The sequence below is a fragment of the Cornus florida genome, unplaced genomic scaffold, assembly GCF_030987335.1.
Source record: "Cornus florida cultivar Cherokee Brave unplaced genomic scaffold, ASM3098733v1 CherokeeBrave_3.0.0_Hap2_Chr05, whole genome shotgun sequence".
NCBI classification, from domain to species: domain Eukaryota; kingdom Viridiplantae; phylum Streptophyta; class Magnoliopsida; order Cornales; family Cornaceae; genus Cornus; species Cornus florida.
In genome coordinates this window covers 78,931,799-79,075,977 of record NW_026775575.1, presented here as the reverse complement: position 1 = coordinate 79,075,977, position 144,179 = coordinate 78,931,799, and the positions used below count along the sequence as shown (strand labels likewise).

Genomic DNA, 144,179 nt, shown 5'->3' with positions numbered 1-144,179 from the left:
ATATGTATTTTGAATTTTAATTTTTAAATTTGAATATTCAAAATTTTAAAAAGTAATTTAGTAATTATTTAGGGAGACGATGCATATCCTGTACATCTCCTTAAAAACTATTACTCTTCAAAATAAATACTTAAATTAAAACGAAGGCAGTATTAATTTGTAATTCAACAATACATAGAGAAGGGGCACTTCGTTCACATGCTTAACGTGACATGTACGTGCATTTGTTTCAAGAAAAATTAAGGTAAAAATGAGTTAGAATATTCTATTTCACCTAAAATACTTTTTGACTTATCTAATATTAACCCTTTCAGTCTTCTGACTTCAACTTTTCTTTTTTTGGGTAAGTTTCTCACTTTAACTTTCACCTTTGAAACATGTGTATTTTCTCAAAATAAATTAAACCCTACATGCCTTTTTACTTTTCTTTTCTTTTTTTTATCAAGAATTTTGACTAATATATACTTTGGAGTCATTTCAAAAAACGGCTAGCAAAACAAAAATAAATAAATAAAAGGACAAAGTCCTTTATTGGATGGATTAACGCACTCTCGAGCGTTGAGTACGGTTTGTCTAATGCTACGCCTAATGCTGATTACTCGCCGATCACCATAAACAACCATAGAGACCAGCAAAATTTTGGGAACATATCCCTACATATGCTCCTAATAAGGGTTCAGCTGGGACCCAAGCACTACCTTATGCCTAATTCTTCAAATGTTTTGTCACTTTCCGCTTTTAATGTCGGTTTAGAGTATGACTTTAGGATATCGCCCTACCAGTACCAGGAAAAATCAAATCTTTCTTGGTTTAATTGATCCTAAATTCTTCATTTGCATTACTGACTAACGCTCTGTATCCTATCTCTTGAAAGACCTGACCAAGAGAGCATCTTTGGGCATAGAATTGCACTCCTGTTGTTGAATAGATATTTGGGTAATTCCGGTGCAAGGTACACGGGTTTATTCGAACTGTATATACATAATTTGTGTATACATAATGCGTGTAGTATAATTTAAATAAATTTAATATTCGATGTGGTAGACACATTCAATACCTTCTCTCTCCTTTGACATGATTTTGGAACAAAAGTGGGAATAGGAGATGGGCTTACCTACTTTGTGACACTTTCTTATCTTTAACCAATTCAATCGAATTTGTATACGTACCTTAAGTTATGACAAATGGTCATCACATGCTTGTAGACATCATTGACTTTATCTGGTAGCACTGGAAAATTAGCTCATTGCCAATTTAATGGAAGTTAAAGAGTGCTTACTCTAACATCATTTAATTCAGAATGCAAAGCATTTATATAGTTGTTTCACAGTGAAATTCAAAATTGAAAAGAAACAGTAAAAGAGTTATGGAAGACAGTGAGATGACTGTTAGTGTTAGGTAAGCTAAATGATAGTCAAATTATGGGTCCTGCAATGAAAACTCTCAGATAATGCAGAAGCTGACAAAACCAACCTCTGTCTACTACTGGTTAAAATGTACTAGTATTAAGAGAGAATTAAGCAATCAAATATTTTATAATAAGGTTTGAAAGATTGGAATGCAATCAAACCATTATAAATATGATTACTAGACATCACTAATAAAATTCAAAGGTGACACTGACTAGAAAAGAGAACAAAGTTCAACAGTGTTCTTACAAGCCCTGTCTAGTTTTACAACACAAAACTCAATGCAAAGCCCACACACATGTTCAACATTTCCTTAATGGGCTAGATCTCTCCCACAAAGGTTGCTTCAAATATTAAATTTAGTGCTAGTGGGCTGATTAAAAGTCCCTCAAACCAAGGTATCTCTGAGTTTTACAAGCAACTTTATACGGAGTATATATTTTTAAAGAAACGCACTCACAAACCCATTTTGTCTATATTGACTTGAACCATCAACCTTCTGTTTTGAAAAGTGATGAAGTATTGTTAGAGAGGGTGTAATTTAAATATATAAATCTTTCAACATGTCCCCTTACGTGTGGCCTTCTTTTGGTACAACACATATTTTTTAAATTTTTAGAGTAGATGGTTGTTAACATGGTATAAGAACAGGCAAGGTCCTGTGTTCAAACATTACCGTTATCCTGATTTCAAATTTAAAATATGTGTTAGACCAAAAGAAGGTCACGTGTGAATAGGAGTGTTGAAGAATTTAAATATTTAAGTTATACCCTTTCTAACAAGTATCATTAGACTACATCGATCCCTCGGCGGTGGTACAAGCAATGTGGTTGGGGTACTAAGTATTTTAGATGAAATGTGGAAGCAACGTGGTTAATCACTAATGGGAATGCATGTTTCTTGTCGTTTTAGACTCACAACATGTATATCATGCCTCTCTATCCAACTCAAGAAAATCGAGGATTTGCAATATAAGGGTGACTCTTTTAATTTCAAAGTGGAAGATTGAGGGTGATTTATAAATAAAAATTATTCAAGTCAATAAAATATTATTCCAAATTTTTTATGATGAATTAAACTAATTATGTCTCGTCGTCACTCATTCCATTCAATATATGGTAGTAACTTTTACTTAAATCACATTAGGTGTTCCTTTACCATCTAAAAACCATGTTAATTTTTATCAATCCTAACATTATCCTTATGCAGAATATATCCATTTTTTTTATTAGTAGATTTTTTTTTTTTGGCTGCGCATACTCATGGTAGATATATATCTAGGGCATAATTTCGATTTATTTGAAATACTTGAAAAAGTTGGAGGAAGAATTATGTTAAAATTTGAAAAAATTTAGCAGAAATGCATAGTGATATCAACAAAATTAGCATCACATTAACCTAAAGTGGGCTTGGCAAGTGTGGATGAAGAAGTAATGCTGTTCAATCCTGTTGATCATTGGACAAGGTTTGGGCCTAAGCCCTAAATGCGAGAGAATGGCCCCAAACTGGAGATAAGTGGGCATCTTTTAATTGCCAATGTCATGGGCCCATGGCAACACAAACAAGTCAAATTTGCCATATGCTTCAAAAATCAGAAGTCAAATTTGCCATATGCCCCAATCTGTTTGGCCCAAAATCTTATGTTTATTATTATTATTATTATTTTAAAAGAAATCTTATGAGTTTCTCCCACTTTTTCCAAGTAGATCCAATCAACAATGATATGAGCTTAAGGAAATGAATATACATGAATCTAATAAATAAATAAATATATATATATATATATATACCTACTAGAAAATGATAACGTGCATTGCAAGTAAATAAAAATTTATATTGAATAAATAATTGGTATTTTATATCTACTTAGAAATTAGATTTATTAAATCTTAAACACACTATTTACTTATTCAGTAAGGCAAAAAGTAAAATAACCAAGATATATAAATGAAATTTTTTGGGAAAAAAATAAATAAAAATTTCAAGTCCACAAACAAGAAGAAGGAGAGAGAGAGAGAGAGAGAGAGAGAGAGAGCAAAAGAAATTGTTGAGGTTGTAAGGTTAGAAACACAAAAGACCCAAATCATTGACTTGGGTTATACCCAAATGAACATCCAGAAGCATATTTGCACAATTAAAGAATGAGTACACCATGATGAATAATTTTGAATAATGGTCAACAAACTTCAGATAATTCAAAAACACAATAGGAAAAAAAAAATCCAAACATTGTGCTTGATAGAGTTTTTTTTTTTCCATAATATATATATATATATATATATATATATATATATTTATTTATTTATTTATTTATTTAAAAAGTAAAATAAATAAATAAAAATTCATAGTTCGAAGCTAGGTCAGTTCAGTTCAGTTCAGTTCAGTTCTTTGTACCAACGGTTTCGATTCTGGTTCCAATTTCTAAGAAACTGTTGAGGACGATTAGGTTCTAAATTAGCTTAGAACCGGAGTGTTGGATACACAATCCAACGTTGAGTCTCTATTGTTGTAGTTTCTTATGAGGGAGTGATATCGTCAATCATTGTAATATTTCTCTCAACAAATAGAGTGAAATTTTTTCTTTTCATGGACATAGTGGATCGAACCATGTTAAATACAATCTCGGTCCCAAAAATAGTGTTATGCTTCGAGTTCAATTTGTGAGAGTCACGATTTCCTAAAAGTAACACTTTTTATGGGACGGATGGAGTATTGTGTTTCTTTGTTTTATTTGTGTTATTGTTTGCTGTTAGGATCTCCATGCTTCATTTGTTATTTACTTTTACTGTGGTGAATAATGGGTGTTTTTACCCAACACAATAGGGTAAGGTCAAAAAAAAGCACACAATTAAAGGCTAAAGAAATCAACTGATTAATCATAGATATAATTTTTGATTGGTACTTTGTTCATGGCATGTAGAGAAGTGAATTAGTTCTTTCTTTGCTGATTTATCGTTAAAAATGCCACTATCATCATCAATTCACATCCTCGTCTATTGATTGAGACTAGTTTATATTATGGATGGTTTGATTAGTGGACCAGTTGTATGCAATTTTAGTAATTCATATGCATATTATACTATAAATGAAAATCAAACATATGAGATAAAGTATTTATGGTCTAATGCATGAAACAATTTGAAAATTACATGGTACTCTTTTTGAAAAGTAGAAGACCACTATACGATAGTGGTATACTGTTATGTATAACCACAACTTCTAAATATGAAACTCAAATGAAATGCAAATGCAAATGTATTCTAAATTATCAGAGTTTTCTTTTACTTTTTCTCATTAATTAGCCAGCACCTTTTGTCCTGCTGATCCCACTCATAGGATAAGGGTTGGGTAGAAATTTGGTTACTTGGGGGTAATTGTAGGCCTTTGAACATAATGATATTGATTACATCAAATGTGAGTGACCAAAAGAAAATAAAATAACATTAAAAAACGCAATTACTAAACGGACAAAATGGTCTCAGTCCTTTCAAATTTGGTGCCTTGGTCAAAAGGAATTTACTCGTCAAAGAAGTTCTAAATAAACCAGGGCCTTCCAAATTCATTACAAAGTCACACAACTAGTCAGCAATTTGAAATAGGTTGTACTGAGTAATTTTAGTTGCTTAACCATAAATGTAAAGAGCAATTTAAGAAATTTTAGGATATACTTAATTTGTAATTTTAAAAATAATTTTTTATTTTCATAAAATTAAAAATAAAAAAATTGTATAAAAAATTCTACTTGGTTCTCCAATTTTCATATAATTATCTTTTATTATTCTCTTAAAAACTGTTTTCTATTATTTGAATTCTTAAAAGAACTATTTTCAAAGTTACCATCCAAGTAAACCCTAAAATTTCTTAAATTACTCTGTATATCATCAGTAAATACTAAAAAAAAACAGTAAATACTAAAAAAAAAAAAAGAGAAGAGGATCTCTTGCAGAGGGAATCTGTGCACCATCGTACACCCAAATAGTGTTGTGACTCTCTGCGTATACGGACCACCTAAATGGCACAATTGTCCCCTTTGGATGATGCCCCCACACAGATCCCCTCCCCCACGAGAGGAGGGATATACGAATTCAGACATGCCTATCCTACTACGTTCCTAACTTGAAAAAAAAAAAAAAAAAAGAGGCCAAACATCATGATCTAACTGTTGGGATTTATATGCCCTGGCATAGCAAATTCATGTTTGGATTAAAGTGACATATGTTCCTGACGTTTATGAAATATTTATATTTTATACAATTGGTGAATTCAATGTATTATATTTCGATTCATTATAGAATTGATAGTGTCTATTTGATTACAAGAGATATTTATATATATGTTTGTGATGGCAATCAATGCATGATATATAAATAGTAATCATAAATGGTTCATAGTCGGTAATTATGGATGAACTCATAATTAATTAAGATTTGAACTGGATCCGCGTTAGGTTGAGATATATTGCGAGAGCCGTCGTATGCAATTGCTCCCTATCACCGTTATGGCATTTGACTCTTAAGTATAAAAAAATTATAGACTCGTTTATTAATTAATAATTACTTTGATTTGTTCGGCGGATTCTTCGAGATCCTTAGACCGACACTTTGGGTAGTTATGTAATTAATAGTTAGAGGGTTATATTTTCAATATTTGCATCATTGCTACTTATATTTATTTTTTATTGATTATGGTTGATCACAAAGTAAATTCGAAGGCCTTCGTGTATTTTTAGACAAAATGATTTATTATATATTTATTTATTTAAATTATTATTTTTGTCAAACAAATATTTTATTGTGATCGAGTCAGAAATAATCAAAGGTACCAAAATAAATATATTAATTAAGTAGTCGGATTGATGACTTTATTTATCCGATAACTAATTATGCATAGAGGAGTCAAAGTGCAATATTGACTCAGAGGTTATTTATTATTTAATTGGAGTTCAATTAATTTCTTTTAGTGGAGTAGAAATTAATTTATGAATTAATTGAATTGGGTCCATGGACCGGGCCAATTATTAATTCATTGTAGCCAATAAAATAATAGGCCCAATGGATTCTCACTCATAACCCAACTTGATATTGGAATCATATTAGATTTGAGACATGTGAATTAGAGATTGAGAAGGATTAGTTGTTTCCTTTTCTTTACCTTTATGTTGCCTATAAATATACATGGTTTATGAATATTTTAGGTGTGATTTTTAGAAGAAGGAAAAATGAATTTATTTTCTCTCTCTAGAAAATTAGGGTTTATATTCTCATCTAATGAAGGCTCTCACAAGCCTAGTTTTCCAAAGTCATTCATGGAGGCATATGAGTGATTCCTAAAGGCAAAACAGTTACCAAGAAGATGGAGATCGAAGGACAATGCATCTTGCTAAGAGATCTACAATAAGTGAGAACATTCACTTTAGAGGAGAGATCTAAGGTTTACTCAAACCTTGATATAAGTATTCAATCTTTTAATTGAATGATACATCATGTTTTATTTTTGCATAAAACTTGTCTCTATGTAATGAATCAAGATCTATGAATTTAAATCCCTCGAAAAGTTTTTAAAACTAGCACGTTTCCCAACAGTGGTATCAGAGCATGGTTTGATTCATTACTAGAGATCATTATTTTATGAAAACCATCATTCATAAATCCAAATTTATATATGCATATGTTTATATTATTATATGATCGTGATGTATGTATAATTGTGAATGAATGATGATGAATGTTTGGGCCATGGATGAAGCTTATAGGTTATTGGAATGTAATTTTATCTTTAGATAAATGTAATTAAGGCTTTGATTTAGCCGTTTGAAAGTTCAATGATGTAATTTAATTTTTTCCATTGTATTTCAAATTGTAAATTTATTTAAAGCCATGTAATATTCATCAAAGGGTGCTATGAAGCTTCAAGAAGATCCAAGAAGGTTAAATTAGGCTTCAGGAATTTTCTGGAGTTTTTCCGGAATTTTTCTGGAATTTTTTTAGGCTTAATTTATATTTTTTGGAATTTTAAAAATATTTTCTGGAATTTTCGGCGATTTTCCGGCGACCGGAGCAATGCCGGCGACGAGGGACAGCGCAGGAAGATGGACGTATAATCCAGTGTAGCAGCACCCATGGTGCACTGAAGAGGACAGCCAATGGAAAAGCGCGTGAAGTACACGCGCTGACAAGGTCAGCATTCTGGCGCGTGAGATACACGCGCCAGACAAAGTCAACCATCCGGCGCGTGAGGAACACGCGCCGGACAAAGGAACCTTCCCACGCGCGTGCCGGCGCATGGCAGCGCGTGGCATGCGCTGAATCATCTTTCCAGCGCGTGTAAGAGCGTGGGAGCGCGTGGCACGCGCTGGGACTCTCCAGAGGGGCGTGAGAGCGCGTGAATGACCTTCCAGATGCGTTTCAAGCCTCGTTTTGCTTCTCCTAGCGCGTATCAACCTCCTACGGGTGTTTTCATGCTGATGGAAGACCATCGTGCAGTTATTAGAGCAATTAAATGTTAAAAGCTATATCCATTGGCCATTTAAATTGCTTCTGTCTGTAATTTGATTATTTATATGATGCATGGAATAATTTAATATTGATTAATTATTATTCATGCATTGGATCCATGATATTTAATTAAATGACTTGATTTATATTAATTAAATTATGAAAATTAAGTGGATCTGATTACTAATTAATTTGAGGGCATTTATTGGGAAACGAAAAATTATTTTTGAAAATTATTTTTAAAGTGTGCCTCCAATTAAATATTAGTAAATCATTTAAAAGTCCAATTATTTCTAAATTTAATTGGATTAAAATCAAGACGTTTTGCATGCATTATATCATGTAAATGAATAAAATGAAAACCCTAATTATGAATGATTAAAAAATTGAGTGGGAGCGGGGATTTTTATACATTGCCCCATGGCCTTTGTTATTAACACCATTGTAATTAGATCTTCAAAAATAATGCCCCACGCATGATTTGAAGAGTCTTAATATTACAAGAATGGTTATCTCATGAAAATAATAATATTAAATGTTCATTGTAATTAAATTTTTAAAAATAAGGCCCTACGCATGATTTAAAGAGTCTAGATTATAATGACAAGATATTTAATATTTTATTTTCCATTAGAGCTTTAATAACGTTATACACTCAATCTAAAATCAATAGTGTTAGCTCCCCAACGGAGTGGTCTACACTAGGTGATTTTAGAAAGGCTAAACATAATCGGGAATCATTTCATATAGATAGACAAGACATTGTCTTAAGAAATATAGAGATGATGGGATTTGCCCGCCAATAACAATAATGAACTTCGCCAACCGAATAAGTTATTGGTGTATTGGTTATCCGATTTTTCATGTAGTGGTTAAGGAACCCACATACTATTTTAATGGAAGTGCTCGCCTAATAGTAAATGAATCTCAACAATAGTAATAATGAACTCCTCCAACATGATAAGTTATTAACATATTGATTGGTTGATTTATTATGCTGCAGAGTTGAGGGACCTGCATTAATTAAAAGGGATTGTTCACCAATAATGATAATGATCTCTTGTTCGATTGAGATTTATTATATTATGTGGTTAATAAACTCATTTTAATTTTAAATATGCATGACAATATTAATAATTCACCTTACATATCGTATGAATGTATTTATATTCAGATTAATTATGTCTAATTCAGTTTATCTGCTTGCTTACATATTCAATATAACTGAACCTCATTAATATTGACTGGGAAAGGAACTTAGATATTTTATTCACAACGTAAGGGTACAAATGTATTTACTACTCTTAAACCTAATCATTTTACTTTAAGATACCCAAAAGAACATTAATGCTTTGAATAAGTGAAATAAGGCAAATGAGATGACTTGGTGCAATATTCTAGAATTTACCTCGAATACGCTCCAAAGCTAACATTTACATTATTTTATTTTCTTCAAGCATCATATTAAATGTCAATAAGATATTTTGATGAGATTAGATAGAGAGTATGTCAAAGTACTATGTCAGACTTGAATAGCATCAAGATAGCCTAAGGAACTCCAGTATGAAATCGAATTTTGGAAAATGATTGTTTATTATTTAAAAATTAGCTGGAGATCAATAGGGCTGACTTGGGTGGTAAGTTTCAAGTTGACATGATTATTGCCTTGTTACTAAACTCGTTCGACTCTGTTAGAGTGAACTAAATAAGGAATCGGTTTGAGTTCACACTCACTGATATTCTTATAGAATTGGTAACAGATGAAGGGATAATCAAAAGTATGGGCGTTCCTATCAGTCTAACTTAGTCTATACCATTTTCTTCTAGGCCCAAGTGGAAGGGCAAAGCAAAGAAGAATGATAATAATAGGACTAGGCTAGCACAAAACATGGGTATCCAAAAGGTTAAAGGGAATAAGGCAGTGTATGTTGAGAGCAAATTAAATTGTTTCTTTTGCTGCTAACGAAGACACTAAAGGACGAACTGTCTAAGCAATGACGTGGTATAGGTAAATATATATTTAATCATTGAGCCATGTTATGTGGTTGTATCTATTAATTCCTGATGGATAGATTCTGGAGCCATTAAACATTTTTGCAATTCGTTACAAGGATTTCAGGAATCCAGAAGCCTCAATGATATGGAATATATTTGTATTTGACCTAATGTCAAGGTTGTAACTATGTCAGTGAGAGTATTACATCTGAAATTAGAGAGTATGAGGATATTAGTATTAGAGAACTATCTTTATGCAAAGAAGTTAGACGCTATCTTGTTCTTGTTTCACTTGTGGTTTATAAAAACTGTGTTGTTATTTTGTAAAACTGGTTTTATAAAATTGAATAGATATGCGATTACTTCTGGTGTATTGAAAGATGGTTAATATACTATAATCACAAGCTCTTAAGATTTGCAGAATGTAGAAACTAATGTTGCATCTTTTAGATTGAATGTTAAGAGAAAAATTGTTATTCCTGACTCATTGTATTTTTAGTGTCTATTTTTGGGTTGTAATCAGTCAAAATGAGATTCAAAGATTGGTCAAAGAAGATTAATTACCTAGTGAGGCAGAGGAGCCTAAACCAAACTTGTGAACCCTGTTTTGAAGGATAGATAACTCTTAGGGCTTAATCAGCCAGATGAAATAGACATAAAGGACAATTGGAGTCGGTACACACTGACACGTGTGGTCTTATGAATATCCAAGCAAGATTACTCACGTTTTGGATAAGTTTATCTGATGCAACACAAGTCTTAAACTCTTGGTATATTCTGAGAAGGTCAAGACTGATGTGGAGCACAGATTAGGTAAACTTATCAAGACATTTCGATCTGATCGAAGATATGAGTATTTCTTGGGATAGTGCAAAGACTATACGGTTAATGAGGGTGTTGTGTACCAATTTTCCGCAATTGACGCTAAATGCATTTAGGTGTCAAATAGGAATAACAGAATTCCACTTAACATGGTTAGATCTATGATCAGTTATGCTATATTATCTCTTTCATTTAAGAGTTTAGCGTTAATGATGTCGATGCGTATTATGAACTGCATTCCATCTTAGTCTGTCTCAAGGATACTGTTTGAGCTGTGTTTTTGACTAAATATTAGTTTGAATCATATGCACATATGGTGTAGTCTTGCACATGTGCGCTTGATATAGACAAGTAAGTTGGAAGCAGATTATAGGCATGCTAGATTTGATAGCTACTCAAAAGTCACTAGGATGGATTAGTTTATGATCTCAAAGATAAAAGATGATTGTTTTCACTCACTGTTTATCTATAAGAGAATCATATTATGAATCACATACCTAGTAGCATAATGTTAGAGAATTTGGTATGAGTACCAGATATACCACATGTGAACACACTTATTATAGAGATTGAGAATAATATATGAATTCCCTATTGATGCGTTAGCATCATCTACTACACAGATTCTTGCATCGGTACATTGATGTAGTGGGAGGATTATCATCCAATCCAACAAAATCATGTTTTTAGGTGAGACCATTATGGACATCCCTGTTAAACATGAGTTGGACCCAGTAAGCTATACGGAAGCGTGAACCGATATGGATACAGATCGTTTTGGCGAGTTACTATGAAATCAGAGTTGGAATCTATGTATTCTAATAAATTATGGGATCTTGTAGAACTTTCTAGTAAGGTGATTCCTATGGAAGGCAAGTTAATCTACAAAAAGATACCAGAAGATTTCTTAGTGAATAAATCATGAATGTACAAGGGAATGTCATTATTTTTCTGATTTTATATATATTGATGACATCCTACTCATTTAGAATGATGTGGAAGTTTTGTCATCAATAAAGAGGTAGTTGTTCAATTACTTTTAAATGAAGGATTTTCAAGATGTAAGCTATATTCCTAGGATCAAGTTTTTGCAAGATCAGGTTAAAAGGAAAATAGGCTTATCTTAATAATCCTACATTGATAAAGTTTTGACCAGGTTTGGTATGTATAACTCAAAGAATGAATTCTTGCTTTATTTATATGGATTGCTCTCCCTAGTAAGTAGTTTTCCAAGACTAGCAGAGGAGATTGAGCAAATGAGACTGGAACTATATGCTTTGGCATATGGGAGTCTCATATATGCCATGGTCTATACCAAACAGGACATCCGCTACATAGTAGGGATTGTCAATAGATATCAGTCCAATTCTAGACTTGATAACTGGTCTGTTGTGAAAAATATCATTAAGTACCTAAGGAGAACCAATGATATCATACCCATTTATGAATGTGATGATATGGTCCTAGTCAGGTATGTTAGTTCTAATTTTCAATCAGAAGTAGATACTATAAGGTTCATGACTTAGTGTATGTTCACTTAATGGAAGGGAAATCAGTTGGTAGATTGTTAAGCAGATTTCAACTGCTGACTCAAACCTACAGGTGGAATATATTGCAGCCTTAAAGGCGGTAAATGAAGCCTATTGGTTTGATCTCACTGATTTGGAGGTTGTGGAGTATATTAGTCTGCCTATTAAGCTATGTTGTGATAATAGTGCAAAAGTAGTCCAAACCAATAACCCAAGGTTCTATAGAGGAACAAGATACACTGAGAGGAAGTATCATGTTCTACATGATATTGTCTGGCAAGAAAATGTACTTGTAACTAGAACATTGCATTGGAACACAACTTTGTTGATCCATTATCAAAGGTGTCATTGATCAATAATTTTGATCATCATCTGGATAGCATTGGAGTTAGGTGCAATTTGAATTGGCTATGAGGGCAAGTGGGAGCTGTTGGGATTTATATGCCCTGGCATAGGAAATTCCTGTTTGGATTAAAGTGACATATGTTCCTAACGTTTATGAAATATTTATATTTTATACAATTGGTGAATTCAATGTATTATATTTCGATTCATTATAGAATTGATAGTGTCCATTTGATTACAAAAGATATTTATATATATGTTTGTGATGGCAATTAATGCATGATATATAAATAGTATTCATAAATGGTTCATAGTCGGTAATTATGGATGTACTCATAATTAATTAAGATTTGAACTGGATCCGCGTTAGGTTGAGATATATTGCGAGAGCCGTCGTATGCAATTGCTCCCTATCACCGTCATGGCATTTGACTCTTAAGTATGAGAAAATTATAGACTCGTTTATTAATTAATAATTACTTTGATTTGTTCGGCGAATTCTTCGGGATCCTTAGACCGACACTTTGGGTAGTTATGTAATTAATAGTTAGAGGGTTATATTTTCAATATTTACATCATTGCTACTTATATTTATTTTGTATTGATTATGGTTGATCACAAAGTAAATTCGAAGGCCTTCGTGTATTTTTAGACAAAATGATTTATTATATATTTATTTATTTAAATTATTATTTTTGTCAAACAAATGTTTTATTGTGATCGAGTCAAAAATAATCAAAGGTACCAAAATAAATATATTAATTAAGTAGTCGGATTGATGACTTTATTTATCCGATAACTAATTATGCATAGAGGGGTCAAAGTGCAATATTGACTCAGAGGTTATTTATTATTTAATTGGAGTTCAATTAATTTCTTTTAGTGGAGTAGAAATTAATTTATGAATTAATTGAATTGGGTCCATGGACCGGGCCAATTATTAATTCATTGTAGCCAATAAAATAATAGGCCCAATGGATTCTCACTCATAGCCCAACTTGATATTGGAATCATATTAGATTTGAGACATGTGAATTAGAGATTGAGAAGGATTAGTTATTTCCTTTTCTTTACCTTTATGTTGCCTATAAATATACATGGTTTATGAATATTTTAGGTGTGATTTTTAGAAGAAGGAAAAATGAATTTATTTTCTCTCTCTAGAAAATTAGGGTTTATATTCTCATCTAATGAAGGCTCTCACAAGCCTAATTTTCCAAGGTCATTCATGGAGGCATATGAGTGATTCCTAAAAGCAAAACAGTTACCAAGAAGATGGAGATCGAAGGACAATGCATCTTGCTAAGGAATCTACAATAAGTGAGAACATTCACTTTAAAGGAGAGATCTAAGGTTTACTCAAACCTTAATGTAAGTATTCAATCTTTTAATTGAATGATACATCATGTTTTATTTTTGTATAAAACTTATCTCTATGTAATGAATCAAGATTTATGAATTTAAATCCCTCGAAAATTTTTTAAAACTAGCACGTTTCCCAACACTAACATCAATTCCACCAATATCTAACATATATCTTAGTCCCAAAAGCAACCAAACATCATAAATTTTTTATCACCACCAAACAAAAATGTAAAGACACAAAATAAAATCCATTGCTACTATTAAATTGACAAAAAGTACACATGGTTGGTAGGAGAAACTAAAGATCAAACACCCCCCAAAAAAACACAAACCATTCCTTTAATCCATATGCTCTCCTTTATATCTCCAGAAACAGCACAGCAAGAGATATGTCCACAACACTAAAAAGTAACAACTTGGAAGCCAAATTAAAACAAGAGAATACACCATAACCTAATACACTATGAGACAGAGAGCTCTGATCTGAACCTAAACATGACAGAATTCCATAGCTTCTAATTCCAACAATATCTAACTGAAAAGGCTTCAAGGGAGTGAAGTGATCGTCTCTCTACGGGCTTGCTTGTGGTGCCACAGAAGCCGAGCTACCCCCACTGCAGCTGCCGCCACCGCCACCGCCGCTTTCAATCCTCATCCCAGACTTCCCACTGCATACTTCCACTGCTTTTGAGGCCACAGAGACCACTTTCTCGACGAAGCTATAAAAAATTTGAGTTTTGATCTGTCCCCACCTCTTCGGAGGAAGGCTTGAGTTTTGTTTTCTCGAGGGAGAGGAAGAGGTTGACATCAATGGGTTGGTGATGTATATAGAAACAGAGACTTAATGAATGAAATTAGAATTGATGTCTCTCACAAGAAGAGAAAAGAAAACAGAAGAATTCAACGGCAAGAAATTGAGAAGAAGAAGACAATTTGACTGTAACAGAAAGATGTACATTAAAAAAAAATAGAGAAAAGGCAGAGTATATAGTATATAGTGTTTGTATGTAAGAAAGAAGAAAATGGTATAAAAAAGAAGCAGAAGATATAGTGTATTTTATATAACAAAAAGAAAAGAAAGAAACAGATCAAAAAAATTCATAATCGCTTTGAGAAGAGAAAGAGAAGGGAATGAGTAAAGGAGGGAAGAGTGGGAGGGTTTATAAAGCGACGGGATAGTTAAAATTCGTTTATCCTAACTTGAATTCATAAGATGTTGACACGTGTTTGTGTCGCGGGGCTTTAAAGCTTTTTGGGGTCAATTTCATTAACCACCAACTTACTTCTCTTCTTTCAAATCCGGTTTTGAAAGATGACGTAGTACTTTACTTTCACACACATACACACACGAGTGGTCGTTCTTTGGGTTGGTCTAGCTGAACTGGTGTGCTGTGATAATCTCAGAAAAAGTTGTCCTTTTGAGAGAGAGACTTGTCAGTGAACTTAGTGGGTATTTTGGTAATTCTCTATCTAGATTAACGACAGTTTAGTTTCGTTATCGATTTGGTTCTACAAAATAAAATAAAATAAAACTAAAATGGAGGTTTGTTATCAATCCTTACAATTAAGGAGAGTTTCATATTAAAATGGAGGTTTGTTGTCAATTCCTACAAGGGGGGCAAAAAAGCGGTTGGGTCAAATTTGGTCTGGGTGGACAGGTTAAATATAGATTGTAATTTAATCATTTGTAATTGGTAAAATATGAGTTGGGTTAAAATGAGTTGGGTTTACTTATAAGATTCAATGACTCATTTTTACTTTTTTATTCTTCTTTTTTTTAATAAAAAATATATATTTTACAATTTGTTCCATCTTGTTTTACTAAAAATTAGGAAAAAAATTTATTTTTATTTCTATGGGTTGAAGGTAAGTAATAAGTTTACAAAATCCATTTAGTATATATATATTCTTCAATATTTTTTCTAAAAAATTGTAGTTTTTTATTATTTTATGAAATTTTAACTTTCAACTCATATGAATTCAAGTTAAACAGTGAACATTTAATTTTTTTTTTTTTTTTTTTTTTTTTCTTTCATAGTAAAATTTGTATTAAAGTAGAAGATAAACAAATGATATAAAAATGCCCAAGTCGAAAGCAAATACCCTGTCCAACCCACTCAACAGTTGACAGGGCCAAAATACAAACAATCATGCCTAACATAATTTTTTTTTTCAAAATATGTGTATATATAGATCCCAATTATCGACATTTTTCATTCAAGTTAAACAGTGAAAGTTCATGATCATCTTTCCTATCATAATAGTGTACTATTATTTTTTATAACAGAAATACAGAGATGGACATACATGTTTTTATATATATTTATATAAATAAATAAAAAATAATCCCAAACTCAACAATATTTATCTACTTGTTTTGGAGAGAAAAGTAAAAGAAAGAGAAGAAATTTCTAGAGAGAAAAATTTAGAGAGGGAGAGGATTGATGAGAGACAATTTAGAAAGAGGGAAAGGATCGTGACTTCGTGAGTTAGAGAATTTTAGAGAGAGAGAGAGAGAAATAGGGTGAGTGCAATACAGAATAGATGTGTGTTTTGTGTCAGCTAATGTCTATTATGTGATGGGTTGAATATGAATACCCTCAAATTAAGTGATTAAAAATTATCCAACCTATTTTAACATACTTTAAATATGATTCACCCAAAATTATTAAAAAATAGACGAATATGAATAAATTAATAGGTTGTGACTCATTTTGTCACCCCTACCTACAATTAAGGAGAGTCTCCTCCTCCTCCTTTTTTTTTTATAAAAAAAAACGCAACTTCAAATTATTGAATTGTATAGAATTATTGTCTTAGAATTCAAATTAAGAAGAATTTTTATTATTATTATTCACCTGTTCAACTTTGCCATCACGTTGGACATGGTTATTAAACAAAAAAGTAGCTAAGAACCTCCCAACCCATTAATAGAATGAACCTCAAAGTCAGAACCTGAAAACTCTTGTTTGATGGGACACCAGACAAATAAATTGATGTTTATAATTAAAAATGATATGAAAAAATAACCCTAGCCTATCTTGACTTAACGAAAAAGGTAATTAAATATTGACTGGCCAACAGATTTCCCTAACTCTCAGACGTTAATATCTCGTTATCAATGATAACCATTTCTATTAGATAAGAATGATGACAAATTGTATCTAGGATAGGATTTGTCATGGGGTAAGTTCAAATCTTATCAAGGATAAGATTTCCACGAGATAGGCTCCATGGGCTAAGGACGATGAAATTCCCTTATCAAGAATAAGGGAAGTGACTATAAATACAAAGACGACTCGGGAACAAGGTACACAAAAAAAAAACTCCTACTAAGCGAATTACGATTAAAATTCTCTATCGAGAACCCTTACTAACTTGATCGTCGGAGGGTCAACGGCCGGCACCACACCGGTGTTTGACTTTGCCATCCTTGTTTTGCAGGAAACGGTGTCGTACTAGACCGCAGCGAATTTCAACCTCAACAGTTGGCGCCGTCTGTGGGAACGACGATTCCCTTGAATCGATTTATTACTCGTTGGGTATAGACGTTTGCTGTCCGGTATGGTTACCGAAGGAACACCGTCGTAGGGATCTGGTCAAAGGGAAGAGTCGGGTGAAAACCTAGACGTCCCAAATGACCAAACACGGTTTGCAACGTTGGAACTGCAGGTCCAAACTCTGAATCAGGGTATGGACCAGTTGATCCAACAAAATGCAGCACTCCTGCAACACCTTGTTCCACCGGTTCAATAAAGCTTGCCACGCCAAGACCTCTCGAATCCAAACAGGGGTAATGGGAATCTGGAAGAGCAGGATACTCATCCTCCCCGACATGAGATCGAAGGTGAACAAAGCCAGGTGAGAAACTGACATAGAGAGGTGATCCACCCCTCTCTTCCACGGAGTTCCCGACCCCATGAAGACACGACTGTCATTGAAAAGACCGAGGAGATTTCCCACGTTGACCTAGAGATGCAGGATCTCAAGGCAAAGATGGAGGGTGTGATGCAGGCCATGAAGGGAAAAGGCATTACAGCCATAGATGGTTTGGTACAGAAGACCAATTTGCCGTTCAGCCCCTCGGTTGTGAAATGCCCTTTGCCAAGCAAATTTAGAATGCCCACAATTGAGAGTTTTGACGGAACTAAAGATCCCCTCTGTAATACCCCTAATTTTAAAAGAATAATCTCGGTATTTATTTATTTGTTTTAATTATATTTTTAATTATTTAATTGATTATTTGACTAATTGCTTATGTGTTTAATTGAATTAGGTATTACTTAATTATTTGATTATGTGTCTATGTATTATTTGTATTTGTCTATGTGTTAATTGTTTAATTAGGTTATGTGCTTAAATGGTATTTTGATTAATTCTAAATTAAATGTTTTCTTTTCTTTTATTATTTTATTTTATTTTTCTTTTATGGTTATGGTTAGTAGTAATAGGTCAACTAATTGGGTCCCATTGACTACTTGGATAGGAGATTGAATGTGTATGGATTATTACCCATAGATAGTTGTGTATGTATATATATAGATATATATTATATACATATATAAAAAGAAAAGTAATTTATTAAGTACTTTTATGGTAACTTGGGTAGTAATATTTAATCTGATGTATATGTTTTATACTTAAATAATAAAAATATACATAGATTTGAGACGTGTTATGTTTTAACTTACATTATAATATTATGGTAACTTAAGTATTATTGGATAATCCATTAATAAATAATGGAATGTGTATAATTTATTTATTTAATAAACATATACATAAATTATATACGTAACATATTTTACTTACCATTTTAATATATATATAAAAGGGAAAGTAATTTATTAATTACTTATATGGTAACTTGGGTAGTAATATTTAATCTGATGTATATGTTTTATATTTAAATAATAAAAATATACATAGATTTGATACGTGTTATGTTTTAAGTTACTTTATAATATTATGGTAACTTAAGTATTATTGGATAATTCATTAATAAATAATGGGATGTGTATAATTTATTTATTTAATAAACATATACATAAATTATATACGTAATATATTTTACTTACCTTTTTAATATTTTTTTTTTAAGTTGACTTGGATTGGAAAAAGGGTTAGGGTTATTTTATTTAGCCTATAAATATATAGCTATAGGTTGTAAAAGGGGGCTAGAAATATTCATGTGATATATTCTAGAGAGAGAGAGAGAGAGAGTTAGAGAGGGAATGAGGAAAAAAACCCTGTAGAGAGAAAATTAAGGAAGAAGAAGTTTAACTTTCGATCCGAAAGTTTAAGGCAAGTTCTTCTTCTATCTCTTTCCCTTTAATTCGTATTTCTGTACATGCCTAGGAAATTTCAGGATTTATTAAACACATAAAATTAAATAATTATGCATGTTTAATTGGGTTAGAACATAGGTTTTATGAAATTGGTTCATATCTGTTCTTGTGTTATGAATTGATAAAATGCATTATTTTGATTTGATTTCTTATGTGAATTTTTACATGTTTAAATTATGTATTTTTTATATCTGTGGAATGATGGAACGTAGAAACATGCCTAGGATTCCTGAATATTAAATAGGGACTAGGTTTGGGTTTTAATAAATTTAAATAGACTCAATCATAATGATGCTTGCTATTTAAATGTTTTAAACAAACGAATGGATTTAATCTTTTAAAATGTTTTAGCAATTGAGATTAAATGTGTAGGATGAATTGGATATAGAGAATTCTTGTTTAACGGTATAATAAAATATCATCATGTATAAGATTCAATTTGTGTAGGACATATGATATAGGAAGTTTAAAGAAATAATAAGTCATTCCTATTATGTGATAACTTGATATCATATTTATCATAGTTATTTATGGAATGTTTGATGTATTTCCTTAATTGTTACATCAATTGTTGGATTATGTGGTTTAATGCACCGGTATGGGATGGTGACATTCTAGGGATGGATTAACTTATCAGTTAAGTCCTACCTATTTTATATAAGGGAATGGATTAACTAAAATGTTAAGTCCTACTTATATTTAAGTCAGGTCAGCTGAACAAGTTGAATGACTTATGGAGGATTAATTTATTATATAAGGGAATGGATTAACTAAAATGTTAAGTCCTACTTATATTCAAGTCAGGTCAGCTGAACAAGTTGAATGACTTATGGATGATTAATTTATACTGGATAAGATGGTTACTAGATTATATATATATAAGTATGGTGTCATGATATGAGCTTGAGTCTCAGGATCAATGGTTAGGGCGCATATATCGCCAGGAATGTGTAGCTAGATATAGTGTAGTTGTGTACCCTGGTAGGTCTAGGTACTCATGCCCACTATATGTGCGTTTTGCATGTTGCCTACTATTCAGGTTGAGACAACCCTATAGTCTAGTGAGGTCCCTTTAGTGTGTGTATATATATATATACGGACTACTAGTTACTGTTGGATTAACTAGGATGTATACGTGTATCAGATCTCTGTTTGGACTGTAGTAGAGTAGAACTTGTTTGTGGGCCTGACTCACCATTATTTTTCAGGTGTTCGTCACGAGTAGAGGTTGTTCGTGCTGAGCGGGGATCAGTCTACTTCATTCTTCCGATGCTACATAGGAGTTCCTTTATGATTCAGTTTCCTGTTTTAGATTACTGTCATTTGTTTAGTTTGGATTTTCTAGGGGTCCACACAGTATGGATTCCCGAGTTGTATTTTGGAGGATCAGTTGTATCAGAAGAGTTTATTAATTAATGGAAATATATCATGAGATTTATTATTAGATTATTATTTTAGTTTCTTGTCAGCATTTTATTTATTCTTCTTTATTCTTTTGTACTCTATGTTCGTTTATTATCAATTTGTTTTGATATCCTCGGGTATTCGAGCGTGGGCCTGGCCAACCCGCATTCGAAAATCCGGGGGTATCACACCCCCGACCACTTGGAGACTTTTCAGGCGTTTATGCACCTACACGCGATGCCGGATGAGATCATGTGAAGGGCTTACCCAACGACTCTCAAAGGATCAGCACGGGTATGGTTCAACAAACTAAAGCCAGGAACCATCGAAACCTTTGAAGAATTGAGTAAGGGCTTTGTGGGCCATTTCATTGCTGGCCAGAGGCATATAAGGCCGGCTACCCACCTCCTTACTGTGAAGCAACAGAAGGGAGAGTCACTGCGAGATTACATTAGTCGTTTTAACACGGAGATGTTACAGGTGGAGGAAGCGGATGACAAGGTGGCCCTAGCCGCCTTCATGGGAAGACTCCAAACCTCAAGATTCCTCTTCTCTTTATCAGAGGAACCTCCTACCAACATGGTCGAGTTATTGGTTCGAGCTAAAAAACATAAGAATGTTGAAGATGCAATGATTGCGAGCAAGGGAAAAGAAGGGGAGGATAAGAAGTCAAACAAGAAAAGGCCGGCCCTGATGATCAGAGATGAAAAGGAAACCAAGTATAAGAAACCCATGGTCAACCAGAATGAAAGGGCGTCTCGCTATAAGAACGCAGAGAGGTATACAAATTACACTCCTTTAAATATGCCGATAGATCAAGTTTTCTTGCAGATCCAGGATGAGCCATATCTGAAGTGGCCACCGAAGTTGAAGTCAGATCCGGCAAGGAGACCTCGTGATAAGTATTGTAGGTTCCATAAAGACCATGGGCATGCTACAGAGGATTGCTTCGACCTTAAGGATCAGATTGAGACTCTGATCCGAAGGGGGCACATGCGAAAGTTTATTGTGGGGAATGACAGAACCGACATTAACCCACTAAGAGCAGGCCGAGACAACCGCCCTCCTAATCAACAACTAATAGGAGAGATCAGGGTCATAGCCGGGGGGTGTGCAGGAAGTGGAGAATCGAGCTCAGCCTGTAAGGCCTATGCCAGGAGAATGCGAAGCTCATCTGAGGTGTGCAAAGTAGGAGTACAGATTCAACATCGAAAGATGCCTCGTTTAGGTGATCCAGTTATTACATTCTCAGATGAAGACATGAAGGATGTGCAGCAACCTCATGACGACCCTCTTGTCGTTACCATGATGATCGCTAACTATAATACTTGGCAAATCTTGGTAGATAATGGAAGTTCAGCTGATATCATTTTTCTTAATGCATTCAGCAAGATGAAGATTGGTAAGGAGAAACTCAGACCTACTAGATCACCATTGGTGGGATTCACGGGAAACAAGGTCTATCCTCTAGGAGCGGTCATCCTTCCTATCACTGCAAGAACCAGCCCAAAACAAGTCACTGTCATGGTAGACTTCCTGGTGGTGGATTGTCCATCTGCTTACAATGTCATCCTAGGAAGAGCGACCTTAAATTCGATGAAGGCCATCACTTAGACTTATCACCTATTAATGCGCTTCCCTACCGAGCATGGCGTAGGCGAACTAAAAAGAGATCAGTCCATTGCCAGATAATGCTATGTTGCCTCTCTCAAAGAAAAGAGGCAGCAGGAGGCTTTGATTGTCGATGAAGTTGAAGAGAAGGAGCAAGACCGGGCTAAGCCAATCGAGGACTTGGTGGAGATATGCTTGAATGACACTTACATAACAAAAAATGTGAGGATAGGGTCTCTGTTCCCCTCAGATTTCACAAATATTCTTATACAGTTCCTCAGACATAATCAAGATGTATTCGCTTGGTCACATGAAGACATGCCCGGTATTAATCCAACTACGATTGAGCATCGATTAAACACAGATCCTACATTCAAACCTATCACGCAAAAATAAAGAACATTTGCCGCGGAAAGGAACATGGCTATATCAGAAAAGGTGAATAAGCTTATGAAAGCTGATTTCATCCAAGAGGTTCATTATCTCGACTGGTTGGCCAATGTTGTTTTGGTAAAAAAGGCCAATGGAAAATGGAGGTTGTGCGTAGACTTTACCGATTTAAATAAGGCGTGCCCCAAAGACAGTTTCCTTCTGCCAAGAATTGATATGTTGGTAGAAGGGACAGCTGGCCATAAGCTGCTCAGTTTTATGGATGCATACTCAGGGTATAACCAAATCTCAATGCACACACCAAACAGAGATAAGACCACTTTCATCACGGACAGAGGTTTATATTGCTATAAGGTGATGCCTTTTGGGTTAAAAAATGCTGGTGCAACATATCAGCGACTAGTAAACCTGATGTTTAAGGACCAAATCGGAAGGAATATGGAAGTGTATGTGGATGACATGCTCGTAAAAAGCTTGAAAGCTCAAGACCATCTGGTTGATCTACAAGAAACGTTCCAAGTCCTCAGGAAACACCAGATGAAGCTCAACCCAAGTAAATGTGCCTTCGGAGTCTCCTCTGGGAAATTCCTCGGTTACATGGTAAGTAGAAAAGGGATAGAAGCTAACCCTGAGAAGGTCCAGGAGATTCTCAACATGCAGTCTCCAACATCGACCAAAGAACTTCAAAGATTGACAAGAAGGATCACAGCTCTAAACAGGTTGATTTCCAGGGCGACCGATAGATGTTTGCCTTTTTTTTCGTGTGCTCAGGAAAGTTTTTTCATGGACCCCTGAGTGCGAGTAAGCTTTTACAGAGCTAAAGGAGTATCTCACTTCACCACCATTATTGTCGCGGACGATGCAAGGAGAACAGTTGTATTTGTACTTGGCAGTTTCTCCGTCAGCAGTAAGCTCAGCCTTGGTCCGCGAAGAGGATGGAAACCAGAAACCAGTACATTATACTAGCCGTGCATTCAGGGGGGGCGGAAGAAAGGTACCCAAGGATAGAAAAGTTGGCATTTGCTCTAGTTATCTCCGCGAGGAAACTCAGGCCTTACTTCCAAGCTCATACAATAATAGTATTGATGGACCAACCACTTAGGCAGGTTCTCCGCAAACCTGATACTTCAAGGCGACTCATGAAGTGGTCGGTAGAACTTGGAGAGTTCGATATCCAATACAAACCCCGAACGACCTTAAAAGCCCAGGTACTGGCAAATGTTATAGCGGAATTCACACCAGAAGATGGGCCCGAGCATGCTGCAAATGAACAGGAAGAAGCCGAATCGACGTTATATGTGGATGGGTCCGTCAACGCCTGTGCAAGTGGGGCAGGGCTAGTAATTATCTCCTCAAATGGGGAATGCATCAAATATGCACTCAGGTTTAGTTTTAAAGCAACCAACAATGAGGCAGAGTATGAAGCCCTCTTAGCAGGCCTCAGGATGACCAAAGCTTTAGAAGTTGAACGACTAATAGCATATACTGATTCTCAACTAATTTGAGGAAGGATGTGATGACTGAGACTCATCACTCTGAGTTCTCTGTTCATCCAGGAGGCGATAAGATGTATCAAGATATGAAGCGGCAGTTTTGGTGGGCAGGTATGAAGAGGGACATTGCCCTTTTTGTTTCTCAATGTAGTACTTGTCAGATGGTTAAGATTGATCATCAGAGGCCGCCAGGAGCTCTACAACCACTACCAATTTCGGAGTGGAAATGGGAGAGCATATCTATGGATTTTGTGGAAGAGTTGCCAAATTCTTTCAAGGGGCATAATTCCATATGGGTCATTGTGAATAGGTTGACCAAGTCAGCTCATTTCTTGCCTATTTGCACTGACTACACTTCGGAGCAGTTGGCGAGGCTTTACATTTCAGAGATTGTGAAGCTACATGGCATTCCATTGTCTATTATATCGGACAGGGATTCGAGCTTTGTATCTGGATTTTGGAAGAGTTTTCAGCAGGCTTTAGGTACGGAGTTACACCTTAGTACTGCTTATCATCCTCAGACTGACGGACAGACTGAGAGGGTGAATCAGATTATGGAAGATATGCTTCGGTCGTGTGTTCTGGATTTCAAGGGCTACTGGGAGGAATATTTGCCACTTGCGGAGTTTGCTTATAACAATAGTTTCCAGAAGACTATTGGTATGGCACCACTTGAGGCATTATACGGTCGATTGTGTCGGTCACCTGTTTGTTGGATGGAGGTTGGAGAGAATCGATTCTTAGGTCCTGAGTTCATCAAGGATACCTCTGAAAAGATTGCTCTTATTCGAGATCGCATGCGTACTGCCCAAAGTAGGCAGAAGAGCTATGCTGATCGTCATACTCGGGCTTTGGAGTTTCAGGTTGGGGATCAAGTTCTACTCAAAGTGTCTCCTATGAAGGGTGTTATACGCTTTGGGAAGAAAGGGAAGTTGTCACCGCGATTTGTTGGTCCATTCATGATTACGGATCGCATTGGAGCTGTTGCTTATCGGTTGGCACTTCCAGATACTTTGGATCGCGTCCACAACGTGTTTCATGTTTCTATGTTGCGGAAATTTCTTCGAGATGAGAATCGATATCAGCATATCGATGTTGGGGAGATTGCGTTGCAGCCGGATGCAACTTATTTAGAGCCACTGTGTCGTATTGTCGACCGACGAGATCAGATTCTTCGTAATAAGGTTATTCCTTTGGTTCGTGTTCAGTTGAGTCATCACAATGAGTCTGAGTCCACTTGGGAACGAGAGGATGTCATTCGCTCACGGTTTCCTGAAATATTGGAAGAAGGTAAGAGTGAATTCCGAGGACGGAATTCCTTTTGTTAGGGGGGAAGAATGTAATACCCCTAATTTTAAAAAGGATATTCCTGGTATTTAATGGTATTTAATTTATTATTTAAGTGCATTTTATTTGATTATGTGTCATTATTTTTTTTATTAGGTGCTTAATTGTTTTCTTTTGTGGTGATTTAATTTATTTAAATGAAATTTATTTTTAGTTATTTGATTGGAATTACTTGTTAGTGTTTTAATTATTTAATTGGCATTAATAGTTTAAGTGTAATTGGTTTAATTATTCTATGTGTGTCTTATTTTATGTGTGTCTTATTTAGTTTAATTGGGTTTAATAATTATTACAGTTGTTCTATCTTCCGTTTGGATGTTTAATAGGGGTCCACTAGAGATGGATTCCCAAGTTGTAAACTGATGGAGTTTTGGAGTTTGGGTTTGATGGATTTTAATAATTATAATATTTTGCGGATTCTATTTTTAGTTCCTTCCAGCTTTAATTTCATTTCTTAATTTATTTTGTATTCCGTGTTCATTATAAAATATTAATTGTTTAATATTCCCTCGGGTTTGGGCCTGGGCCTGATCAACTCGTGTCTCGAATCCGAGGGGTATCTCACATTGAGAACGAAGAGCTACCCTAGGACCGCATGGAAGCACGAAAGATCAGGATGCATGCGGCAAAATATTCCCTCATTGATGGGGTTCTCTACAAAAAGGGATTTTCTCTACCCTACTTGCATTGTGTCTCCATTGATGAGGCAAATTACATTCTAAAAGACATACATGAAGGCCTTTGTGGAAATCATGCTGGGGGCAGATCACTAGCGCATAAAGCTATCCGACAAGGATACTTTTGGCCTACTATGAGGACAGATGCACTTGAGTTTGTGAAGAAATGTGACAAATGTCAGAGATTCGCCAATGTCCCAAAACAACCAGCAGAAAAGTTAACCCCTCTTACAGGGCCGTGGCCTTTTGCCCAATGGGGGATGGACCTCATCGGTCCCTTACCCCAAGGGAAAGGACAAACTAAATACGCAATTGTGGCTATCGATTATTTCACCAAATGGGTAGAAGCTGAGCCATTAGCTCATATTGGAGCGAATGAAGTAAAAAAGTTTTTCTGAAAGACAATAATCTGCAGGTTCGGAGCACCAAGGGTAATTGTGACCGATAATGGGAAGCAGTTTGAAAGTGAGCAGTTCCTCAATTTTTGTAATGAACTTGGGATCAAAGTTCATTTCTCCTCTCCTGCCCATCCCCAAGCCAATGGGCAAGTTGAGGTCACGAATAGGATAATATTGAAGATGATCAAGACACGCTTAGAAAAGGCCAAGGGCTTGTGGCCTGAACAATTACCCGGAGTTTTATGGGCCTATCGCACTACCGTAAAAACCCCCACTGGGGAGACCCCTTTTGGGTTAACTTTTGAAAGTGAAGCTGTGATCCCGATAGAAACAAAGGTTGCTACCTTCAGAACTAAGCATTTTGAACCTCAACAGAACGGGGTGGAACTACAATTAAACCTAGACCTAGTAGAAGAGAAAAGGGAGCAGGCCCAGGTCAAGGTTGCAGCTTACCAGCGGATGATATCCAAGTACTACAATGCCTGGGTTAAGCCAAGGAGGTTCGAGCCAGGAAACCTGGTGTTTCGTGAGGTTACCCCGGCTACTAAGGAAAAGGGGGAAGGAAAGTTAGCTCCTAATTGGGAGGGCCCTTATCGAGTAACCCAGAGCAACAGACCGGGGGCATACTGGTTAAAGTCACTTGGTAGGAGCCAGCTTCCCCACCCGTGGAATACAGAACATTTGAGGAAATATTAACAGTAGGTACTCATGCCAGGCTGTGTTTTATTTTATTATCTCACTTTTAAAAGTGATAGAATGTTTTTAGCTTCAATAAAGCGAACCAGTGTGTAACGGATGCTAATACTCGACTATCGATTATTATTTTCGATAGGTCTTTAATAAAATGGTTATTCGTATTTATTGCACGTGTTTCTACTGAATTTTATAAGTCACACAAGGACTAGTGACACATTAAGTCCACTTCTTTATTAAAAGAAATAAGTGACTTTCCCTTACTAAAGGGACGAGCTGGGTGAAGCTCGTAAAAATACGTTCCTTCGGAAGAAGGACGGGCTGAGTGAAGCCTGGAAAAGTAAAATGAATTCTGCATAAGGAAACAACAAGTATGAAACAATACCATGAAAGACAAAAGTAGAGCAACTATTCTTTGGATTCAGATATATTCTGAAAAGTTCTAAAGGAACAACATACTGAGAAATCAAAAAACCTAATATATATATGACTACTACTATGGAATTCAATCTTCCTCTTCGCTCTCACTTAGAATGTCATACATAGAAAAGTCTATGTCTGGACGATCTTTGCCGACAAGAGCTTTGAACCGGTCAAAACCATCACAGCAAGCCTTGCCTATGAGCACCTTGAATTCATCAGAATTTTTAAAACTCTCCGCGGCAGCTAGCTTCTCAAGTTCCAGCTTATCAGAGTATTCTTTGGTAAGTTTCACTTTTTCATCTTGAAAGTTTAATTTTGCATTAGTCAAGTCATCTTCTTTTATTTTAAGGGAAGTTATCTCTAGGGAAAGTTTCTCGTATTCTTTGGCGATAACAACAGAGTATGTAGTGCCCTATAAATAAATAAATAGTGGCGAACAGTTAAAAATAAATAAATAAAAGAAGAAAGAGATGCACATAATAAGGGTAAAATCTCACCTGGCTGATTAGATGAAGAAATTTCTTTGAAAGTTCAGATGCTGGCAGACTCTGCAATCTGGCAATATCATCTTTTACTACCATTTTATGTAACCTGTCATTCGCGACATTAGCGTCATCGAGAACCGATTCCCCGTGGGAAAAGGCTTGGTTGGTTGATACCGAACCAAAACTTTCGAAACTCGTAGGAATCCCACCAAATCCGCTGAAACCTAGAGGTACAGAAGTAGGACCTGATAACACTCCAAGGCTTGCGGATGTACCATGATTCCCTTCTCCTACCCTTTGTAATTTTTTGGAAGCAGGAGTAGAAGGAAAATTACTTGACCGGACTTGGGCTAGGAGCCTTTTACTGAGCTTCTTGCCTACATAAAGAGTAATAAGGGAAATACTTAATGAGATATTAACTAAAATCAATAAGTTCACATATAAGTATCTTTGTTTTTCTTACCTTTCTCTGAGTGGGTGGAGGTTTCCTTTGAGCTATGAGCTCGTACATACAAATCTAAAGCCTCGTCAGTCATGAGATCACTAAAGGTCTTCACTGGGTAAGAAGAAGCATTACCAACATACTCGGCTTCTTGAATGGAGAGGGTTGGTTTGTCCTTAAATTCTGGGAAAAAGAATGGTAAGTTGCACTTATATATATATATATATATATATATATATATATATATATATATATATATATATATATATATTCCTATTCATGAAAAGTACCCGAGGGTACTGTTTCCTCGGGTGAAAAAAAAAAAAAAAAAATTCCTATTCATGAACAGTACCCGAGGGTACTGTTCCCTCGGGTGCAAAAAAAAATAAAAAATTTGAAAACTATATACATATAAATCTTACCTGTTTGATCTAAATTATTCCAAACAGTTGGAAATTTCCCGTATGCATCGAAAATAAAAAAGAAACGACTCTTCCAACCTTTATTATTTTCAGGGGTTGCAACAAGGAAGAATGTCTTCTTTGATCTACACTGGAAGTACCAAAAATTGTCTTTTTTCTTCTTGGGATAATAAAAATGCAGAAATTGATTTACTGTTAGACGGCTATTGCCACACTTTCCCCAAACAATCAAACAGCCTATAATAATTCTCCATGAATTAGGAGTAATTTGAGAAGGAGCTATCTTCATATGAGAAAGAATTTCTTCTACAAATGGATGAATCGGAAAACGCAAGCCCGCAGCAAAAGTCGACTCGAAAAAGCATACCTAACCCAAACGAATAGAAGAATATCTATCTTCTGGTTTGGGTTTGTGAAGACGAATAGATGAAGGAATGGAATATTTAACTCTACAATTCTGTAAATTCTTATCCTTAATTAAGGATTCTCCTTCACGAGGAGGTTACTTGGAAAAAGCAGTCCTTGGTCTTGAGGAGTAATCAACACCAGATTCATCAGCATAGTCAGGATCGAGTTCTTCAACACTTTCAGAGGTTGAGTCCTCGGATTGAGATTCAGTATTCAAGTTATTTTTCTGCACGAACATGATGAGGTATCGGATATCACGAAAATAGCGAAACCACTTGGAATTACACCGATAACCCGGTAGAGACAACTTGACCCAATTACGTATCTACAACGATCCACAAGAAACTCACAGTTAGGATCCAGTTTAGAAGATTTCAGACCAAAAAGAAAAGGAAGGTAAATAAATAAATAAATATATTTATTTATTTATAGGAAAATTCTTTTTCAAGTAAGAAATTCTTGTAAAGGAGTCCTACTACAATATGGAAGGGCCTGTAGTAAAAAGGAAACAAATGGAATTTAGAAAGTATTTCCTTGGTCCACCACGTACCCGGAACTAGGGGGCAACTGATAGGGAAAAATAACCCTAGCCTATCTTGACTTAACGAAAAAGGTAATTAAATATTGACCGGCCACCAGATTTCCCCAACTCTCAGACGATAATATCTCGTTATCAAGAATAACTATTTCTATTAGATAAGAATGATGACAAATCGTATCTAGGATAGGATTTGTCATGGGGTAAGTTCAAATCTTATCAAGGATAAGATTTCCACAAGATAGGCTCCATGGGCTAAGGACGATGAAATTCCCTTATCAAGAATAAGGGAAGTGACTATAAATACAAAGACGACTCGGGAATAAGGTACACACATAAAAAACTCCTACTAAGCGAATTACGATTAAAATTCTCTATCGAGAACCCTTACTAACTTGATCGTCAGAGGGTCAACGGCCGGCACCACACCGGTGTTTGACTTTGCCATCCTTATTTTGCAGGAAACGGTGTCGTACTAGACCGCGGCGAATTTCAACCTCAACAAAAAACATGGAGAGTATGTGAGACTTGATCAAGGCCTTAAGTTGTTTTTTTATTAAAAAAAAAAAAGAAAAGAAAAAGTTCAAAAGACAACTAGCCATTTTAAAATATGTTTTAGAGGAGCACATCACAAATTTTTTAAATAATGAAATTCTAATTTAATCTAAGAGAAGACCATACTTTCAAAACCTCAAAAGTCAAGATAGATTGTATCAGATGCCAAATCCATACTAAATTATTCTAATACATATATGCATATTATAACATATCTGATGTCGCAATGTGACATCTATTCCTCAAGAGAAGACCACTGCTTGTTCCAGCTAATCTCATCTTGCTGCCTCATATAATTATATGTATACAGAATAAATTATCTATACTTTTCATTAATTAGCATACTGGTATCATATAGATCTTCATATTTTGTCCTTAAGATGCGTTTGTTAATGAAATGGATCTTCGTTTTAACTATTTTTTTCTTTGGTATAAAATTTAAAATGAGAATAATTATTTCTTTGCAATGAAAATACATTCCATAACTAGACTTATGAAATGATCATTCTAGTCCTAAATAAATACTTTTTAAAAAACCATGTCCTCAAAAAACCCTCATGTTTAAATTCCAAAAATCACTTTCACCAATGCCACCGCATTTCACCATCACCATTGCCTTTCGACACCACTACCTCACTACCTTCTACCACTGCCAACTTCGCTATTGTCACTGTCACTGCCACTGTCACCATTGTCGCTGCCTTCCACCATCACACTGTTGTTGTCACCACTACTACCATACCATCAGTTCCGCCACTACTGTCATCGTTATTGCCACCACGTACTGTCGTTGCTATCACTATCACCAACTCCAAGGCCGCCATGGCAATCACCTAGGTCGTTCAATTTTAAAGGTTCTCAAATTTAGGACATGGGACAATAAAAATAAATAAATAAAGGTTTTCAAATTTAAGGCTTCTCAAAATATTGAAAATCCCAGAGCCAACTTTGACCACCACTTACACTACTGCCGCCTTTCACCATCACCGATACTACTCGCTTTCCACCACCAATGTCGCTGCCATCCACCACCGCCTCCAATTCCTCTTAAAAAATTATAGAAGAATGTTATTTTGTTAATTTGATTCATTTGTCACTGAAGACTATTTTGAAAATCTTAATTTAAAATTTATTTCATTCTAAGTTTTAAAATGGTTATTATCATTTTATTGTCCAGAAACTCATTATAGAAAATTGAGAACTAATTGTTTTGTCTTGAAAGAGCTTAAATATTATTTACAAAATGGAGCAACCAATGAAAGAAAAGAAAAATTTGCAATTAATTTGGTGTTAAGAAGATAATTAATTAGTCAATATGAACATCATGTGAAAAGGAATTAACTACATTTTGTAAACCTGTAGTACAACTGCAACTCATATATCATAAACTAGTAATGATATTCCAGTGGAGTATACTATTCAAAGACAACCAATCAATCTTTGCATACTCTTCAAATCATTTCTCACTTTAACTTTCACCTTTGAAACGTGTGTATTTTCTCAAAATAAATTAAACCCTACATGCCTTTTTTCTAATTTTTTTTATCTAGAATTTTGACTAATATATACTTGTTTTTTCTTCTGATGGCTGGAGTCATTTCAAAATAAGGCTACTTAAAAAAATAATAATAATAAAAATAAAAAAAGAGGACTAAATCCTTTGTTGGATGGATTAACGCACTCTCGAGTATTGAATACGATTTGTCTAGAACTTACAGATTCATTGTGCGCCTAATGCTGATTACTCACCGATAACCATAAACAAGCATAGAGCAGTTGAGACCAGGAAAATTTTGGTAACATATCCCTAAATATATTCCTAATAAGGGTTCAACTGGGACCCAAGCACTACCTTATGCCTAACTCTTCAAATGTTTTGTCACTTTCCGCTTTTACTGTCTGTTTAGAGTATGGCTTTAGAGGAAAAATCAAATCTTTCTTGGTTTAATTGATTCTAAATTCTTTATCCCCATTACTGGCTGACGCTCCATCTCAAGTATTAAAATTTAATTTTAGAATTAATTACAACTAAGTTATATATGGCTGTTAATATGTCAAACAAATGCGTTGTAATTAGCCGTTAATTTTATAAGACGAAATTATTTTCTTGAATTTTCTTTTCTTTTCTCTCGTGTTTGTATAATTTTTTTTTTATTTTTTTTTTTGGAAGGCGATATTCTCACTTCTCACCAATTGCATTCCACTTATTTTTTATTTTTTATTTTTGAAAGAAAATGACAAAGAAATCCTTAAATTCATTAATGCACTATACCTTACTTTATAATGCCATAACTATCTTTTATACAATTTAAAATTTTTTTTTACTCTTTTCTTTCAGTTCTATACTTTCCTTTCTTTTCGGATGTTCTCTCAAAGAAGATAATTTATTCCGTAGATGATTTTATTTTTGAAAGCCAAAAAAGATAATTCATTCAATTGTGACTTTTTTTTTTTTTTTTTTTTTGTGAAATCAAAATAAATAATTTATTCAACAAATTTAACTCTTTTTTTCAATCCTACCAAAAGAAGAAAAAAAAAATTATTCAACAAGTTTAACTCTTTTTTTCAATCTCGTCAAAAGAAATCATTTATTCAATAGAAATATATATATTTTTTAATCCTGTTTTTTCGTACTCTTTTTTTTTTTTTTTTTTTATCTTGACAAAAGAGATAACTTCTTCAATAAATAATTTTTTTGGGATTTTTTTTTTTTGTAAAAAGAAATAATTTTTTTAATTGTTACATTTTTTTTTCCCGGTTAAAAGAGAATTTATTCAACATAATTTTTTTTTTTTTTTTTTTTTGGTCTTCGAAACAAATTATTGAATAATTATTTTTTTTTTTTTTTATCTTGCCAATAGAGACTTAAAATATTAAATATTAGAGATAAAGAGAGAAAATTTGAAAGGAAATTTGTGTCATTTAAAAAGTAATAATCATTTATTTATAAAGTTAAGGATATAATTGCTATTTCATATAAGATTGTAGTGTATGCATAGAAAAGTGGAGTGCCAATAGCACCTTTTTTCTTTTCTTTTCTTTTCTTTTTTTTTTTTTAAATTGTCTTTTTAAACTGATTCATTCTTTACTTTCTTTTTTTTTTTTTTCTTTTTCTTTTTTTTCAAAACCAATTATTTATCCTCTATTCATCTGTAATTATCTATCACTCATTAAATTATCTTATCTCTAAAGTATGACTATCTCATCACCTCTATACTTATCCCTTGCGTTTTATTAAATCATTCACTTTTATTATTTACAAATAATAGAAACGCAATTATACAATTTTACTTCAATTAAAATTCAATAAGCGTGATTATCCCATCACCACTATACTTCCCTCTCCCTCTGTCTTTACTAAACCATTCACTTCTATCTTTTACAAATAAACTAAAACTCTATTATACATTTAATGGTATAATTTACTTCAATTAAAATTTACAGTTTTGAAAATACACATCTAAAAGTATAAATAAATAATATTTAATATATACAGAATCCATCAACAGTATAAAAAAATAAAAAATAAATAAAAAGGAAATAATGCATTGACATAAGATTTGTTACATATATATAGACCCACGATGGAAGGAGGAGAAAGAATAATAGTCAATAAACAAAAGAGGGTACTTTTATGTTACAAAATTAGATTTTAATGCTCCATAAAAATAACAGCAATGTATTAATTATAGCTATTTTTTAGCCAATCACAACTTGCGACTGCAATTGAATGAGCAGTCAGTCCTCATGTCTTGAAAGACCTAACCAAGAAAGCATCTTTATGCATAGAATTACAGTTCTGTTGTATAATAGATATTGAGTAACCCGGATGCAAGGTATGCCAATTTATTCGAACCGTACATACAGAACGGATGCATAACAAGTATAGTTCAAATAAATTCGATGCGCGATACGTGGGGCGCATTCAATAACATCCCCCTCTTTGGACATGGTTCAAGACCAAAAGTGGGACTAGTAGATGGGCTTACCTACTTTGTGAGACTGTCCTGCCTTTAAGCAGTTCATTCGAATTTGTATACGTACCTTAATGGCCATCACATGTTTGCAGACATTATTGACTTTATTCGGCAGCACTGAAAAATTAACTGGTTGCCAATTGAATGGAACTTAAAGAGTGCTTACTATAATATCATTAAATTCAGAACGCAACGCATTTATATAGTTGTTTCATAGTAAAATTCAAAATTGAAAAGGAACAATAAAAGAGTTATTTAAGACAGTAAGATGACTGTTGGTGTTAGGTTTGCTAAATGACAGTCAAAATTTGGGTCCTGCAATGAAAGCTCTCGGATAATGCAGAAGCTGACAAAACCAACGTCTGTCTAGTACTGGTTAACATGTAGTATTAAGAGAGAATTAAGCAATTAAATATTTTATTATAAAGTTTCAAAGATTGGAATGCAATCAAACCATTATAAATATGATTACTATACAACAGTAATAAAATTCAAAGGTGACACTGACTAGAAAAGTGAACAAAGTTCAACAGTGTTCTTACAAGCCCTATATAGTTTTACAACACAAACCTCAATGCAAAGCCCACACAGGTACAACATTTACTTATTGGGCTAGATCTCTCCCATAAAAGTTGCTTCCAATATTTAAATTCTTCAACACGTCCCTTCATGCGTGATCTTTTTTTAATCCAACACATGTTTTAATTTTTAAATCAATGTGGCGGTAATGTTTAAACACAAGACCTTGCCTGCTCTGATACCATATGAACAATCATCTAACTTTTGGAGTAAATGGTTGTTAATATGGTAAGAGGCAATGTGATTGGGGTACTAAGTATTTTAGATGAAATGTGGAAGCAACATGTTTTTTTTTTTTCTTAGTTGGCACCGGAAATCCCCTGAGCAAGGCCCCTTTGGGACTCACCCCAAGCTACAAACTGGGGATGTTGTCGACGACCTCACACCTCAGTATCAATTTCAGTCATGGGCTATAATGGAGCGTTGGGGAGTCGACCCCTGGACATGTTAGAACCAAGGCCGACTTCTTACCGCCAGACCAAACCCCTGTGGGCAACGTGGTTAATCACAAATGTGGATGCATGTTTCTTGTCATTTTAGACTTACAATATGTAATATGTATATCATGGCCTTCTATCCAACTCAAGAAAAACTAGGATTTGCAATTTAGCGGTGGTTATTTTTATTTCAAAGTAAAAGATTGACGGTTACTTATAAATAAAAAACTATTCAAATCAATAAAATATTATTCCAAATTGTTTATGATGAATTAAACTAATTTTGTCTTGTCAGTCACTCATTCCATTCGATATATGGTAGTAACTTTAACTTAAATCACATTACGTGTTCCTTTACCATCTAAAACCATGTTAATTTTTATCAATCCTAACAGTATCCTTATGTAGAATATATCCATTTTTTTATTAGTAGATTTTTTATTTTTGCTGCGCATACTCATGGTAGATATACATATCTAGGGCATAATTTTGATTTATTTGAATTACTTGAAAAAGTTGGAGGACGAATTATATTAAATTTTGAAAGTTTTGAGCAGAAATGCATAGTGATATCAACAAAATTAGCATCATATTGACCTAAAGTGGGCTTGGCAAGTGTGGATGAAGAAGTGATGCTGCTCAATCCTGTTGATCATGGGACAAGGTTTGGGCCTAAGCCCTAAGATGAGAGAGGATGCCCCATTCTGTTTGGCCCAAACTGGAGATAAGTGGGCATCTTTTAATTGCCGATGCTATGGCAACACTAACAAGTCAAATTTGCCTTATGCTTCAAAAATTAGAAGTCTGGCCCGTTTGGTAACCACAGTATATTTATACTTGTGCTTTGGCCCAAAACAAAAATAATGTTTCTACAGGATAAGTTGAACACTATTTAGAAGTTTGTTTGGTAATATAAATTTATTACAAGATTTTTAAAAGCAAAAACATGAAAACATGTTTAGTAAAAAGTGTTTCAAGTTCGAAAATTTGAATGGTTAGTTAAAAATGTTATTTTAGAAAGATTTTTTTTTATTTTTTATTTTAACCTTCTTTGTTACCGCCTACAGTGTGGAAGCAAACAAAAGCATCATTTTGATGCTTCCAATTTTGGCCTCAATTTTAGAAACGCTTCAATACTATTCAAAAGCACAGCAAATATTACCAAACATGCTTCGTGATTTTGCTGTACTACAGTACACTAACAAAAACAAAAAATACGAAGCAAAAGCACTAGCCATACACGCAACCAATCTATTTGGCCCAAAATCTTATGTTTTTTTTATTATTATTATTTTAAAAGAAATCTTAAGAGTTTCTCCCATTTTTTCCAAGTAGACCATCCAATTAACAATGATATGAGCTTAAGGAAATAAATATTATGAATCTAATATATATATATATATATATATATATATAAAATAAATATTGTGTTTAGGTATAATCTCTCCTTCCTCATTCAAAGGAGAGAGAAGGGTTTCAAGCTCTGTAGCAGACATATCTATCCAAAAAAGAAAAAGAAAAAAAATTTATTTAAGGTTAACTTGAATATGTATAAAAAAATGTTATTAGTCAGCGTAATTTCGAATCAGTTGAATGAGATAGGTCCAATGAATGAGGACACATAATCGTCACAATCGCCACTGTGGCTAATAGTGTAATTAGAATTCTCCAGAGATCTCTAGTTCATTCGAACGGACGGAAGAGATCTTTCATGCATTAAATTTTATATATATATGTGTGTGTGTGTGTGTGTGTATATATAGAATATGCTGAAATTTGGCTTCATTATTGAAGTAGTATGCAAATATTATATTTTACTTGTCAACTGCATCTGAGGGCGATGTTGCTTCAATTATGGTTGTATTTAGGGTGCCCTTGTTTTTGTGGCATTTGGGTAATCTTCTAGTATGAGTCATATCCTTGGAACAAGAATCCCTTAGCATGCACTCCATCAAATTTCAAGACAACTTGTTCTTGTTTATCATTTGTCAAAACCAATGGATCCATAGAGCTTTTAAAATATAATATTAATTGAATATTAAAAAATAAAACTCTGAAATACATTGATTATTCTTTGCAAACGAAGGCAAACATTTTTATAAACAAGTGAAATCATTAGAAAAGAAGCTAAAGATTCAATTGATGAGTTAAAAATATTTAATATTTAAATAAAATATATTGAAAATATATAAATACGTTGAAAAATGGTATTACTTACGTCATCAACTACGCTACACTAAAAAATTGATCTATCTAGTCTGACTTTAAGCATAAAAAACAAACAATTAATAAATTATATTTTCAACCATTCTGATATCCTTTTGGGAACCTGTTTAGCTTTTGAGCACAAATACATGCAGATACAATAAAAAAATCAATCTGGACTATGTTCTGATTCAGCTATGATGATTTGGCGGGCTTTGTTTTTTATTACTGTTTTGGCATCTTAATCTCCTCGAAGATCTATACTTATATATATATATATATATATCAACAGAAAACCATAGCCAAGTACTCTAGGTTAATTAAATATTGTTACTGACATAGTATTCTGTGGGCATGATCACTAAATTGGTATTTATTTACTTTGTTTATTGTATAGTTAATTGTTTTTTTTACTTTCTATGATTTGATTTTCTTTCCTCTAGTAGCAAGTAGCAAGCGGATATATTTGTATTTGTCAACCACATTAGTCCGTTACTTTATGAAATCACTAACAAATCAGATTTTTATTATATTTAGCCCCAATAAAATAAATAACAATAATTGTATTGAGAGAATGAGAGATTGCCTCGATGATTTCACCTATTTTTAAATTCCACCAAACACATAATCTTGTATCTATATATATATATATACACACCCACATATACACAAAAATATAGACTAATTATATTGTTTCAAATTAAATAATGAATATGGATCTGATCTTCTTCGTAGCAAATTGAGGATGTGATTTATCGATGAACAATAAGAAATGCAGAAAATTAGAGCTGACTAGGCCAAAGGAGGACCCTCAACCTTCCCCAAGAACAAGAGAGTTTGTACCATTTAAATTAGTATTTATTAATATGATTAATTGTCACTTAGTAAAGTAATTATTTCAGATATCTTTTTTTTTTTTTTTTTTCTTAAATGAATTTCAGATAGTTTTTAACCGGGTAGATGAATAGTCCAGTAAGTATTTCAACTGTAGATCACATCTAACCGGTTAGATAACTCTATCTAACCGATTAGATGAAAAAAAATCATCTAACTCCCTCTCTGTCACATTTATCTAACCGGGTAGATGGGAGCATCTAACCGGGTAAATGAACACCAGATCATATCTAACTGGTTAGAAGATCCCATCTAACCGGTTAGATGGGAGAAACCGATAAATTCCAAGCACTATCTCATTCATCTAACCAGGTAGGTACCCTTATCTAATCGGAGATAATGCCCAAAAGTGAAGTGATCAAGTAGATCACTTCTCTAACCCGTACCTATGCAATCCAAAGTGCATAAACATGAAAATAAAGATTCATGGACATCATCAACCTTTAAACATGTCATCGAATCATCAAAATTACATCTTTCATACATTTTTCGTGAATTAAATTATACAAATCGTCTTTACACAATTTCAAAGAACTTAAGTACATAAATGAGGCCACCATGGCCGTAAATACAACGTTATAATACAATGAGAAATCCTAGCGTCATCTAAGTCCGTGAATGCAAGTCTTACGCCAAATCTTCTCCAGCTTTCTTGAAAATGTTAAAATAAGAAGTGAGCTCAACAGCTCAGTAGGAAATGCCTAAAATATCGGTTTTGGACTCCTTTAAGCTAACAATCAAAGAACAGAAAAAGGAAGTCAAGATCATACTCGGGAAATTATTAAAATCACAATTCACACCATTCATATTAACAGATCATCATCAGATAACCAATCATTTTTATAATTGTCAATATGCCATGAAATGCAATGCCTTTCCGACCACAATCCCAGCCCAACACAACACACACCGAAAACCGGTAACTGACTTTATCGAGGTGAGATTAATAGATATCCTGTTGGGGAAACGGAAGTTTTTAAAACTTTATGACGCTTTTTTAAATAAAGATCTTGATTCATGTGTAGAGACAAGTTTTATACATAAAGAACATGATGATACATTCAATTAGAAATAAAAAAAACTTACATCAAGGTTTGAGTAAACCTTATATCTCTCCTCTAAAGTAAATGTTCTCACTTATTGTAGATCCCTTTGCTAGATGCCTCCTCCTTTGATCTCCATCTTCTTGGTAATAATCTTGCCTTCATGAATCACCCATAAGCCTCCATGAATGACCTTGGAAAGCTAAACTTGTGGGAGCCTCCGTCAGATGAAAATACTAACCCTAAAATTCTAGAGAGAGAAAAACTTTTCTTGTCTTCTAAAATTATTGCACATAGGCATAACCTAAAATATACATGGACCCATGTATATATATGCAAAATAAAAATAATAATGAATGACAATATATTTTTCTCAATCTCTAAAAGTAACGTGATATCTCAAATCTAATGGGCCTCCAATATCAAGTTAGGCTATGAGTGAGAATTCTTTGGGCTTATTATTTTATTGGCTACAATGAATTAATAATTGGCCCGATTCATGGACCCAATTCAATTAATTCATAAATTAATTTCTACTCCACTAAAAGAAATTAATTGAACTCCAATTAAATAATAAATAACCTCTAAGTCAATGTTGCACTTTGACCCCTCTATGCATAATTAGTTATCGGATAAATAAAGCCATCAATCCGACTACTTAATTAATATATTTATTTTGGTACCTTTGATTATTTCCGCCTTGATCACAATAAAGCATTTGTTTGACAAAAATAATAATTTAAATAAATAAATATATAATAAATCATTTTGTCTAAAAACACACGAAGGTCTTCAAATTTACTTCGTGATCAACTATAATCAATACAAAATAAATACAAATAGCAATAATGCAAATATTGAAAATATAACCCTCTAACTATTAATTACATAATTACCAAAAGTGTCAGTCTATGGATTCCGAAGATTTTGCCGAACAAATCAAAGTAATTACTAATTAATAAAAGAGTCTACACTTCTCTTATGTTTAAGAGTCAAATGCCATGACAATGATAGGGAGCAATTGCATATAAAGGCTCTCGCAATATATCTCAACTTAACGCGGATCCAGTTCAAATCTTAGTTAATAATGAGTCCATCCATAATTACCGACTATGAACTATTTATGATTACTATTTATGTTCATGTATTGATCGTCATCACATACATATATAAATATCTCTTGTAATCAAGTGGACACTATCCATTCCACAATGAATCGAAACATAATACATTAAATTCACCAATTGTATAAAGTATAAATATTTCAGATATCTTAGGAACATATGTTATTTGAATCCAATTAGGAATTTACTATGCCAGGGCATATAAATCCCAACATATCCCTGGTTCCAAATCTGGCAACCTTTTGAGGCTTAATATTAACTTTTTCACACCCTACACCGGGCCGCGCTCTCTCTAGGTCGAATTAGCCTGGGGCTCGCGAAATCCGGTTCCATTTACAAAACATTTTCTCACAACCCTTTCCAAACACATTTCTTTAAAAAGAATCATTTCAACCTCACTTTTCCCAAACAATGCCCATGCCATGAATGGAATCATGCATGAATGAAATCGACATATACATGCTTACAACTTTATCATTTTAGCTATACATACTTATCATCATCTTGTATATGTGTGTGTGTGTGTAATCTCAAGAAAATAATTTAACGCAAAACAACTTTGCAACCAAACATATGATGTTGATTGTGTGTGTGTGTGTATATATATACACACACACACAATCAACATCATCATCATGAACATACTTTGTAGCATAAACACATTAGCACATATCCAACATTTAAATTCCAAATTTAATCATTCTAAGCATGCTTATCAAGAAATTAAGCAAAATAACTCAACTAAAGTCAAAACATAATGGTTTAGACATCCCTACCTCAAGAAAGCAATTTCAAAGCCAAGAACTCCAACTCAAAATCCCTCCAAATGCTAGCAAGATCGGTGTCAAAGCGTTGCCCTTGTCACAATCTACCATTTCTCTAACTATGGCTTCTTACGATTCTCACTCTAATATAGTGAAAACTTAGAGAGAATGAAGAGAATTATAGAGAGAGAAGAAGAAAAGAAGATGGATGATAGAGAAAGAAAGTGGCAAAATATGGGGGGGAAAAGAAATGATGGTGGTTTATAAATGAGTCTTTCATCATTGAATTGTCCATTTACCAAACTAACCTTCCTCAAACCAATCAATCTCGGCCACATATGTCCCTTAAATATCTTCTCCCACTAACTTTACCACATATGATGAAACACCTCAATGACGCAAAATAAATAATGATGAAATAAAAATACCTCGGGTCCTACACGGCGCGAAAAACGATGCACGGCGGATAATCAATAAAATAAAATAACAAAAATTCTGAAAAAATTCGGGAGATTATAGGACTGGACCGGCCAGACGGAATCGTTATAATATGTATATATGTGTGCGTATATATATATATGTTATATTATATTATATTATATATATATATATATATATATATATATATATATATATATAGTTATACCTATATACTACTCTTAACATTGCAAGGGATTTCAGCACAACGATCAAACGTTAGTCAACATTCATCATTATCTGATATTTTTTTATTTGTTTTTCTTTCTTCCAATGTTTCGATTTTTGGGTACATTCAAACATTCCTCTACTATCTCAATTTTTATTTTTATTTTTGCTCATGTTGCCAGTCATTGTCATCGATTTTTTATTGCTTCTATCGGTGACATCCTTTCTCATACTCTCTCCCTTTCTCTTTCACTTTCAATTCACAGATCTCTGAGGCTCACAACGTGTTTGCGCCTCAAGCACAACCAACAACGACAACGAATCAAGTTTCTTAGTTTTCAACTACGGATTTGTCATCCTTTTCAGTTTCAAGAAGATTCAAACTTATTTTAATTTCTAGGGTTTAGCTTTTGAGTCTATTTCACCCATTTTCCCCTCTATTTTTCTCTCTTTATTTTAGTCTTGGATTCGAGAATGTGAATGTTTTTATTTTTATTTTTGTTGTATATACAATTCAAGGGGAAAAAAAAAAATCAACTAGTACCGTGGAACGAACTGAACCAACCCGTTTTTTCACTGTTTGGGCTGGTTCGGTTTCATAGCTCAAATGGTCTGGTTCGGTTTCAGAAAATCTGAAACCGTATGGAGTGGTTTGGTTCTAAAAATCTTCAAAATCGGACCAAACTAGACTGTGTGCACCCCTATTTCAAAATACTATGCGATGAATAATACTAAGGAAAAAAAATACTCTTAAATACCTTTTTAATTAGCCATTTTATTTTTCAAACTTAGAACATCTCCAAACGTTATGTATATTTTTTTGTGTAAATTTGATGTGTGATAATAAATTTACACAAATATTTTGAATTATTTATTTTTAACTCCAGAAAGGTTGTGTAAAATACACAATAATTTTACACATTAGTAACGTATATCTTAACAAATTGTTGGAAATTATTTTTTAAAAAAAAATTACACATCATACGTGACAGTGTAAATTTTATACAAAAATTAATAGACTATTAAATATGCTCTTATAACACTTTTACTAAACATATTAATATATTTTATTTTAAAAATCACAAATACAGCGTTACCAACCATATTTTCGATAATTAGCATACAACATACTAGTTTTGGGAATGCAAACTACTAGTATATATTATGAAGTCTAAACTATAAGAAGTTAAAAAATAATGAGTGGTTTTTTTCCCAAATGGTCCACTTGTGAGCCAAATTAAAGTTGGAAATGACTTTTTCCAAGAGATGCCTTTGAAGTTGGGCCATTGTCATGTTTTTCTTTATATATATATATATATATATATATATATTTACTTGTTAATAATATTAGTTGATGATAATTTTTTATTTTCCCAACGATGAGGTGGATTTGCTGTCAAATACTGCTTCTGATGGGTGCTTATTTGGTGTGATTCATGTGACTACTTGTCTTCAAAAGTTGACATTAAATTCACAACTCATAATGCTTCATCCACATATATTATGCACATATATTATGCTTTTCTATGCCATTATTATAAAATGGCAACAATTGTCTAGAAATTGTATGATAATCTCTGGATATATATAACTATTATATATTGCACTAAAATATCCTATCCTCTCTAATAAAGGATGTGGAAGCATCATGCTTTAATAAGGATTCAGCTTCTTTATGAGATGCTGGTTGGGTTGGGTTGGGTTGGGTTGGGTTGGTAGAGTTCGTGATTTAAATTTGAAATTAAAAAAAGTTTAATTAAAATTTTAAATTAAATTTTTTTAATTTTAATTTTAATTTCAAGGTATTAATTCAATGCTCTCAAATGCAATATATGTATATAATCCATTTTGTTCGATTGTAAATTAAAAATTGGATCAAAAAACATGACATCTTGAGTAAAATTCCAAAATTATTTTATACATAATAATGTTAAAGATATATACCAAATTTTCTTTTTGACAGAAGCAACTCTATTACAAACACAACACAATAGGGTGGTAGGGATGGTGATACATTATTGTGTGGAACAATTTTTCTCAAATAAATAAGAATGGCATTTGACTCAAAAAAAAAAAAATCCATTAACTTTTTCCGTAAGAATAATCCATTTTTGTTTATTAATATACTCTAACATATTTCTCACTTGTATTTTATATTTTTTTGATGTTATTTTCTCTTTTTACATGTTATATATGGTATGGATTTTAATGCTTAAATATGTTATTATTCATTAGTTTAGTTTAAAATTATTATTATTATAATGCCTTTTCAATGAGAACAACCATTTACAATTTATAAATAAATCACTACTTGTATTAAATGATTTTTTTTTTTAAAAAAAATTACTCAAATTCATTAAAATTCATTAAAAACTTTTTGTGACTTACTTGTAAATTAAAAAAAAAAATTATGATCGTGATAACTGATTCTATTAAGTAATATAGGCCCAATTTTATTATGGTACAATTGTAAGTCTTGGACAATCATACCTTGAAAGTTCTGTAATCATATGTATGGACATATAATTTAAGTTACGCATCGCTCTCAAGTTTTAAATACACTTTCGCTCTCATATTTTGTATTTTTACTTTTATTATTATTTATAACTTAATTTTATCATTTTTAAGCTCTCTTTTTAAATTCGCTTTTCCTGCTTGCATTTAATTGTACGGCATTCAGATTGTTGATTAATGAGACCATTCTCCAACCACTCCAAAAATAAACCCACAAAAATGATTGATGAGACGTTCAACATCGACCACAACTTGTGACAACACGAAACATAGGCCAAGTGTCCTTTTGGTACCATTGATGTTCCAGTGGCTGATCTTCACCAAACTTCTTCCACTAGTACAACAAATTTGTATCATACCAATTTATATCATAGATTCTGAAGATACTGCAATCTTTTGGTACCCAATTTTATTCAGTGAATTCGATCAACACACAAATATGAAACACATTCATTTTAAGAATGTAATATATTGCATTGAGATGCACCCTCCAAAAATCTTAGATTATAATTACATTCTCAAGTTAATGTTAGGTTAATCAAAAAGTAATTAGGATTTATTTCAGTACTGGACCCTTTTTGTACAGAATTCAGTGATTGAGATTGTATCATCATTAAAGAGTTTCATTTACCAATTCAATCTAACCCGTTAAATTTTGTATAAGAAAGATGTAGCGCTGAAGAGGATCATTGTCTTTTTCAAAATAGGAAAGGGAACTTCTTTCGTGGAGGAGATCGGACTAGGATGGGAGAAGGGTTAAGGATAACTACACTTAACCGAATTAATCTCAACCAAGGGACTAGAGGTCGGTGTTGCAGTGGTATGGTTTGGAGTGGGGTTGTTTGGACAAAGTAAACCGGCTACAGCCGGTGGAAGAGTCCTAATCAAGGCGGTAGTGGTGGGTGGTTGAAATTACTAAATTAGGATAGGTAATATGCTTGGAAAAAGTTGTTAAGGTTGGATTACCCTATGAGGAAGAGTCCTACTCAAGGCGGTATTGGTGGGTGGTTGAAATTACTAAATTAGGATAGATAATATGCTTGGAAAAAAGTTGTCAAAGGTTGGATGATTACCCTATGAGGAAGCTCCAAATTTTGTTATCTTCAAGCACAAGGTGCAAAAGGATTTTCCATTCACGTCCTCCTTGTTGGATATTAGTACAATGCAACATAAATTTGCATGTGTTTTGTGATTGCCCATGTGACAGGTCACGTGATGCAAATTTTGGCTATGTGAAAGACGAGTGATATATAAAACACACACATAGTTTGTGCAATTGTCTAAGGAGAGGACAAGAATAGGACTCTCTTCTCACGTGAGTGTTTATTTTAAAGATAATAAGTTAAATAGAACGACTGAATTTATTCTAAATAAAAAATTAATGTTCTTATTTATTGCCTTTTTTTATTTTGTAATTAGCTGTCAATAAAGATAACTTATGCGGCTGTGAGTAAATAAGTATGGTTCTTATCTTAATATCAATGATCTCACATTTAGGAGCATATCATTTTCCTATTTGAAACTCCTTTCCATTTTTAAGTTACATCTTTCTTCACTCTTAATTGATAATTTTGAATAAAAATGAATAATTAAAATGGAGAAAAACTTCCAAGTAAAAATACTGTTATATATATATATATATATATATATATATATATTTGATTTAAAAGAAAGATATATTATGGCCATTAACCCAGTTTAACTTCTCCTCCTTCAAAGCAGAGACATGATTCGTTATATTGGCAGATACCCGACGTATCAGTCAGTTCAGAGTGGAGGCATGATCCGTTGTATTGGTCAATATGCGATGTATCAATCGGTTCGTAATTCTTTTTTAAGGATTTGATACCGTTACACACATTTATGAATCGATCGGTTTATCTAGTTTACATCAATATTCTCCCGAATGCGTTACATCGTAAACGCAACATATACCGTGACTGTGGACCATAAATAAAGGTGACTTGAGAGGTGTTTAAGCCCCGTGATGAGCTTGTGTGTTAGAGAGAGTATGTATTACGCTAACAAATATGTGTGTGTGTGTACACACACACCTTTCAATCCAAAATTTTAAACAATAATACAATATCTTAACTAATGCCAACTAATTATCCATAAATTTTGTCGATATATCTAAATCAAAGGACACATCCATTTGAGCTGCAAAAATAATATTTTTTTTAGTAGAATTACTCGCTCATTTCAACATTAATAATTTGGATGGGATCCACCAAAGGGAGGATGAGTAAAATTCTTTTGATATATGGTCCAAAAAGAATATATCAAATATCAAAAAGAATGAATAACATTCACAATAAGTCTTAGAAAAGAAGTAAAGCTGAAACATTCTAGAGGTGTGGAACAGATAAGATTCAAGCAAAAAAAAAGTGATGAAGATATGATTTTTTTTTTTAGAATTTCACAAGTGAACCATTAATTTAAGAGCTAGATTCATACATGGTGTACAAAGACTCATAATTAAAAATTGCAATTTAGGTATGATATCTACGTGGATAAGACTTTTGTCTTCCACAAGAAAATTTTGATTAAAGCACATGGAAGATGTGCCCAAATTTGATGAAGCGACAAGTAACAGTGTTACACATTATTGGACATAAAATTAAATAAAGAGACAAAAAAATGAAATCACGTGGTTTAGAAGTTGTAATGTCTAACATACATTAGTCCACGTGTAATATTCGGGCTTCAAAACGTCATGATCAAAATATGGGTTTTCAGATTCTATATAGTGGAAAAGTTGATTCAAATGCACTTAAATTGAACATTTGTCAAGGAAATTTATTTCTTGACAATAATTGAAAGTGGGTTATCTTACAAGAGTGGTGGATGAAAGTCCCACCGGTCTTGAGACAATCTATGAATATTGTTGATTTTTCTATCAAGGCTCTTTTAGATAATGGTGATATTTTTTCTATTTTGTTTATATTATTATATGAGCGGTTTCTAGCTCCAAAAATGGGGGCGTAATTAAAAAGCATGTAAGCTGAACATTTGTCATCATAGTTCTCATCTTTTTCCTTCATAAATTTAAAAAAAAAAAAAAATTAAAAACAAATTTATTAAGCTTTAAATCCTCTTATGCAATGTATAACATAGGAAATGAGAGAGATTAAATTGGGGACAAGAATTTAGATGTGAGACGATTTTAAAATTGGTAAAGTGCCAATATATATATATATATATATATATATATATATATATAATCCTTTAATAATGTCAGAATTTACAAATAACCCCTTAAAGTATATTTTGTACATAATACTTTCTAAACTACCACATTTAGTTGCAAAATAGTTAAATGCCCTGACTATATTTTATTAAATGATCACAATGCGCTTTCTTATTGAATTACACTTAATTTATTTTTCTTATTCAAATAAATAATGAAAAACATTCATACTAATTGGATGATATATTCTCAATAAATTTTCATAAATTTACCTTTAATTTTTAAATTAATTATTTGGATAAAATCTCAAGTAGAAATTTTTTAAGTAATTTCTTTTTTTTTTCATAAATATATTGCATAAAAAAGTTTTTTTATTTAATTAATTTATTAATTTTTAATGAATATATTGTATGAAAAATAAGGTATATTTACAGTAAAAAAAGTATAAAGTAAGTATAAGAAGTTTTATTACAAATAGTAAAGTGATAAGTTAATCATGTTATATAATGGTAGTTACAAATCTATTTATTTTATTTTTTATGTTTCTGATAAATTGATACTAATAATAAAATTAAGATAAAAAAATATATATATAATTAATAGTTAGATAAGAGAAAAGATAATAAAAATAATTTAATAAGAAATAACAAATTTAATAAGAAAGGGTAAAATAGTATTTTATAATGAATTTCTCCTTATTAATTACAGTAAATCAATAGTTCAATGAGGTAATTTATAGTCAGGAGAGTTATTTACAAAAGTACAATAGTTGAGATTTCTATTTTTTTTTTTTTTTTGCACTTACCCTTTTAAAATTTTAGTATTCTATATTTTGCAAAAATTTAAAAAAAAAAATCAAGAGGACAAGTTTGGAGACACTATAAAATTTTATACTCTCGAGATGAAAATAATTAAACAACGAGAATGAAAATATAAAATTTTTGAAGGGGACATTTCACATTTGCCCCTAGGCCCCGAGTGAACCTTTTTAAAAAAGAAAAACAAAGCATGTTTTGTTTGGATGTCAATAAAAATATATATAAATGAAAGACCCTTTTATACAATTGAGAAAATAACTTAAACAACCTGTACAAATCTTTTGTCACTTTCTTTTATCATTTTTTTTTTTTTTAACGTGAGAACCCTTGTAACTATTCGCCCTTTAAATTTGTACTTATCAGGTAAATCCCAGATTACCTACCTCGGTCTTATCGTACCGATAACATTTTAAGTCAGAAATAAAAATGAACAGATTCGAACCTGGGATATGATGATGTCCAGGTCATTACCTTACTCTTACACTCAAACTATAAAATCATTGTTGATTTGCACGAGTAATGTCAAAACAAATTTTTTTTTTTTTTTTTGGGACAACTTATTTAATGATAATAAGTTAAGATTTAGATTAAAGCAACGTTGCAAAAGCATTGTTCTAAAAAAGATTTAAGCAAAGCGAAGAAGAAATTATTATTTAGAATTTCGCAATTGATACCAATTAAGAACTATAAACAATGTTTGGCAGGTATAAAATTAAAGTTTTAAAATTAAAATTAGTATACTTGGAGAAAAGTAATTTAAAAAATTAAATTAAAATTTTTTTCTATTTCAATTTCGGTACTCTGCGTCAAACACAACCTAAGAGATGTTTAATTGATATTAAAGAAAAAACTTGAGCCTCACATTTTTTTTTTTTTTTTTGTTGAATTTGAGCCTCACGTTTGTTTTCCAAAATATATATATATATATATATATATATATATATATGAGCACGTGATTAAAATTAGAATCTTGGCATAGAAGTTATAATTGAAAAAAAAAAACACACAAAATTAAGCTTCACCGACCTTGAAACATCATAATCGGCAGATTTAAGCAATCTTTATACTTTGAATTTAACGACCAAACCAAAAAGGTGAAAGCAACCTTATCTTAGTACTTATGCTATAAATGTTGGCTGCCAAAATAGGAACTCAAATTCAACGCTATATTGTCGTTTTATTCGTATAAAATTATCAAGTGATTGATACATTATTGATTTAAATCCAAAAAAAAAAAAAACAAATATTTAAGTTATAAAATTAGAACATTGAAATTAAAATTAATAAAATTATAAATTAAATTTTAAAGTTTCAATTCAGGTATAGTTTTATTCTTTTAAACAAAAGTATAAAAAAAATACGAGTATCATTCATTCAATCATAGCAAAAAGTTGGTCCGACACTTAAAAGGAAAGGGACGTGGTAGCTTCGTGTCCTAGAGAATAACATTGTTTATTAGCAGCATTTTCGCTAGTGTTTAATGAGAACCAGTGCTCTCAGAATCAAACTCCACAGGTTTCTGTCACTAAATTTTTCTTTTTCTTGTTTTTTTGCTCATTTTAACTTTGCGACTCGAGGCACCTTAGAGAGTTGAAGAATTTGTGAATCTATATCTATATAGCTACTATTATATATGATTTCTATGTTCGATTTAAAGCAAAATATTTATTAACAGCGGCAACATATGTATTCAAAATTTCAATACTACATGCACAAATAGTATGGAGTTGGTAGTAATTTTTTGTAAAATTATCACAAAAAAATTTCATGACCGGTTGCGGGGCGGGCTTAGAATTCTTAATTTGTTTCGAGCAACGGGAAGGGAATGCAAGAACAAACCAAGAAGATAAAGTAAGGGAGACAATATTGAAATCTTTTAATAATTTCAGGGGGTCACTAATAATATTTTAGGAATATATAGCTAAAAAAGAACAAATTAATAAGATAAACCCGATATGTCAATGTAGGGATATGGGAGATGATGTTCCACCACCTGGTTGTCATCCCTTCTGCTTGCATAATTTGGACGGAGGGAATGGTAACAAGAAGACTGTGTTTGGATTCTCTAATTTCAAGTGAGGCAACATTTGAAAATTTCGAATTCCACGCAAGGACAAATGCATATACCATACTTGCCTTCATGTTATAGTGCAGCATGGACCAATTTGAAAATATTTTACAACCAATCGTCCCCAGCGATTGCATAAAAATTGAAACCAAATCGAACTGTGAACCGAATATATAAATATATTTGGTTCGGTTCCACTGTTTTTTTTTTTTTTTATAATTTAATCTAATATATATAAATATATATGAAATTAAAAATATATTATATATAAAATGTAATTTGCTATTATAATATAATTTTTATTATATATTATGATATATAGTTGAATGGTTTAAAGGCTAATCTTATTTTTTTATTATTTATATAATACAAAATATATACAATTTATAAAATGGTTCCGTTTGTTTTTGTACAACTTTAAATCGTAATCGAACTGTTTATGAATGATTCTATATTTTTAAAACTGTAACCGAACCGAATCTTCAAAAATTATAACAATCTTACTAATTCAATTCGATTCATCGATTCAACCCATTTTTTATACACCCCTACTTGCTTGACAGGATATCTCCAAACCACTATTCACTTAAACTAAATTATGTCATCCATGACAGATGTCATCCATTATTAGAAAATCTACTAGTTATTTATGGTTTAATTAAATAAACCACTACTCACCTAAACCAGCATAAACCAAGTTTAAATTAACCACCTTTGTCTTTAAGGCCCCGTTTGACATTCGATTTATTTCTGCTATTTTTATTTTTGCACTGTTACAATGTCGGTTTTGGCAATAAAAATATATTTGGTGCAGCTTTATTTTATTTTACGTAGTGCTAAAACACTTCGTTGAACAGTGACCCAAAATCAAAATATCAAAAAATTATTTTTTCTTATTTTGATAATTATTCATGACCTAAAATTATAACAGTAACACAACACGACAAAAAAATAAAATACTTAAAATATTATTCTTAAACGTGTTTCCAATTTTTCTTCAAAATATTCTTAAAACAAAAATACTCAAAAATAAAACGCCACAAAACACATGTTAAGCGGCCACTAAATATTGTTATTAGTGCATAATTTTGTTCTTTTTATACAGATGGTGTCTTTTGTTAAAAATAAAAAAAGGAAAAGAAAGTAAAAACAGAAATAATGATTGGCATTGACCTTCTATTCATGCACATGATACATGCATAGGGAGAAGTTATAGACGGCTGTTGTGGTGTATGAGACCAACGAATCGTTTGTTGGATAAAAAAAGATCTCCTCTCTTGACAATATCGAGAAGCGAGTCCATCATCCAACCGGGAAACCAAATAAACCGGTTTCTTCGTCCACTGCCCAAAAATGCTCACTCTTAAAGCCAACCCCAAGCGGGCCTGAAATGTTCCCTCACACGTCCCATCCCCCCTCCTTTACACTTTCTCTCTCTACCACTTTCTCTCTCTACAATGGAATCACACAGTCCGCCATGATTCCACTCCCTGTACCAAACCGTCTCTGTAATGCACCTTCAGAGACTCCCAACTTCTCTCTCCACAAGACCATCTCTCTTCATCTTCTCCGGTCACCGGAGCTTTTACCGCTGACTTCACATATACATATATGTGCGTGTGTTTATTCTCTCTCCATCAACACCTTGTCGATCAAAACTCTCTCTATAATTAGCTACAATATTAGCTACGATCACTTGATTCTCTAATTTCTGATCGTTTTTCGATTTTCGAATTTTCTAATTGGATTGATTGTGTGCTCTAATCCGTTCGTTTGAATTTTGTTTTTAGTTAAACGCGTTGATTGTTGTTCGATTTTTGAATAGAAACTACTTTGAAGCTCAATATTGAAACTGTATATATACACATTTGAACGATAGTCATGTTGGATCTTAATCTCGGTGTTGATGACAATGAGGTCTCGATCATGATGGTGGAGAAGTTTGTTGAGGGTTCCGGAGGAGGCCTGATGGACGAATCAGGCGCTTCGAATTCGTCTAGCGTGAATGCCGAAGCTTCAAGCAATGCCGGCGACGACGACTCGTGCTCGACACGTGCCAGCGGCGGTGACAAGTTCACCTTCAATTTCGGTATATTGAAGGTCGGTGGCGACTTCAGCAATGTTAATTCTGAGAGAGGTGATGACGATCGGAGGAGTCAGTTGGAATTGATGACTAGGCAGCTTTTTCCGGTGGGTGGAGATGATGGAGGAACTCAGGGGCGGAGTTTGGCGTCTTCGTCAATGTCAGTGACGCCTAATTGGGCTGATCTCTCGTTCAAACAAGCTGGTTCTGGTGGCTTGCAAGAGGTGAGAGTCGTACAACAGCAACCACAACCACAACCACAGCGACAGCAGATGAAGAAGAGACGGGGACCGAGGTCCCGGAGCTCGCAGTATCGTGGAGTCACGTTCTACAGAAGAACTGGAAGATGGGAATCGCATATCTGGTTAGTATTCTGGTGGAAATATGTATTCGATTGTGTTGTTACATTTCTGATTTCACTTTATTGTACTTGCGCATAAATTGAACTTCTATTTATATATTTGTATATATATTTTTTGGTGCAGGGACACTGGGAAACAAGTGTATTTGGGTATGGATATAATTATATGATTTTTCTATTCTATTGATTATCATTATTACTTAGGTATTTAGGATTGAATTCTGTTTTTTTTTTCTTTCTATTTTTGGTAATTATTGATATATTTTGATGTTGGGTTGTTAGGTGGATTTGACACTGCTCATGCTGCTGCTAGGTATTAATGGATTTATATATAGAGAACTCTTGTTGGTTTAGCTTAATTTATAAGCTATTTTAATTCATTCGTGTTCATTAATTTCTGGAATCAGAGCTTATGATCGAGCTGCAATTAAATTCCGGGGTGTTGAGGCAGATATCAATTTTAATCTGAGTGATTATGATGAGGATATGGAACAGGTTTGATATTGAACTTTTTGTATTAGATATACAAACGATTGATGTTTCACTTGTAGTGGATTTGATAAGCTGCTGCTGCTGCTTCTGCCATTTTTCTTTTTCTTATTTTTTTGAATGATTTGCAGATGAAGAATCTGACAAAGGAAGAATTTGTGCACATACTCCGTCGACAGAGCACTGGTTTCTCAAGGGGCAGCTCAAAATACAGAGGAGTGACACTGCACAAATGTGGCAGATGGGAAGCTCGAATGGGGCAGTTTCTCGGCAAAAAGTGAGGAATTATTTCATTAAAATTTAAATTTCCTATTGTTGTGTTCTCATGGCTAGCTAGTAAATGCAAGAATTTTAGGTGCTTCTTGGTATGAACTGAGAATTTGTTTTAAATATTTCTCAATGGTATTTCTGTTCACTGTTTGGAAAACATATCTAAGATGCCTATTTGAAAGAACCAATGCTAGGGGACCCAATTTTCACTATGGGAATTACAATGCTCGCATTGCAGGTATATATATCTTGGGCTATTTGACAGCGAAGTAGAAGCTGCAAGGTCCTAATAATCCTGAACTACACTCCTGATAATAATTTATTACCCTGAAAATCTCAACCTTAATAGGTTATCATCCAACTTGTATATCCCTTTTGATTTTTTGGACATTAGGGCTTATGACAAGGCGGCAATCAAATGTAATGGAAGGGAGGCTGTCACCAACTTTGAGCCGAGTACATATGAAGGGGAGATGATATCTGAAGACAATAATGGAGGTATTATTTGATACTATCATCCGTTCTTATGTTTGACATTTTCAAGGATGCAATTATTATTGTCATCTGCAATACTCACTACATATATGTTCCCTCTTAACTGTGCCAATGAATTTCTCAATGCCTCTGATGCAGATATCAGCCACAATCTTAATCTTAACTTGGGGATTTCAACACCTTCTTTTGGAAATCATCCAAAGGAAGACAAAAGTTCAGGGCTTGTCCAATTCCACCCTTATGATGTGCATGATGCAATGAGATCAAAGGTAATATTCAAAATCAGTCATCTTATATTGTTATCATCCTAAGTATTTATATGTAGTTTTTTTTTTCTTTTTTTCTTTTTGGTTGGCAAGGAGTAATTAAATGTAGTTCCATCATGAGAATCCACAAATTTCATATTATGTTAATTTATTCTCATTGCAAATACTTGTGGATTGATCAGCCTAGTGGGAAACTCAATATGGGATATAGAGAGCCTGTAGAAATCCAATCTATTTGCCTCTAGCTGAACAATGAGAATTAATTTGGCTTGTTTGGTCCTTTCTTCTTATTGTGGATGATTTGAAACATGTCATCTCTACATTTTAATGATGAAGTTGTTTACAATTTATTCCCTCTATGTTCTGCTGCTACAGATGGTGAACCCTGCTATGACAAAAGCTGGTAATCAATCTCTTAAAGCACTAGAAATGGCATCACAGCATCCTTCCTTATGGGCTGGTATCTATCCCAATTTCATTGCACCCTATGAGGTATTTGCCTCCATTTTTAGTTCTATTTTATTTCATTCTTTCAATCAATCATCCAAGCTGAGAACTAGTTTCTCTCTTTTTGGGGGGTACCAATATGGTAATAATTACTGTAACCAACGTCACTTGACTTGGCAAAAGACAATCTTCCTGCAGTTGTATTCCTTGTAGATGCAGCTTGTTAGGAAACCATTTAAGAGGCTGGGAATTTGTGACATTCCAAATTTTCACAAAATCCGGATAGTCAATATGACCCAAAAGTTGACCCAATAACGGATCCGAAATGTGACTCAGGCGCGCGCATGGCATCCAGGGGCATGCACATGCATGCGCGCGGCGCGCAAGGGCGCATGCATGGTGCTTGGCCCTGGTGCCCTCGGCCGCGACGACGCCCAATTTTGTTTTCACCTGTTCTCTTCCGTCCAGTCTCCGAATCAGGTGATTTTTGAGTCTAACTTCGTTAATTTTTCGTTATCTATCCAATGTTGTGCTCGGTAGCACCTATAACTTTTTGAAATTACGATTTTGCCCCTAGGGCTAAAATTACCCATTTTTGTTATCGCTTCCGCTTTTTTGTTTTCTTTTGAACTCTGTGACTTCATGGAAAGTCACTCTAGCGTTCTTGGGATGCCGTTTATCCCTAAGAACCTTGTTTTCTTTGTTTTCGCTTCCGCATTTCAGATCCGTTATCGGGTCAACTTTCGGGTCATATTGATTATCCGGGTTTTGTGAAAATTCGGAATGTCGCAAAATTTTTGTTTTTAATTTAGTGCAATCCATGTAGATAATATTTTTCTTTTTGCTGCTATTATGAATATAAAAACTTCATGATTATAACATACAATCGATAGAATGGTCATTAGATTATGGTCATGGATCAGTCATATATACAATTTTTATACATTTACAGTTTATCTACTTGCTCAACTCAATTCAACAAAGCCTTTTGGAACGGGCTTGGCTTCATATAAGTGAAGGAAGCTCAACTTGATCTCAGTTCTATCAAGCTTTCCCAAGGACTTGGTTTTGGCTACATGATCTTGTTTTTCTATTATGCTGCATGGGCCATAATTTCATTCAAATCACATATTACCAGATCTTTCCTTACTATGTCTTTTTCCTTCCCTAACATTACCCTCAGATCATATTACTCTCCTTAACATGTTAAGACACTCGTATATGTTTAAATTAAAGCAGGTTTACTTTAGTGCAATTGTACGCCTATATAACATGTTAAAGCTCATACCGGTTGCAAAACTGCATAACAGCACATTTTCTTTATTTCAAATCATTCTGAATCAAGATTTTTATCGGGTGTATTGTATAATGGTGGAACTATGGAAGCTTGCCTTCATGAATGGAAGGGTAAAAGGAGAAGAGGAATACAGGGAATAAAGGAGGGAGGCGATCTTTGTTATCATGTTATTTGAATTCAATGCAAAAATGCTTTACTATATAAACCTTTATGTTGGACTGAAATTGTAAATTGTTTGGCAGGAAAGAGCAGCTGAGAAAAGAATTGAAGCAGGTTCCTCACAAGGACTTCGGCACTGGGTCGGACAAATGCATGGTCAGGTTAGCGCTACACCATTGACATTGTTCTCTACTGCAGCATCATCAGGATTCTCATCTCCCACTACCAGTGCTCACTCGGCTGTCATTAATCCGTCAAACTGTCTTGTACCAACTGGCTACAATCATCTGTCATGGCCGCCACCAACACCTCTCAATAACATTTTCCAGATGAACCAACTGCCACACCCACCATAGTTCTCCGCCGTCTGTTTCAAATATGGATATGATGCAGATACACCAACACATTGTTTCTTGAATTCATCTTATGTTTCTAGTATTTGTTGATTGACATACTTGAAGGATATACTTTTGTGGATTCTTTAGTAGACCACACTGGGGTTTGATTCGTTTTGATGCTGAGAAAATGTTAATTTCAATTGCATAACCCAATTGTTAAATTTTTGCTTCTTTCTTGCCAAAGTGTTGTTTTCTATAGAGGGTTGAATTAAAAGTATTCTGTTTGTCAGAGAAAGAAAATAATACATAAATCCCATCTTTGTTCATAGAGTGTTGTTTTCTATAATTAGTCTGCGCTAGAAATGGCTACAGCGGAAAAAATCTAAAATGTTTGTGAACATCTCGGATTATGCAAATTGAGTTCCAGTGCCAAGTTTTATTAGGCTAAAAACCATTGAGAAACTGTGTACAAAGCTTGGTCTGGGCATATGAAAGAATACTACAGTAAATAAACACATAGTGGTGCTTAAGTATAGTTTGGTTTAAATTAATCCAGATTCAACTAAAAGTTACTTTAGAGTCACCAGTGACACAACCAAATTCAAACTAATGAGCACAGCCCTTGGTACTTAAATTTGGTCAAAAAAATATGCTCAAAAGAAACCCACGTTCAAATAAATGCGTACCATCAGTTGTGGGACTTTTATAAATAAAAAAGAAAGAAAGGAACATTTGTAAGACTTGTTTTTTAAGCTTATTCATAAAGATAAATAATACTACATAATTTTTTAGATTTTTCACAGAGAAGAATAAATATCGTTAGAGTAATGATATGGCAAATTTAATCACCTAAGACCCGAAATTGCCACATCACTCACTCATTCATTAAATGGAAAATTCTACAATTTAAAAATGATTACTTTACTTTCAAAATATCATTCAAACCCCTCCATGTTTTTTCTCTCCTTCAAATAATCATCCAAACCCACCCTTATTTTTCTTTCAAAATTCCTCCATCTCTGTCACTGTCCTACCCGCCTCTCCACCTCCACCACCACCATCTCTGTATTGCCCCCACCCCTCCACTGCCACAATCCCTCAGCTTCACATCTCTTCCTAAAAGACTTCCAAATTTGTTCCTTCTCAATGACCCATCAAACTTTTCAAATTACCTATTCATTTCTATTGTCTTCTTTATTCAAAGAAGACCCAAATCAACAGTACACCATTACAAAGATGAGTAGAGCCATTTTCCTTCACAAAGCCCTAATGAAGTTAGAAATTAGGGCATATATGTGAGAGATGCGAAATCGAAGAGAGTTAGAATTGGAGAGAGGAGAGAGGAGAAAAATTATGATTCATTTGCTGGTATGAAGGGACACCATTAATTTTTCGAGTGAATTGTTATATTGAATGTTGGATCGGTGATGATGATACAACCTTCCTTGTTCATCGCTTGACCCAATCAGATTAACTAAAGATTGTAGATCATGGAGGGGAATTGCATACTTATTGATGTTAATATATATATTTATATAGAGAGAGAGAGAATCATTTTGAATGAGTGATGTGACAATTTTGGGTAATTTGACTGCAATATCATTACTCATACCATTAACAACTACAATTACGTGTTCCTTTTGAAAGATTCTTTAAATTAGCCTTTGCCGTTTATTTTCCTTCAGAAAATGGATAAAATTTCATTTGCGATTTTCCCTATTTGCATAGTTCAGTGAAATTTAGGAGAGGATAGAAATTCAGTGAGTATACTGGTAAATGCAAATATAATTCTATAGATTGTTTATTTTGCATTTTGTCCAAATTTAATTTAAAAATAAAAAAGTACTGCCTTCTAATGGTGGGAAAGGAAAAGGGAACCGTTCTCATTCATTCCAAAAAACTTTAAAGAAGTCTCTTGGGTTTGTCTCATTATTAAAATACCTAAATGGAGGCAGACGTTCATATTGACGAAGTTATAATTGAGTTATTTTAAATAGCTTGAGATATCCAATGCAAAAAGGGCTCAAACGATGATAAGATCTGGCCCTTGTATTTCACCAACCAGTAAATTCACACAATTAAAAATGCTTTACTAAAATCCTTTACAATCTTTTACATTGTATTAGTATCGTTTCGGCATATTATGCTACAACTCTCATTGTTCAACTAACGAAATCTTTCGGCAAAAAGAGGCATATAGCATCATAATATACTTTTAAAAGGCAGGAGTTGCAACAAGACTTTTTAGCATAACAACCATAAGCAAACGGTATGATAATATCAAAATCATCTTTAACTCCATGTATTCATTCAATTGTTAGATTATCCTGCTGCTTTTCTGTTGGGTAACTGGGAGCAAAACTCTCAACATCACGAGGATATCACCTGCTAGTTAGATCCGAAACAGCGTCCTGTTTAACAACCTTCATGTCAAGCATGGATCTGAGCTTTACCTACAATACACAATAACAATCATATGAATACAACCATACAAGATGAAGTAATCAATCACACACGCTAAATTTGGTCGGCAATAGTCAAAACTCATCTCAGTTATATAGCATATAAATGATTTAAATTTAAATAATTCGAAGAAAGATTGTGATTAACTAATGGATAACAGAAAGTAGTTTGTTCTAAGAGGAGAGATTATAACTTGAGCAAATTTTAAACTCGGAAGAATATTGTATTCCTAAGACGGTGTCCTATTACAAAAAACATTTTTCCAGTCTGTTAGTACTTCATCTCCCCTATTCTTGAATCGACAATCACCAAATGGATAACCTCCTAACAAATGAGTAGCATCTAGAATAGCACAAGGAACATCTTCACTCACGTTCACCTCGGGGTGAGTTGTGCACCTTGGATCTCAACTAGACCAAATAAAAGCAATACTCTACTACACTTCTCCATGACCTTAAATCAAGCGCACACTGTGCTGTAAGCATACGCCTTGATCTCGACCATCACCCTGCAACACCTAGGTCCTCAATCAAAGCCACCTCTGAGAGCATGCAACCCTGATGCACTTTATTCCTGTTAAGTCAAAAGCATGACCTGCTAAGCTCTCCTCAAACTCGCACTCTGCCATAATTCTTACCTTAGGAGTTACATGACATTCCAATCTATAGACCCTAGGGGGATCATGGCTTGGTGGTTGACACTGGGAGCTCGCTGCAATCTTTACTTTGTGAAGTGTCACCTTGGACGTTTTCACCATAAGCAGCACTGACTATATTCCACTTGACCAACATTAATCCTCTTACCATGTTAGCATCTCCTTGGACTCCTACAAATAGTCAATTCTTCAAAAGTGTCACTAAAGTCATTGAGCTCCATGCATGCATATGGAATTCCCTAATGACTGTTATATAAACTCTTCAAAAGTGTAGGTGAAATACTAGTGCTGAACACACAACACTCGAACATGGATATGGAATTCTGTCCAACACCTTTGGTTAGACATGCACAATAATCCAATTTTATTCTATTGTTGCTTCAGAACAAGCGAATAACCTATATTGAACGCTGTAACATAAAGTCGTCATTATAGTCTCGAAAGTAAAATAAATACTATATAATATGAATATCACCTGACACATGTACCCATGTAACACAGGTAAAATTGCTTCAATATCTGCATATGAAAACCTACATACAATCATTATGTCTATTATGCACCTAATATACATTTATAAAAGCAGGATTGAATATAAATAAGTATGTGTGTGTGTGTGTGTGTTCCTATCAACATATATACACAAACAAGCATATGCACCAATAAATGTTTAAACAAAACTTAAGCCTACAGATATGCATAAATATGTGTCTATGCATGCGCTCATATTAGTTCGCATATAAACCTCCATCCGCTTAAAATGCTTATATAAAATAATATAATAATGTATTACAGAATCACAAATTTGCATCCTACAGGCAAATTCATGCGTTTACTTTTATGGGCCTAAATATGTAGAAACTACGGATTCGAGGCAGGAGGCAAAAAAAGAAAGTTAAAAATTTGCTTTTCTTACTTACTTTTAAAAAGGTCCAACCAAGCAATACCACTAAAAAAAAAATCTTGCTCATCAATGAAAAGGTTAAGTGCAACTCAGGTATAATCCAACTCTTGCCAACCTAAAAATGCAATTCCTTTTCTTTCACACACAAAAATCAATTCCTTTTTGCAAAATTTGACAACTGAAAGAAGCCCAAACAACTAATGTTCAAAAAGGAATCTGTAACAATCACCACTGAATTTGCTTTGTTTCTACATAAAAATAAAAAATAAAAAAAGGGTTCATCCTTACCTGCTGGTTTCTGCAAACCCCTGTTTGGGAGGGTTTGATCCTTCACCAATCTGTGCAGTCAGACCAATTAAGAGTCAATTTCATCCTTCTGAGCGCAAGGCTGTAATTCAAATGACACCTGGTCATTTGATTTCTCATTTTGCACGAATCTTTCGTCCACGAAGCCAAATATGTCACCTCAATAAAGTTAAATCCCAAATGTCCGGTTATATAGATTGCCTGAACTAGGCATCCGGAACTTCGAGTCGTCATAATTAGTATAAACCTTGTTAAATCCCAGCCTCTCAGTTCTGAGGAGATCCGCCATACCAAGATCATTTCCACTCTGAACCTCATTCCAACCATCCCTGTGGCCATTTGACATAAGTGCATTTCTAGACTGTTGAAGAGAGAATTGCGAAAATGGGGATAGATTGCTACTTGGAGATTGCTCCATAATTCTTGAAGGAATTCCATAAGCATCGTTGACCGAAGAAAAATTATCCCCCATGTCAGAAAATCTCAGATTCTGGTGCATAGAAAGAGATCTCTGTGCCAATAATTGAAGTCTCGCCTCGTTTTCAAAAGCACTCAACTGTGGGGAGAAATTTGATCTCATGTCTAAGCCTGGATTATTAAGACCACCAGGAATTCTCCCCTTCCCAACTGCCAAAATTGCAGGATCCATAAATTCAATGTCCCCCATGCTAGCAACATTCCCAGTTGGTGGAGCCTGGTACGGATTTCTAAATGAGGAGGAATTATCAAGGAAACGATTCCCTGCAAAGTGGATAATTAAAGAGAGATGAATTTCAACAGGTTTCAAAACGAAGATGAGAGAGAGAGAGAGAGAGAGCTTTCAACACTTTGACAAAACAAAAACAACAAACAAAATAACTAACCAGACGAAGTGTCAAAAGCCTGTTCAACTCTCTCGTGAGAAGTAAACCCTGGTGGTGGTGCTCTGCTGGGCACAGAAAATCCAGGAGGGGCAGATATTTGAGATCTTGAAACTGTAATAAGATACAAGCAGCATGGATTAGTCAGTAGGCACATACAGCACAGTAATATTAAATCTGATAACTAAACAATGAATATACTAGATAGATTAGATGTTAAGTAAATTACGCTCACCAGACGGCTTATTAGAGGAGAGATGAGAAAGGCTGCCGGCAAAATTATCAGATTCCTCAACACTGGGGGAAGAAAAACCATTACAATTACCAAACATATCAAAATAAGAATCTTTGTTTTCGACAAAATCACGGCCGAAGGTACGGTTCTGTGGCACTTGACCAATATAATTACTGATAGATGGTTCAACATCTGATTGTTTAGATTCTTCCTGTCTTGCAAAGGAGAACCTGGACTGGTTGCTGTTTTGCACTTTCCATGAACTTGATACTTTAACGGATCCCTGTGGCTTTTCAGCTTCACCCAACAACCTAGCCAAATTCTGGGGCGAGGTTAGCGATTCATCCCATGCATCACAGTCCAACGACAAAATATTCGATATTATGCTGCTCTCTCCAATATCCGGAGCAGTATTGCAGGTAATATTGGCCGATTCACCTTCAAACCTTTCCATATGCTTCCTTTTCCCTTCACTTGGAAGTAAATAGGAGGATTCAAAACTCCTGCCCAAATCACCAGAACCACTGGCTAGGTTCTCAAGGTATCCATTAGATGCTACCAGAACCCCAGAGGCATGCGGAAGGGGAACTTTATCAGCTATGTTACCCACTATACGAGGATCTACATTGAAATTAATTGGACTGTAAGCCTCATGCTGAGGAGAGTAAACCCTATTTGGATGATGAAAATTTTGAGATGGATTAGAAAAGTAACTTGCAAGAGAAACAACTTCTGGGTCCTTCAGTCTCTCACCATCTATAGATGGCATGGCCTCCTCTTTTTCACAATATGCACTTTGTGATACTTGAGTTTCTAACTCTGATCTCCTATCAAATGTTTCTCCAGCAACAAAAATTTCATTGGTGGATGTCACAGCATTCCCTGCTACAAGTGAAGTTGAAGGTTCTTTAAACTGATCGGCATCATATTGTTGTAAACCCCAATTACCAGGTGATTTACTTGAGGCATTATCAGAAAGTGAGGACTTATGTCTGGTGTCACTAGAATGTTCATCTCCTGGGTGTCTATCTACACTCATTGATGACATGTCAGAGCATAAATTCTGAATCCTTCTATCGGTAGAAACATTAAGATCTTTTTCTGGACCAGGGTCACAGCCCTCCGAAACAGAATTTGTAAAAGTGGGTGTAATACTGACATTTTTATCCTTTGATGACGGTGGGTAATATAACTGGCTGTTCATAGTTGTAGCAGAAGGTTCTGGTGTGAAACAAGTCTCAGGTGCAGTTGCTCGACCATCCACGTCACTGAACTGTTTCACAGAAGCCACTGGCTCTAGCCTACCCTTATGTGGAATTGTGTGACCCTCTTCATTAGGAATAAACTTCTTTACTACATCGCCATGCAATGTAGAAATCTGAGTTGTGTTTGCGACTGCTGTGGAAAATGCCATTGAGCCACTAAATGAGTCAGTTTTCTGCTTGGAAGGTCCATTTGAACAAGCTAAACTTGTCAATGGTGGGTGGCTATTTGAGGCACGCATTCCCCTGGTAAATATAGGGAAGTTTTTAGTGATAACAATTAACAAATACGGATTAAGAAAAGTAATAAACTAATTCAATTAATCAAATACCAAGAGGCTGCTGCTGGAAGAGTAACTGATCTACCAGAGCTGCTATTTGGCGGAGAACCTCTAACACTTGGCGGATTCTGCCAGATAGATATGGCCAGAAACAATCAGAATGAGTGAACAAAAACCTTTCAGAATAAAAGTTACCCAAATAAACAACCAGAAAATAGAGTCAGTGGAAAATCATCTAACATCACAACTATTCAACTTAATCGTTGAATTCAGAGAATACTTTTAATACTTGTATACTGAAATGCAAGTTGCCTACAAGATCTCTTAATCTCTTCATGTAATGACAAACATAGCTTAACCATAAGGAAGTACGCACCAAAAAACTACTGCTTGAAGCAATGTATTACTTTCTTATGGGTACAAAAAATGAAAAACTTACATTTGTAGGACTTTTACTAATAGGTTTCCCAGAAGATGCGGAGCTGTTACTGCAGTACTCATCTGCTGGTGATGGTAGCACATTTCCCGAACGCCTTTGCATATTATTTGTAACACCGGTAATTTGTTGAACTCTACTCCTTTAAAATCACTACGTAAGTTAATTAGCTATCTAATAAACCGCCATAGAACATCCAATCAGAATAGAAAGCCAAATGATCTTTGATGCACACCTAAAATAAAAGGAATTCTAAATGGATGTGTCAAATTATGAAGGTTTTAGATTTGTCTACACCAAAAATTTGAATCCATTTGAAGTCATTTCAAAATCAAAAACTGAGTTTAATCCTTAAACAGTTTTGAGAGACTTCCGATTTGAACAAGTTCAAAATATAATAAAATATAGATAGAGTAAAAGCAATCACCATAATTAAAAGGAATGTAAAACCAAGGCACTAGCCATTGGATCCAAACCAAACCATATAAAAGTCATTTTGTTCGAGCCAGTTTGGATTTGAGAATTCACTTCCTCCTTTCTTTTCTGGGTTTTTCTTTTTCACAGCAAGTGTGGAAAGTCTTCAAAGTTTTAAAGGTTACTTTTCTTTTTAGACTTGAAAGGGCTAAAGCCTGATTTCTTTTTGTTTCTCTTTTTTATGGATCTCTAGGCTAATCCCAACAGAAGACCCAGTATCAAAAAATGGAGAATATGAAAAACTTCAGTATATTGTTGAAACATTTTTTCTAGATCCCTCAAATACCAGGTATGAAGCCTCAAAGTAACCAGATAGAGTGAGTGCTAGTAAATTTACAAGTTCTAAAATACTTTATCCAAGAAGCATGAATTAGTGGGAAAAGAAGCAGCTTCATTTGAGTCACTTGAAAAAGAAAAAAAAAATCTTTTCAAATGGAATTAGTTTCAAGTGATTCTCACCTATTTACCAAATCAGACTTCCTGTTGGGGCTCATTATTAATCGTTGTGTAAAAGAATCGAGTTAAAGTTATATATGTAAATTAGTTATATTATTAGATCACTTTCTATAGACAAGTTCAATTTTGTCGTCATCTGATTTACCCGACACTTTTAACAGAGTTGACACAAAATCGGTCAGTTATAATATTCCTTAAACCAATACCATACCCAAATTCCCTGTAAAAGGACAAAAATGCAGCCAGGTTTGGTCAAGATGGTTCTGTTCCTGGTTGCACAGACCAACTTCACAGTATAACAAGGACTCTGATAATTTTGACAAATACAAATCATCATGTTCTTAAGATCTCAAGGAATTTAAAAACGATATCATGTCCAATAGTCTTATCCTGAATAATAACTCTTCTATATTTCCACATACTTTATGAACATAAGATGTTCACTCGTATAATTACTCCAATATAACACAAACATGAAAAACCCAATTGTTAATTGAAATTCACAGAATATATAGAAGTACATAGACTGAGGAACTAAAGTTCAATTAACACAGGAAACGGGCAAAACAGACAATCGGAGGCATCAGAATATGAAGATACCTTGTATATGCTGATATTACTTCATCCTTAGTGAAGCTATCCTCTTGTGAACCAATCTCATGTAAATACAAACAATCAGGATTGCTGCAAGGCTGGACCATGGAAGAAAAAAAAAATTTAATTTAACTATACATTAAATCAATTTTACCTAAAAAATTAAAACAAGAGCATTCATGAAAAATGGAACACTGACTGCAATTGATAATTCACTAAGAAATCATACCACGTTCCTTAGCCATGCATGACAATATTTCGTGGTTCCAAAGCATGCCCTGTGATATATAAACTCTAAACAATTATTGAAAAGAAATATAGAATAGATAATAATCATGAACATAACCATGTGCACACCTCAAAGATCTACCCTCCAAAACAAACCCATGTACAGATTGAATACAACGAACCGCATCCTCCTCCTTGGAGTAAGTAATATATCTGAGCAAAAAATAACAATTGAGAACAGAATCCTCATTATTAAATTATAAACCAAAAAAGGTAAAAAGCCAGGAAATCCGCCATCTGATCTCATGACAAGAACAAAAAAGAATTATAAGTACAAACAAAGGCACATAATTTTAAATGAGAACAGTACTTGCTCTTTTTCCTTGTATATAATAAAAAAATGAGATTGGGATTCAACTACACAAACAGAATATTCAAGGAAAGATTTATAAAACATTTGATAACTTTTTCTTAAACAACAAATGTCACTTCTAGAAAGCACTAGGACCTAGAAACATTGAGAAAATTTGAAACTTACACACTACAAGTATTGTTTGCAAAATGTTGGATAGCACCAGCTGCGGTCCGAGAAATTGACACTTTCAGCACCTTTCCATACTGAGCAAAATATTCTTTGCGCTGAAGAACCTGGTTACAAAATGATAGCATTGTCAAACTAAAGGACAGAAAAGGTGAGATAGAGATAAGAGGGGATAAGTACATACTTCTTCATCTGCTAGATTAAGAGGCAACCCCACAATATAAACAAGGTTCCGCTGAATCACCCGCACACTGCTAAGTTGCTTCCTTCCTTCAGATGTTTTACTTTTTGACTTCTGTGATTTTAGTTTTCTCTCTGTACTCATCTCAGCCACCAACCTTTAAGGAGGAGGAGGAAAATTAACAAATTTTTGAATGAGACTGGAAAACAAAATAAGGGAAAAGAGGGCCAACATTGTTGCGGGACTTTCATCTCAACAGAATATTTATTGACCAGAGAATCACCTCTCACAGTTTGCTGTGGTTCCTACAATCTTTTCCTTGTTATAAGGGGTACGGCACGCTGGACAGCGCCCTTCTGTATCGTCCTTCTCAGCCATGTCCATAATGTGATGCCAGCACCAAACACAGATCTGCAAAAATGCAGAAACATACCCAAAATAAGCTTTATACAAGTAGATTGACAAAATAAGGGCCAATAAATGTTGCACAATCAACAAATTCAATGCCACAGGAAAGGCAAGCTTTGCTGAGCTATCAAAGCTTTACTTTTTCATGACTTACTTCACACCTTTTGCTGTGTTTTTTAATAAGCAAATTTAATGGTTACAAGAACATATTTTTAGCCAATATACATACCATATTAGGTATAATTCATATTTAGAAAGTTCCCGCTATGCGTAATTAGGTAGTAGGATAGAATAGGGCCTACGAATTGGTAACAGTACAAAAAAACAAAAATAAAATAATATTGCATAATTTTCAATAATTATTTTCCGATTTAGCATATATTCAAGATTCATCCAGGGAAAATAGATTTATGATGTTGCTCTTTACCACATCATTCTTATGCTAATAGATATTCAGCAAATTTCATCGCTGATTCAATGGACAATAATGCAAATGTTGTAGTCCCTAGCAATAAAAATTGTAATCAATGTTTGTCACATCTGGAGAATACTGCTTCAAGCTCAATATCTAGAGAATAATTTGAAGATGATTTTTTCTCAAGTGGATGTCAAAAATGTGCTTCTCATTTACATTCCTATAAGTAATTTTACCATTTTTTGGCTACATAAGCACTAAATATTCCAAACCAGAGGCCAAATATACTGCTTCAAGCTCCTATGGGGAGAGAAACGATTTGGAAAATAGATTTACTAAATAGCATAGAATAAATAACCGTAGGAATTGAAACTTCCACTATTTTACACCTTGCTTTGAGAATTTGAATCTACATACAAGAATAAAACTAGTGACTAGTTTTGCCAGCAGTACGACAAAGCAAGGCAAATTCCAGTTGTTTTAACAAATTCAAGAGTATCCGACAGAAGATGTGTCCATGAATGACCTTTTTAAAAGATACAGAACTAAAGGAACCAACTAAACTAAGACCATATCATGAAATTTCCACCACTTTGTACGCGTGATCTGAAAACATGAATCTACATACTAACTAATACTAGTATTGCCAGGATTACACCACCACAAGTATGAGATCTAGTGAATAAGATTCAATGGTATCGGGCAATTTGTCCACTAGTCTTTTTAGAAAATATGGAACTAAGGGACATGCAAGACTGGAACCAGCTATAGTAGAACAGTACCATTAAAACCTAGACTAAACAATGGAGAATAAAAGCATTTGTATTTGACATACCAATTCAACTATTTTCTTTATCATCTTAATATAATATACAAAAGGGGTAACTACACAGAAATTTCCCAACAAATGTTGTAGGATTCATGAAATGAATTGGCACTGCAAATAAATTGAAAGATTGATCAACGTAAAACGATAAGAAACGACTTGGCAACAAAAAAATACATTCTGAAGAACATCAGTATGTTTTTAAAGGTGACTTTAATAAGGTTGCTGAAAAACTATTATGTACAAGATCCACACAATTATGACGATATCATTAAGCGAGATTATTATGGCGATATCAAAAGATTTGTGAGGTTGTGTTGGGGGCAGACAGAAAGTTGCTCAGGTAGGGATTTATATCATCCCACATTCAAACAAAAACTATCAGAGATTCCAGAGAGTCTCATACAAATCTGAAAGTTTAACACAGCACCTATTCATGCTGTTAAGAGGTATAGAATAGGACAAGTAGAACATCAGTGTGTTTCCAACACCATAAGCAAACTCAGTGAAAATTAAATTCTCCATCTATGTAGAGTTTATTGCACATAAATAGTATGCTTTATTCTAGGTCAATGTATAATAGTGTAGTTCTTGTGTAAAACATTAAATAGCCTGTTTAAAATGATTATCTGCAAGAACAAAAAAGTGTAAAGTACCCAATAAGCGCCATGTATAACAAATAAAAAATAAATAAATAAATTACGAACCTCATAGCCACATTTGCAGGGCTTTAGTTGTTGATCAGTCAAATCCATCTCTTCAGCACAGAGAGGACAAGTCTTTTCTCCCTCGTCGCTCATGGTTGCCTTGAAAGGGAAAAACATAAAATAAGATTGTAACAAAAATATTCAACTTAATTTTCGGAATAAAAACAAATACAAAAATATTCAACTTCACCTCACCAAAATAAAATATATATTCAACTTCCTAATCCATTTTCCAAAACCCGAAAACATAAATGATGGAATTCCCTAATTGCTAACAAACCCTACTTTTTAGTGGGGAAAATAAATAAAAAGGCTCAAGGTGGAAACTTAAATCAAAACACAACATTTAACTTGGCACAGAACAGTAAATTGATAGTGACTGAAGTGCCAGCTTTGTAAGATCTACATTCACTCGGTCACATTACTGAAGATTATATCAACACCCCTAAATAATTAAGAAACAATAGTACTGATAACAACATGTTCTCAAAAGTCGCAAAACCCTACTAAGACGGAATATAAAATTAAAACACTTCGAGCTTCACTCAATTCTTGTTCCCAAATCAACTGAATACCTAAACCCTAACCATTCAAAAATTTGCCACTCTATTCAATTAAATAAATCATATCTGGCATCGAACCACGTAAGAGCGATAACAATTCTTGGCAGCTTAAACTAGTTTATCGATCAAGAGCGATAACAAGATAAAATTAACAGTATAAATGAAAATTAAAAACAGATCGAGATAAACTATCTGTCAGAATAAATCAGACCAAATGTAAACGCAACTCAACTGCAAAAATCAGAACTTGATTACTAATTCCCAATCGAAAAATCGCTTGCATGCGACATACAAATTCACATATACCAACCAAGAAAACAAAGATTATATAAGAATCGTAAACAAAGCCGATCAACAAAAGCAAACAAAAAATCAAATTGGGGATCTAGAGATAAAGCAAGTAATATATAGAACGATTGATGAAAAGATAGGGTTTGAGATTGGAACTCGAAGACTTACAGTGGTGGTGGTTGATCGAGAAAAGGACGAATCGAAGAGGATGAGATTGTAGAGAAACGCACGATGTAAAGCAAGAGATGTAGAGAGATAGAGAGAGAGAGAAGAGAACCACAAGGCGTTGTATATAGAGAGAGAAAAAAAGAGAGAGGAAAGAGGGTTTAATATATTAAGAGGCTGTGCAAATGCCCTTGGATTTTGAGATGAATTACGAAAATACGCTCGTCCTCCGTTTTTGTCGAGCTTGGGAGCTGGATGTTACGGAAGGTTAAAAAGACGGAACTACCCTCGTACTCTGTTTGATTTGTCCAGTTGCACGGCTCTTTCATGCAGCTCTTGTGGGATATGATTTTCTGCTCTCCACTCTTGGGGTTAATGGCAATTTGTTAACTCTCTAGTCATTAATAAAATGACTATTGTATTACATTAATTTGAATGTCAATATTATTAATTTTTTTTATTATTATTTGGCCCTATTAATTATGATAACAAATGATAAATTATTAGGTAGTTGTGAATCACATCTCACCGGGTAATCCAATTCAATTAAAACTCATGTTCAAATATATTTTTATAATTTTTTTTTTCAAGGTAAGCAATATTAGAAGTTAAATTCATAGATGTAGAGGGTTTGAGCCTGACACATAAAGATTCAGGGAAGGCACTAATCCACTGAATTATCGAGACATCTGTCTTTTTTATAATATATATGTTCACTTTATTTAGATAAAGAATTTTGATTAAACTGGACTAAGGGCTTTGGATTAACTTTTCAAACCTGTTTTTGGCTTTTTGGTCTTATAAGCTGTTTTGGGTAGTGTTTGACTAGTTTTTAAAAAGAGCTTTCAAATGGTAGAAATGCATTTTGGAGAAGCTGATACCCCACTTCTCCAAAACACTCTTCTAAAATATATGGGAAGAGTTTTGGGGACATTAATAAAACTTTTTAAATGACAAACATACCCTTTATATTATCTCATAAAAAATTATAATTCCAACCATATCTCTGTAAAAAACCTCTTAATTCTATTTCCAAACCCTAATGTCAAAAAAAACTCACATCCGTGCTCTCTGCAACGTATTCCTTCATACTCACGAGAACGATCCATCATGCATTCAATTAGAGAAAAAAATTTAAGAAGATTATTGTTGGGGGCAATTATTTCTTTATTGTTTAAGTTCGAATAATTCATCTAAGCTAGAGAGAACCGGTGGCTATACTCTTTCAATCTTCCAATCTATAATTTGGTATTTCTTCTCTACCTATTTCTTCATGTTTTTTTTTTTTTTTCCCCCTATTTTCTCTAAATATTTTTGAAACTCCCCCACGAACAATCACTAACTTTCTAACTTTCATAAGAATAATCACCATATCTCAACGCTCCATCCTACCGTCACAAACCTTTAATTTTTTTTTTTCACACTCAAATTAATTTCCCTTTTTGTTGTAGCAATGGATTCCAGTTATTTATCCAAAAATAAAGTTTTTTTTTTATCAGATTAATTCATCGGCATACCATTTTTTTTTTTATTAGATTAATTCAACGGCATAGATCTTCCCTGTATTGCAATCAATCCCATTGGAACATTAAACGGCGTAGCAATATTTTTCTTTCTTTCTTTTTTTCATTAATTTCCTTATAATATAATTAAGTTTCCTTATAATATAATCAAGTTTGTTATTATAAGGAAACAACAATATTATTCTAGGAAAGTCAAAAAGTATGAGATTAATTATTTTCTTTTTAGAAGAAAAAATAGAAACGTTCTATATTTTATTTTTCTTATTATTATATTTTGGTGGAATCAAAATGTTCAATTACAAAATTTTCTAAATCATCTCTTAATTGTTATTATTAGTATTATTAATTATATGGCATGTTGTGGATAAATTTGATCATATTGAGTAGTTTATTTGTATGTCTTTAGAGAAAGAATTACGAAAAAACAAGTTAAACAATTAATTGTCTTTAGATAATTTTAAAAAATACTCTAAGGGCAAAATAATTATTTCAATAGTAGAAGAGCTTACGTAAATGTTTTGCCAAACCGATTGAAAATTTATTTTATCATTAAAAGCTATTCTAAAATACAGTTTCCAAATACTAACAAATTAATAATTTAAATAGAAGTGATAGCTTCTACTTCTCTTTTTCTTCTCTGTAAAAACGGAAGTAAAAGTTATGCCAAACGAGCCCTACATGATGGAGAACCATCTTTTATAATTTCTTAATAACAAAAGAATAATGCATGTTATCATAAGACCCTCTCAAGCTCTCATTTGAAATATTCATTAAATGACTCATTTAACTTTTAACACATCAAAAAAAAAATTTGTCTCGATCTAATGTTTAAATAAAGAGTGTTCATGCCTTCGGAGAGAGCTCTTGTAATTGCATTACTCATCATTGTATATGTGAGATGGACTAATTTGTATGGCAATATTTTTGTTACTATTTTTTATTTTTAGGATCATAAACCATTTTATTTATGGGAATTAATAATTAGTGTACATGTAAAATGGAGTATTTCACATTATATATTATATTAATTTGAATGTCAGTATTATCACTTCAAAAATTTTTCTGATTAAATCATAAACCTCAACACAATTCACCCTTTGGATTGTTTTGGTGGCCATGCAGTAAGCTACCAAGTGTGTAGCTCAGTTCAGGGACGGACCCAGAAAAGTATGCGAGAGGGGGCAATTTAAAATATATATTGTGGGGGCAATAGTGAAGTTTTTATTAATTTTAGTACAGGCAAATTTAAAATTTTGTAAACATATAATTTAATTAAGTAAAATTAGTGGGTAAAAAAGCAAAAGAAAAAAAAATGCAGTGGGGGCAATTGCCCCCACTGAGTCCTTCACAAATCCGTCCTTGGCTCTGTTGGTTGGATGGGGATTCATATGTGTTGTGTGCATTTTGATAACACTAATGTCATGACTCATAAACACTTCAATCGTGGGAGTTGGTAAATATTTTTAGATTTTAAATATTTAACTGTGGGAGTTAGTAAATTTTTTTAGATGTCAAATGGAATATTTTATACAATTGTCACATTAATTTGTGTCTCAATGTTATTAATATATGAGTATTTTTCACAACTCTACTAAAAATTTTATATGTTTCTAGAAAGATAAATTCAAAACATTGTAACAATCAAAGGCAGGTTGTCTCACATAAGTAGGGGAAAGAGCTAAGAAATCCACTGCTTTATGAAATGTGAGAAATCCATCTCTTTATGAATTGTGAGACACCTGATTGGTCAGGTGTTGCAATATATATTATTAAAAGAGCAATGTTATTTCAAATGACAACAGTCCCGATTACACAATGGTTTATGGGGCCCACATAGATCACGGCGTATAGTCAGGTGGTCGATTGGAATGTCCAGTATAACTATTCATTTGTTTGATATATAATTTAAAATGAAAATGACATTCCATTTGAATGAAAATTCATTCCATAACTAAACCTATAGAATGACTATTACATTCTTAAGTATTTTTTTATTTATTAAACAAATCAACTTCCAAAAAAAATTTCATGTTCCAAATCCAAAAACCACCACTGCTTTTTACCACAATCATCTCCGCTTTTCATTACCACCACTATCGCCGCCATCGCCTTTCACCACCGCCACCGCCTTTCGCCACCACTGCCGCCACCGCCACCGCCACCTTTCACTACCACTATCGCCTTCCACTGCCACCACCTTCCATCACCGTCACCATTATAATGGCCGCCTTTCACCACCACCATCACCTTCCACCACCACCACCTCTCATCATTGCCAACTCCACTACCACCAACTCCATTACCTTTCACCACCACCACAGTTACCTCCATTGGTTTCCACCACCATAGCCTTCATCGCCTACACCACTATAGTCTTCCACCACCGCTACCATAGTACTGCCATTGCCTTCCACCAACACCACTACTGCTTTCTATCAACATCGCCGCTTTATACCATTGTCACCACCGCCTCTATCGCCGTCCACCCCCGGCACTATCATCACCACCATCCACCACACCATTTATTTTTAAAAATTTATATAAGAATGTCATTTTGTTAATTTAATTTATTTGTTATTAAGTGGGATATTTTTGAAAATTCAATTTGAAAATTTATTCCATTCTAAATTATAAATTGGTCTAACTAAACGCTAAAATAATTATTATCATTCAATTCATACACAAATGACAACATGGCATTTATTTTTTATTTTTTTTATCAAATATAGTATGGTTAACATGATTATTTTTTTAAATAATCACGTGCGGATAATTTTAGACTCTTGCGTGGTGAACATGGTTCTAAGAACTCACTAAATGCCAAGAGGGAATAATATATTTAGGAGGAGAGCAATGTTACACATCTCGAATTTAATGGGATAAAGACAAAAATATTATTTACCTTAATACATATTACATTTTTTTCCAAACATGCAAGAATCTGTGATTATAATTTGATTGTGCTTAGATTCTGCTTCCATTTTCCCATTGAAGAGAGATGCAAGAACTACAAATCGTTCTCTTTATTTCTATCGTATTGTATACACACACACATGTAGATGGTTGAAAAAATTAGGGTTCTTAGGGTTCACATGTAAAACGAAGATTTTAACAAAAATTGAATTCATGCTATTATATTCCTCATGGATTTAAATTATATAAGGATGAAAATTTAAGATAAACTAGAAAAAAAAAAAAGATTTAAAAGAAATGTGGTTTCAAATGAATTATGAATTATGTTGTGATTTAGATTTTATAATGATATTACCTTACAATTTATATTTTTTCTCTATTTCATATCCTACGCTCTCTTAAGGAATTAAATTGCTTTCACAATATACACGTTGTCATTTGAGTTATTTTTGTGATGCAATAATTTGTAATGTTTTACGTTTTTTTTTAAGAGAAAAAACTACCAACAATAAATTTTTTTTTTTTGATGAAGTCCTGAGAAGTAATTACAAATTAAAACTTGAACAACTCAGATATCTGGAGAGTCACACTATTACCAGAAGGTGTGGTAATATATTATCATTAATTAAGAGAAAACAAAAACTCCTATTCTTTTAGTGGTAGTTGGTTTGCCTAGTTTAGAGTCAACCAAGAGATTTGGTATTAAAGTCAACTAATTTGATTATAGAAATATAGAAAGCCAAGTTTGGGAATTGGGTGCATAAAATATACTCCTTATTAAACACATAAAAAAAAATTATATTTTTTTGTGTAACTTATTATGTAGTTATAGTATACTGACTGAGCATTTTGATTTATATATCGACTCCTCAGCCAAAAGAATACATAAAGTTGACCAAAAATTACAAAATAAAGCCATTGCGGGCGAAATCGATGCACTGACTAGGGTCCGTGAAATTCTAACCCTAGGTCCACACCAGGCGATTCCATGCAAGTATGCAACCACACCAAGAAGTTGATTTCAGAAGCCATCACAGTAAGGTTTGATCGACAATATATATATATATATATTTATATTAATATATATCGTTATTTAACTCTTGTTTGTTAGCGTCTTCGCATTTCAACGTTTTTTGGGTTTCCATTAAATTGAAGGATAGAATCATGCCCAATTGAATTGTGACATTCATATTGTTGATTGTGTTATATATATGGCGGTGTTCAGATCTTGCCAGTGAATTTTCATTTCCTTTGTATTTGCTGTGCTTGTGTTTATATATATATATATATATATATATATATGCATATTCGCGTACATTTTCATAAACTGCGTTCTTCTTGGTTTGATTGACATCGTTTATGATCGGATTACGTTATCACATGGCGTTGCTTCAGAATTCATGGGTCCAAGGGAAATGAGGGACAGTAATGTTACACAAATAAAATTTGATCTTCGACAAGACACACAAAATACATACGTGTGTATTTTATTTATTTTTTTGTATACATGTGTCTGTGTTTTAGGCATGTACACTGAAACTAAATTGGGTAATTGATTGGGCATGGTTGAGAATGCGTGCATTATAATTGGGGACTGTTAGGATAGGCTGCTGGATGTACATCTGTGACCAACTTTGGTTTTCATGTCACAAAGCTAGTAACTCGGGTAGGAGTATGTATCTAATGTGTCAAATAGAAGGGCATGACGACACTGCTAATATATTATTTAATATTTTTATTTTAGCTTATGAAGTAAATAATGTCTTTATGTAACACAGTACAGCGTATTTAATATAAGTATTTCACTCGTTTTGAGTAAATAATATAATAAAATTGAATTATTGAATGTATTTTTTAGGTGCATATCAAACCAAGAGGTAATGCCACATATCCTATACCCATGTTCAATTGTGTGTAAGTACCTACTTTTGACTAGTCCATGTAACACAGAATTTTGAAGTAGGAGTAAGGATGCACTGGTTAGTCCTTGTCACCATTTTACATTTAACTGCAATTTACATTGGAAGTTTCTCATTTCTCAATGGAGGATGAGAGTCAAATATATATGACCAATCGTTTTTTATTTATTCAGAATCAGTGGAACAAAAGCAGTTGAATCCAGAACCACCATTGGAATTTTGCTCTCCCCGCGTTAACACGCTTTTATGTCTGAACACCCTTGAGGGCCATGACCGTGTTACTATACATTGATGAAGAATCTTAGTTGTCGTTAAAACTAAACTGAGATGTTGAATAAGGGTGTTGCATGTTACAATCACTACGGAAAAATATTGACAAAAAAAAAAAAAAAAAAAAAAAAAAAACTTGTGGAAGATATATGTAAGCATTTCCTCTCACATTACAGACTGTACTAACTATCAATCTGATATCACCGAGTGACTTGTGTTAACAAAACAGCAAAATCATGGTTCACTGCGTGACAGTGGGGTTCATAATTCTATTACAGTATTAGTTGCAAGTAATGGAAAGGGGAGTTAAATTCTAGACACTCGGAGAGTGAACTGTGTCATGGATTATCATAGTTGGTGATTTCATAATATATATATATATATATTTTTTTTTTGTGTGTGTGTGTGTAAAGAATAGAAAAGAAAATGTTGGTGATTTGGAAATCAAGTGGACCACTAGTCAATTTTTAATTTTATGCAACAACATTCTTGTGACTTTCCACACTAGAAGCACCTTTTATGTCCCTCAATTGTGATTTTTTTCTCCAATTTCACATCCTAGACAGTAGTTTCAGCAGTGCTGACAGCTGCTCAACCCTACTCTCTCTGTTTTTTTTTTTTTTCTGTGACTAAATGAATTTCAAAATGTTATGTTTTGTATTCCTTGAATTCTTCAACTGTTTCTGTTGGGCAGATTTTTGACACTAGAAAGGTGTGCATTCATGGGTAGTGGTTAGCTTTGTGAAATTCGTGGCACTAATAGTACTGTCATGATGCTATCACTGACATTTGTCGTACATTGAAGTGCATTTTATATGTGATGCGTAAGTTACCCAACAAAGATGTTCTTGGGCTTGAAATTCATTTTCAGAGGAATAATATTTCATGCAAAGTTAATGTTCAATGGATTTTGAGAGCAAATTACAAATCTTATAGTTTGCATCTTGTCTAAACTACATTTTGATTCATCCTTTTCACATTGGTTCACTCACCACCATCCTGGCCACCACGTAACCATTGTGCTGCGGCCAATATTCTTTTGTTGCAGTTGCCGCCATAATCACCTTCCCCCATAGTCACTGCCTGTAAGAGTTGCTGCTTCTAGTAACACAATGTTTTCACCAATGCCAATACTATCAACACTGCCATGTTGTTTCCATTGTTACCACAACCGCTACCTCCATTGGTATTGTTGCCATCATCTCATGTACCACCACCAATTATTGCATCTATAATATATGAATGCCCTTGTTATGTCACCGATGCCCTGCCACTGCGGACTTCTGCCATAACTTCTACGGTCCAGCAGACCTACTTCACATTGTTTAAGGCTTGCTGCTGCCTCTGCTACACTACAAATTTACAACTGCTGTCACTACTGAACTTCAAGTATTTTGTCATTGTCACTTTATTTTGACACCGCTTTTGTAACATAACTACTTCGTTTGTTTACATCTTTGTCAGTTCATAGTGGCTCCTACACCTTTACAATGCATACTGCTACATTTTAACTGTTCTCAATGTGATGAAATCCATAATTGCCTTGCCACTGCCACAGTGCCACCTCACTTCAACACCAACAATGCCGTCCTCACTGCTAATGCCGCCTCCACCTCCTTCAGTGGGAGTGAATTTTCTTCAATTGCCTTAGCCACTGTAGTAGATTGGCCATGGGTTTACATTCAAGACCAGAAGTCTAATTCAATCTTACCAGATGTCTTCCATCTATGAATAACTTATTTATTTATTTTTAATAGTAAATGATCACGTGTACATTAATTTTGGAGTCTACATACCAAATGCTATTTTTGCACTCCGCTTCAGACGAGAATGGTTTTTAGATAGAACGAACAATTATAGCTCAGAGTGACTCCTCTGGAGTCTTCACATAACCAAAGATCATGATCCTCAACAAAGAATATAGTTAAATCCTCCTTTTAACATTATCAAATATAAATTTTTGTTCATGTACCCTTTAACCGGGCAATTGGGTGTTTTAGTATGGACATCGTGCAAATACCACTGTTTCTGTATGGACGTTATGCATATAACTCATTCATTTTTCTTATCTTTGAGTCATTTGATTAAGGAGATTGTTGGAAATTGTGTCTCAAATTCCTATTCTAATTCGGTTTCTATTTGAGTTCTATTGTATTAGGAAATTTCCTGTTAAGCAAGTCTTGGGCTCCAAGGAACAACAATACTAAATAGGTAGGTTTTTTAGTTGAGACTTATGAGATTGAGAGTGGTACATGGTGAAAAGACATGTACGCGGTGCTGGTATTTTGCTGCTATAATATCTCTACAAAATCATAGGGGAATCTCTTCTCATCCATGGTTGTAGGCCGGTTTTGGTTGAACCACGTTATATCTTGTGTTTGTGTTTGATTACTTTGTTGCCTTTTATTCGATCTCGTTGTTTGCGCGCTTCTGCTGCTCCAACAAATTGGTATCAGAGCCGAAGATGTTAGAGATCCAGAAAACACAAGGAGTCTCAACGAGTGCTGCGATGGGTTTCAGTTGCTAGTTGATTCAATCGGCTTGTTAGATTACGATGGTCAGAAAATCATGATAGGTTACATGTCACTTTGAGTAGTCAGGTTGGAGGTTTGAAGTTTGACTGATCGAGCTGCGTACAAAGTGGACAAGTAGTTTTGTGGGAGGATCGTGACATTTTGACATGCAATCCAAAGCTAAATAAGGAACTGGCTCCTTGGTGAGGTCTTATCTCACCTTTGCCAGTGCTTATCCAATTTCGATTCTTCACTCTTTATATATAATTAGATTTTGTTTTAGGGCGAATTGCAAAAAACCCTCCTCGACTAGTGAGTTGCGAAAAATCCCCCTTATGAATAATTTTAGCGAAAAATCCCCCTCAACTATCTCAAGGGGGTGTTTTTAACTGAAGTCCGTTTAATGATTTTTTGAGATAATTTTTTGGACGAAATTACCCGTGATCTTCATTTTTCAGTCCCACCAAGAATATTTTAGTTCGGCAAAGCTTCAAACCACACCAACTAGCCTTGAGCAATATCAATGCATCTCCATGCACTTAGACATACCATACATCAAATTCTCAAGCAATATCGATGCATCTCCATGTATTCAGACATACCATACATCAAATTCCCGATTGGATGTTCCCAACTCATGATTGGGCCTGTTTTCAAACTTTACAATAGCTCTCAAACCCATAATCAAAGAGGATGATCAATCACCAGTGGCCCCAATTGTTATTATTTTTTAGTTTTTTCGGAAGGTACACCAATTATTATTTGCATGTGTATAAATGAACAATATATATATATATATATATATATAATGAAATTATAGACTTTTGCAGGAGGAATTGGATATGAAAGAGAGAGGCAGTGATTTAGTCTTGAATTGCTAAATATATACATGTATATATTATGCAATGGATGATGATCATTGAGGGAAACCAACTCACTTTACCACTGAAGATCAGCGGTAATGGAGAATGGAAGATTCCACCCATCAAGGTCGTTGTCGGCAGAGAGTGAATTGGGGAGAGATGATAGAGTGAATGAGAGAGAGATTATATGGGAATAAATTAGGACAAAAGAGAGATTAAATCGAAGAATTTATCAGAAGGCATACCCTCGAAAAACCCGAAACTTCGAGATTGAAGACGATAAAAGACGGCGCCGGCTAGAAGTTGTGGAATCGTTCCAATCGGCGAATTCCATAACACGAAATCTGCTGCGCCACCAACTTATGTGCAGCACCTCCTTCTAAGACGGTGTTCCAATAGCCGAATTGAGAGTTAGAGGTGGGTCGCCGGTTTTACTAAAGAGAAGCTTGCTAGAACTATCCTCACTGGACTGTTATTGAAGGAGAAAAGTTAGCAAGAAGAGAAAGCTTCAGCGACCAAATTTGATTCCATGAACTTTGGCGTCCAAAGTAGCAGCAGCGTCATAGTCCGGCAAATCCAGAGCTTCAACTGCTAAGTCCAGCAAGCTTCTTGAACCAGGTCACCGGAACTGCGACCTTGTTCAACCCTCCATTGCGACGAGACAACAATGGATTTCTATGAGAGCGACCAGCCTAGCGACCCAGGCTGTTGCCGGGATAAAAACAGTGACCTTATGGTCACTACTCCGGTAGTAACTCCGGCGACCACAACTGGAGCAGGCCCACCAGTGGGCGGATGTCCGGCGATCTCTTGAAGACGTTTAAAGGGTAATTTTGTCAGAAAAATTACCTCACAAATTAGTTGAACGGAGTTGAGTTAAAATCACCCCCTTAGGATAGTTGAGGGGGACTTTTTGCCAAAAATATTCATAAAGGGGATTTTTCGCAACCGGCTAATACTCGAGGGGGAATTTTTGCAATTCACCCTTTGTTTTATAAAATGCAAAACTGATTGGGTTTGATGTTTTTAACATTAAACACGTGTGTTTCGTGCAAGCCAAGCCCCTAAATTTATTGCTTTTGCAAAGTTAATGTCAACAAAGTGCTTAGTTTATCCTTCCTTTCACTTGTGTTTTGTCTCATCATTTCTTTTTTGCTTGTGCTTTTTATGTTTCTTGTCCTTCTCTCCATAGGATCTTCTAATCACCATAGGAAACATCTAAATGCATCTTTACCTTGAATGGCTTCTCATATAGGCTCGAGCCAGAATCCAGACGATTCATTAAATTCCCTTATTGGCACTTGCTTAAAAGAGTTCATGCTTTAAGAACTTGCCCAGAGTGTAGTGTGAGGTGTTTTTCATCTTCATTATTTAGTATTTACTGTTTCTTCGTGCCCTCCTTGATTTGATGATTTTTATAAATCTATTTAGACACGCACCACACATGCACCCAAACAGAGTCTAGTACATTGTTAAATGGTCCAGTTATGTTCTCGTGTATTTATCATCCCTATTTGCTTAAGTTGGGTTAGTTGATTATACAGAGTTCCAAAATATGAATGTATTGACTCATAACTTAATCTTGATTTTAGAATTTTCAACGGTGAATTATATAAAACTTTTAATTAATGTGGCTCTAACTTTCTAAAACAGATTTTTGGGACTCAATAGAAAGAACTTGGGTTTAAAAAAATGGTTAAATAATACTATGCCATGTGTCCCTATCTTATGGTGCCAAGTATGTGGACCTTGGTAGAAGTCTCCAGCAACCACATTCATAATAAGTAGGTAATAGTGTGTATATTTTAAAACTAAAAGAAAACACTTGGGCCGCAAGAGAATAGGACAGGCGGAAGACTAAATTTAGTTATGTGACAAATGGGTGTGACGGTTATGGGTTTTTGCATGGGTACAGGTATCACACATCTCCTTGGATTGTTTAAATTGATGAAAAAAGGAGAGAGATAATTTTTTTTGTTTGGGGGGGGGGGGGGGGGGGGGTTTGTGTGTGTGTTGGTGAGGTCACATGTAGCATTGTATACCTATAATTTCATGCATGAAAGACACCTGTACATATATATGTCTGTAGGACATCATGCCTGGGTGACACTTGGATTAATGGACCACCCCAATATATGTATATCATGTGACACTACCTTCAATATATATCACATAAGAGAGAACAAGAAGGGAGAAAAGGGGACAGTCGGCCGAGAGAGAGAGAAAGAAGAAAAATAGAAAAGAAGAAGAAAAGGAAGATTCAGCTCTGGCCAGATTTAGATCTCGCTGTGGTAGAGAGAGAGACCCGATCAAAGAGAGAGAAGAAGAAAATTTGGAGAGATCTGGAGAAAATTCTAAGTGAAGTCCAAAAAGGTAGGTTCCCTCACCTAAAATTCTTTTCAAAGGCAGTTTAAATTTGTTCAATGTTTTCTTCACTTGTGATATATCAACTAAAGAATTACTGATGTGTGTTTTCAATGATAAAACCACTCGCAATAGGACGAATCCTTGTAGGATAGGGCTATTTTGAGGGTGTCGAACCTCAAGGAGCATGTTGGAATTGTTAAGTATAAAATTGGTTCCGATTTAACTCAAGAGAAAGATTGTTTGGTGATTTTATTACTTCTAATTGCAAATGATATTAAAAACCGGAAATAAACTAAATTAAGGAGAATAGATATCAATAGAAAGGGGCTTAGGGGATTGATTTCACCACTAGCTCCATAATCATGGCCAATTATCATAAATTTGGGGAAATTATCATGATGTGTATCTTAAGAGTCATGTGGCTACAAGCACACAATGATCACGTCAAGAAGATTTACACAATCAATTACTAAGTATAGCTCATCTTTGGTTGGCACGAATTGTCTACCTAATGACTCTAATCTAAGGTGTTGTACAACCCGTCTTCCCTAAGCATTAACTATCAAAATACTTTGTGTAAGCAATCATAATTATCATCTCAATAATCACATAAAATAAGAATGATTTGAATTCAATTAAAACAAAATCAATTTCTAAGACAAGAAAATAATTCCTTTAAAACTGATTATAAACTTTAAAATCCAATTACATTAGTTGTGATTGCTCATAATAATGCAATCAATATACATAATCCAGAAAAGATCCCCAAAAATAAGAACAATCAAAGCATGATACTCGACTAGGGTTACATCAATTCCCTAAGAGATGATGTAGCCCTTTGGGTTCTTTGTGCCATGGATGTAGGTCCTAGTGGCTGAACCACGTAATATCTTTGTGTTCTTCTTGTTTCATCTCTCTCTTCACTTATATTTTATATTTACAACATTTAAAAAAAAAAAAAAAAAAAATAGTTAAACGCAAAATGATATCCATAAGACTTGTTCACCCTCAATCTAGGTCTAAGTTCTTGCCAGTACTTTGAAGAATCTTGGGTAACGGTCCAAAGGTGCCATCAATATCTTTACTTTGAATGGTTTCTCATAAAAGCTCAAGCCAAAATCCTGCCTATTGATCAAATTTCCCTTACATGAGAATTGGTGGCATTTGGGAAGAGGAATCATGCTTTAAGAACATGCCCAGAAGGAATCATGTGGTATTTTCCATCTTGTGTGTCCGTGTCCATGAGTTTGAAGATCCGATAAATTTATTTTTTCAGACACACACACGCACGCCCAAGTCTGAGTAACATAGAGTGTATGGTAGATGTGACAACCCGAATTTTTAATTTTGGCGTTTATCATGATTAATGACATTATTTTACTTGAGTATCATATTTAAAGACTTATTTATATCATTGAGGTGTTTTAAACATTTGGGTAAAGATGGATTTATATAGAACTTTAGGAGTTTTATTTAAGGTCTTGGTGTAATTTATTAGTTAGTGCGGAAGGTTGTAGATTATCAACAAATTAAGGTAGTGGGAATCAATGTGGCAGCTCTTGGATCCTCACTACACATGTTCTTATTTTGTAAAATTATAGAGATACGTTTTTACATTAAGCTTTACACATGTTAGCCATGCACACAAACTCTACTACATAGTAAGTACCTTAGTATATATAAGCTGCCAGCACAACTAAACTCACACGCACAACACAATTCGTGTGTATAAATTATATAGATACATATTATCTAAATGGAACAAGCTTCAATTAGAAGCTGTTTTTGAGGACCTGACTGACCCACACAAAAGAAAATATATAAGTTTCCTTTGGATGCTACTGTTGAAGAAGGGAGTTTGCTAGAGGAGGAAAAGGAAGAAGAGAGAGATAAAGTCCTGCTAGAAAGGAAGAATTATTGCTAGCTTTTGATAGAAAAGATAGTACAGGTAGAGCTCTTTTAACTTGAGTTGCTTTGAGTGGGTTTTATCAACTTCTACTTTATTGCTATGGAAATATCTGTGTTAGTAGTTGTATATATTTTTGTCCAAATTGGTATGGGTCTATATTTTAATCCTGTTGTTCTTTCATTTTATACTTGAGCCTCCTATCCAATTTTTGTGAAATATATCCGTTTACCGTACATGTTTGCTTTGGTATACGAACGGTTTTACATATTTTCTGAAAAATGTATTCTCATGTGTAGCAAACCTCTTAGAAACTCGTGTTAAAATTTCTCGTACTAGGCTTTGTTTCACCCACCATTTTTCAGGTACCAACGGATGATTTGGAGGCTTCGGGAGTTGCTGAGTTTTTTTTTGGAGACAATCTTAGTACGTACATGAATTATTTGAGGAATTTGATGTATTGAGGTTAGGATCGAACCATTGATTGAATGTTCCGTGTTGTACCAGATTTTGGTTGAGTTATCCATGTGTTATTTGTGGATATTGTATTGAGGTTCATCGAATTGTATTTGATTAGTACCTCATATTCTGGGTCGTTACAGTAGGATTAAGGGTACCTGTGATGTACTGGTGTATTTGCCATCCCTGTCTACCTAGTTGAGTTAGTTTATCATTGAGAAATAAAAAATGTGGTTGTATTGACTCATAACTTGATCTCAGTTGTAAATTTAAAATGTGACTTTGATTAAATTTTTAATTGATGTTGCGTTTAATTTCCAAAACCGATCATTGCTTTTCCTTTTGTAATGTTTTATCTTATTAAATGTGCTATTAATTTGGCTTTAAATTTCGAACGATGGGCATACAAGTGGCTTGCATGCCGAACCCCTCAATAAAAAATATCTTGTATATTTAATGTCACTTACTGAGGTCTTATCTAATCTTTGCTGGTGCTTACCCAATATTGATTCTTTACTCTTTATATTTTATTACCTTTTGTTTCATAAAATGCAGAACTGTCTGGGTTAACTTTTTTAACATTAAACATGTGTGTTTCGTGCATGCCAAGCCTCTAAATCTATTGCTTTTGTAAAGTTAATGTCAATTAAAGTGCTTTGTTTGTCCTCCTTTTCACTTGGGTTTTGTCTGAAAAAGCAAAGTTAATGTCAAATAAAGTGCTTAGTTTATCCTTCTTTTCACTTGTGCTTTGTCTCATCATTTTTTTTTGCTTGTGTTTTTTTATGCTTGTGTCTCTCCATAGAATCTCCTAATCTCCAAAGGAAACATCTAAATGTATCTTTACCTTGAATTTCTTTTCATATAGGCTTGAACCAGAATCCAGACGGTTCATTAAATACCCTTATTGGCACTTGCTTAAAAGAGTTCATGCTTTAAGAACTTTCCCAGATGGAAGCATGAGGTATTTTCCATCTTCATTATTTAATATTTTCCATCTTCATTATTTGATGATTTTGCTATCTTTTGTTTAGACGCACACCACGCACGTACCCAAAAAGAGTCTAGTACACAATTAAGTGGACCAGTTATGTTCTCGCCTACTTGTCATCCCTATTTGCTTAAGCTGGATTAGTTGATTATACAGGGTTCCAAAATATGAATTATTGACTCGTAACTTAATCTTGCTTTTAGAAATTTCAGCGGTGATTTAAATAGTTTTTTTTTAATTAATGTTGCCCTAACTTTCTACAACTGAATTTTCTTTTTCTTTTTTGTCATGTTATATCTTACTAGATGTTCTATTAATTCGAGGTTAGATTTTCTAACAATAGGCGTGCAAGTGGCATGCAAACTTAGCCCCTCAATTTTTTCTTCTTGCATATTTAATGTCAATTGGTTATACACTTTCAATTCTACCTACTCTCTGTATATTTTTCATACGTAACTGATTGGGATTTAACTTTCAGACATAAACATCATGTTTCATGCATGCCAAGTGTAACGGGGGCGCTTGTCCATTTATCCAAAAGCTCAAGCTGTTAGGTAGTGGTGCATACCCACCCATTTATACACACTTCAACCCCCATTCAAATCCGATGTGGGACAAGTCCTACTTGTAACATTCTCCCCCACCCGAACCCGCGCAAAGTCCTCGTTGCGGTTGGGCCACCCTACCTACCTGGGGCTAGACCCGAACGCCCCCCGAGCCGGGCGCTTGGCGTGATACTAAATTAAGGACTGGCTCTAGCTCCGATACCAACTGTAACGGGTGGGCTCTTGCCCATTTACCTAAAGCTCAAGCTGTTGGGTAGTGCTGTATACCCACCCATTTATACACACTTCAACCCTCATCCAAATCCGATGTGGGACAAGTCCCACTTGTAACACCAAGCCACTAGATTTTTGTTACTTATTTATTTATTCAATTAATTTTGCCTTATCTTATGCTTCTTTTTATCTGTGCCTTGCCCTATTATTTTCTTTTCCTTCTGCTTTTTATATTTCTTGTTTCTCCTTGTATATATTGGATCTCCTAATGCCCCATAAGATAACCCTTAAATTCATCGTTAGTAGGGATGCACACGGTTTAGGTTCACAGCAACGAACTCAAATGAATTGTATTTTTGGTTTGAATCTGTGTGTACTGGTTCCGTTCACAGTTAGGAGAAAACAGTCCAACCCAAACTGAACCGTAACTTGTATATGCATGAATACTTGTTTTCTATTAATCACTAGATAGCATTTCTTAGCAAGAACTTCTGAGTACTAGATGATGGATATGTATTTTCCTTACAAACCTTAATTTCTCAGTCCCTCACTCAAACACAACATACCTTAGCCCCCAGAAGCTTCTTGACACACTGTATTCTCAATTGTTTGATTCCTCATTATGCTACTGTTGTTTTTGTTATCCAACCGCTATTCCCGTGATCACAGCACTCACTGCCTCATGAAGCAACAACTATTATTTCCCTTTCCTTCCTCTTCTTGAGCCGGTGTCTTAACCTCACACCTCACTTTCACGTATTATTTCCCTTTTTTTTTTTTTTCCTAGTTCAAAAAACTTTTCCTTCCTTCTTTTCTTGAGCTGGTGTCTCACAACCGCACACCTCACTATCACGGTCCTACTCTAGTGATCCCTTTTTCAGTTGACGCCTATCGACCCCCTTCCTCTCCTCTTCCCCTTAGTCCATTAGCTGAGCCAATAAAATCCTCGATGTGAAACTATTTTGTCAAATCCTTACCCCCACCACCCTTCGAATTCTTTAACTTCAACAATGACATTATCATCGTTCTTGGTGAGTACGTTTATTAGTTAGATTGTTAGATTCCCTCATCTCATTAGGGGTTGCGTAGATGAAGTTATATGTATGTTGATGTTCTTTGGGCTAATTTTAACTCGTCATATAATACAACAATCTTTCAGAAATTTTCCTACAAATGTCTAATTTAGGAACAGTAAAGTTTCCATTCCAAATTTGTTTCTTTGATATTCCTTTCGGTGTCTTGATGTCAGGATACCATCAATTTCTATCAATCATATGTGTTTTCCCAGAATTATAAAAGAAGAGAAGGATTTTTTCCATGATCCACTCCTTTTTATATGTAAGATGTATACATAATTCTGATTGTTCGTGTTTATTCAACTGTTTCGGATTTTTATTATAATTTAAACATGTTTTAGGACTTATTCTCAATTTAATCATTTATAAACTATAACTGTCATACTGATTTGGGCTGGGCTAGTCAATGGATTGTATTAGTATTCAAAAGCCCAATATATAGAACTAAATCTATCGAAACTAGTCTCATTTGATTTGGATATGTTCAGTTTGATTCCATTTTATATGGAATTGTTAGGACCGCTTTAGTTATGGTTTACCCCATAAATCAAACGAACTTAATTCGTATGTTATGCACCTCTAATATTCTTTCTATTAAATGGTTTCTTGTAGAAACTTGAGGCAGAATTTGGGCAATTCATCAAATTCCCTTACCACATGGGGATATGTGGCATTGGGAAGACGAAATAATGCTTTTAGAATTGCACGTAAGGAAGCATGATAGTTTCTTTTTATTCATTAAATATTTAGCCGTTTCTGTGTCCTTAAGTTTGAGGATTTTATAAATTTGTCATTGAGACGATAATCACCACGTACCCAAGTCCGTTTAACTCCTGAGTTAGAGTTGGTTGTCGTTTGATAAAATTAAAAATTTAGTAATGACAATTTTAAAGAGCTGAAGTTTTAAGTGGTATTTGTAAATTGAGATTTTTTTTTTTTTTTTTTTTTAATATAATTTTTAATTTTTAAGTGTTTAACATTTGTCATCGTCACTTAAAATTTTTAACTTTTTTTCTGTGGCACTTATTTTTTAAGTGATATTCAAATTTCTCTATCAAACATGCTTAATTGAATATCACTTAATCCATTCAGAATTATGTGTTCAATTGGGTTATTAAACAATTTTTTTGTTGATTACATGGAGCTGGAGAACGTGGTTGTATTGACTCACAACTTTGTCTTTCTTTTGAATTATTTCAATCGTAAATTTGACTAAATTTTTAATTAATGTTGCTTTGACTTTACAAAACAGATCTCAACTTTTTTGTAATTTTATATCTTAATAATTAAATAATCTTTATATTTGGCTTTAATTTATTTAAGCACAATTGTATGAGTGGCAAACTGGCAATTATGCTGATATTCATTGTCAACTAATGTGGCCTTCTCTCTCTCCTCTTTTATTTTTCATCTTCACTTGTGCTTATCCATTTCCTATTTTCCCTCTTCATTTATTTATTTATTTATGTTTTTATTTTTATTTTTATTTTTATTTTTATTTTTTTGTTAAAATACATGATTGAATGGGATTTCATTTTTCTAACATCAAGCGTGCATGTGTCCTGCGCCGGGCCCTTTCTTATGTTTTGTTTTATTAGATACATAATTGAATGGATTTTCACTTCTCTATCATCATGAGTGCATGTGTCGTGCATGCAGAGCCCTTAAATTTGTGGCTTTTGTAATTATTTGGCGTTAATTTTGTTGGAAAGGAGAATATTCGGCTGAGATTTATTGCTGATCTCTAGGGATTGCCTAGCTGTATTTTATGTTTAAATGTAGGCCTAGTCAATTTTGTAAATAAGGAAAATTACCTAGCTGTATTTTATGTTTAAATATAGGCCTAGTCAACTTTGTAAATAAAGAAATTACCTAGCTGTATTTTATGTTTAAATATAGGCCTAGTCAACTTTGTAAATAAGGAAAATTAGTTGTATAGTTATTCTGTTCCTTTTTTAATACCTTGTATAGCCTATAAGTAGTGTACATGTATATCATTTTCAGTATAAATGAAATACCATTTCACTAAAATAATTCTCTCCTAATTCCTTGTTGTTTGATGGTATCAAGGCAAGAACTTTATTTCTGACTCTTTTTTGCATTCCGAAAAAAATTACCAGGACTTATTCCTTGATAAACTCCACATTTTTTTTTTAACTCTCAAATCGAAACCCTAGCTTCTCACGATGTCTGAAGTCTCATCTAAACCTCCTGAAAACCGTGGTCCCAATTCTGATTCGCACTCTGTTCAGATAACCATTATACGTCTTAATGGAGACAATTTTCTGCGCAGGTCTCAATCAGTGCGTATGTATATTCGAGGGAGAGGAAAGATTGGGTACCTGATTGGTGATACAAAGGCACCTGATTTGAAGGATACGACTTATGCCACTTGGGATGCAGAAAATTCCATAATTATGACCTGGCTTGTTAATTCCATGGATGAAGACATCGCCTCTAACTATATGTGCTATCCACTTTCACCAGATGTATTCTGACCTCGGCAATCAATCCTAGGTGTACGAACTGCAACTACAACTCGGAGAAATTCAACAAGGGGGAGACAACGTCACCAAATACTTCAATATGTTGAAAAGGCTGTGACAGGATCTGGATATTTTCAATGACTATGAATGGAAATCTCCATATAATTGCAATCACCACAAGAAGACAGTGGAAAACGATCGCATCTACAAATTTCTTGCTAGTTTAAATGTAGAATGGTGGGTCGTCACGGCACCAACGTTTAAAAGTGCACTAAGAATGTGAGTGTGCAATGTGGCCAAGTTTTAAATTTATAAAAGCTACTACTACCTCTAACTAAAAATATAGTTAGGGTGAGTAGGGATCATCCCAAGGGATTGTGGGTGTGTTTGCAATGGAAACAATGTATAGGGTTAGTAGGTCAGGTGATCAAAAGATGGTTTATTTGGTTGATTAAACTACAATGCAATTGAAATTAAAGCAAGTAAAAGGTAACAATTTAGAATTTAGGTAACAGATATAGCGGAGAGGACTAGAGCTCACCACTAAGCTTGACTTCACTAGACACTAGCAATTGTATATCAATGGGGAAATTGAATTGTAACTTGTGTGTGTGTGACATTAATTGAAACTAGGCATGGATGGCAAATAAGTATAGATTGTCTAGCCAATTCAAATGGAAAGCACAACCTATCAAATGAGACCAAAATCCATTCAATGAAACCACAATTTATGCACACACAACTATCTAGAAGCATACACCATTTGCATTCATAAGTATGGAACACCAAGGAACAAGAATAGATTGTCCACCTATCTATGAATCTAAAACAACTACACTACATCTACACTAATGACATGGAAATTAAACTAAGTGAGCTAAAGGTGTGGCACAATCCATCAAGAAACAAGTGTGAACCATCAAATAAATTACAAAAGTGTTCAATTAAGCACTATGTTTTGACCATCTCTAGATTAACTTCATCCATACACATAGACATGCATAAACTCCACTAAATCTAGAGAAAAACACATGAATCATCCATTCTAGCATACATAGACATATGGTTAGAAATAGATAATCAATTGAAAGCATTAATCCATACACATCAAGTGAAAACTACAAGATATATATATAAATCCAAGATCAAAACATTTATTGCAAGCAAATCCCCAAAAATATACAAAACACTAGTTCTAGGAAGCAAACTTAGGGGCTACTCTAGCCCCAAGTGGATGTCTAGCCACTCATTGAAGTAGTCATCCAACCCTTAAGGGCTATCTCCATGGTAGGAGTGACCTCTTTCTTGATGGAAACCCTAGAAGAATGGAAGAACTCCCAAAGATATGTAAAAGCTCTCTAGTCTCTAGCCTCTAGCCTCCTCTCCAAGATATGATATATGATATGTGTTATGAAGATATGTTCAATCTTTCTCTTAAAATGGCTCTAAATCCTTATATAGGAGGCTCAAATGTCACACCCAATGGTCTGGATTCGTGCACTAGGGTCCTTGCAATGATTGCACCATGAGCCAACTTTTAATGAGCTAGAATTTGTTTTATTTCGGACTTGAGGAGGTTCGATCAATCGAACTGTGTTGAGATCGATCGAATTGAGGTGAGATCCATCGAATGATGCAAAGATCGATCATCCTTGGCGGCGCCTTTTTGAATAAAGACAAATCTCTGAGTTATTTTGGGATATTTTGGAAAAGAGACAAGAGTGGTAGGTGGGGTGGTAGGTGTGGATAAGATCGAATAATTTCGATCGATCTGAGAAAGGTTGGATCGATCGAAGATGGTGAGATCTTTTGGATAAGGACAATTGCTTGGATCCATCTTGATATGTCTAGATCGATGTTACTCTGATCGATCGAAGGAATGTTGAGATCTATCGAATTTGCTGCTTTTCCACACTTTGCTTCCACTTTGCTCCTTTCTTCCATTCAGCTTGAGATTGCTTCTTTTAAGCTCTTATTTGGCTGAATTAACTTATTTTTGGGATAAGTACCTAAAAAGGGTAATAACATGAAATTAGTCTAAGACGGGAAAATAAGATAGATAAAGGTCCTAGAATACCTAAGCTTAAGAGGTTTAATTGCGCACTTTTCAGCGCTCATTATAGAATTTGATGAAGTAAGGGGAAGGATCATTGGTCGTGGTCCTCTTCCTTCACTTGGAGAGGTATTTGCTGAAGTGCAGAGGGAGGAAAGCCGCCGTAGTGTTATGCTCGGAAAAAAGGGGGCTAGGGCATCGATTGAAAATTCTGCCCTAGTCGTTGCTGATGCAAATGCGAGTAGAACTTCCAATAGCCAGCGCAGAGCCGAGGACAAGCCTCGGATATGGTGTGATTTCTGCAACAAGCCCCGCCATAAACATGAGACATGCTGGAAGATTCATGGCAAACCCGCCAATTGGAAGAGCAACGAGCCTGGAGACCAATCTGCTCGTGCAAATGAGGCTGATGCTGGTCCCTTCGGTAAAGAGTAGGTGGATGATCTTCTGAAGCTGCTGAAATCCAATCCAGAGTCTGGTATTCCTTATGTTTCTTTGGCTCAAACAGGTAGCAACTCTAGTGCTTTCTCTTGTCATTCTAGTCCTACACTTTGGATCATTGATTTGGGTGCTTCTGATCACATGACAGATCTCTCTCATGTATTTCATTCTTATTCTCCTTGTTCTGGTAATAAAAAAGTTAGAATTGTAGACGGAAAATTTTCATCTATTGCAGGAAAAGGCTCTATCAAAATTTATGAAAAAATCACCCTAAAATCTGTCCTTCATGTCCCTAATCTTGCCTGTAATCTCTTATCTGTGAGTCAACTCTCTAAAGATTTTAATTGTCTTGTTACCTTTTTTTGACTCTCACTGTGATTTTTAGGACCTGAGCACGGGGATGATGTTTGGTAGTGCTAGAATGGTGGACGGTCTTTACTATTTTGATGACAACTTCCTCGGTAATAAACAAGCTCAAGGCTTTGGTAATAGTATTAGTTCTCTCTCTATCCGTGAACAAATAATGATTTGGCATCTTAGACTAGGACATCCTAGTTTTTCTTATTTGAAGTATCTATTTCATGTTCTATTTAAAAATGTGGATTGTTCATCTTTTCAATGTGAAAGTTGTCATTTATCAAAGAGTCATGGTATACGTATAGTTCAAAACCATATTGTGCCTCAAAACCATTTTACTTAATTCATATTGACGTTTGGGGTCCTTCGAAAATTACCACATCTTCTGGAAAAAAATGGTTTGTAACTTTCATAGATGATCACACTCGGCTATGTTGGGTATATTTGATGAATGATAAATCTGAAGTTGAAAATTTGTTTAATTTTTTTTTATAATATGGTTGAAATCCAATTTCAAACAAAAATAAAAATACTTCATTCTGATAATGGAACTGAGTATTTCAATCAATTTTTGGGAAATATTTTAAAGGAAAAGGGGATTCAACATCAATCTACTTGTAGTGATACTCCTCAACAAAATGGTATTGCTGAGAGAAAAAACAGACATTTACTTGAAGTTGCACGTGCCATTATGTTCTCAATGTATGTACCAAAATATCTATAGGGAGATGCTATTTTGACAGCAACTTATTTAATAAATAGAATGCCTACTCGTATTTTAAAATATATTACACCTTTAGAGTGTTTCAAAAACTTCTTCCCTTAATGTCGACTTTTCTCTGACTTACCCTTGAAATTTTTTGGGGGCACTGTGTTTGTTCACATACCTAGTAGGCTTCGATCCAAACTTGATCCTAGGGCAGAAAAATGTGTGTTTATTGGTTATGCGCCAAATAAAAGGGGATACAAGTGTTATAATCCTAAAACAAAAAACACTTTTGTGAGTATGGATATCGTTTGTGGAAAGTCAGCCTTACTTTGGACAAAACTGTCTTCAGGGGGAGTAGTGAATAATGAAGCTCAGTTTTGGGAAACAACTGCTCCTCTACCTAATACCTTGGTTGTTCCTTTGCCTAATACCTTCTTTCCCATACCTGTTCTTGATCCTTCCACCTCTAATAATCAAGACCTCAGTGCTCCGTGTTTACACTCGAAGGAGTACTCATCAAAAAAATAAAGACTTGCCTACAACTTTAGCACAAGACCAACCACTGTCTCCGAGTGATGGTCCATCTACTACTCCAGGTAACTCTAATCCGTCTTTGTCAAATTCCACTCCTACTGCTTTTGATCTTGACGTACCTATAACACTTAGAAAGGGAGTCCGAACCTGTACAGAACATCCAATTGCTAAATACGTGTCTTACCATAGGCCTTCTAAGTCTCATAAAGCTTTTACCTCAAAAATCTCCCACCTATTTATCCCGAGAACCATTCAGGAAGCTTTAGATAATCTGGATTGGAAATTGGCAGTTTTGGAAGAGATGAATGCTCTGAACAAGAATGGGACTTGGGAGATAGTTAACTTACCTAGGGAGAAGAAGAAAACGGTAGGATGCAGATGGGTGTTTACAGTTAAGTGTAGAGCTGATGGAAGTATAGAAAGGTACAAGGCACGTTTAGTGGCAGAAGGATTTACACAGACACACGGTATTGATTACCAGCAGACTTTTGCTCTAGTCCCAAAGATTAATTCAATCCGTATCTTACTATCCTTAGTAGTTAGTCTTGACTGGCCATTACACCAGCTAGATGTAAAAAACACATTCTTAAACGGGGATTTGGAAAAGGAAGTCTTTATGAGCCTACCATCGGGGTTTGAAGAACGTCTTGGTGAAGAGAAAGTGTGTAGGCTAAGAAAATCCCTGTATGGCCTCAAATAATCTCCCAGAGCATGGTTTGAGCGATTTGGGAAAGCTGTAAAGGGCCACGGATATACACAAAGTCATGCAAATCACACTACGTTCTATAAGCACTCAAAAGAAGGAAAGATTGCTATTTTGATTGTTATGTTGATGATATAATATTAACAGGTGATGATCATGTTGAGCTCAAAAGACTCAAGAGAGTTCTTGCTGATGACTTTGAGATCAAGGACTTGGGAGCCTTAAAGTATTTTCTTGGAATGGAGTTTGCCAGGTCTAAAAAGGGCATCTTCGTGTCTCAACGAAAATATGTGCTGGATTTTCTTGGAGAGACAGGTCTACTCGGTTGCAAGGCAGTAGAGACACCAATTGAACCTAATTTGAAGCTCCAATCTGCTAAACCCGAAGATGTGAAGAACAGGGAACAATTTAAGAGGTTGGTTGGTAGACTGATTTATCTGTCGCATACTCGCCCAGATATAGCTTTTGCAGTGAGCATGGTAAGTCAATTTATGCACTCACCAGGTCCAGAACACTTCGAGGCTGTGTACTCCTTAGGTACTTAAAGGGATCACCAGGGAAGGACCTGCTGTTTGAAAAGCACGGTCACCTACAAATTGAAGTATATATAGATGCAGACTGGGCTGGGAGTATAACCGATAGAGGTCAACCTCTGGCTACTGTACTTTTGTTGGAGGAAACCTTGTTACTTGGCGTAGTAAAAAGCAAAATGTGGTGGCAAGAAGCAGTGTTGAAGCCAAATTTAGATTAGTTGCCCACGGAATTTATGAGGTGTTGTGGGTTAAGAGAATCTCAGACAAACTGAAGGTCTCAAGTCCCTCTCTGAGAAAGGCATACTGTGATAACAAAGCAACAATCTCAATAGCACAAAATCCTGTTCTATATGACAGAACCAAGCATGTTGAGGTAGACAAGCACTTTATCAAGGAGAAAATAGAGAACGGGCAGATTTGTATGACCTATATACCAACTGATGAACAGATTGCAGATGTTCTTACAAAGGGTCTGTCCAAGTACCAATTTGAGAAATTGACGGGCAAGCTGGCTATGGAAGATATTTTCAAACTAGCTTGAGGGGGAGTGTTGGAAAGGAGAATATTCGGCTGAGATTTATTGCTGATCTCTAGGGATTGCCTAACTATATTTTATGTTTAAGTATAGGCCTAGTCAATTTTGTAAATAAGGAAAATTACCTAGCTGTATTTTATGTTTAAATATGGGCCTGGTCAACTTTGTAAATAATGAAAATTAGTTGTCTAGTTTTTACGTTCTTTTTTTAATGCCTTGTATAGCCTATAAGTAGTGTACGTGTATATCATTCTCAGTATAAATGAAATACCATTTCACTAAAACAATTCTCTCCTAATTCCTTCTTGTTTAGAAATTTATTTAAGCACAATTGTACGAGTGGTATGCATGTTGAGCCCCTCATCTTTTTGTTCCTGTATAGTCAATGTCAACTAATGTGGCCATCTCTCTCGTCATTCATTTTTCTCTTCACTTTTGCTTATCCACAGGACCACATCCTATTCTTCCCTCTTGATTTATTTTTTTTATCTTTTGTTTTATTAGATACATATTGAATGGGATTTCACTTTTGTAACATCAAGCGTGCACGTGTCGTGCCTCGAGCCCTTTCTTATGTTTTGTTTTATTTTTTACATAATTTCTTATGTTTTGTTTTATTTGATACATAATTGAATGGGATTTCACTTTTCTAACATCAAGCATGCACGTGTCGTGCATGCAGAGCCCTTAAATTTATTACTTTTGTAATTATTTGGCTTTAATTTATTTAAGGACAATTGTACGAGTGGCATGCATGCCGAGCCCCTCAGTTTTTTGTTCTTGTATATTCAGTGTCAACTAATGCGGCCCCATCTCATCATTCATTTTGCTCTTCGCTTATGCTTTATCCACTTGCTATTCTTCCCCCTTCGTTTATTCTTTATGTTTGTTTTATTAGATACACAATTGAATGAGATTTCAATTTTTTAACATCAAGCATGCACAAGTCGTTCTTCGATCCCTTTCTTATATTTTGTTTTATTAGATACATAATTGAATAAGATTTCACTTTTTAAACATCAAGTGTGCATGTGTGTTGTGCATGCCGAGCCCTTAAATGTATTGTATTTGTAATTTAATGTCATGTAGTGTGGCCTTATCTCACCTTTCTTTTGACTTTTCTTTGCCTTATCTTTTGTTTTCCTCGTGCTTTTTATATTTCTCATTCTTCTACATATAGGAGCTCCCAATGCCCCATAAAATAGCCACTACACATATCTTGTCCTTGAATTTTTTATCATCAATGCTCGAATTGCATTCCAGACCATCCATTCCCTTGTCGTTCCGTGAAATGGTTGGCATTGGGAAGAAGAGATTTTGCTATAAGAACTTCCCTTATTGAAGCATGAGGTATTTTCCTTCTTGGTTCAGTCAGTATTTAGCTATGTTTTCGTGTCCTTGAGTTTGAGGATTTGATAAATTTGTTGTTTTGACACACACGACACACATACCCAAGTCATGTAAGACAGAGTGTGGAATAGAATTAAGAGTCAAGTTATATAATAACTTATTTCCTATCCCCAACTACTAAGTAGAGTTTGTTGATTATAATGAGCTCTGGAATGTTGTTGTATCAATTCATAACTTCATCAATGAAAAGTTTGATTTAAGTTTGATTAAATCAAATTTTCCATTTATGTCGCTATAACTTTCAAAATCTGATGTTTTCTTATCCTTTTGTCATGTTATATATTATTGAATGTTCTATTAATTTGGCCTTAGATTTTATGACAATGGTCGTGAAAAGTGGCATCCATGCGAAGCCCTTCAATTTTCTTCTTGTATATTTATTGTGAACTGATGCATCGTTATCACATTCTATGCATGTACTTATCCAATTCCAATTCTTCCCTCTCTGTATGTTTTTTCTACATTTTGTTTTATTAAATGCATGGCTGTTTGGGATTTAGCTTTTTCTAATATTAAGCATGTACATCTTGATGCAGAGACCCTAAATTTATTGTTCTTGCGCACTTAATGTAAATTAATGTGAACTTATCTGTCCATCTTCTTACTTTTGCTTTGCCTTATCTTTTATTTTTCCCTTGTGCTTTTTATATTACTCAGTCTTCCCTTTATTTATGGGATTTTCTAATTCCCCATAAAATAACCTACTATTAAATTTGACTTTTACTTGAATGTATTCTCATCAAAGCTCGAAGGAGAATCCAGGCTTCATCGAATTCTCACCGTTCATGGGAATGGGTGGCGTAGGGAAGGAGAGATCATTCTTCGAGCACTCACCCAAAAGGAAGCTTGAGGTATTCACCATCCCGATTCATGTAATATTTTAGTTGTATCTCCTTGTCATAGGGTTTGAGGATTTGATAAGTTTGTAGTTTAGACACACCACTGACCACACGCATACTCAAGTCCAATGTAGTAAGTATATGATTAAGGGGACAATTACGTACTTGTCTGTTTTCCATCTCCATCCCTTGAGTTGAGTTAGTTGATTATACAGAGCATTGGAATGTTGCTGTATTGACTCATTAATTTATCTTGCTTTTAAAAAATTTCAATAGTAAAAAGTCATGGTTTTTAATCAATGTTGCTTTAAGATTCCAAAACTTATCTCTGCTTTTCTTTTTTGTAATGTTATATCTTAAACTATTCCTATTAACTTGCCTTTTAATCTTTTAACAACGGCTATACAAGTGGATGCATGTCCAGCCCCTTGGTATACAAAACTGATTGGGCTTTAACTTTTTAGGATCAAGCGTGCACATTTCGTGCATGTAGAAGCCCTAAACTTATTGTTCTTGTACATCTTAATATTAATTAATGTGACCCTATCTTGTGTTTCTTTTCACTTGTGCTCTCTCTTATCTTTTCTTTTTCGCTTCTGCTTTTTTTATTTGTTCTTCCCTCTATGCATAGGATCTCGTTATACCATATAAAATAACCCTAAAAATTTATCTTTACCTTGAATGACTACTCAATAAAGCTCAAGTCAGGATATTTTGCTTTAAAATTTTTAAATGTTAGATCTGATTATACCACTTAAATGGTGGTTGAAGATTGAAGGAATGAGCAGAAGATCTGGTTTTATATACTGAAAGAAAACATATCATAAAAGCACCGATGGATAAAAGGTGGGCCTTACAAAGAGAAATGATTCCCATAGAATCTACAAAAATTATTTAGGATATCTATAGGGATGCAAAAACTAGAGCTTATACTATATGAGAGACTAGTGAATTTTCTATAAAAGCAGGATTACACCAACAAACACTGCTAAGCCCGTACCTGTCCACAACAATTTTGGATGAAATAACAAAAGACTTGCAACAAGGCATTTCGTGGTGCATGTTATTTTCTAATTGACAAAGTTCTACCAGATACTTCAAATTTAGCTCTGGCAATAAAGAAAAATCCTAAAAGCGAAGAAATACGTTGGGCCAAAAGGCCCAAAAAGTAGTACGACTTTAACATATTATATAAAATGTTGATTTTTTAAAGTTTTAGAGTATTATAGTATAATGAAAACGGTTCAAAAGCAAAGGGTTACTTAAAATAACCATTTCCAATATTTAGGATCAACAATACAAAGGATAGGGAGATAGATAGTGATATATTTAGTATGTGGATCAGATATGTGATAAAAGACAAGTTCAAACATTTTTTATTTTTATTTTTATAGGACAATAATTAGACTATCTTTTACAGAATAGAATGTTGAGCATTTAAAATGATACAATAATTTATTTAGGTAGCTGAGATGAGAATGTTCACATGCATGGGAGGTGTGATTTGAAGAGATATGGTTAATAATCAACAGACGAGAGAATAATTAGGAGCGACATCTATTAGTTAAAATAAGATAAATTAGACTAAGGTGGTATGCACATGTACTATGTAGATTCGTAGATGCGCTGATGGAAAATAGAAGATTAATTTGCATAGAGATTAGAGACGAAGAAACAGATCAAAATTAACATTGATCTCATTGTGAAAGATCACTAGATAATTTGTGGGTAGAGCCAAAGAGAGTGCACTATACAAGTTTGTCGGTTCTAGTGTATCACCATTTAAGAAGTAATCATAGAAAAGTGGAACCCACTCTTTCTTTACCCATTTTATATTTGTTGTGTATTTGATACCTAGTAGAATTCAATTTATTCTTTCGACGTGAAATGCCTAGAGAAATGAAAACAAATCATGGTTGAGAAGGTTATGGTAGTCCAAAAAATAAAAAAAAAATGGTTCTTTTTGTGTTAATCCTGCATAATCTCCAATGTTACCAATTTTAGTAGATATAAAAAATATTACAATGCGAGCAAAAGTTCCTAGATTGATGGAGATATAAAACATGTAAGATATCATGCTTGTTTATCCATTATTTGAGTTTCTAATAGTTATTTCAATAAAGGTAAATTGCAAAAAAAGTACAAAAATAAAAACCTGCTATATACATAATGCGCAAATATCCCCCTGGTTTTCAAAAAACTCCCTACATTTTTCAAATTGAGCAAATAAGGACGATTATTCAATTTGAAGATTGAAAAACCTAATATGCCCTTAAGACAAAAGAAAAATAAAAAGAGTAAATTACACTCGCCTCCCCATACAATTTTAGAAAATTACACTCACCTCCCCTCTAAGTGACTGACATGGAAATTGAACATACCAATTTACTATATTGACTTTACTACAAAATTAATTTTAAATTCAAAATCAACATATTCTTGCAATAAACCTTAGCTATTTTTTTCCTGAATTTTCTCTCTCAACAAGACCCACGATTTCTGTCTCACTCCCTCACTTCTTTCTCTCTCCAAGACACACAATCTCTCTCTACAAGACCCACCATCTCTCCCTAAAGATCATTGTAGTGTTAAACCAATGTCTTGTGAGGACTTTAAGTATTGTTCTGTAGTGATCTTTCATAGAATGTGTATATCATTATTTTGTGTCTATATAGTATATATTAAATAACCGTGTGTATATACAAACCTAAATGTATAACTGTGTGTAAATATATAGTTGGATCATTTTTAACATTAAACATACGCTGAGATCCATTTGGTTGGAAAATTTGTGCTGGTTTATAGGAGTTGAATTGTTGTTGACTTATAATTAATTACAGAATAGAATAATAAAATATAATGGAAGGATGTAAACATGGAATATGATGAAATTGAAGTATAACAAAGAAAAAAGGTGTGTGTGTGTGTGTGTGTGAGTGCACAACATGACTTCGTGTTTCTTGTGGGTTCTTCAAATTTAACACAAAAGTGTCTACAATAATGTAAACCCTAGGTGAAATCACCCCAAAAAAAGAGATTTGGGCCATTTTTAAAGGCGGGAAACCATTCAAATGGTGCTCATATCTGGTCGTGTCAATTTACAATTGAATTGCTGTGTGAAGTTATATAGGGGTTATATTACCTCCAATTCTTTTTTATCACTCGTGTGCTACTAAACTGGGAGCTGTCAGAAGTAGTGATGGAAAAGACCAGAGAGGGAGATCAGTGAGTCGGAACAGATAGAGTTGGTGGACGAGGAGATAGAAATGGAGGGGGAGCTAGGATGTACAAGAGGAGATAACGAGAGAATAGGAAGGTCCGCCTTAGGAGAGTGAACTTTTAGAGAGAAAGTTAGAGGTTTCACCAAGAGAGAGATTGAGGAGAGACAACTCGTTAGAGAGAGACAGTTAAGAAGAGGTGAATCTTATATAAGGATGTAAATGTATTTTTACACAAGTTTTAGTGTGCAAACGTGTCCTCACAGACATTTCAAACACCCTTAAGGTTATTTTGGGATTTTTATAAAAAAAAAATGGTCAAAATTGACTATCAGGGGTAATTTGCTCCAAAATTTTAAAATACAGGAATTTATATGCACATTCCAAATAGCACGATGTTTCTTGCACATTTTCTATATAGTAGGGTTTTTCTTTTTTTTTTTTTTTTTTTTTTGCACATTACCTTTTTCAATAATTACATATATGTTTTTACCTGATATGTAAACATATAATAGCAATGGTTTATGATAGAAAAGAATGGACAAAGAAAATTTATGTGGCTGGTCTTATATATATGGGAATGGGATAAAGGCAAGGATGATAGTAATGTTGTTTTGATTACATTCTTTAATTAATGTGGCTTTGATTTTTGCTTCCCACATTTGTTAGTTTGGCAAATCAATGTGTTACTATGGAATACAGAATTTATACATATGTGCTATATCTTAAAAGGGAAAATTAGATTTTGGTAATCAAATATTTGTTTTGGAAAAAAAAAGGCTTTAGAGTGACGTTAAACTCAAGAAAAAATATATAGTAATAAAATTTAAAAAATAATTGTCAATTAGTGACCCTTTAAAATTTAAGGTACTAAATATCCTTCTATTAAGAAAATTATTCCCACAGTAAGTCTCTTAACAAAAAACAGTCCGTCCCGTTGAATTGCGGCTTCCATTTTAAAATAGAGCTTCTTCTAATGGATCCTTCATTTGGCATTTGAACAGAGAGAGTGTATCTCCCGGAGTGTAGTGCACAGGCTGGCTCACTCTAGGTTCTCTCTCTCTATCTTATATTACACGCACACACACAATACACATGTATGTTTTATTTCTGCACTACTTAATTAGAGTGTTGGATTAGGATCCATTTATCTTCTGAGAGAATGCAGGAAAAAAAATGAATTTAAAATGTTGCTTTTCTGTTAGAAAAAAAACGCGATTACTCCTTTTAAGCTAGATTGTTATATAAAGATTCAGTTTTCATTTCCTTATTTTCAATAATTTTGTTGGCAATGGAACGGAGCTTATTAATTTTGATGGATTTTGAGGCAGTGGCTTGATTGACTTCAGTTATGGACGAGACGAAATTTGTTAAAGCTTTGAGAAACGGAAATTTGATTGCGCTTTACAGATGTATATTCTCCCATTGCTTATAGGTGCTAGTTGAAGAAGACGATCGAGGGGCTCCGAGCTTTCTGTTTGAGTCCGTCGAGCTTGGTTTTCGAACTTTGACTGCTGTGTAGTCTTCCGATGGTCACTTATTGTTTCCGGTGTGATCCATTGGACCAGACGGTGGTTGGACATCTTTATTTTGATGTCGAACATTCTGCCTTCATACTTTGTATAAACGATGTACCATTTTCTGGTAGTGTAGAGGTCATTGCATATTACTGTTCTGCTACAATCTAGAATCCACAATTGGATGCTGCCTTTGAGATGGAGAATGACTACTTTTAAGTGTTTTATGAATTATGAGGTTGACCACATGCTAGTGTAACTGCATTTATGGAGATGGTTAAAAAACATTGATACACCATGTAGTTATTACCTGTGTTGTGTACTGTGTGTTGTCTTTTTCAAGGAGAAACTAAAGGAGACTGATTACTGGGCTTTTGCATTTTTCGTTTTCATAACACAATAATATATATATATATATATATATATATATATATATATATATAAATGGTGATATCATACATAAATATGAGAGATTCAGAATTTCCGATAACATAATAGAATTCGAGGTAGAGTGAGAGATGGAACCACAGGCAAACTCGAGAAAGAGGGTGGAGATGGCAGTGTAATATTACACCATTGACTCCCTAGATGAAGGTGTGTGGAGAAAGCATGTTAGAGAGCTCTCTATGTCATTTCCTCCCTTTTTGGCTCTACCCCTCTGCTTGGCCTTAGAGCACCTCCTTGTATAGGCCAAGTGAGAGGTTGGGTGATGTCACTTGACATCACATGTGGCCCATTATCATTATAAAATAATGCTAATTAAGATAGGTCTAAATTGTATAAGAGTTAAAACGGTATCTCTCTTTACGAGTCGAGGATTGATTCGACGAGTCCTAAATTTTATCTACCAAACAAATAATCTCTTTGGATTTCAAGTAATCTTGAGTCTTATTCCCAACTCAGGTTTTGAAGTCTCAAATCTTCTGTTCGTTCGAAGAGGTATACTGATGACGTGATAATTGTTTGATCAAATTATGTGGGTGGGCCATTGTTGATGATATGGCATGACTATTTGATCAAGTTATATGAGCCACGTGGATTGAGCTATTATGGACACCTACATATCCATAACGTTAGACATGGAAGGTTTATTAATGATTTAAAGCCATGAGCTGTGATATGGACAATCCCCAAGGAAACCCCATGGTTGACGGTTCATAATGCACTTGGTTGCTGACTTCAAATAGCGTTGAACTTGTGTGTTCTATTTGGTTAGGGATGTCAATTTAATCCCTTCTTTATTATATTTTTTTATAAAATTTATCTTAAATTTGTTAAACTTTGAATTATTTCTCAGTAAAAAAATAAGTATAATCCAACCTGACTCTAATGTGGGGCAGGTTTGAGAATAACCTTTTATTTGTGGGACAAGTTTGGAATAAGAGTGACCCATTCGTAGGCATTCCTACATCTTATGTCTATCTGTAAATGTTAAAAAGTGATCTTAAATTTTCTATTCTGCAAAATTCCTAAAAAAATTAAAATAATCTTAAACATTCAATCTCTTCTTGGGGGATTCCAAAGACGTGGCTTATAAAAGTTGACTATGGATGCTACATCTAAATGTGATAAGAAAAAAAGTATTTGCAAAATATTAATAAGAGGATCCAACAACCCATTTATTAGTGGGTCCAAATCATTAACACGTGAGGTGACGTTATTTTTGTTCGATTATATTACAACTTATTAACCATTAGTTATGAAAAAAAAACTGTTTGATTTATCACTCAATATATATTTGCTTTAATAGGTTGTTGAAGAGCAGTGCTTGAAAAATTGAGTTACAATTTTTGTAAAAAAATTAAGATTTTGTAAAAAAATTGTAACAATATACAAAAGTGTAGAACAACTAGGACCACTACCAACTGAGACCGCTTTTCCATATTGATTATTGAATAAAAGAGCAAACCAGCAACACAAGAATAATGGCACTGCCCCCGCGGCTTGGATGAGATGGGTGGGGGCTAAAATTATTGCTGCGGTGTGGGGCATTTGCTCTCACGTTTCAAAAGCACCAATTTTATTCCCAAATCAAAGAAAACAAAACAAACGACATTCAACCCCATATAAACATATTTATCCATTACATATTTTGGGTAAGCTTTTCAATGACATTAGGTTCTGAAGTTTGATTCCAAATAAATTTCTTGACATTTTGCACAGAAAATATGAGTTTAGAGTCGATACATCTTAGTTTTACCATGTAGATCACCTCAGAAGGACACATCAGTGAAGGAAGAATTTTCTTTTTGCATACAACAAAAAATTTCTAATGTGACATATAGCTCCATGATGCTGCAACTAGGCTCTAAAGAAGTAAATTAATCTATTGCTTCGAAGTAAATAACTAAATATCCACAAGTTTTAGAGAGATTTCACTAATCACTGCATATGTCATAATTCTGAAATTAAAATCAGCTAAGGCCTTCGTTTCCTATCATCTTCCTCATTGTCATCAGAATCGCCACTCTCACGGAAACGTGGATTCTTCTCCTGTCATCACCAAAGCAATCTGTGAATTTATTTGTGCGACAAACAAGTATCATTCTTAAACTATAGGTTACCAGAAAAAATGAAGGAAAATGTTGCTCATCAGAAACAATGAAGTAAAGAAATATGCATAAGCAATGAAGGCATTGATCGGCATTTCCATTTCCTTCCCCTCATTTTCTAAATAAAAATCTAGCTAAATTTTTAAAATCAGAAACACACCCAAAAAAATTGAAAAACACACAAGGGCCTTGGTTTCTGCACCATCATCTACAATCATGAGAATTGCCACCTTTTCATCAACCAGAAGGTGTTGCTGCTTTTTACTGAAATATGGCATTCCTAGAGTTTAAGTTGAATGACAGCCTTACCTCCACCATATAGCGTTAACAAAAATTTGCTAATCAAACTGTTGCCACACACACACACACACACGAAAAAGAAAAAAAAAAGAGACCAAACTATGAGAAATTACCAGTCTCGAGTCATGATTGGAGTTTCTCCGAGATTCATGAACTGAACTTCTCTTTAAGATCTCCGGTCCACGGCGGTCATCTTACCGATGTCTCTTGCGAGGGTAATCTCAAAATAAATAAAATAATAACAGAGATATCAACAGTAAAATATTTAATTAAATAAATAAACGAGTGGCTTCACCATACTCAGAAAAAGTGGCAGGAAAAGAATATTTATAAAGAGAGCCATAACTATACCCTGTCGATAAGAGCCCCCGTGACCATGATTTCCACTGTGTCTGCCACCACCTGGAGGTGTTCAATGTTAGAAGTTGCAGTAACAGAAGCATTTCCAAAAATGCACTTGTACTTAACTTCATAACTTTTGGACGCAATGAGCAAAACAAATCAAGCTGCATATAGATAAGTTTAACAATAGTAATAATAATAATAATTATTATTACTATTATTATAAAACAAACTACCTCCATGCGTTCCCATTCATCAATAAAATAAACATGAATTTTCACAGTTCAGGTGCCAGTATGAAAGTAGCTACAAATAGCAGAAGGACGAGAAATCCTTTGCCTTGAAGAAAATATAAAAACAACGAAAACTTAACTCGCCTCAAATCACTCCTCGTGGGGGATAAAATTGTAATCTGAATGTAATAATGTAGTAGCTGAAGGGTTTTCAACCAGAGAAAGGCTAGATGTCAATGGTAGTATCTTGTGTTTTATCAGCGCACACATGCTTCCACCCAAACTCGAACCCCTAACCTCGCTTTGAAAAGTAGAAGTCAGTTTGATCGCATGAATTCTTTTTTTTTTTTTTTTTTTTTCTTTTTTCTTTTTCTTTTTAAGTAATTTCACAGCATGTATTACATCATTTCATGCTCAAAAAGTGATTGGGGCAAAATGTTGGAAACTCAAAAGCAGTCCCCAAGAGACAATTCAAATTGCGTGCGCGCACGCGTGTGAGAGAGAGAGAACTTTTGAGAAGGAGCTAATACATCATTCAGGACTGATCAAGTCCCATCAAGAAGTGCATGCATGTAGCTAAGCCTCAACCCTGATTAGTTGAGGCTGGGTATGTCAAATTATGATCCAGCATTACATAATAAGAATAGTTTACAATTGGTCCCAGCTTGATGTCAAATCTTTTTGAATGATGCAAAAAGTTCCTGGAAGGAAGTCTCTAAGTGCAAAAGAAAGTGTAGCACAACGATATAAAAAAAAAAAAAAAAAAATCGGCAGAAATAATCTTTGAGCCTGGAACATCTGCATCAATTCAATATTTATTATGATTTTTTTATATATATTTTAAACTCCGGATGAACCCAATCGTCCGCAAACCAGGTGTATCTTTTAAATCCACACCCTCAACTTCAGTGAGACTCGAACGAGCGACCTAACGGGGTGTACCCAAAGGCCTTGCCAGTCGAGCACTCGAGCTAGCCTGTTCCGACGATTTTTATGTACTTCGTCCAGGGTAAAGTAAGGAAAATAGAAAGAATACAAATAGGATGATCAAGTCTGAAGATGATTATACAGACATATTCCGACTGGCTAGTGGTTTCCAATACTTTAAGCCTGTCAAAATGTTTATCCAAGATCACATAAAAAGAGGTATTCATTTCTCTGCAGAAGTCTGATAGTCCTGAACTATATTCAGCAATAGCACTGAATGCTTGGTCAATCCTTTCACATAATCAGTTACATTTCCCGATATTTCCTCACCTCAAGTAATTTTTAATTTTTAATTTTTTTTTAAGTAAAAATTTTACTAGAGTTAGTAAAGGCAAAATATGATAGCATGTGGATTGACTGAGGTTATGACTTTAAATAGATCGGAATGAAAATATGGGATTCATGTAGCCGACCCCAAATAATTGGGAAAATACTTGGTTGTTGTTGTAAGTAAAGATTTCAATAGAAACGCTCAAAATAGGAGCTCGCCTAGGTACTACAAAAACCAAGGTTCTCTTCTCAGCCACAACGACTATACAATCAAGCTATTGACAAAATCACTACTTCATTGCTACTTTAAGGTCAGGTCCCTAATATATATTTGTTGAAAAAGAGATATTCGATTTTAATAAGATCAGATTTTAGGGGATATGATAGGTGTGTAAATATAGATAGTCAATGACTAAGATTAGGAATTTTTGTTAGTGTACAGCCTGTAACTTCTGTTAGTGTACAGCCTGTAACTTGCTGTTACAGCCTGTAGTTTCCTTTTGTTAGCCCCTTGTATTTCCTATTTAACTAAAGCATTGTAAACCATTCAAAGTACGGCAATATACAGATTCTTTTCAATTTTGAAATCGCTTATTTGGTATCAGAGCATCTTATTGATTCTTCTGAAAAAAAAAACCCCTAGCCTTCTTTTTTTTTTTTTTTTTTTTTTTTTTTTTTTTTTCCAAACAACCCTAATCACCATGTCTGATGATGTACCTGAGTCCAAGACCAAGACTAAGACCTTTGAGTCCTAAGTCCAAAACTCTCAAACACACTCGGTCCAGATTACCACAATTCGGCTAAATGGTGAAAACTTCCTTCGCTGGTCCTAGTCCGTGCGGATGTACATCTGAGGCAGAGGCAAAATCGGCTACTTGACAGGAGAAAAGAAGGAACCGAAACCTAAAGATCCATCCTACTCGACCTGGGATGCAGAGAATTCGATGGTGATGACTTGGTTGGTGAATTCTATGGAGGAGGACATCAGTTCTAATTATATGTGTTACCACACAGCAAAAGAACTCTAGGACAATGTTAACCAGATGTATTCAGACCTGGGAAATCAGTCTCAAGTCTATGAACTGACACTGAAACTTAGAGAGATCCGTCAAGGAGATAACAGTGTTACAAAATATTTCAACTCTCTAAAACATTTGTGGCATGACCTTGATTTGTTCAGCGACTATGAGTGGAAATCGCCTGAAGATTGCAACCATTACAAAAAGAAGGTGGAAGATAACCACATCTTCAAGTTTCTCATTGGACTCAATGTCGAGTTTGATGAAGTGAGAGGTAGAATAATTGGACGACAACCTCTGCCTTTAATTGGTGAAGTCTTCTCTGAGGTTCGAAGAGAGGAAAGTCGCAGGCTGGTCATGCTTGGAAAAAAGTTATCAAATGGTGTTGTTGAAACCTCTGCCCTGGTCGCATCTGAAGTGAATATTGGCAGGAAACATAATGAAAAGCCCCGTTGTGATACCCTCGGATCCGAGACACAGGTTGATCAGGCCCAGGCCCAAACCCAAGGGAATATCAAACAATTAATATTTTATAATGAACACAGAATACAAACCGAAATAAGAAAATGAAGTTTAGGCTGATAGAAACTAAAATAAAATCCTCAAATAATAAAGATTCAATAATCCAGCTCCAAAAACCTCCAAGGTTACAACTTGGGAATCCAACTAGTGGACCCCGAAATAAAACTCCAACTGAAACTGAAAAACTGACAGTAAAGATATTCCAAAACTAAATCATGAAGTGAAATCCTACATCATCGGTAGAATGAATGAGAGTCCCTGCTTAGCACGATCAAGCTTGAGACTGGAACCGTCCGTTACCTGAAAAGAATAATAAAGAAGTGGGTCAGGCCCACATGCAAGTTCTAATCCAACTGTAATCCATACAGTGCCCGATACGCAGATACACCCTAGATACCCTCAACATAACTACGTAATCCATAACTATACATATATATCCACACTAAGGACATTCACTGGACTATAGTAGAGGTCTCAACTTGAATAGAAGGCAATATGCGAAAATGCACCCAAAGGTGGGCATGAGTACCTAGACCTAACAGGGTACACCTACCTATTAAATCCAGCTACGCATCCATCGCATATGCGCACCCTAACCAACGACTCTGAGACTCACACTCATATTGTGGTATCATAATCATATATCTAAAGTCCGTCCAAAACCATAGTATATCATTCACTTATTTAATGAGGAGACATACAAAACACCGTCCAGTTAAGCACTCAACTTATTCAGCTGATGTGGCTTAACTACAACCAATTAATCTAGGAAGTCATTCAACTCAGTCAGCTGATTTGACTTATACACAATTTAGGATTCAACAGTTTACAATCCATTCCATTAATCCGATAGGTTAGGTCTTAGCATTTTGAAGCCAAGCCGTCCCTAGTGTGCCACCGTCCCATACCGGTGCACACAATCCTCCATATCCATGTAAATTATGACTAATAAATCATACCGAGTAATTTACTGTCCAATCTAATATCCAAATATTTGCAGAGATAATCATTAAAATTCCAGCAATTAAATTCCAACGATAATCCAATTAATTGCAGAAAAGTTTAATATTTCGTCAACTAATCATCCCAACACATGTATAGGTCAAAGTAAATCCGTATATGGTAATTTACAATTCAAACTAATATCCAAATAATTGCAGAGACGTTTATTAATGTTCTAGCAATTAAATTCCAACGGTAATCTAAGTAATTGCAGAAAAAGTTTATTAATTCGACAATTAACATCCCAATGCATGTATAGTTCAAAATAAATACACAGAGAACCCTACCATGCCTTTAAAATAGGTTTTATAAATATCCCACATCCCAATATATTGCTAAAATTTAATTCAACAATTAATCCATCTTTCATCCGTTAATGGTATAGAAAATAGGTAAATTTATACCGTTTGTCCCGTTGACCAGAAGTAAGATTTAACTAATTAAAGGTCTTAATAATATCTAAGATTAACCTTTTAGTCACTCTGTGAAGTCCCAGACTTGGTCCAAATAGTCCCTAAATCCCACAGTCTCAAATTACTCGTAAAAAAAAAATTCAGCAAGTGTATTTGAGAGAGAGCCTGCTCCAAATTATGGTGCAGGCTCTAAAATGCTTGGAGTCGGCTCCAAGGTCCTTGGAGCCGGCTCTACTTTTGTGGGAGCCGGCTTTCACCCCCTTTTGAGAGCTTCCGACCTCCTGCTACTCTGTTTTAGCTCATCTCCTCCGTCTCTGGCTACTTAAACCTTATTGTTCCTCCTCTACTTTGAGCTTACAGGTCTTATTTTACATCTAGTGATGATTAACTTCATGGTTTAGTGCAGAAGGATCAACAAAAGATTTAAAACAGATGGACGTTTTTTTATGCATAAACAGAGATATACAAAACCATACATGACAAAATAATTTCAGATTAAGTTCAACGATAACAGGTAATCAAATATATCATACAACAATCATACATGGTTCAATTATTGTCCAATTAATTTCTTAGAGGCTATCTAGGTGCACAGAACACAGGCAAAGGGAAAAAGAAGGAAAAAAACTTGCCTTTGAGTTTCAGACTTGAAACTCTAAATTCTCAGTTTCTGTAGTGATATGTTTGTGTCCTAAATTACAAGTCTGCTCCCCCCAGTGCCTTGGTTCAACCCAGAGACACCTCCTATCTTCCTCTGTTCTCCCTCTGTACCTCACAGTTTCTGTGTCTTTCACAGAACTCAATTCACGTTTCCGAGTTAATTGCTATGAATCAAAAATCCTAAGATTACCGTATGTAATATATTTATAAGCTTAACTCTGAACCCTAATCCTTGTAACCTTAAAGCCAGAGCCCATCTTGGCCCATAAACCAACCGAGGATATATACCTACGTCGGCCACCCATGTGAATTGCAAACCTAAATTCACGTGGAAAACAAAAAAACTAAATTCCATTAAATTTAAATTTCCATTAAATAACAATGATTAAACAATTAAATAAAAATAATTAAATAAACAATTACCAAAAACAATTTAAGCAAATAATTACATAACATGACTAATTAAACAAATAAACCATTAAGCAAATAATTAAATAAAACTATTACGCAAATAAGTAAATAAAATGCAAATAAACCATAAATTAAATTCTAGGAATAACCTTTTAAAATTAGGGGTGTTACACCCGTCTTTGGTATGACCACTGCAACAAGCCTCGCCATACCCGTGAAACCTATTGGAAAATTCATGGTAAACCAGCAAATTGGAAGAGAAAACAGGAAGGCAGATTCAACCAGGGAGGCAGATTCAACCGAGCTCCATCAGCTCATGAAGCCGAGGCACTTCTCTTCAGCAAAGAATAGATGGATCATCTTCTAAAATTGCTAAAATTCAATTCCTCATCTGGTACTCCTAATGCTTCTCTTGCTCAAACAGGTAACAACCCGAAGGCCTTATCTTGTCGTTCAAATTCCAGTGTTACCCCATGGATCATTGATTCAGGGGCTTCTGACCATATGAAAAGTTTTTCTCATTTATTTCAAACTTATTCACCCTGTTCTGGCTCTGAAAAAATCAGAATAGCCGATGGTTCTTATTCTCCTATTGCAGGCAAATGTTTGGTAAAACTTTAAAAAATTATTGATCTTAAGTCTGTCCTTCATGTCCCTAAGCTTGCTTGTAACTTTTTATAAGTTAGTAAATTGTCCAAAGACTCTAATTGTCGTGTTATTTTTTTTGAATCCTATTGTGAATTTCAGGACCAGAGCTTGGGGAAGACGATTGGCAGTGCTAAGATGATAGATGGTTTCTACTATTTTGAAGATGATATTTCAAGTAATAAAAAGGCTCAAGGTCTGAGTAGTTTTCATTCTATCCCTGTTAGAGAACAAATAATGCTATGGCATTTTAGACTAGGGCATCCTAGTTTCCTTTATCTTAAAAGATTATTTCCTACTTTGTTTAAAGGATTGGATTGTTCATCTTTTTATTGTGAGAATTGTTTTTATCAAAGAGTCATCGTACTACGTATTTTCCCAAACATCAAAACCATTTTATTTAATCCATAGCGATGTTTGGGGCCCTTTTAGGATCACAACTCTTTCTGAAAAAAAATGGTTTGTGACTTTTATTGATGATCATACACGTTTGTGTTGGGTGTATTCAAGGATTTTTATATGATGATTGAAAATCAATTTCAAACAAAAATTGGCATTCTTCATACTGATAACAGCACCGAATACTTTAACGAAGTTTTAGGAAGTTTTTTAACAGAAAAAAGAATTTTTCACCAATCCACTTGTGTTGACACGCCCCAACAAAATGGAATTGCTAAAAGAAAGAATAAACATTTACTTGAAGTTTCTCGTGCCATCATGTTTTCAATGAATGTTCCTAAGTATTTGTGGGGTGAAGCCGTTTTAACAACAACATATTTGATTAACAGGATGCCTACTCGTGTTCTTAACTATTTTACCCCCCTTGAAAGCCTTAAAAAATCTTTTCCTGAAACTCGGATTTATTCCAACCTGCCTTTGAAAGTATTTGGGTGCATTGTCTTTGTCCACTTACCTAGTAGACTTCGGTCTAAATTGGATCCTCGGGCTGAAAAATGTGTATTTGTTGGGTATGTCCCGAATAAAAAGGGATACAAATGCTTCAATCCGAAAACAAAAAAAAAATGTTTATTAGTATGGATGTCTTTTTTCTAGAAAATCATTTTTATTTTCAGAAAACTTTTCTCTAGGGGGAGAAAGAGAGTGAAGAAATTTTTTGGGAGATTTCTATTAATATTCCCTTACCTAAAACTATTGTCTCATACTCTATTACTCCGATCACTGATCTTTTTAAACAGGGAAATGATGTTCTAGAATCAGGAAACCTGGGGCCTCCTAGTCCTAATCTGCCGAGCCTTACTGTATCTCCAACAGGGGGAGAAATCCTACCAACGGTTCCAAAAAAACCGAATCCTGAGCTTCTGGTTTATAACAGGAAAAAGACTCATCAAAAGAGTAGAGAGCTTACTATTGTACCTGAGCAAGGCCAATCAGAGGTCCTGAGCAATGACTCCCTGAACACTCAAGGTACTCTAAATCCTAACTTGTCTGCAGTTGTCCCTACTATTTCTGATAGTATTGAGTCACCTAGCCAAGTTCCTATAGACCTAGATATCCCTATAGCTGTTAGAAAAGGAATCCGAACCTGTACCCAGCATCCCATTTCCTATAAACATACGGCCTTTACTTCAAATATTTCTCACTTGTTTGTTCCAAGAAACATTCAGGAAGCACTAGATGATCCGAATTGGAAATCAGCAGTGTTAGAGGAGATGAATGCTCTTAAAAGGAGTGGAACGTGGGAGATGGTTGACTTGCCCAAAGGAAAGAAAATTGTTGGGTGTAAATGGGTTTTCACTATTAAGTGTAAAGCTGATGGTAGTGTGGAAATGTACAAGGCAAGACTTGTGGCGAAAGGTTTTACGCAAACGTACGACATTGATTACCAAGAGACGTTTGCTCCTGTAGCAAAAATAAATTATATCCGAGTCTTATTGTCGTTGGCAGTCAATTCTAACTGGCCATTACATCAATTGGATATAAAAAATGCCTTTTTAAATGGAGACTTGGAAAAAGAAGTATTTATGAGCTTGCCACCTGGGTTTGAAGGAAAACACGGTCAGAGCAAAGTCTGTAAACTCAAAAAATCCCTGTATGGTTTGAAACAATTTCCAAGAGCGTGATTTGAACGCTTTGGAAAGACTGTGAAGAGTCATGGGTATCATCAGAGTCAGGCAGACCATACCATGTTCTACAAACACGGCGAGGAAGGGAAAATTGCCGTTTTAATTGTGTATGTGGATGATATAATTTTGACAGGTGATGACATTGAAGAGTTGACCAGACTGAAGAAGAAACTTGCTAAAGATTTTGAAGTCAAAGATCTGGGAGCATTAAAATACTTCATTGGAATGGAATTTGCCAGGTCAAGAGAAGGAATTTTTGTGAATCAACGAAAATATGTACTTGATTTTCTTAATGAGACAGGACTACTCGGGTGTAAAACTACTGACACTCTAATTGAAGTCAACTTGAAATTAGAAGCTGCCGAACCCGAGAATATGGTTGATCGTGAAAGATATCGGAGATTGGTGGGAAGACTAATTTACTTATCTCACACACGCCTTGATATATCATTTGCAGTCAGTATGGTGAGTCAGTTCATGCACTCTCCTGGACAGGAACACTTTGAAGCAGTGTACAGGATTTTGAGGTACTTAAAGGGCTCACCAGGTAAAGGACTTATGTTCAAGAAACAAAGACATTTGCATGTGGACGTGTACACAGATGCTGATTGGGCAGGTAGTACAATTGATAGATGATCTACCTCAGGATATTGCACCTTCGTTGGAGGAAACTTAGTCACGTGGCGAAGCAAGAAACAAAATGTAGTAGCGAGGAGTAGTGTAGAAGCCGAGTTCAGAGCACTCGCCTATGGGATTTGCGAAGCTATATGGTTAAAAAGACTCCTTGAAGATTTGTAGGTTACTGTTTCTCCTCCAATGAGAGTCTACTGTGACAACAAGGCTGCCATTTCAATTGCTTATAATCCAGTCCTCCACGATAGAACCAAACATGTGGAAGTTGACAAACACTTTATCAAGGAAAAGCTTGACTGTGGTATGATTTGCATTCCTTATGTCTCTACTACTGAACAAGCTGCAGACATCCTTACCAAAGGACTACACAAGAGACAGTTTGAAGTTTTAAGAAGCAAGCTAGCTATGGAAGACATCTACAAGCCAGCTTGAGGGGGAGTGTTGAAAAAGAGATATTCAGTTTTAATAAGACTAGATTTTAGGGGATATGATAGGTGTGTAAATATAAATAGTCAATGACTAAAATTAGGAATTGTTGTTAGTGTACAGCCTGTAATTACAGCCTGTAGCTTGCTGTTACAGCCTATAGCTTCCTTTTGTTAGCCCCTTGTATTTCCTATTTAAGTAAAATATTGTAAACCATTCAAAGTACGGCAATATACAGATTCTTTTCAATCTTGAAATTGCCTATTATATTAGAGTGTGAGACTCATGTAAAGACCACAGCCATAACTACTTTTAACTATATAAAGACCGTGACCCTAGCTCCATACATAAAGGGTTCTTTTAGAGCATTAAACTCGGGTGGGATCCCTTTTACTGTCTTACTTCCTAGCTTATAATCATTAAAAAAACTGAAGGTTTAAGATTTAAGCTTGAGTCCTAGCGCATGGACACTTGTAGAAGGAATGGGAACACCATCTTCTTTGAGGGGTTGACAGGCATCAATAGAGGAGAGTGCAGTTTAAAAGTTGGAACTCAAATGAAATTCCTGTTGAGGCTTGACGTGATCATTTGGAGACAAAATCTACATCTCGTGGCTTAAATAATAAAAAAAAGGATTCAAAAATCAAGATTCTTATAGACCAAGACTTGAAGAAAAATACTTCAGTCCAATAAATAGTGACAAGCACTAAGCAAAACTAAAATAAAATAAAAGAAAGAAAAAGCTGAAGCTAACTACGAATCAGAACCAAGTTGTCCAATGGTTTCACTTGGCCTTTTGCATTAGCCTTAGATGCCTCAATTATGTGAAAGAATAAAATGAGGAAGCTCAAGCAGACAATAAACACAACGATTTCAACAATAGAAGTAACAATGAGAGTGAGAATGAAGTGAAGGAAAATGAGAAGATAGGTAAAATAATACGCGGAGATGAAAATGATGATGATTAATTCCTCTCTCTAGATTGTTTTGCACCATATCTGTATAGAAGTATGCGGTATTTTGATATATTTTTTTACTTAGCCCTGTTTGTATCATATGAGATCCAAGAGTGGGACTCTTGGAAACCAAAATCATCTTGATGCACACCACAGGACACTCGACCTATCTAGATAACTTGTTATTTTACAATCAGTGAAGGTAGGAATGAAATATATTGAAATTTAAATGGACTAAAGTCGGAATAGTTGAAGTTCTTGACAGCAGCAAGTTGCTGGCATGAAATGGATGCTAATACTGACAAATTGCAGAAACAAATTTGGGTTGTCCAATACTAGAATTGAAATGAAAGCGCTTACAGAAGTTGCTATCTGCTTGCCAGCCCAACTTATTATTCAGGTACTCAAGTCAGGATGCCAATTTACATTCTACCCAGCCTCACGAAACCTTCACCTTTTAGGACCAAATCTGCATGAAACTCAGATGATATCCTAATTGTATTATAATAGAGTGAAATGAGATTGGATTTGAAGAAACTGACGAAAACCAAGTGACTTTGGTTATCTCCACTCTACTACTTTTTCTTCTATGCCTTTTTATTGCTTTAATTACAACTTAACCAAAAAAAGATTTTCTTATTTCTAGAAGCAATTTCCTTCTCTCAAAACCAATATCCTTTTCTACGTCTTCACCTAGACACCCTACAAACCAAAGTAATATGCTCTCCAGAAATTCTTTTAGGCTATCTTCCAGAAATCCAATAACATAGCACTATCAAACCTCATCTTTTATGAATCTAGTTCATCTCTAAACCAATCCACTTACTTCTATTCTACCTTCACAAACCCTCAAAATACGCGATCCTTAAATATTTTCCCTCCAATTAAGTGACTGCAAACTGCATTATGTTGAGTTATTAAGTATTATCTTGCATTACCTATAAAACTACGTCCAATATAGCCATTAAACAACAAATTTATAAATAGGAAAGGGGTTAATTTCACAAAACCCCCGAACTATATGTATTATCATTTTATCCCTAGATATAACACGAATTTATTATTTGCTAAAAATTATAGAACGTGAAATTGCAGAAAGACAAAATCCACAAGTATAGTTTCAAACAAATTAGTTAATATGAAGTTGATGTTTGATTTAGAGGTTTCAATTTACAAATCAATAGTCCAGGTGTTCTTGACAAAAAATTAGTACAAGGGCGTACTATTGTTATTGCTAGGATCATACAAGTGGATTAGCTATGCTATAGTGAGATACATCAAACACTCATTTAAAAAGGCTGGTGTCTCATATGGCACACTCAATTTAAGGAATACAACACACCATATTAAGATTTGAAAAATATCCTCATAATAGGTGAGGACCAACAACCTGATTGCAGAAATTTATTTCTTCAATATCTGAAAAATCTTTAATACCATCTAAGGAAATTGAACCTTTTTATAGTAGTCTCGTATATGACAAAATTATGGTTCATTGATGGTTGAAGGGGATGTGCCTGAAGAGAATTAATAGTGCTAAAAACTTGGTTCGATTTTCTGATAATAGTTTTCTATGCTCAAATAACAGAGAAATTAAAACGATCCAAATTTTTGTTTAGTCGATAGTTTTCGGAAAACTGCTCTCCGCTCTCTGAATAGAGTTTAAATGACACCAAATCTCCAAGAAACAACCTTTTATAATTCCATCATAATTTTAATTTGGCCGTGCGTTGTGCCATAGTATTGTCAGTTAACTCTGTAAACATATACAACAGATTTTATAACTCACTGTGACTGTGTAAGGTGGCTCAAAACAGCCCAATCATCCTCATCTGTAGTCAAGAGTGCATTGGGTGACCTTTGCATGTAACAATATAACTACGCATGCCTGTGAATGGCCGAACTAGAATTCTAGCCAAGCTTGGATGCCAGTAACATGACTATGTCCTATGAAATACATTGTACACTAAGCTTGTTTTGCTTGTAATATAGAAGGCTGGTTTAGACTAGGCGAGGCATGGTTTTCACTCTAAGGTGCCATTTGAGACTCCAAAGGTGAAATTTATAAAGATGACATATTACTATGGCATTTATAACTCTGTATATCATGTAGTACATTTGATTTTTGTTGGGGCACAGCGGAAGCAAAAGAAAAAAAAAGAAAAACAACAATTTCAAACCATAACACAAGATATATACGTGATTCACCCAAAATCAGGGTTACATTCACGGATGAGAAGAGATTCATTATATATGTAGAGATATTACAATAGTAGAGAATTTCAATACCGGACCATGCACACAAACTCTTGACCGAGTTCTCCGTGTACTCCACGAGACTCCCTCTCGCCACCAGTGTTCACTCTACCAAATCCGTAATTCACCCTTACCATTAACGTACTTCCTCACGAGGCTACATCTCTCTCAACTCATAACTCTCAACAATAGCCTAAGTGTCTATTTATAGAGTTACATACCCAATTCCTTTGTGGATAAGGATTACAATTTCTTAAAGCCCAATTCACGTCTCTATAAGAAATTACCATAAAAATATACTCTAAAATAGAAACTAATAATAATGGAAATTTGAGACATAATTTCTAACAATCTCCACCCTGGCTCAAATTTCATATGGCAATTGAATCTGGACAATTCTCTGTAACTTCAATCTTCTCAATCTTATTGTAGAACTCATACGTTGCTCAATCAGTCAAACCCCAAGGCTCCACCTTGACTACTCAAGCTCTATGCCATGTAGCCAAACCGATTGACTCTACCTACAACTGAAGCCTGTTGTAGCACATGTTGAGACTTCTTGTGTTTTCTGGATCTTCTTCACCTTTTGGCTCTGATACCAGTTGTTGGGGCACAGCGGAAGCAAAAGAAAAAAAAAGAAAAACAACAATTCAAACCATAACACAAGATATATACGTGGTTTACTCAAAATCAGGGTTACATCCACGGATGAGAAGAGATTCATTATATATGTAGAGATATTACAATAGTAGAGAATTTCAACACCGGACCATGCACACAAACTCTTGATCGAGTTCTCCGTGTACTCCACGAGACTCCCTCTCGCCGTCAGTATTCACTCTACCAAACCCGTAACTCACCCCTACCATTAATGTACTCCCTCACGAGGCTACATCTCTCTCAATTCATAACTCTCAACAATAGCCTAAGTGTCTATTTATAGAGTCACATACCCAATTTCCTTATGGACAAGGATTACAATTTTTTAGAACCCAATTCACTTCTCTATAAGAAATTATCATAAAAATACACTCTAAAATAAAAACTAATAATAATGGAAATTTGAGACATAATTCCTAACAATCTCCACCCTGGCTTAAATTTCATATGGCAATTGAATCTGGACAATTCTCTGCAACTTCAATCTTCTCAATCTTATTGTAGAACTCATACGTTGCTCAATCAGTCAAACCCCAAGGCTCCACCTTGACTACTCAAGCTCTATGCCATGTAGCCAAACCGATTGACTCTACCTACAACTGAAGCCTGTTGCAGCACATGTTGAGACTTCTTGTGTTTTCTAGATCTTCTTCACCTTTTGGCTCTGATACCAGTTGTTGGGGCACAGCGGAAGCAAAAGAAAAAAAAGAAAAACAACAATCAAACCATAACACAAGATATATACGTGATTTACTCAAAATCAGGGTTACATCTACGGATGAGAAGAGATTCATTATATATGTAGAGATATTACAATAGTAGAGAATTTCAACACCGGACCATGCATACAAACTCTTGACCGAGTTCTCCGTGTACTCCACGAGACTCCCTCTCGCCGTCAGTATTCACTCTACCAAACCCGTAACTCACCCCTACCATTAACGTACTCTCTCACGAGGTTACATCTCTCTCAATTCATAACTCTCAACAATAACCTAAGTGTCTATTTATAGAGTCACATACCCAATTTCTTTGTGGACAAGGATTACAATTTTTTAGACCCCAATTCACGTCTCTATAAGAAATTATTATAAAAATGCACTCTAAAATAGAAACTAATAATAATGGAAATTTGAGACATAATTCCTAACAATTTTGTCCTTGTTGAAATTTTAAGATTTTCCTGTGCATCAAAGCATTCTCATTTGTAGTTTCTCCCCACCATCCCGCCAACAAAAAAATATATATTTATTTGTTTCAAATTGCTTTTTGTAATGCTACATTTGATATCTAAACCTTGCATTACTGAAAATTCAGACATTTTCAAGTTTTCCAAACTGACATTTCATGCATTAAAACACATGGGAAAAAAAATGTTTCTAGTGATGTTTTACTTTTATGTTGTTTTGTTTTTGTGATAGACTCTTTTAATTAGTATATGAGCAAACTAGAATTGAAATATTCGTGGAAATCAAGCCAAATTTGTCCACTCTATTAATAACTTAAGAACATGAGATTTATTAGTAAAGGTGCTTCGAAACTTACTGCAAGATGGCATAACAGGCGGGAAAGAGGCTAATGATCCAGCACCATAATCTACTAGCTGTCTTTGTGCTTCCAATTCTCTTTGAACCAGCTTTCCGTAACCACCTCTGTGTTTAGTTCATTAAGGAAAATGAAGTAGTGTCTTAAGTTTTACAACAATGGACCAATATTAAAAACGCATTGTGTGGTTAGCATAGTGAACTCTTACAATCACAGATTCACAATACCACAGAATGCCTAATGTTTTGCTCTCAAACCAAGTACTCCCAAAATTAAAATTAAAAAATACCTAAATTACATGCCAAAATTGACAGATAGACCATCAAGAAAAACTAAAAGAAAGAAGTATAACTAGTGTATAGCCACAGCGTTAACACCTGACATTGAATATGACGCAAGCAATTACCGCCAACCAGCCGCTCTAACAGTAGGATTTTACACACCTTCTCATAAAGAGTTCTCTTATAGATGAAAGATGAATAATCCCAAACTTATGTTACTACTTACAAGGGCACTTCACTATATGTGTAGCAACCATGTCAACATATTCAGCATGGTTATGGCAGCCAGTTCTCCACTAGCACGTTTATGCTGGATATTGAAGGAAGAAAGCATGAACTTTTTGAATTAAAATTTAGAAGGATATCAGGATCGTAGTCAGTGCGATATTCATCCCGTACCTGGACAAGAAGGAAATATGAGAATCATATCGTATACAAATGTAAACATTGTGCAAGAAATGGAAGGCACATCACCTGTCCACCACTTCGACCACGACCCCATTGCCTTCCTTCTTGAAATCCCCAATCAAAATCAACACGAATGGGGTGATCATCCAGAATGGTCCCACTTGTATATTATATTTCACCAAATCTTCAGTATCTTCTCTAGAGTTATGATCAATAATTTGCAGAAAAAAGAAAAGAAAAAGGAGGTGGTATCCAAGACCATTTATACAAAGGGAGGGAAAAAGTTATGTAAGATGCAGGTTTGTTCAGAGAGCACCGGAAAATGATAGTCCTGAGTGCTAACATCAACATTCAAAGGATTACATAAGCAGCTTGCCCAAGCTAGCACAAAATTAAATCTACAGAAATTCCACGAGTGTAACATGCACAATCAAAATTTGGGGTATCAGCATCAACTAAAGTTGGTAAACAGGTTGGAAAATATATAAATAAAATCCATCAGCCAGTAACAAGGGTTATCGGAAACAAAACATTTTAAAAGCATTTACAAAAATTAAAAAAAAAAAAAACATAATGAATTGAAAATAACTACAAGGATTGAAGAAAACCAAAAATTACAATGCTTAGCACATTACAAAATAACATTGAACAGCAAAATAAACAGATCAGAGAGCAAAATAAAATTAAAAAATCTGTTCACAAAATGTATAAATAATGATTCAATATAAAAAATCAGGTTAGATTCAGATTAGCCGGTCTAGAAGCTCAAGCCAAACCAAACCCATCAATATTGAGTTTTTCAATTTTGGCGAATCAATGAAATGCTAGCTTAAGTTTCAACATCCTCTACTAACATAATGCAATTTTGTAACTTAATGCAAAGAAAGCTGAACGCATGACTTTATCTATGAAAAAAGGTGACATGTTTATCCGCAAAGATCAATAGAAATGACTTCAGCTAATAATGAAAATCTTCTCATTAGTCTACAATATGTTAACAAATAGTTAAAAAAGTTGTAGCCTTACAAGACAAAACAAAAGCCACAAGGAGTTTTTGTGTTCTTGTCCAAGCCCATGATTATCTTTTTAATTTCTCCGGCTCGAGAGAATTATGAGAATAGCTCGTAAACTTGCTCTTCTGTCGTAAAAAAGAACATGTTGCCAATATAAATAGTCGTTGAGGTCAAGAGTGCGTCTTCAAATTCTTCCTGTGTTCCTGGAAACCTTTTATCCCGATATGCTGAAATCTTACTTGGATCCTAAAGATGGAAAACATATAAACCATGTAAAAACTACAAATTTGAAGTGATTTTTTTTTTTTAAAAAAATATATTATGGAACATGCAATACTAGCAGCACTAGACAAATAAAGATTAACAAAGACAAAAGCTCTGAAGCATTAGGTCTACAGTGGGTGCAAACAATTTCTTGACAGGGTGTGTGTATTAACTAGAAAAATAAAAATAAATAATCACGAAAGTTCCAACGGGTCAACACAAGCCTCAAAAGAGAGATGAAAAAATAAAATAAAATCGACAGTAACATGATGTATGACAGGACAATCATTTATCTATTAGTGATCAACATAGAAACTACATGCATAGATTATATATATATATATACACATACAGTGATATTCAATTGCTCCCTGCTGAGCATAGAGTAGTATACTCACTTTTAATTTTGACCTTAGATTCTAATTCTACGGTAATTAATTAGTCAGTGTTTCTTTTTTATATTAAAGGCAATTGTTTCTTTTTTTTTTTTAATTTTTTTATTACCATTATATATTATTAATAGGAAATGACAAAATTAGACATATTTTTAATAGAAATAAATTAAAACCAAATTGGTTAGGATTTCCTTCTCATCCGAATTCTTAAAGCATACCAATTAAAAATAAAAAAATTTAATTATTTCTAATTCCTTCGACGATAGAAGGTTTCAACCATGTTTGAAAAAAATAAAAATAATGAAATTTTCAATCCCATTAACTTTGAATTGCCATGACGCATTTCACCTCCATCACCACCACCTCCACCAAAGCCCCCACCACCTACCCTGCCGCCACCACCTCCACCACCGTTGTCCACCACCTCTACCGCCGTCACCACCTCCCCATATTTTATATATTGGGTTACATGATTTGATGATTTTGCTTGTCTTTGAATTCATTTTTATACACACACATACAAATAAACATATTTTGAGAGTACAACATTCCTTTGTAATTGGATTATTCCGTAAGTAAATGTTTCAAAGACATAAATTATTGCAAGGTTGAGAAAGGGACGATTGTGTGTTAATTTTTTAACCGGTATGCTTTGAGAATTCAGATGGGAAGGAATTCGTATACAAGAAAATCCTAACCAATTTGATTTTAATTTGTTTCCATTAAAAACATGTCTAGTTTTGTCATTTCCTATTAATAATTTATAATGGTAATAAAAAAAAGATGTAATTGCCTTAAATATAAAAAAGGAACATTGATTAATTAATTACCGTAGGATTAGAATCTAAGGTCAGGATTAAAAGTGAGTATACTATTCTATGCTCTCAGGGAGTAATTGAACACCACTGTATATATATATAAATGTATACACGATGTTACAAAAATAGGTACAGTACAAAATACAGATCTTACCTTGAAGAAGGAAGCCATCGTCGTCAGAACAGAGCGCGCGAAACTGAAAAAGAAGCACTGCTGTTTTTGGAATGGGTGGATTCCACCGGAATTGGTTTTCGAATGGGTAAAAGGGTAGGGATTTGACGGAATTTGGTAACTAAGGTAAATAAATCCTGAAAAACAATTGGGAAATTTTGTAACCACTTACTCAACCTAATATAATAGAGAAGAAATCATAGTATTAAGGGGGAAAATCACGTAACCACTCTATTATTATTTGGGTAAATGTTACTTAGATTCCCGAGGTTAGGTAATTTTTTAACTAAATGAGAATTTTGGTTTTACATTTCACTTATATTTGAATTAGTGATTTAACATTTCACTTACACCCCATGTCAATTTTTGGTGGGGCGATAGTACTTTTGAGGTGTTAAATAAATATGCTACCCTTTGACCTCCCATTGACTAGAAGCTTACCTTAACTGCTTTAGCATATGATTTATGCTTGTTTATCTTAGCATATGATATATGCTTATTTATCATAGCAAGTTGTATATGCTTGTTTGCCTTAGCATACTCTATATGCTTGTAGGTTTTAGAACATTTTACGCTTGTTTGCTTAGCATGTTGTATATGTTTGTCTATTTTAGCGTGTCACATGTGCTTGTTCATCTTAGCATGATTATATGTAGTATATCGTAATGCTTTATGTTCTTTTCCGTATACACTGACATGTCTTATGTAATTTTTACTAGCTGTGTGAGTAGGTAGTCTATTGCTATGTTTTATGCTAGCTGTTTACTTTTTATGTCTTGTTTTGACATTGTACGTTGTCCTAGCTTGGTTGATAGAGATTGATGTCAGGGCATTGTCTCTTGGGGTCTGTCGTATCTCTTGGATATATTCTTGTTTTGAGGAGTTCCTTCCTTGGGTAGGAGAAATTCATTCTGTAAGGAACCCACGACAGGAACTTTCTTGACCCTTTTGTCGGTTTGGTTGTTTCGAGACCTTGGTCTGACGGTTGATGCGAGTAAGGCTCAGGTGAGCATATAGTTGCAGTTTTTGTCTGGTGGAATGAGACGCGGGCCAAGTAGGCACCATTTCATCTTCTTTCCTTCGTGGCTTCATGACGAGGTCGGGGAGTGTCCGGGGTTTTGGTATAGTCTCTTGGGGTTTCGTTGTGACCTTAATGTGATGACATCATTGGGGTCTTGTTTCTAGTGTCATGGGACGATAAGTTGGGGTTGACTCCACTCATTCCTTGGGGATTTGGGAGGTTTGTCTTTGTGAACCTCAACGGCGAGGTCCTCGTGTCACATTTTCTTAGAATGATGATTAGGGATTTGGATAGGTATGTTGACTTAGGATCCTTCTTGGGTTGCCTTGGGCAACTCTTACGAGCTATAGTTGGGATGTGGGCGGTTTCATGTAATTAATTGCATTGGTGCAATTAATTACTCTCTCTTGTCATTTTAGGGTTCTATTAGGATCCTGTCTAGTTCTCTTCGAACTCATTGGCATCTTGAGTTGAGTTCTGTATTGATGTCTTGTAATGGCTAGTGTTGGAACTATCCATTGCGTCGTTGTTTCATTTTATGTGGCGTTAGGATTCCACCTTGGGTAAGGGCTAGTCTTGGGAAGGACTTATAGACTTCTTGTTTCGGGAACCTTAGTGGTCGTTTGGGGGATGGTTCCTTTCGTCGTAGTGAGAGATTGGACTCATCCAGGTTCGGTTGTACGTTTTCTACGTGGTGTCTTTTGAGAGGCATTTCATTCATTTCTTTTAATTTTATGAACTTGCCATTTGTATGATCCCTCTTTACATGTTTATAAGCCATTGTTTTAGGGCAGGCCGTAGAAACATGTTTAGGATATATAACTATGTGGTAGTTGTATGTGGACGTAGATGGTGTATTTTCACTTACGGTATCCGTTTAGTATGCTAGTACCATTAATGGTGTATAACGTGTTGTCGTTTATTTGACCTCTATGTGATAGGTGGCATGTTTCATTTACTTTATGTGTACTGTGTGCTTAGTACTAAGGTTTTATTTAATTTATGCAATTTAATTTTGCGAGTATGTACTATGTGAGTAGCTGGTTGTATTGTTTCATTTTCCTGCACTTGTATTGGGGTTTTGTGACCTTGGTTGTCGGGATTGTCATGAGTGAGCTACGTGGTAGACTTCTGTTTTGAGGACTTAGTTGTCCATAGGGATTTTGATCCAGCATTTTGTTTCCGTTTGTGACCTTAAGATAGGTCTGCTTGGGACGGTGTCTTTCGGTTCCTTGGAGTTCGATCCATTGGCTTGAGGGCATAGACTTGTTAGGCTTTGGATTCGTGACCGGAGGTTGTTGATAAATGTGTTTTGCAATGTAGGAGTTGCTTACTCTACTTACACTGAGGATTTAAGGCCTTAAACGTAATGGTGTCTGTGACATTGAGGTCAGAGTTTTGGGATTAGCTACCCCAACTCTCACAAGATACCTGGTTCCCGTAGCACTTTTGGTAATGATCTTTTCTGATATTAATGTCATTCGTATTGATAAATTTTTCCTGGTTGAACTAGTTGGGGCAGGTTATGAACTAGTGCCTTATATTGTCATACTGTCGTACAAAGTTGTGTGTTGTGGGCGAGTGCTAGTTCTCGTCGATGCTACCTTATTGACGAGTAAGTGTGGGCGGGCGCTAGTCACTGTCATTGCTACCACACATTTGAGTATGTCGTGGGTGGGTTCTAGTCACTGTTCGTACCGTCATGTCACTCTTTTCTTTTGTCGTGTTTCGACGTTTCGTTGTCTTGGGATTCTCTCGGTGGTTAACATTGAGTTAACATGCCAATTTGTTTGAAGAGTTGTTTTCGGTTCGTGGTTTCATGTTCCTTCGGTTGGATCTTGAGGCTTTTGAAGTTATTTTTTAGTTCTTTAAAATCCTTTCCTCGGTGTGACCTTGTATTCGGTCCTTGTTCGGTTTTTCTCGGGATGTTCCTAATTTCGGGGACGAAATTTCCTTAAGGAGGGTAGGTTGTAATGACCGGTCATTTTCCTTCCTTTTCTTTTTCTGAAATTTTACGGATAAATTTTTTTTCGTTGAATTTTCTTTTCTGAGTTCGGTTACTCATCACTTAGTGTCGTCTCGAGTGCTCGAAAATAGTTTCCGAGACTTTTTCATTTGGATTGACAACTTCCTTTAAGGACCGAGTCATTTCCACATTTTCATTTTTTTCACACTATTCACTTTTCGTCTTTTTTCGTAAAATAATTTTCTTTGCGTAACCTCACTTTTTGTGCTCGGATTTGGTTCCGATTTTGCATGCATCCATGATATTTAAATTACATGCTTTGTGTATTTTTACTTTTCTAGAAAAGTATGCTAGTTGCTTACTTTTACGTAAAATGCATGGATGCATAGTTCCTTCGTAAACATTATTTGTTTTTGGGATTTTTTCGTAATTATAGAAAGTAATTATTTTATTTCTTAGGGACCTTTTTGCAATTTATTTTGAAAGATATTTTCAAAAATGATCTTTTTGCAATTACCGTAAAGTGTGACAAGTGTCGTATTCTCATTGGTCCACTTGTAAGCATCTCATTGGTTCACACTTGGAAGCCTTAAATGATGACATGTGGAGGGTGGAGATTCACCCACTTGTTGGCCTAGCATTGATGCACTTGTTGGCTTGGATTGTTGACAAGTGTAGGCTTTAGATTAAGCCTAGAATGAACTGTTAGATTAATGACAAGTGTATGCTCCAAATTAAAGTCTAACTTTTGTGTGTGTGTAGGCATGGTACAAGACTAGGTGTAATTGACTTGTTTTGACCAAGTGAGTGGAGGATTACACTAAAGGGGGTTAATATTTCATTTTAGATGATTTTTATTTTATCAACTTCCTCATATAAAACCTTAGCCACCATTGAAGGAAACCATTAACCTAGGCTTAAAAGCTTGGTTTTGACTTCCTTCCACTCATCCTAGACTCAAAAGCTTGGAACATAAAATACTTGCCTCACCTTCCTCTATATAACCCTTGAAGGAAATTAAAAAATTTCTTTGTTTGCTTAAATTCAAGAGGAACAATCTTCTTGTGAGGTAGGGGGTGATTAAGGTTTTTAGTCTAAGTGTTTTAATTATTTTTATAGCTTACAATAACTTGTTTACATGTCTTATACTTAATTTTTAAATTAATAGGTTGTTGTACCTTGCATGAAATTAAACTATAACATGATATTCTTGAAGGTCATGACTTAATCTATAACTTGTATTAGTATAAGGTCATTTGGAGCTATTTTGGAATCTAGAGATTTAATTATTTAAAATTAATTAATTTCTATTTAATTGTTCCACTTACTTAATTAAGTTTTTGAGTTGATATATGTGATTATTATGATGGTATCATTGGCATATAATTATTTGGAATAATTTGAAATTGATTTAAATTCTAGAGAAATTAATTAGTTAGTTTAATTAATTTCTATTCAAGTGTTACATTCATTTAAATTGACATTTGACTTGATATATGTAATGAATATGGTATGTTCTTTAACATATATTAAATTGAGAATATTTGAATGAGTTTAGAAAACTTTATTTAATTATTTTCTTGTATGAAATTTAATTCACCTAGTTATACCTAGTATAGAATGAACTTATAACTTGATTTTAAATAATGTCTTGACATGTTATTTAATATATATTAAATAGAGAATATTTGAATGAGTTTTGAGAAATTTATTTAATTATTTTCTTAACATTGATCTTAATTTACCTTATTGTAACTAAGGTAGAATTGGCTTGTAACTTGAAATTAAATTAGGCCTTGTTATGACCTTTGACATATATTATATTTAGAATTTTTGGAGTTGCTTTGAAATCTGAAGAATTTAATCATTTAATTTAATTAAGTTCCATTTGTATGCTTTCATTGCGGTAATTAAGTATTGATGTTATATTTTTGCTTAATTTATAATTTGTAACTTGGTGTATGATTTCAAGATGGTATTCAATGAGTAGAAGTTATGATTTAACTTGTATATACATTATACCTATATGACATTTAATATGTCATTGTAACTTGAAGGCCTAGAGCATATTTTGTATGTATTCCATGACTTGGTTGTGCATGATAATTGACAATGTGCATTGTGTATATATGATATACTTGTTGCACAACTTGATGATTTTTGGAAAGCTTATATGGATATTGAAAATTGTTACGGCTAGGGCATGACTCTAGTACGAGGGATGAGAGTTTCCTCTATTTCATATAGTGCGCATCGGGTGGTACCTTGAGGGCTAGTAACCCAAAATCACCAACATAACGGTTTTATTTCGGGTTTAGTTGCGCACTAGGTAGTACCGTGCGGGCTAGTAACCCGGAACCATTTGCTTGGTCATTGAGACCTTATGTCCTTTGTTTTTCCTCCAATTGTTGATTTCGCATTCAATTCCTAGTTGTAATCTTGGATTGCTTTTAACTTGTGCTAGGTTGCATGATACCTCATTTCTTACTTAGTATACTTGGATTTGTATACTTGTATGCCTTGTATATCAAAAATATTTAGTATACTTGTGAGTGTATACTTGTATATATGTTACATTTCCATTTCAATATTGCTTAGCGTACTTGGTGTGTACATTTGTATATAGATGAATTACCTTCTAGATAACCTAGTATACTTGTGTCTTGTATACTTGTCTTAAGTGCATTTTAATATTGATTGTATACTTGTGTATGTATACTTGTATATTGATTACCATGTTGCGTGTACTGCATGCTTCTACGTTGTTTAAATTACATGCATAATGTGGTTTATGTTTGAAATGCTTTAAAGTAACTTAGGATGCTCCTTGAGTCTCACCTTGGACATAGACGCTAGGTGGCATGGACCTTATATATTGATTTATATCAATTTAATGAATAGTAAAATGTTAGGTCTATACATACTCATCTCTTACGAGTAGCTTTATGTTACTCACCCAAAGTTACCGAGGACATTTTTCAGGTGCGAAGACTTGGTTCGTGATGCTCATCATTCCTTGGATGACTTGTAACTTTTAAGTTTCCATTTCATGTAAATGTCAGCATGAAATGTCATTTTGTAGCCTTATATGTCAAAACTTGTATCCTTGATTTCATATATGTAATGTGTACATAAGTACACCTTTTGTAATGTATTTTGTACTCTAGGTAACTTTTGACTTCATGAAATATTATGAAATTATTGAAAAATCACAAGTCATTGTTTCACCATGGTTGCATCGGGTGTAAAAATTTCAATTTTATTCTTCCATAGAGTCTCATTAATCATGTATGAAGTGTGACTAATGGTCAAACGGTAATTTGACTCCATTTTATATTTTTGGATTTCAAATTTTCCATTTCAAGTTCTTTTTTCTCATATTTGGCCGTCGGGGGGTCAAATTTTGAGTCGGGGCTTCTCGGGAGCCACGGACCATTCCCGCGCACTTTGAATCATTTATTACACTTGCGTGCATATTCGTTTCAACCTAGAAATGCATTTAGGGTTAAATGCATACTTGGTGCAAAGTTGCATTTTCTGAGTTTTTAACCCTTTACTGATCTAAGGGCATTTTGGTCATTTCACAGTATATTTTTTTTTTCATTTTCTCCAACATTATTGGGTAGAAAATTCGATTTCGTGATGAGTTTCTTCTTCTTATTTTTCCAAAAAAATTCGTTTGATAGCTCGTTTTTGCTCTCAGTTGTGGACAGATCTTGAAAAAAATCCATGTAGCAGCTTTTTGGACACTCTTGACCTATGCTGATCTAGGGGCATTCTAGAAATTTTACAGCATATTTTTTTTTCATTTTCTTCCATTTAGCTGGGTAGAAAACGTGATTTTAAGGAGGGTTTCTTCTTCGTGTTTTTCTAGAAAAAATCGTTTAAGGGTTCGTTTTTAGTCTCAGTTCTGGAAAAAAAATCAAATGATGTTTGCTGTCAGAATACTATTCACTGCCCAGATTTTTAACCTAGAAAGTTGGTTTTTTTGAAATTTTGACGTTTCATATCTTCTTCATCCGGACTCCAAATTAAGTGATTTTTTAGTCTAAGTTTATTAATTTTTGCTTATCTATCTAACGGTATGCTCCGTTGCATCCAGTTTTGTCTGAAAAAATCATTTTACCCTTTGTCAAGTACTCTTGCGCACTGATTTGAAACCCAAAAGTTGGTTTTTTTGAAACTTTGACGTTTCATATCTTCTTCATCCGGACTCCGAATCAAGTGATTCTTGGGTCTAGATCTATTAATTTTTCCTTGTCTATCTAATGGCATGCTCAGTCATATCCAGTTTTATTTGAAAAGACCATTTTACCCCTGGTCAAATACTCTTCCCATTTTATAATATTAGCTTTCGCATTTGATTCTTTTGAGTTCCGTGACTTCATAGAAAGTCACCTTGGCGTCTTAGGGATGTCATATATTCCTAGAGACCTTGTTTCTATTTTTGTTTTCGTATTCCGGATCCGTTTTGGGTCATCTTACGGGTCATCACATAATGCACTGACTTGAAAAACCAGAGCCGTCACAAGGATCAGATATGTGTCCATATGCTTCCGGATGGAATGTTTGGCGTGACACCAGATCAGAGTTTGATATCCAACTCATATATACTTATTACATTGTTTATCTAATCCGTTGTGGGGTAAGTCCTCTTGTAATAATTAGGCATTACATTATTGAGCACAGAGATACCAAATAATTTTTCATCTTTACATTTTAAAGAAAATAAATTTACATTGATCTTTTTTCAAATTTTAAAAAAAATTTAAGTGTTAAAATTCGTATATAATAGAAATCTATATTGAACTATACTACTAAACTCTGATTAAACATAAAAATATTATGTATCTAAATTTCAAATTATTCTCTGTATTTTATGTTTGTTATTGGAGCAGGACTGATCCAATCAATAACCTAAACGAGGTCCCGCGGGTACTTAACCAACCTTGAGGTCCTTGATAAGTACGTTTCAATGGCTTTATTAAAAATAATAATAATAATAAAAAACTCTAATTAGGGTTTTTCCTTATAAAAAAGGAAAATGCTAATTTTGATGACTATTATTCACCCGAAAAAAACTAACAGTATGTGTCAATATTAGATTGGTTCAACTAGCGCACCGTCCCCTTCCCCTTCCCCTTCCTTCGTCTCAGCTTCACTCTCTCATCTATCTCTTTCAATCCTTTCATATCTTTGCCGAGAATCGATGAATGGTCTCACCAGTGCCGTTCACCGGATTCACCGTCTGGCCACACTCTCCTCGATCACCGTATTCACCGTCCGGCCAGACTCTCCTCGATAACCAGATTCACCAACGTCAATGGCGATTTTGACAGGCAATACTTCACTGAGACAGAGCCGGTGTTGCTTTGCTAAATCAATCACTGTTGTTACAGATTCAATTTTTAGTGATTTCCTCATTCTTTCTATAGTGCTGACCACCGTGGTTATAGATTCAATTTCATGAACTTCTTAGACAGAGTGTTGAAGGGTTTGTTGGAGGCCAAGTTGACTGGGCAGCGAGGCAGAGCCATGGCCGAATCCGGAAATCCCGGTAGGTTGACGAGAAGATAAAAGAGAACAGCCGACGACCTCACGGAGCAAAAGGCGAGCTGTTGGGGAATGTCACCAGAGAGGCGGTTAGCGGAGAGGTTGAGAACGGCGAGGTTGACAAGGCTTCAATTTGGCTGGAGGGTTGGTAGGCGACGATGTTGGCTTGGACCCATTTGTATGTGAATTACTGGTCGGCGGCGGAGGAGAGGGTTTGGTTGGGGAGTGCGATGGTGACGGTGAATAGTGGTCGGCGGCGGCGGCGGCGGCGGCGGAATCAGGTCTCGTTGGCCTACAGGGAGAGGTAGTCGCGGAATGCTCGCCAGAAAGATGGGTTCATCACTGATTGTTAGAGAGAGAAAGAGAGAAAGAGAGAAGGGAGAGAGAAGGGGCGAGTTCAACCAAAAAAGATAAAAAGAAAGCCACGTAGGTATGACAATCGGTAGGTGTTGGTGAATAGTAGTCGGGCAGTGTAACACCACTCTATAAAAAATTCTAATGTCATCAGGCAAGTTCAGTTATGTGAGTGGAGCATTCATCAAACGTATAGACATAATTAGGGTTTCATCAGAGTTTCAGTTCTGCAGCAGCTTGTGATCATCACTTGGATACAAAATTGGTTGTTTGTGAGCTGTTTTAAGTACTCTAAACTTCTGAACTTGTCATTTATATATCCATCTATTGAGAGATACATTTGTATTTATATTTTTATTACAATTTACATCATAGAGTTAGTTTGACCTAATGGGTTGGTATGACCATTACACTTCTACTTTGATCTGTTAAGAATTGTTCTTTGAAAACAATTTAAAAAAAAATTAGAATTAGCTGAGTTAAGGTTTTTAGAGAACACCTTTAGGCTGTTTTGAGAATTTATTGGAAACTCTTTTAAGACTATTGCAAATACCAACTCAAATAGAGTTTTGGTTGACTTGGGTTCGAGTAGGATTTCTATAAGGGCCCATTTGGCATGCGTTTTGTTTTAGGTGTTTTGTTTTTAGCTAAAACAGAAACAATGTTTTTACTATATGAGTGTTTTGAAAAAAATTCAAAAGCACGTTTGGGGACGATATTTTGCTGTGGAAATGTCGAAAACAGAAATATGCATACTTATGGTTTTGGGCCCTGAACAGTTGTCAAAACAAGAAAAAATATATTTTTGGTGTTTTGGTTTTAGGCCACTGTTCACGGAGTGTTTTAGCACTGTATAAAATAAAACGTACAAGCCCGAACTAAATATGCTTTTATTATCAAAATTGACACTGTTGTAGGCCAAAAACAAAAACAATAAAAACAAAACGCATGCCAAACGGGGCCTAATGGTCGATTCAAAGTCGGATGAGAAACCTCGACAATCTATCATTAATGATTCTATTGGAGATATTGGGGTGCATATTATATAGCTAGCATGTATTAGCATATATGTGACGTATTATTTTCTCTCAATTTGTGATGGCCTTGGTTTTTCAAGCCAGTGCGTCCTGTGGTGAACCGAAGTTTGACTTGATAACGGATCTGAATGCGGAAGCGAAAATAGAAATCAAGTCTCTAGAGATGCAATGCATCTCTAAGATGCCAAAGTGACCTTCCATGAGGCCATAAAACTCAACGAGAACTAACGCGGAAGAAAAAGATCAGAAAAAGACCAAATAAGCCCTCAAGGGCAAAATGGTCTTTTTACATGGAAACAATGTTTCTAGAAATGTACATCATCCCCAAGATACAATCATGACTTCTCATGAAGCCACAGAAACAAAAGGAAAACAAGCAGAAGCGATGTTTTAAAAACGGACAAGTTTAGCCCCAAGGGCAAAATGGTAATTTTTAATAAGATTTGGGTGCTACCGAGCACACCATTGGAAAGATGACAAAAAAATAATGAACTTAGACTCAAGAATCACTTGATTCGGAGTCCGAATGGAAGAGAAAAGTCAAAACAAAGTTTTGACGTCGCCGCAGCCGTAAATAGTATCTTGACACCAGTAAATAGTGCTAGGCGGTAAATGCTGAAACCGTGTGCCATTTTGAGGCACTAAACGACATTTTTTTGGAAAAATATGAAAAAGAAACCCTCCGTAAAATAATTTTTCCAAGCTGACCATGTTGAAATAAAAATTTTAAATGCGATTTAAAATGCCCAGAATGCCCTTATATCAGACTTTTTTTGAAAATGTATGCGCACACCAGAAAATTAGATTTCTCGCGGGGTTTTCGAGGCCGAGATGACATTTTCTGAAAAAATGTTATGAAGAAACCCCACTTAAAATTACGTTTTTAGTGTGACCATGTCAAGACCGGAATTTATTTTTTAAAGAAATTCCAAAAATGCCCCTAGATTAGTTTAGGTCAAAAACGATGAAAATACAACTTTGCACCAAGTGTTCATTTGACCCTAAATAGTGTTGTGTGCTAAAACGATCATGTACGAAAACGTAAATAGTGATTTTAAGCACGCGGGAATGGTCCGCAACTCCCAAAAAGGCCCAATACAAAATACGACCTAACCGAACCTCAAAATGCAAATAAAATACTTTAAATGGAAAACTTGAGACCAACAAGCATCCATGTCATACAAATGTGATATTTTGTGCAAGGTGAGTATTCACGCAAACGTAATATACTTATTTACCCGCTTTTCAATCGTCTACTGCCTCAATGGTCGCTAAATACAAAATAACACCTATTAAACCTCAAATTTTGCCTAAAATGACTTTTAAAAGATAAACTTGACACTAAAAATTATCAAATGGTTTCAAAGGACCATTTGACCCTTGGCCACAATTCATGCATAAATCAAGAGACCCTATGGAAGGGCTAAAGCCCACTTCCCACCACCCATGCAAATGTAGTGAAGCTAAATCATACTATTTTTCTATTTTTCAATAAAATCACTTGAAAATAAAAGTACTTAGAATACAAAATAAAAGTACTTGGCCCATGGCCTCATTACATACATGTCAAATGCATCTCAAAAGGTGTACTTACGTACACATTACATATTTAGAACCAAATATACAAGTTTTGATATTTTGAATAAAAAAAACTATTTCATGCTAACAATTGCATGAATCAAATACTTCAAGTCTACAAAACATCCACGGCATAATGTGCATCCCAAATCATAGTTCACATATCTGAAAAATATCCCCACTATGTGGGTGTGTAACATAAAGCTACTTGTAGGAGATGAGTATGCATAAACCTAACGTTTTACAAGTTTATCACATTAATGTGAAACAATTCATAAAGTTTATGCCACCTAACGTCTATATCAAAAGTGTGACCTAGGGATCATCCTAAGCTACTTTAAAACATTTCTAGCATAAACCACAATATTTATGTGAGTAAACAACATAGGAGCATACGGTATAATGTAACAAGATATAGGTTATCAAAGTTATCAACTTGAAACCTAAAATGCGAAAACGACTAAATGATACAACTTAGCATAATTGGAACTTCCAATACAACGCAATAAGACATAAGTTCACAAAGTTATCATCTTGGAATTTAAGATACGCAATCAAACAAATGTGGATCTTGCCACCTAACGTCTACGTTCCAAGGTGAACTAAGGGATCATCTCAATTACATGAGTTATTGAAAATGATAAATCCAAAGCATTCGAGTATACAAGTACTAGTATACAAAACTGTAAAGAGGCTTTATGTATCAACTCACAAATGACAAATAAGTCATGAATAACAACTTGGAATTGAATACAAAATCAAATAGTGGAAAACTTAGATATCATATCGGATCAGACTGACAACTATAGTTATTTTGGGTTACTAGCCTGCCGGGAACTACCTTAGTGCGCATGTGTGGGAAGAGCTAATCTTCCGCCCTAGAGCCATACTTTAGTCATATCGAATAAACGACATCCTAAGTTTCCAAAATAAACAAATTGTGCAACAAAGTATATATCATTATGTATATACAAGGTAATAAACTACCTACTATGCACAAACCAATTTTGGAAACATACAATACATGCTCTAAGTCCATAACTACTATGATATGAAAAATGTCGAATTTTCAGTGTGCGATTCGTTACACGCTATAACAATATAATTCAATATTGAAAACATAATCTTATGAATTTAATACAAGTCCAAAATTATAATTTAAACATACAATCAACGTCAAATACATGATTAAATCATTAATGCCATAAAAATAAAAATTTATTAAATAAATAAATTAATTTATCTAGGTTTCAAATCTCATCTAAATAATCCATAATCAATATATGTCAAAGATCATAGCATGATCATTACATATACCAAATTAAAAACTTAATTAGACCTTTGGATCAACAAAATAGAATTTAATTAAACTACAATAATTAAATTTCTAGGTTCTAAAACAACTCCTAATGGCCCCAAATTAATATATGCTAGAGAATAAGTCTTAGTCATTACAATTATCAAGTTAAAAACTTAATCAAATCAATGGAACCCTTAAATAGATTTTAATTAATTCATTTAATTAAAATCTATAGATTTCAAAACTCATCCAAATGCTCTCAGATTAAAGTATGTTAAAGAACATGTCAATGCCTAATTTAATAGCATATCACAAGTTCCATGCTAGATACAACTAGGTGAATTAAAATTTCATACAAGAAAATAATTAAATAAAGTTTTCAATACTCGTTCAAATATTCTCAATTTAATATGTGAAAGAACATAATAAGGCCAAATTTAATAGCATGCCACAATTTAATTCCAAACTATATACAACCATGTGAATTAAATCTTATACAAAGAAAATAATTAAATTAAATTATAAATTATAAACAAAGGCACGCATATAAGTTGTATAAGTATTAAAAACATGCAATTCATCAAGAATTGAATTTTATAACATCCCTGTAATACCCCTAATTTTAAAAGGATAGTCTCGGTATTTATTTTATGGTTTTATTGCATTTTATTTAAAATTCATTATTTGATTATTTGGCTATTTGTTTACTTGTTTAATTGAATTATTTGTTTTCATTTAAATTGTATGCTTATATGGAAATTGAACTAATTGTTTTATTTGAATAAGTTGGCACTTGTTTACTTATTTAATTGAATGATTTGTTTTCATTTAAATTGTATGCTTATTTGAAAATTGAACTAATTGTTTTATTTGAATAAGTTGGTTAATTAAATAATGTGATTAAATGGTGTTTAGTTGTAATTAAATATTTAAATTAAATGTTTATTTTATTTTAAGGAGTTGGGCTTGGATAGTAGTAGTGGACCAACGGTTTGGGTCATATGGATTACTTGGATAGGATAGTAAATGGGTACAGTTAATACCCATGGATGATTATGCATATATATATATGGGTATATATGTATATAAGGCTAATTTAATTATTAATGGTTAAATTAGTATCATTATTCATTATATATATATTAAATAGTTTTAGGGTTTTATATATATTTATGAAATCACGTTGTGGAATAGCCGACTTATATATATATGTTTTTTATATTTATTTTCTTTTATTTTTCTTTTCCGTCTCCTCATATAATTAGGATTAGGTTTTTATAAGCCTATATATATATCATTATATGTCTACCAAGGATTACAAACCCTATTCACGTACACACAGAGGCTGAGTGATGTACAGTGCGCTTTGAGAGAAAACTGAGAGAATAAGTTAGGGTTTCGGCTATAGATTAAAGGTTGGACCAATAAGGAAGGAAGAAGATTGCTCGTGGGTTGAACCAAGGGCAACAAAGGAGTTGAGAACAGTCAAGGAATTGCCGGTCAATTTAGGAAGATGACGTTGAGATTTTAATCCGAAATCTCAAAGACAAGTTCTTTCTCTTACTCCTTCCCTTAGACTTGTATTCTGTGCATGCCTAGATAATCTCCAAGATTTAATCGGACATTAAAATTGATCTTGTATGCATATTAATTCAGAGTTTTAACCATATATTATGTTTTATTAATTGAAATCGTTTTATCGTATCAATTGTTTCATATTATGTGTTTTAATTGTTTTAATGATGCATACTACGGTTTAGATAAATTTCTAGGTTAGTTCGGGACATAGATTTGATCCCTAGGAACCTTAACAAAATATTACAGAGGGTTCTGCACTTCGCCGGAGGCGAAGAAGAGGATGGGCTTCAGTATACGACTCTCTAAATGAGGGAGCTGGCTCTCCATGAGGGAGACCCGGCTCCCTCTTTAAGGGAGGCGGCTCCCTCCTTAGGGGAGGCGGCTCTCTGCTGGCAGTCCACCTATGGGTGTATTTTTGAATTTTTGGAACTTCATGGGCTAGAATGTAGTTCTAGACTTTAATTGGGAGGGGGGGGGGGGGTTTAAATGATTTATATTAACTTGTTAAAATCCTGGAATTATTAATCTATACTATTATGCTAGAATATTGGACAACATGAAATTTAAATACTGATTTGCATGCTTTCAATGTTTATGGAGGATTTAATTGCTTGTTATTGTACTAGCAAGTTAAATGGATTAACATGGATATATTCTTGAATATTTCAATATAATGTGCTCAGTTATTTATCTGATTTTCATTATATCATTCTCTGGATATTAACTGATGAACTATTTTATTCCGTTCTGTCAATTATATGGATTTTGTGGATTGTATGCACCGGCATGGGACGGTGGCATATTAGGGACGGATTAGTTTAAAATACTAAGTCCTACCTATTCTGGAATAAGGGAATTGATTAAAAAGTTAAGTCCTACTTATATTTGTGTCAGGTCAACGAACAGTTGAATGACATTACCTTGGTTTTGGATGGATTTCTATATATATATATATATATATATATATATATATGATTATGGTACCATGATATGAGTTTGAACCTCATGATCGATGGTTAAGGAGCGTATATGCATTGGGATGCATAGCTGGCTATGATGGTTAGTGGTGTACCCTGTTAGGTCTAGGTACTCATGCCCACTTCAGGTACGTTTTGCATATTGCCTACTAGTCAGGTTGAGACCGCCTTATAGTCCAGTAAAAGTCTCTTAGTGTGGATATATATATTTATGGACTATTTAGTTATTGTTGAATTGTCTAGGATGTATCTACATATTGGGTCTCTGTTTGGATTATAGTAGAGTAGAACTTGTTCGTGGGCCTGACCCACTATTATTTTTTAGGTGTTCGACAGTTTCAGGCTTAAAGTTTATTCGTGTTGAGCAGAGACAGTCACTCACTCCTCTGACTACGTAGGACTATTATTTATGTTTTGGTTTTAGTTTTCTTTTTTAGTTCAGTTATTTATTTTCCAGCTGGGATATTATTAGGGGTCCACTAGATGGATTCCCAAGTTGTAATAATATTTGAGATTTTGGAAATATTGGATTATTTAATTAGTATTTCAAGGATTATTATTTAGATTCTTTTCAATTTAACTATTTATTCTTTATTTCTTTTGTACTCATGCTTGTTTATATACTTAATTGTTTGGTATCCCTTGGATCTGTACTCGGACTTGATCACCTGTGGCTCTAGAATTGAGGGGTATCACAATCCCCTACCTCAATTTGAGATGAAATCTCAAAAGCCACCAATGTGAAACTACTCCGAATCCGACGATACTTCGGGTTTATGTTGGGGACAACGAGGGGAACAACAATTCTCCTTGAGGCAACACCAAAAACCAAACCCGAACTCAAAATTCGTACTAAAAAATGGTCAAAACCAGATTTTAATAGAGGGGAAAGGACGGCCTCGCTAAGGCCTACAATAAAGCCTTAGACATCGAGGCAAAAATCAAAGAGGAGGAGGGTTGATTTGAGAGAAGAAGGGTGGCAGCCCCCTTAGGGCTGAAGAACCAGGCCTACAATAGTGGAGAAGAAGAGGAAATTAAATGATTTAATTTTTTAAACCTCCTATTTATAGAAAATCTCAAAAAGTACCCCAAACGGGTCCCGAAAAGTGAAATCTGCGCAGACGCGCTCAAACGGCAAAACACCATGAACAAAAAAGAATCGAAATGAGAAAAAATGAACAACAAAACAAATAACGTTAAAAACTGAGTCCTGAATAGAAAGATATGTTCCGAACAAGTTCGACGATAACCGGGCCAAAACCCTAAAACTGGGAAAAATGACTCGAAGACGATTCTATGAGTATGCGACTCGACGAAAAGTGAAAATAAATCCCGTACGAGGATCAAGGCTCAAAACGAGGTATTTTGCAGTAACTTTCATTAACTGCACAATGGCCCCTACAAAAAGGGATAACTATAAAACTGACTCAGAATGAAAATATCTTCCAAAAGATATTTTTTTAAATCTCCTAATCAAAATATCTTTAAAAGATATTTATGAAAAACACCCCACCGTTGCGAATAGATGATACCTTTGAAGACAGTGATATACATGTCTCTATCCGTACCGGCTCACCAAAACGAACCTGGTATGTCGTGCTACAACTCCTCACCATTTGATTGTACCGTAAAATTTTGCTAATTTTACATTTCAATCACTCCCACCTTTCGAACATCATTAAGACCAACCTTTCGTCCTCCTTCAGTACCCTAAACTCAACTGAGTAAGATACTACTTCCTGTGGGGTCAAATCCAATATTCTAAGTTGACCACTTCTATTTCTCTGGTAATAACAAGTGTTATTATTTCCACATGCTAAACCACAACGGATTACGCAAAAACCATCGAAGGTTCAATTACCATATCGGTTGATAAGATTATCCTCCTCCCTGTTACTTTTACCAGATGAAGTTGAATGCAATGTGTGAATCACCACATCTATCCATCTAAGCCGTCTCGTGATCCGTGCTATTCGTAGAAACTGATATCTTACCAGTTCCAAAATAGACAAAGTGAAACTGATTTAATTTTATCAGTCTAACAATATTACAATCAGAATCCTGACCCTATCACGTGAATAGGGTTTCCCACAACCCTAGCAGACGTCTCAGAATATATATATATATATATATATATATATATATATATATATATATATATATATGCATCCCACATCCTAAGTCGGCTTAAACTTATATCTATAAGTTGTTAATTAAAACCTAATATACGTCGGCGTCCCAAAATTATATGAAAATAAAACCCTAGCACACATGTTTAAAAAAAATAACCCACCTAAGCTTCCAAATAAAAACACGTCCATTAAAACTAAAAAATCAAAGAAGTAAATTTAATCACAATTAAACAATTAAATAAAACCAACCAACAAATAATTACAATTATCCAATTAAATAAAACAAATACATAATAACAAATAACCAATTAATTTAAAATAAATTCACATTAAATCAACTAAGCAAATAAACCACATAAGTCACATAATTAAATTTAAATTCCCTTTTTATCCTTTTGAAAATTAAGGGTATTACATTCTTCCCCCCTAACAAAAGGAATTCCATCCTCGAAATTCACGAAACTTTGAATTAATATCTTTCAAAAATTCATTTATTAAATTCTCTTAATGAGTCCATAACCGTTATTCGGTTGGAGTGTGCAAGGTCACTCTTGATGGACACACCGATCTGAGTGTGGAAGTAGGACCGCTTCTATAGGATCTAGACAAGCTTGATCCTCAACGACACTCAGAAGTATGGATTCCGGACACATGGCCGAAACGTGTCAAGCTTTAGTACTTTATCTCTGAACAGAAATGTATGTGTAGTATTTCTTATCATCAACGTGGTTCTTTGTTCAAAATATCGTTCACCAAGTTCCTAGATAAAATCAAGGGTGCTTACACTAGGTAATGGTTCAAGTCCAAAAGACACCATTATTGATGCACACGACTGTACCGATCAACAAAAAGAAATTTGAAACAACTGGGGGATTGCTGGAGTTATGTTTCAAAGTTATTATTTATTTAATTACTAAAACTCCAACTGAATTCTTAATAAAGTTTTAATGTAGAATCAATAAAGTTTTCTATAACTTATATATTAACTTAACTTATGTGTTATTTAAGTGGAAAATTAAGTATAGCTTCATTAATACTAATTTATTATATCCCCACTACTTCTAGTATAAATAGAAGGCCTACGTAGTCTATTTAACACACACTCTTAATACAAGTAAGAGAGAAAAAGATATTTGAAAAAGTGTTTTCAAATTATTGAGTTTGAGTGTGTGAGTTTCATATTTTCTGTTGATCGGACGGAGATAAATACACAGGTTCATGAAGAAAAAGTGTAACCTTCATGAACATACAGTTTTGATATTTGGGCTTAGTTGAATCCCGCAGATAGTGCTGCCATTTGTCTTCCATTGTACGTGAGAGAGGCTTCAACTATCTTCAAGAAGTGATTACGCACCTCTAAACCTCGATACTCACCGTTTTCAATATTTTGGTTCCAACAGTGGGTGGAGAGAGAAAAAGGGAGGGGGAGTGAGAGGTCATTTTAAAAACTCCTAATAATTTGAATAAAATGATCATTTTACATTGCTGGTATTTATACTTATTAATTTATTATACTGAAATAAGGGTATTATCATCATTTTGAGTTTCTAGTGGGCTCTTTGCACCAAATCAATAATATATGGGTGTTTTACACTACACACAGACTATTTTGCGCTATATTGATAGTAGAGGGGAGTTTTTTCACAACCCTATATATATATACACACACACATATCATCCCACCAAATATATGAGTTTGAATTGTTGAAAAAATTGACTCTTAGGTGCTTCTCATTGTAAAAATTGGACTCCTTTCCATGCTCCACTCCATAAGAAGGTAAGTATGTCTTCATTCATTACAACAAGTGAGTGGTTTTTATCCATATTATCACAGATTCTCTTCATTCATGGATGGCTAATTTTCGTTATAGGCTTGTTTGTTTAGACTAAGGGTGTAACTTGGGTTGGGTAGTCTGAACCTAACTCAAGCCTAACCTGATTTTTCATGGGCTTGGACAATTATTTTTACAATTAGAGTTGGATTTGGGTTAAAAATTTTCAACTCGAATTTAATTAGGGTTGGGTTTGGGTTGAAGAGTTAGCATCCCGAACCAACTCGAACTCAAATTCTAATATTATTTTCATATATATTTTTACTTTTAAATACATTATATATAATATTTAAACTATGATTACTTTTTTTTTTTTTTTTTTTCAACTTGTTTTGCTAAATCTTAAATTAATGTATGTTAACATTT

At 34.4% G+C, this 144,179-nt stretch overlaps 4 protein-coding genes and 1 pseudogene across 20 annotated transcripts; 3 read left to right on the top strand and 2 right to left on the bottom strand.

Moving 5' to 3' along the window:
• The first annotated feature begins 21,182 nt into the window (after positions 1-21,182).
• Positions 21,183-22,325, top strand: LOC132309530 (uncharacterized). Its single transcript, XM_059807827.1, has one exon. It carries the CDS (start codon positions 21,183-21,185, stop codon positions 22,323-22,325), a length of 1,143 nt encoding a protein of 380 aa, XP_059663810.1.
• Positions 22,326-52,164: 29,839 nt separating this feature from the next.
• On the top strand, positions 52,165-57,367 carry LOC132307021 (ethylene-responsive transcription factor RAP2-7-like). Of its 3 annotated transcripts, none has more exons than XM_059804674.1 (10): positions 52,165-53,298; positions 53,420-53,445; positions 53,578-53,608; positions 53,703-53,790; positions 53,916-54,061; positions 54,293-54,337; positions 54,449-54,552; positions 54,688-54,818; positions 55,191-55,307; positions 56,802-57,367. In XM_059804674.1, exons 1-10 carry the CDS (start codon positions 52,733-52,735, stop codon positions 57,072-57,074), a joined length of 1,527 nt encoding a protein of 508 aa, XP_059660657.1. In that variant the 5' UTR covers positions 52,165-52,732; the 3' UTR covers positions 57,075-57,367. The 3 variants fall into 3 exon arrangements, with proteins under 3 accessions (XP_059660657.1, XP_059660659.1, XP_059660658.1); XM_059804676.1 differs by having other exon boundaries at positions 55,191-55,275; positions 56,802-56,882; XM_059804675.1 differs by lacking the exon at positions 54,293-54,337.
• A 1,758-nt stretch (positions 57,368-59,125) lies between these two features.
• On the bottom strand, positions 59,126-70,448 carry LOC132307019 (uncharacterized). 6 transcript variants are annotated; one of them, XM_059804670.1, is made up of 15 exons: positions 70,311-70,448; positions 69,289-69,387; positions 67,216-67,343; positions 66,936-67,089; positions 66,749-66,858; positions 66,340-66,423; positions 66,212-66,260; positions 65,989-66,080; positions 64,462-64,600; positions 64,074-64,150; positions 62,480-63,987; positions 62,248-62,358; positions 61,367-62,125; positions 60,650-60,707; positions 59,126-59,509 (listed from the first exon to the last, which is right to left on the bottom strand). In XM_059804670.1, exons 2-13 carry the CDS (start codon positions 69,379-69,381, stop codon positions 61,554-61,556), a joined length of 3,117 nt encoding a protein of 1,038 aa, XP_059660653.1. In that variant the 5' UTR covers positions 69,382-69,387; positions 70,311-70,448; the 3' UTR covers positions 59,126-59,509; positions 60,650-60,707; positions 61,367-61,553. The 6 variants fall into 6 exon arrangements, with proteins under 6 accessions (XP_059660653.1, XP_059660652.1, XP_059660651.1 ...); XM_059804669.1 differs by having other exon boundaries at positions 60,650-60,693; XM_059804672.1 differs by lacking the exon at positions 59,126-59,509 and adding an exon at positions 59,519-60,345 and having other exon boundaries at positions 60,650-60,693.
• A 5,003-nt stretch (positions 70,449-75,451) lies between these two features.
• On the top strand, positions 75,452-103,591 carry LOC132307018 (uncharacterized). 10 transcript variants are annotated; one of them, XR_009482156.1, is made up of 7 exons: positions 75,452-75,784; positions 84,947-85,046; positions 85,906-86,001; positions 90,177-92,930; positions 93,249-93,324; positions 98,390-98,495; positions 103,033-103,591. XR_009482156.1 is itself a non-coding variant. In XM_059804667.1 (4 exons), the coding sequence occupies exons 1-4, from the start codon at positions 75,732-75,734 to the stop codon at positions 103,042-103,044; spliced, it is 267 nt and encodes an 88-aa protein (XP_059660650.1). In that variant the 5' UTR covers positions 75,519-75,731; the 3' UTR covers positions 103,045-103,591. The 10 variants fall into 10 exon arrangements, 2 of the variants coding, with proteins under 2 accessions (XP_059660650.1, XP_059660649.1); XR_009482157.1 differs by lacking the exon at positions 90,177-92,930 and having other exon boundaries at positions 75,527-75,784; positions 84,947-85,007; XR_009482155.1 differs by lacking the exon at positions 90,177-92,930 and having other exon boundaries at positions 75,529-75,784; positions 93,249-93,348.
• Positions 103,592-105,636: 2,045 nt separating this feature from the next.
• On the bottom strand, positions 105,637-124,485 carry LOC132307017 (nuclear cap-binding protein subunit 2-like; annotated as a pseudogene).
• Positions 124,486-144,179: the final 19,694 nt, after the last annotated feature.

Excerpts from the sequence above, each read along its gene's own strand:
- LOC132309530 (XM_059807827.1), top strand. The coding sequence starts at position 21,183 with ATGTTACAGGTGGAGGAAGCGGATGACAAGGTGGCCCTAGCCGCCTTC.
- LOC132307021 (XM_059804674.1), top strand. The coding sequence starts at position 52,733 with ATGTTGGATCTTAATCTCGGTGTTGATGACAATGAGGTCTCGATCATG. Across the intron at positions 53,791-53,915 it reads ATGATGAGGATATGGAACAG|ATGAAGAATCTGACAAAGGA; the intron begins GTTTGATATTGA and ends AATGATTTGCAG. Across the intron at positions 55,308-56,801 it reads ATTTCATTGCACCCTATGAG|GAAAGAGCAGCTGAGAAAAG; the intron begins GTATTTGCCTCC and ends ATTGTTTGGCAG.
- LOC132307019 (XM_059804670.1), bottom strand. The coding sequence starts at position 69,381 with ATGAGCGACGAGGGAGAAAAGACTTGTCCTCTCTGTGCTGAAGAGATG. Across the intron at positions 67,344-69,288 it reads CCTGCAAATGTGGCTATGAG|ATCTGTGTTTGGTGCTGGCA; the intron begins GTTCGTAATTTA and ends GCATTTTTGCAG. Across the intron at positions 66,081-66,211 it reads ATGCATGGCTAAGGAACGTG|CCTTGCAGCAATCCTGATTG; the intron begins GTATGATTTCTT and ends TCCATGGTCCAG.
- LOC132307018 (XM_059804666.1), top strand. The coding sequence starts at position 75,732 with ATGCAAGTATGCAACCACACCAAGAAGTTGATTTCAGAAGCCATCACA. Across the intron at positions 75,785-85,905 it reads TCAGAAGCCATCACAGTAAG|GCTTGAACCAGAATCCAGAC; the intron begins GTTTGATCGACA and ends CTTTTCATATAG. Across the intron at positions 86,002-98,389 it reads TTCCCAGATGGAAGCATGAG|CTCGAAGGAGAATCCAGGCT; the intron begins GTATTTTCCATC and ends TTCTCATCAAAG.